The following is a 114,727-nucleotide window of genomic DNA, read 5'->3' on the forward strand; positions in this document are numbered from 1 at the left end:
TAAATAGGATTCTCTTAACTTCTGTGGGTGGAATGAGGAATTTGCTCCTCTGGAATGAGGAGCAAATTCACTTTTATTGTTCCCTTTAAATGCAATAAAAATAAATTCAATTCGCAAATTCAATTTGAAAAAGAGTAAATAAAAAAAAAAAGACTTGAAAAACATAAAACTGAACAGAGTTAGAAAAAGAATGTAAATAATAATAAAAAAAAATAAAAAAAAAAATAATAAAATAATGAATACCATATGTAAAACAAACTAAGAATTTGAAAATAAAAATCTAATAAAACAACAAAACTATTCTCAAAGATTTCATTTTTGGGTTGAATTTTGTTTTGCTTCTTTATTATTGACAAAACATTTTCTTTGCATGCAAAAAAAAAAAAGTGGAAGAAAATTCAGCCCAGAGGCCTGCAGCCCTAACATGACGAAATATGAAACACTCAAAGGATATGAACAGCTCAAAATAACAGGTTAGTTTAGGTCTAAAAGTAGGTGGTGAGATGCTTCAACTGCATGACAGATACTGCATTTAGAGGTGTGTGCTTCTGACTAAGACATACAAGAAGCTCAACATCCAGAGAACTTAAACGTTTTCTTTTCCTGGGACGCCTCATTCTGATGAACATAATAATCATGAATGCCGAGAACATGGGTTGTGCCCCTAAAAAGGCATGACACATTTTGAAACACCTGAACTGATGAAATCAATGAGATATATCTGAATTAAGCAGTAGGATGGCACTTGGAGTGTCTTTGTACTCGGGGCATTGTCGTCCTGATACGCCCTCTTGTGAAATATCATTGCATAAATTGCTGCGTTTCTTCATGAAACACACATTAATAGTGCATTTAATTAAATCTCTCCTGATGGGAAAACTTATTCTGAATGTGATTCCAGAGAATTCATGAATAGGTTGGTGGAAGAGGCCAGAAGATAACGTCACAGTAATTGTGTCATCTCTTGCAACACCACAGTTAGGAAAGGGTTGAGAGCTTTGGCAACAGAGAAAACTGATCCTGTGAATGTTAGAAACCAGCCAATGTTTTCTGAATGCATCAAGTTTAAACAGGTGAAGCTGCATTTTAAAAAAGACGATTTATTGTTGGCATTAATAAAATTATGTTGATTAATTTCAACCTTGTGACGACCTGACCTTGCCTACAGGTGTATCTGAAAAGTTAACAATCAGTAAAAAGAGTGTAAATAGCTTAAAGTAAGAGTTTAAAGAGTGGTACCTGGTTATCTAATTGATTCATTGATCCCAGGGTGATGTTACTGAACCTTTAAATTCTGGTCATTTTGATGATTACACCTTTCAGCTAATTAACCCTAAACTTTGTTTCTCTAATAATGACAATAAGGCACCAGAATAAGACAAAAATAAAAAAATGAACAAAAATGGTTGAAAAATAAGTCTGGCCAGCCAGACTGACCCACACACTGGACACAGCCTGGTCATTCATGTCAGTCAGTCTGGCTGCAGGTGGATGAGACAAACTTCTAAAAAAGTAAATAAAAAAAATGCCAGGTCGAACAAGGGTCTACAGGTGCTGGTCATAAAATTAGAATATCATGAAAAAGTAGATTGATTTCAGTAATTCCATTTAAAAAGTGAAACTTTGTATATTATATTCATACATTACATACAAACTCATATATTTCAGATGTTTATTTTGTTTAATTTTGATGATTACAAATGACAACAAATGAAAATCTCAAATTCATCATATCAGAAAATTAGAATATTACTGAAGACCAATAAAAACAAAGGATTTATAGAAATGTTGGCCAACTGAAAAGTATGAACATGAAAAGTATGAGCATGTACAGCACTCAGTATTTAGTTGGGCCTCCTTTGGCCTGTATTACTGCAGCAATGCGGCGTGGCATGGAGTCGATCAGTCTGTGGCACTGCTCAGGTGTTATGATAGCCCAGGTTGCTCTAATAGTGGCTTTTAGCTCTTCTGAATTGTTGGGTCTGGTGTATTGCATCTTCTTCTTCACAATACCCCATAGATTTTCTATGGGGTTAAGGTCAGGAGAGTTTGCTGGCCAATTAAGAACAGGGATACCATGGTCCTTCAACCAGGTACTGGTAGCTTTGGCACTGTGTGCAGGTGCCAAGTCCTGTTGGAAAATGAAATCTGCATCTCCAAAAAGTTGGTCAGCTGCAGGAAGCATGAAGTGCTCTAAAACTTCCTGGTATGTGGCTGCGTTGACCCTGGACCTCAGAAAACACAATGGACCAACACCAGCAGATGACATGGCACCCCAAACCATCACTGACTGTGGAAACTTTACACTGGACTTCAAGCAACGTGGATGAAGTGCCTCTCTTCTTTTCCTCCAGACTCTGGGACCTTGATTTCCAAAGGAAATGCAAAATTTACTTTCATCAGAGAACATGACTTTGGACCACTCACCAGCAGTCCAGTCCTGTTTCTCTTTAGCCCAGGCAAGACGCTTCTGACGCTGTCTGTGGTTCAAGAGTGGCTTGACACAAGGAATGCGACAGCAGAAACCCATGTCTTTCATACGTCTGTGTGTGGTGGTTCTTGAAGCACTCACTCCAGCTGCAGTCCACTCTTAGTGAATCTCCCCCACATTTTTGAATGGGTTTTGTTTCACAATCCTCTCCAGGGTGTGGTTATCTCTCTTGCTTGTACACTTTTTTAGACCACATCTTTTCCTTCCCTTCGCCTCTCTATTAATGTGCTTGGACACTGAGCTCTGTGAACAGCCAGCCTCTTTAGCGATGACCTTTTGTGTCTTGCCCTCCTTGTGCAAGGTGTCGATGGTCGTCTTTTGGACAACTGTCAAGTCAGCAGTCTTCCCCATGATTGTGTAGCCTATAGAACTAGACTGAAAGACCATTTAAAGGCTTTTGCAGGTGGTTTGAGTTAATTAGCTGATTAGAGTGTGGCACCAGGGGCCATCAATTTTGAACCTTTTCACAATATTCTAATTTTCTGATATGATGAATTTGAGATTTTCATTTGTTGTCATTTGTAATCATCAAAATTAAACCAAATAAACATCTGAAATATATGAGTTTGTATGTAATGTATGAATATAATATACAAGTTTCACTTTTTAAATGGAATTACTGAAATCAATCTACTTTTTCATGATATTCTAATTTTATGACCAGCACCTGTATAATCTCAAATTATGATCAGTAGTTGAATTCTTACGGATTGTATCGGGTGGACAGGTGTCTTTATGAAGCTAACGACCTCAAACAGGTGCATCTAATTTAGGAAAATAAATAAAGTGGAGGTGGACATTTTGGAAGCAGACTAACGGGTCTTGGAGGGTCAGAACTCTAGTTTATAGACAGAAGTAGTTTACGTACAAAAAAATAGTTTAAAAATCATATACACCATCTTAATGCAATCATTGGTTTTGTGAAAAGTTATTTCAAGTGTCTCCAGTTCATTTTGTCATTAACCTGCCTACTGTTAATTCATTTTTATCCTCAGACCAACTTTCCTAAGAAGCTTTATACACTGTATAAACTTTCATCATCTGAGCTTTAACTATTAGGTAAAGAACATGCCCATGAATATTTTTTTTTTTTAGAATTTTATGACATATCTTCTGCTTTAAGTCTTTTATAACTTATCGTCATGTATAATAAATGTTTTAAGTTGTGAAACTCTCTCATAGCAAGTCCAAAGACATTTTCTGGTTGTTAAGATAATTTTGGTCTAAAATCCCAGAACACTTTGATTTTCCTTAGGCTCAAACAGTCATTGATTTGTTACTGGATCCCTGTTATTATAAGCTATGCTGATTTTCTGCTGTAGCTTCATACGTTTACAGCCTTTTCTTCTATAGCTGCTGAATCATACTAAAGGTTGTTGGATTTGGTTTCTTTTCTAATGTGTTCCTAAAAGCTTCATCCAGCAGTTATTGCATAATAATTTGTTTTAGTGCAGTTTGATCCTCCTCCTCTTTGTGTTAATATTCCTAATGTTCTAATTGCTCAGCTGGCTGCATAGTGATCAGCTTTCCTCTCAGGACTCCTTTTATTCTAACACCACAGCCCCATCTACTGGGCCATAACCACTTCCTTCTATATCTCAGTGATAAATTAAGCCTTTTAAATCCCCAGATTATGTTTCCAGAGAATATTTTTGTGTTTAGATTAAAAAATATGAAATAGGAGCAAAGACAATTGTTTGTTCCTATTATTCAGTCTCCCATTCTGTGCATCAGGCCACTAAAGGCCTGGTTGGAGCTACAACTTTCTCCATCTATATCTGGAAAACCTTTTAAAAACTCCTTTCATGTTAGAAGTCTGCCGTTTACATTAATTCTAATAAAATCAAATAGTCTTGTCATTTTAATGTGATAAATGCATCTGTTCTGTTTACTGTGCAATTTTTTTAAATTTTGATTTGATACTTTTGGCTTGTTGACATGCAACTTTCAGAACAACATTTTTGTGGCTGCTGCTAATAAATCAATGCAAAGTGAGCAGAGCATTGAATGCATCGTTATCGTTCACACATATAAAGCAAACAGACGCCATGTTAGGTCAGATCAAAATAGTTTGCATTTATTTCTGTCCAAAAACATTGAAAGTGACAATTTGGTAGAAAAGGGGTTGAAACTAATTTGCAACTCTGGAAAAAACAAACAAAAAACCAGCAATGGGTAGACTGTTGCATGAGACTGGTTCCCTTATAAAAATGGCACACAGCAACATTTGCACAGAAACTGAATAGCGGGATGAGAACATCTGATTTTATCCTTTTCTGAATCCCAGAATGAATCCATCAATAGAAAAGATCAGATTTAAACATATAGTGTTATGAAAAATTGGATAAAATCTCATTTTCTAATGATAATCTATGAAGAACCATGACCCATTATATGTTTCAAAAGGCATTAAAATTCTCACACATTATCCAAACCACTGATTTCTACAACACAATTTTTTTCTTTTTTCATTTTTTGTCTTAACTGAAGGTGCAAACTTTGTCCAACACCAGCCGCACGCCATGCATTCTTTCACCACAACAACACATAAAACAATTACCTATTTAACCTCAACAAGGCACCGCCTTAATCCTGCAGAAAAGAAAAACGTGACAAATCGCACAAAGGGCCGATGCCGCCGACTGCAAAAAAAATCAGCTGCCTCAAAGTTTAAAGCGCAATAAATGAAATAAAAAAGGTGGATTTTAAGAGCTCAAGATAAAATATTAGAATAATTATAAAGATTTAACACTTTGAAAGGAGTTTGAGGCACCAACAACTAAAGAGCCCATGGGCAACTTTAGATTAGCAATTTAACATGTAACAATCAATCTGAAAAAAAAAAATTTAACATCAGAGGGATGAAGTAATAAAATTCACACTTAATACAAAAAATACAACTCTTTGTAATTCGTACCTTATTTCCACCTCTTTTTTTTTTAAACATTAGCCTATAAAATAGTTGCACATATATGGTGGGTAAAATGGGTGGAAATACAATGTTATTAAGGAAGGGAAAACATTGGAAATTATAAATATGCACAGAATAAGGTAGATATTTTCAAAATAAAGTCCCTAAAAGATTTAACAACATTTATCAGCATCTTTCCCCCCACTAAACCCTTTTCCAGAACAAACAAACAAAACAGAAATAAATACATTAACACAGACTGAAGTCCAACGCTGAAGAAAGCAAAAATAAAACAAATTAAACAGGTTAGCTTACATAACTTAAAGATTTTATGTACAAAATTGCATGAGAGAAATTTATATATCCAAGTATCAACATGGAAAATGTCTTATTGCTGGTCAGAACTGAAAGCCTTGTTTCTCAAACCTCTGCAGCTTAAAAAAAGCTGCAGTTTGATAAACCAAAGCAAAAAAACAAAAACAAGAATGAAGGGATCATTCAGAGAGAAGAGGACAACTTACTACCTGATAGGTAACGATTTAAGGCATGATCAATAAGTATCTGAGTGCATATACTGAAAAAAAACAGTATGTCCCCATGTCCTGCTGAAACCTGCGCCTCGCGTTTCCTAAAGGCAACACCTGCAGCAACGCTTTGTTTCACCCAGAACGACCAACAAATCCACCCTGAGCGCCGATTAAAGCTCGGTGTCTGCTGGGCGGCTTCATCCCACAGGCATGTGGTGAATTTCTAACATCCAAGCCCCTGCTTATAAAAACAACGAAAAAACACACCAGCAGAAAGATTACCTAGAACCTACATAAAACCCATCTGGAACACGATTAAGACTTCACTCTGCTCCGCTCACCTGAGACTACGGCTGAACACCTGGTGGGTGAGGGCGATCAGTGCAGCTGCAGCAGCCAGATCTGTGGTCTAACCTCTAAGTGCTGATGGAAAAGAAGAACTTTGATCTAACCTTTTAAAGCAAAAGCATAATCCAACTAAAATAAATATATTTAAAAAACAGGTCAGCGATTTTAGTGCATTTATTGTAAGAAAAAGGCCAATTAACGGTTTTGACGTAATCTCTATAAGCCCGTTATATTTCACTTATATTAGTCCCCTAAAGTTCATCAGATTTAGAAGAGCTGCCAGTTAGCAACAAGTGACTCTCCGTTTCCATGGCTACAAGGATGGATGACCCTGCTGCTGATGAGAGGAAGTCTCACCGATTCTCTCTGCCGGATCAAAAGGTTGCATCTTAGGCTCACAGGGTTTCAGTGTCAATGATTAAACTCTATTTAACCAACTGTTGGGTAAGGATGCCGGAGAGAAAACCCCCTCAGTCCAACCATCACAAACGTAAACTTTATCTGGGATGTGTTGCTTTGCTCAGATGAGACTAAAGCTGCTTTAAAAATCCCGGTTCTTCAGTGAACCACTTGTTCATCGACCTGTGCAGGGATGTGGGTGTTTTAGCAGCTGGGATTACTAAACCTCCACCTGGATGAACTCATTTCCAATTTAAGGTCGACATTCTCAGCATTTCATCTGCATCGGATTCTGCTCATGAGCACATTTCTCAGGACATATGGACACCGAAGCCTCATTTGGGCGGTTCGGCCCACTAAAGGTCACCATGAACAGGCGCAGGGATGGGTTCTATGGCCAGACCTGCATCCATTAGAGGAATAAGAAGACAGATAAAAAAGCGTACCGACAACCACCCTGTTGGTCTTTAAACCAGTTTTAAAACTAAAATAAGAAAGTTTGAGATTATGCTGCTGGAATAAAAGATGAAACTATTATTTCCCTACATCTCTTAGTTCAAAGGTGCTATTAACCGTAAAAACAAGCATAATTTCTCCTTCAAAACCAGCTAGTTGACCTTCACTGAGGTCCAATGGTTGCAGTCGAAGTAGCTGATTGGCCTAATGGTTTGACAAACCTTAGAAATAATCCAGTTTTTCAGGATTCCAGTGTCTGGGAGAAACTTCCATGCTGTAATTACCTTCTGCTAGATGAAGAAAATAAAAATAAAGCTTCCCGTTCTGACAGAAAATCCTGCAGAACGCTGGGATGCTTTCAAAAAGCAAGTTGCTCTAATGTCCCTGACAGTTCATACTTATTCCAGATTCAGCAAAAACTGCAAACTTATCATGAATCAGTAATGGGGAAACTTAAGGTGACACTGCTGCAACTCACCCACCCCCCCACAGGCTACTTGGACAACACAACATCTAAAAACAAAAAAAAACAAACTTGGTACGAAATATCAAAATAAACATAAATAATTTAAATAGCTATACTAAAGCTAAAATCTTGGTCTAAATAAAAAGAAAAACAGTCACAGAGAAGTGCTTATATTGTTATGTACAATTAAGGGCAATCATTTTGAGATTTGGTAACCAGGACACGGATTACTCGATTTCCCGCAGCAAAAATAAAACGAAGCCGATGGTGCCGTGAAGCGTTGGTTCACAGCTCTCCTTCAGAGGAAACATTAAGTCTTACGTTGGAAAAGATTGAAGTTTATCCACTTCCTCTCGTTCTTTCTCTACCCGTCCCCCAAAACGTGCGACAAGTCACCAAAGTCACAATCGAAGAGTTCACTGATTCCTTCGTGGTCCTCCAGCCCAAAGTGGTAGTCGTGGTTCTGGGGGGGAGACAGGTTGATGAAGCTGTCCAACGGGAGAGGAAGGCCTTCTCCGTTCAGGAGGTCCGAGGACGACAGGGGCGACAGGTCAAAGTCCCCGATGTCCCCCAAGCTGGAGAACGGATCTCCTCCCAGAAGCGACTCTGTTCACCAAAACAGAGAAGTGAAAAAAACGAAAAAGCTACAGAACCACAAAACATGCTGCTGCCGTTTCCTACAATCAGAGACATAATTTTAAACAGAGAAGCTTAACTCCCATCAACACAGCCTGTAATAAACTATTAAAATAGTTTATTGCAGGATGATGATCTTATTTAAATAAAAGCTGAATCCTGTGGAAGGCAGCAGTGATGAAGGTCCAGGAGGACGTCTGCTTCTCCTGCAGCTCCCTTTACCGTTTGCTGTGACTCATTAAACTGAACGCCAGGCAGCAGCGCCGCTTGATGACACCTTTTCCTTTTAATGCAAGAAACAGGCTTCATCTTTGCCAAATTGATGGTTTTTGTGCCGTTTTTAAGAATAAAGGACCTTTTTTTCAGCCCATCAGTCACATTTCTGTTCTGATTGATTTAGTTGCACTTTCCATATTTCAAAGAAGCGAATAACTGTGGATGTGGACGCATGATTCCCAAATATTTTCAAGATCAATGAAAAAAAAAAAAAAAAAAAAAATGTGGCCATTTTTTACTCTGCTGCTCAATCTCTGCTTTTCTGTAAACCGTTTGGGTTTTTTTACTTTCACAAAAAAAGAATACATTTTGATCTTTGATCAGCTTCCTGAGGAAAAGCTACTCCACAGCATGATGCTGCCACCACCATGGTTCCCTATGGGGATGGATGATTCATTTTACTTTATCTGAGAAAAGCATCACCCTTCACCGTTTTTTTTCTCCTTTAATAAAGATCAGATTTGTAGAGAAATGAAATATATTTTTCTAATCAACACAGCTGAGGGGCTGATGCTATTGGTTAATACCCTTTTACCTCACTTCAAATCATTACAAAAGTGCTGCTCTTTGCTTAGATCAAATTACAGGAAAGAAGACTTTAAGCTAATTCAGTGTTTTCGCTTCAGGTATTTGATCGTGGCTCAACGCAATTAACGAATGACAATCAATACCTTAAAACAATGTTTTTTTGTTTGTTTTTTGCGGCACTACTAGCTCGTTTTTTGGATAGTAGGCTGAAAGGAAAGGGGGTATGAAAGAGGGGGAGCGAAATGCGGAAAAAGGACCACAGGTCGGATTTCTTAACCTGGGTCGGCCGTATCGAGGACTAAGTCCTGTCCGGCTGTGTGCGCTAACCACTGCCCCACCGAAGCACGCCGCGTTAAAACAATGTTAATCACATGATACAGCAGACTGTATATTTGAGCACATACTCTAATCATAAACAGCTATTAGCTTTAAAGTCATATGGAAGCAGCCGTTCCAACCGCTGCATTTCTGAATTCTCCCGAGTGGTGCACAACTTTACACTAGGGAATAAAATGAATTGGTTGTTTATCATGGGATTGTTGTGGCGGAAGGTCAATTAGTTATCCGTCAGCTTGTACACATAAATTCTGCCAATCATATATCAATGGTCATTTGTCAATCAAATTTTTTCGGTCATAGCATATTGATTCATATGTCACAGCTAATATACGCAACGGATCTAAGAAATGAGAATCATTTCCTTTCCCATTGAGTTCCGTCTCAGTGTTTCACAGGGATGGACGTCTGTGTCTTCAGCAGGCGTAGAGCTAACAGAACTGGCAGCGTTGCGAGGCAAGGGCTCAAACATGTACGGCTGTAAGCCTTCTACACCAAACCAAGCTTCTGCCGCCCTGGCGTCCTCTTCCACAACATCTTCGTCCCCGCTTTCCTACTCTATATAAAAAATGTATGACAGATGAGACTCATCCATGACCTCCTACACTAAACTCTCCTCCTCTTGCATGTTTCCTTGACAGTGTCGTTTCTAAGTCACCAATTTAGTGCTACTTGGTCCCAATGGAATTTCCCATTGGGAACCTACTAGCACTAAGTTGCTAACCGGTTAGCAAGATGCTTCAAAGAAACCGGCACAATAAAACTTGCTTCTAAACCTTCCCCCGCAACAATCCTGCCCTCTTGATAATCAACCAATCACATTTGCTCTATTCACTCGTGTAAAGTCAGGCACTACTCGGGAGAATTCAGAAAAGCAACGGTTGGAACAGCCGCTTCTCTACAACTTTAAATATTTTCTTTCCTATACTAATATATAGTATTAGAGTTCATAATGTTTTTTACTTCTGCATTTGGTTCTCATCCCTGAGCTTCCCTCTGTCCCCCTCAGCAGCGTTTCTCTGAGCACTCACCTGTGTCCCCACCCAACGTGAGCGTCGACGTCTCCTGCTGCGATGCCGCCGTTACCGTAGACGAGGTGGACGCCGGAGATGATAAGCCCACCTCCAGAGCTGCTGCGGAGCTCTGAGGGAGTAGCTGCTCTGCAGCGTGTGAGGGGGGCGGGACGAGGGACGGGTCGGCGTTGCCTTGTGTAGGACTACCTCCTGTCACGGGGCTGCACACACCTGAGCTGTCTTCTGGACAGAGGAAGACGTCTATTGGACCCTGTGTGCTCTTGAGGGACACCTGGTAGCCCTGAAGAAGACAGACAGACGCAGGAGCGCCGTTAGATCGGGGGGAGCACGCCTCAAAGGGCAGAGAGAGAGCCAATTCCACCGCCCTCACCTCACTGGGCTCTGTTACTTGCATCTGCGTTTCAGGGGGAGCTCTGATCACCATAACCAGCTGGTCTGGGGAGTCAAAGGACTTCCTCAGGTCCTGACAGCGCACGTAACCCAGCGTGCTGAACGCAGCTGTTAAAGAACAAAAACTTCCCTCTACAGTTTGAGGTACTTCTGTTTAGATCGGAGAATAAAAACAACCGAATAAAGCTTCACATCTTCTGCTCAGCATAACCTTTTCCCTTTCTAGCATCACGTTTCAACCACACACCTCCATGTCGGGTATGGTGATGGAAGGGTCATGATGTGGGGATGTTTTTCATCAGTAATTAAGGGAATATAAACAGTCTAAATTAGTTGCTAATTTTCACTTTTGAGGAGTAAAATTGACAGAAAGTGACGAAGGCACGTCCATGAATTGGATTGGCCTAGTCAAAGCCCAGACCTAAAACCAAACAGGTCCAACTACAGCCATGGTAGGGTTAGGGTTAGCATAAAACTTCTGCGTTATTTTTGTATTTGTATTCGTCCATCACATAAAATCCAAACGTTTCACATAACAGAGTTTGTTTTTGTAGTTTCAGGATCAAATTTAGAAAAGTAGAAAGAATATTTATTTATCTAAGGCTACGTTCACACTGCAGGCCTTGATGCTTAATTTCGATTTTTTTTGCGTTGCCGTTCACATTTACAAATATATGCGACTTCTGTGATCTCCTGTGTGAACTGCAGTCATACAAAGCAAGTGTCCCGCATGCGCTGCAGAGGACGCCGTGACATCACAGGCCAGCATGCTCTGTGTTTACAGATGTAAACATGGATGGTAGTGCTGGAGCGCATCTAGCAATCTTACTCAACCATAAAAACACAATCTTTTCAAGATGGTTAAACATAAATACTGCTCCCCGCATCATCATCTGCCATGGTTGTTATTTTTCTTGCCGCTTCTGCGTATCAAGACGCATAATAGTGACGTTTGTCGGGTATTGATGACGTTCAGGTCGGATGAATGGGACCTGGTCGTTTATACACAGGTCGCATTTGAAAAGATCAGATTCATATCGGATTCAGGACCACATAGCCAAGTGATCTGGGTCGTATTGTTAAAAAAAAAATAAAAAAATCTGATCTGTGTTGTTCAGACAGCCATGAAAAGATCAGATACGGGTCCCAAAAAGATCAGATTTGGGCTAAGGCTACGTTCACACTGAAGTGACCCAAATCCGATTTTTTTGCCCATATGCGACCTGGATCTGATCTTTTAATGGCAGTCTGAACAACACTGATCCGATTTTTTTCCAATCCGACCCAGGCCACTTGGCTATGTGGTCGTGAATCCGATACGAATCTGATCTTTTCAAATGCGACCTGTGTCTGAACGGCCGCGTTGGAAATTATCCAACCTGAACGTCATCAATACCCAACAAACGTCACTATTCTGCGTCTTGCTACATAGAAGCGGCAAGAAAACCAACAACCATGGGAGATGATGATGCGGAGAGAAGTATTTATGTTTAACCATATTGAAAAGATTGAGTTTTAATGGTTGTGAAAAGACCACTAGATGCGCGCCGCCACTACCAGCCATGTTTACTTCCGAGAAAAGTAAACATGGCCTGTGATGTCATTGCATCCTCTACTGCGCATGCGGGACACTTGCGTGGTAGGACTGCAGTTCACACAGGAGATCACATACAAGTCGCATATATTTGGAAATATGAACGGCAACGCAAAAATATCAGATTTCGCAAAAAAAAAAATAAAAAATCGGAATTGGGCATTAAGGCCTGCAGTGTGAACCTAGCCTAAATGTCCCTCTAAGCTACGAAGCTGCTGTTCCTTTAGCTAACGAGGTCCGGTTCAAAGGATATTTCTTGTTCAGCGGGTCGTCCGTTAGAAGCCGGAGCTGCAGGGTGCATTTAGAAATAAGTTCATCCAATTGCTCCTCAGCCTTTGTGAGGTCGCACACTTCCTTCTGCAGCTCCTTGTGCCGGGAAACCAGGTTGGCATCAATTCGATTGCCACTGCAGAAGGTCACACAGATTAGAGGTTAACTGTGGGAGGCTGTTTTCAGGAGCTCTATCTAATCAAACTTTGATCTATCCCAATGTTTTCTGTGGTTAATACTCACAGCCATTGGATGTTGTTCTTGGACTTCTTGGAGATGAGCTGGATTCCCTCCAGGACGTTTGTGATATCGTAGATGCGCCTCTTCTGGACATCCAGGACCTGAGAGGCCCAGTTCAGGTCCACCACGCCGTCGGCCGACTGGGACAGCAGGTCCAGGAACCGCTTGGTGGTCAGGTTTAAGGACGTGTCGTAGCGGGACTTTTCCGTCGAGTTTCGAGGAACTGCCCAGAAAAAAAAAAAAGATAAAAACTGTTCTTTATTTTTAGATTTGGGACGTTTATTTAACTGATCGTCTGCAACCGGACAAACTTTCTTAGAGCTTCTGCTTCTTTAGTTTCAGAATCCTCATCAAAACCTTTACCATTTCATCTTTTTTTATATCAAAACTTTAAACATCTGCCTGACCAGGTTATTCCTAAACACCGAGTAAAGTCTAATTAGGATGAAGGCTTACAAGCATTAGGATGCTAATGCTTGTAAGCCTGAATTACATTTATATTCATTATGTTTCGATGCCTCTAAGGAAAAGCTCAGGAGGGAGGATCCACCAACAGGTCAACTAGCCATGAACTTCCCAAATCTGGGCTTCATGGAGGAGAAGAAAACCAAAACCTGTGTCCCAGCAAAGAGAAGTCTGGAAATCCCTTTCATGAACCGTGTGACTTCACCGTGGCGTTAAAACTAAGCAGGAGGGAATATAAATGGAAAATTATTAGTAGATATTTCAGGACCCCAGATGTTGTTGCCAAGATGGATCCTAGAGTACAGAGCTTGTGTTGGAGAAACTGTGGCCCAGCGGTCCCCAATCATACACATATTTTTTGGTCATGTCCCAAACTTAAAAACTTTTGGGATGAGGTGTACAGGAATATGAACCAGATCTTCATGGAGATTATACCGAGGGATCTTACTGTTGCGGTATTTGGTATTATACCGGAGAGTTTGCAAGGATGTGCCAAAACTTATCTGTTGAATGTTCTTTTTACAGCAGCCCTGAAATGCATTACAATCAGGTGGATGCAGTTGGAGCCTCCTTCCTATGACTTATGGGTACAAAAAGTAGGAGAAATGTACAAAATGGAAATGATAACCTACTCATTAAGACCTTAAAAAAACCACCTTTAGCCTGCGCTGGGGGCCAGCAGGAGCTATGTTGATGTAAATAAGCCCAACAAGTTTGTCTCTTGGCATATGGTGTTTAGCTATTCCGCCCAAAGTGTATCCTTATTTTAGGGTTTCAGGATGATGAGCCTACAAATTTGAGGCTGAGATCCTAAGATATCGAGCTAAGATGTTCATTTTATGGAAAACTGTATATTGTCTACTTTTGTGTTATGTACCATTTGTGTGTGGGTGTACAATTGCTCTGTAAAAAAAAAAAAAAATAATAACAAAAGTATAAGTTCTAAAAAAAACTAAGCAGGAGCTGGTAATGTGATCAGCTCAGTCATTTTCCTGCTGGTGGAAGAGTCAGTTATAGTAAATCAGCCTCACAGTCCAACAGTCTGTGAGGAAACAGAGGAAGAGCGCCTCATTACTTCTGACTGGGACTGTAGAAGCTTCCTGTTTGGCATGAAGGAAACAGCCAATTAGAAATTAACAATTAACCTAAGAAGAGTAAAGAAGGAGCATTGTTGAAGCTACCAATAGAATTCTGGCCTCATGGAGGAGGAAACAATTCCTCCATGGCTCCATGAAGCAGACAGAGCCACAGTCCCTCCAAAGGATCGAGTGCAAAGGAGGAGACTTAATTTAGACCTGCGAATGAATGACTCTAGATTTGACCTGGATTCGTCACATTTGATTCTGATTAACCAGAGGTTTAAGCTGTTTAATCTCCTGATTGCAGCTCTGACAGGTGAAGCACAGGATGTGGTTTTATGCTCAGGCGAGGTTTCCAGACCATTGGTTCATATCAACCTGCTATGGTTAGCTGTAGCTTGATGATAACGACCGCATAGATCTCTAACTAAACGCCACATTAAACCTATTTGGGTGATTTCTGAAAATTTATTTTAATATGCATCACGTCTTATTGTCGTCATGTCAGCTTTCTCAGAACACACAAGGTTGGTCAAAATAAAAGCACATCTGTTCATTTAGAAATGTAATAAAGATATCGAATCTTGCTAATGATTTCATACCAAAGGTAGCTGAGAAATAGGAGGTAGAGTGAACGGTGATCCAGTGGAAGAGATTTCACTGTTTCTCCTTGGATCTACCTTTCTGAAACCTCATCCAAACAGTCAGGTTATCCTGAGATATTTTCATTATCTATGCTGCTATAAGGTTGGGCTGCTGGAGGACAGGGGGACCATTTTTTCATCATTCTGCTTCCTTCTGTCTCTCCCATTCTGCAGTATTCGCCGTGTCTGTGAATACTGCAGAGACACAGTGATGGGTGTTCCCCAGCAGGGTGTTCCTGCTGGGGAACACCCATCACCTTATGTTCTCTCATTGTAGCTTCATCAGGTCTTTTCCCTTTGATTTTAACTCCATCCTGGATTGGAATATACTGTAAGCTGAGCTGCTGCCATCAATATCTCTGTCTATAGATGTTCGAGTAAGGGCTGTTTTTTCCATTGTAGTCCTGTTTCTTTAACTCCTTCATCCTATAATTAGAACTGGCTCGGAGCTCTTCTGTCTGGCTGTGTGTTTCCTTGAGCTCTGTGGAGCTAGATAGAAATTTCCTTTTGCATATCTGCTTCTTTCTGTAGGTCTGCTTCTGTCTCCTTGAACGCCAGTCAGTAACAGTGGAAGGCCACTGACACAGAGCCTGGTACCGCTGGAGGTTTCTTCCTGTTAACAGGGACTTTTTACACTCCACTGTAGCTGCATGGACGCTCAGTGTGAGGGATTACTGAAGAGTCAACAGCAAAATGCAAACAAAAATATCGCTTCAGGCTCATCCAGGAGGAGCGCGTCCTGCAGGCCAATGACTCGATGCAAACCACTATTTTTTTTCTTTTCAGAGACAATACAGTCAGATTGGTTCAAAGTTTCTGTAAAGTGTCTTAAGAGGAAATGTTATGAAATGGTGCTTTATAATTAAACTAAACTTAATTGAATTTACTTACATTTAATTGGAAAAATTATAAAATATGTCCAGAAAGAGATCATTCACCCTGTGGTGGAATTATCTACTCCGCCCGCCCAGCTCTATCTGGCACATTTCAGTAAAACTGTTGTTTACACAAAGAATTCTCTAAATTAAACTGAAATTCGATGAATATGCTAAATTTAGATGAGTTTAATGGACACAAAAATAGAATTTTTAAACAAACCTGCCTTCTGATTTGCATATATATATATATATATATATATATATATATATATATATATATATATATATATATATATATATATATATATATATATATATATATATATATATATATATATATATATATATATATATATAGGAGAAAACGCTGTGAAAATGTGAACCCTGCTGCCTTCGGATCTGACCTCCACTCAGACTCACTAGAGCACTTAGATGGAAGTGAGCACATGCACAAGGACCCCATAAGCAGACAGAAAGCTGCCTTGGAAAGCAGGGGTGGAGTCACCAGGTTCAGAAAGTTTCCTAAATGGTTGGTCTGTCAAGCCAACAAAGATTTATTTTTATTTTTTTGCTTTTTATGCTAAATAAAACTGCAAATTGCAGCTGCAGGTGGATTAGCACAACGTCTCATTGGCCCAATCTACTAGTTTGCAAATTACAAGGAGATATAAACATCACCTCCCACACATTTCTCCACACTTGGAGAAATGATAAAATGAAAATGTAGTGGTCTTAACAAGGAAAGAATCAAAACAGAAGATCTGGATGCAGCAGAAAGAAAAAAAAGCTTACCTACCCAAACTATCCTTAATTTAAATATATAAAAACATCAAATAGAATAAAACAAAACCCAATGCACTGGCTGTTGATGGTGTGTTTGTGACTATTGTACAAAACCTTTAAAGTTGTTTTGGAAATATTTCCATTTGGACAATGACTCGGATCCATTCTGGTACCATTTTAAAAGTCATTCATAGAAAACTTAGGGAACATCTGGACTAACACGTCTTTAAGGCGTCCATGAAACAGCTTAATTAAATTAATCAGAGTTAAAAAGCTACATCATAATTCCTTTTTTTCAGTTCATAATCCTTCTACGTGGAGCTAGACTAAGTTATAAAACTCTAACCCAATAGTTAGAGGTGATAAAGTGATGATGTGTGGGGTGAGAATAGACAGAATGGTTGTTATTATAACCCAAACCACTGAGCCCAGCAGAAACAATGGAGGACAGGCTGCTGATCAGGTTAAATAAAGGAGCAGCTGCTGTTAGAACAATGACAAAAGGCTGATGTATATGTGGGTTGGAACACAGATGAATGCCCCTCTGTGATTTTTTATTTTTTTTTGTGTATGTGTATACCTCTAGGAGGAGCAGGTGTGGAGGGTGTAACTTGGCCTGTGGTTGGTCGTGTAGTGCTGACATACTGATGATCGCTATCCAGGTCCAACTTCCTCTTTACCTGATGAGACGGTTGGATGAGAAAAAATGTTTTATAGTGTTATTACATGGTATTAGATTATGTAAAGCAGACACCGAAGGAAAACAGACTCTATGCAAAATAAGATGCCTTCAAGCAACAGATGGTGAGGTTAGGAGGAGCTCTGCTGCACAGAAGAGCATGAAACTCTTAATTCAACCACTTCCCTTCTAACTCTTTCACTTCCTTCTCCCCCGCCCCCCACTCGTCTTACCGGAGGTCTCCCCAGGATTGGCCGTCTCTTGTCCTGGACCCCAACGTCAGCGGGGCCCTGCGGCGTGGCAAACAGCAGGATCTCCCCTGTGCTGCTCGGGGCGGCGGCTGGGTGGAGTCCCTCATTGCTGGGGCTGGTGATGATCACTATCTGATGGTCCTCACCCAAATCAATACCTCCAGAGTTCAGCAATGTCTCAAAATCTGCCAGCAAATCCTCCGACGTGTGCCCTGTTATCAGAGTTTCTGACATGGTCCCCCTTCACTAGAATCTGGACGTGCTGAGCTGTGACACACTGCAAAGCTGTGGTTGAAGAATGGATCAGCTCCTACTGGCATCTGCAGAGTCCTGAGAATGTTCTGCTGCTAAAGGGACATTTCTACAGGATGTGTTCAGAGGAGTTCAGGGCCAGTTCCTCAAGAGCTGGTTACAGTTTAAATGTTTATGGCTTCAATTTAAAGCTAGAACTAAATAAAATGAAGATCAAAGATGAAACAAAAACACAGGATGTTCTACCAAACTGAAATTGCCAACTGAAGCAGGAAGAAATTGCTTAATTGCATAATACGTCACACGTCTACAGGCTGAGAGGGAGAAATGTTATTAAATATATTTTTTAAAAGCGACGCAGGCAGTAAGAAAGGCAGGTGATGATCGAGTTTGCTCAGGATCAAGCTAATCTTTTGTTTTCGTGTCTCCTGTCAGCAGAGTCCGGCCGCGGCCTGCCCTGCTAACAGGCTAACTTCTAGCCCAAAACCACAAACACTCCCACAAGTTCAGCTAAATGAGCCAGTTAGCAACTAAGCTAGCACTTTACAACCTTAAAGCGACATTATCTTATTTTACCTGGAAGACAGAGCGAAATTATCAAGCTAGGAAAACTTTGGAGCAGCCTACAGAAGTTAGCTTATCAACATGAAATATCTACAAAGCAGAAGCATCGCCGCGCGCCCAAATCATCTCCATCAGTAAATGTTTGAAACTAAGCATCAGTCAGAGAGAAAGTACAATAATTAGGTGGCAAATAGATATACAGGGTAAGTTAGCATGTTAGCTTTAGCCGCAGGTCCTCTTTACCCTCGTTTTGTTGGGGCACGCAGGAAGCGCTCCGTCAAAACATGCAAAATAAAGCGAATTAAAACAGCCGGAATCCACGCGTGTTCATCCACGCAGCAGCATGCGGGCCACGGCTCGCTCACCACGGGGTGCGGCCGGTCTGTGAAAGCGTCCCCGCAGCCCACTTATCGGCAGTTTTTTGTTGTTATTGTTCCAGCTGATCGACACCCAAACAAGCTGTTTTCGCGCGAAATCTTTTTTGCCGCGAAACCTGCACGTGGAGAGAAAGAGCGCTTCCTATTGGTCGAAAAGTGACGTTCTCCATGAGGCGATGATGCTGGGCTCTGATTGGTCGGTTCCGCTGCCTGTCACGTTCCCGAGCGTCGACTGTTCGATTGTTTATTACCAAGTATTTGATTTTTTTTTTTTTTGGCCAAGTAGACGAAGTAGTAAAGAGTTAATTTACTATATGTGTAGTTTGTCTGCAATCAGAAATTCCATAAAAAAATAAGCGGAAGTCCAATCATTTGTAAATTAACCCCGTTTTGTAGCAACGATTCATACTAAAATCAGTTTGTTTAGAAATATTCTTAAAGCATATTTAATTTTTAGCTCACGCGCTTTTAGGCAAATACTAAACGTTTCAATAATACTATAATTAAACTTGGACTTGTGGAAAAATTTGTTTAAAATGCTCTAATGGTTTTTCATAACGTGGGAAGTTCCCATCAAGCGGCAGGCATTGCTAGTCGAGCGCCTATTGCCTATCGGAGCTCTTCAAGATGGCGCAGGCAATATTTGAGGTGCTGGAAGGTAGTAATATTCCCTTTATTATTGCTTAATTACAAACATAGCTGGGCCGTTAGGGCTTATTTTGATAAATATGCTTTGGGATCTTTATGGAAGTCATAAAAGTATGTCCGGATCGTGGCTTAATATACATCATTGTAAACGTAGAGAAAAATATATCTGGAAGTGAGATGTAAACATCAGGCAGATGAAATGATTTCCCGTCTTTATCAAAGTCATTTTCTATCAGGTAATCAGTTTATAGTTTGCGGTTTTGAACGATTGATGTTTTTCCTGCAGTGATTTTAAACTGAAGCAGGATGAGGCTATAAATCTAAGAAGTTTGTCAAGCTGCGATTTTAGGCCCAGTTTGTTTTTGGTTTATTTTCTTCTTGGATCAATTTGATCCAAGGATGTAAGTTTGTGATGAAAGTTGGTGGTGACACTCTAAGGGTGGAGGCTGATGGACCTACAGTTACTCCTGCTGCAAAAATGAGCTCAACCATCTATTTATTGAATGCTTTCCTATTGTTGAGAACACAAGAGAAGCATAATACACTGTAAATGTTAGAGAGATGCCTTTTAGTGCATTACATATATAGGACCCAAAAACATTAATGTATAAAAAACAAACAACAGCTGATTCCGATGCTAAAATCGATAAATCATGCATCCCTAGTGTCAGGATTTGGTTAGGATTGTTGACCCAAAGCAGAGGCACGCGGAGGTCCATTTTTAGTAGATTTAATGAAGGGTAGTGAAACAAAGTCCATAACCACAGGCAACAGGAATCCAAAAATCCAAATTAAAAACAATGTCCAAAAACCAAACGAGAAATATTTTTTCTTGTAAACTTTCTGATGAACATGGAGATCTATTTTATTACCAAGTAAATTTGTTTCCCCTTTAAATCTGCAGCTCTTCCTACTTCTCTCTTTGCTCTGTTTAAAATATTTATGAACCGATTTACTAATATAATGATGCAAGAAACAAAATTTCAATATATCTAGAAGCTCTGCAGTCTGATTCTATCTGCACAATAAGAAAACATGTTAATTTTAACCTGTAACTGGGAGTCATGGTCCTCTGAGAAGCCCAGCTATTTGAACTAGTAAAGAAGAACAAACTATGTTTTCTCAAGCTTCTTGCATTATAATACTAACTTGTATAAACTTACAAGTTGTAACCATTTTTAGCTCAAAAAAGCTCTGTATGTCTAACAAAAAGATTTTTCAGTGACATGATCTCTTAATTTATTTTTAACCAACCCGTGTCCTAACTTTTACTTAAACATCAAAGTAGCTGCTGGTTAATATTCACTGAGTGCTGCTGTGTCTCTCCTCCTCCACGTAGTTACTCTGTACTCAGTGCAATGCGACCCCAAATCCAATATCTGAAAGCGATAGATCCGATGATGTCACACCGAGAGGTGGGACATGGGAGCAGTGGGAGAGAGGAAAAAAAACACGGACTGAAAACGCTCTGAACACAGATAGCTGCACCCAACCTATGTTACCTTTGGCTAAAGTAAATGAGCGCAAAAGGGGAAAAAAGTGGAAATTATTGGTGTTGACATGTCCACACCAGTCCTTCAGAAAGTTACGCCTGTGGTGTGATCGCTTTGCTTATTGCTTGTGACAAGATAACATAGTCTCAGTTAGCCTGCCGGAGGCCTGAAACGTACTGGAGAGTAAAGAAGAGGTTCACTTTACTGTAGGGCAACATTTCTAGGCTTATAAGCAGAGTGGGATGGCCTTCATCTAAGCTGCTTCATGGATCAGAACGGCCTAGTCAAAGTTCAAAGTTGCATCTAATTAAGAATCTGTTGCAAATGTTTTCTCTAGAGTATAGATATGATTTCTTATTGCAAAAAGGGGAAACATCTGAAGAGTAATTAACCCTTTATAGGGCACTCAGTGAGATACTTTTAAAGTCAAAATTTCAATCCAACAGTGTTATTGGAATCCAGGACAAGACCTTATTACCTTTGCAACATTAACCTCTTACACCCTAAGGGGGTATAAATAAATTTCTGCCTGACAAAAACACACAAAAGTAAATAACTTATAGCCTCAAAGCTATTAGATTTAAGAAGAAACTTTTGGTACCTCTGTAAAGGTAAGATGTCATGAATGGTTTTCTGGTGTCAGCACCATTGTAGCTTTGACCCTGCCTGAAATATTAGGGACAAAATACTAAATGTTTTGCATTTTTTGAACCTCGCCAAAATTTTCTTTGAAATAAACATTGCAAAACACTACCAAAATATTATTTATAGCACAAAAAAGTGGTACAGACTTTTAAATCTAAATGTTGTGTAAAAATATACCAAATTTGGACTCAATCAGATGAATCATAATTATTTTAGAATGGTATTAGTGAGAAATTTCTTAGGCGGGGGGGCCATTTTGGCACATTTATCCATAAATGTCACCAAACTGTGCCAAATGTGTTTTTTACATCAATACTGGGGGTTTGTTAAAATTACGAGGTCACGTAGCAGCTGGACCCACCGACGGGTCCATAGGGTTCTAGGGGTTAAAAAAATCTGGATCTTTTGATGGCAAAAATGATTGTCAATGTAATAACAAGAAACGCCAACCTTCTCGAATATATTAAGAATAATAACAAAAGGGCTTCTATAAGAAATTCATGAAAAACACTCACAGAGTGAAAGAAACACTTTTTTTTTTGTCAATTTGTAAGGGGTATGCAAGTGATACAAAATTTTAACTTGTCCTATAAAAGGTTAAATCTTTCCTTTCCACTTCTACCTAAAAGAAACCTAAAAACTACTTCTTCACTTTATCAGAAGGTGCATCATCCTATGGAGACAATGGCTTTTTTTGGGCTTTGACTTCCTCGTCCTTTTTGTCTTCAGGCATGGACAACCAGACAGTGCTGGCGGTCCAGTCTCTGCTGGACGGCCAAGGAGGAGTTCCTGATCCAAACAACCAAAACGTCTCAGCGACGCCTGCCATCCAGCCAATGGGTATGAGAGATCATAACTGAGATCAGAAAACTGTTTAAATTTCCAAGCTTTCCCTGATTCATTTGATTCTTAAGGAAGATCTGCATTTCTGAAACACACCTGAGTTTTACCAATTTTTTTCTGTTTTCATGATGACCTTCATTCTCAGTAAACAGCCGCAGAAAATGTAATTTCCTAAAATTTAAGTTCTTAAACCTAATTGAAAAAAAAGGCATTTCACAGTTTTTTTTCAGCTTCTAAATCTTTTTTACTTTTGATATTCCAGGTTCTTGAACTGGGTTCAGTTTAGACGCCTGAACAAAACATTTTCACACACAAAGCTTAAAATGATCATAAACTATGAAACAAATTCCTGTCTAGATTTTCTATGAATTTCATATTTAAATCGGTTAATTTTGCCAAGATTTAAGAAAAAAATGGAAATAGCCCTTTACTTCCCTGTGGGATCTGAAGCCAGGTTCAACCATGCATGGTTCCATGGTTAGGGGGACAGAAAAATGACAGCTAGGTGAAAAATCTAAGCTGAAAAGTCTACAAATCAAAGAAAAATGTTTGTAGAAATTGTGGAGTAAAAAATGTCTGTTCTGAGCCTCACAGGCTCCAAACGAAAGTCATGAGAGATAAGAATGAGTTACAGCCTCCTTCATGGCATGAAGTGGAGGACTGTTGTTATTAGGAGATCCGTCTGGTCAGTAGAGACTGACACGGGAGTGGATTTTCACTCCTGTCCCGTCCCGATCCCGGGCCAGAGTAGAAATCTAAATCCTGTCCCGTCCTACTCCTGGTGAAATTACTCCCACTCCCATCCCGCTCCCATTCAGAATGACTCCCGCTCCTGCACCACTCCCATTCTTGTTGTCTTCATTAAGATTTCTGCCAATACATTGAATCTGAATTTCTATGAAGGGTCAGTTAAGTTCATGTTTCTAACTGTAGTAACTGTTGGTCCCTCCATTTTTGTTTTTGAGAAAAACTCAGAGCGGAAGCACTGTTGGTTTTTGGGTGGTGTAGTTTTTTTGACTCGCATTATAGCGTAGGCTTCAAGGAAAAAAACTACAAAATGGCGGTGCCAGTACTGGATTTTTTTTCTTTCTATTTTATTTTATTTTTTGGCATCGATCCTAGTTTTTTTTAGTTACTATTGGTTTGCTCCCGCTCCCGTCTGCTCCCGTTAATGTTTAATCCTGTACCGTCCCAATCACGTGGTCGTTACTAATACTGACTCCCATCCCACAGGAATCCCACAGGAATCCCGTGACCCGTGGGATTCCCGAAAAAATGTCAGTCTCTACTGGTCAGTGAAAGATATATTAACCTAACAGGGAATGGCCCTGATGAACTCAAGTTGTTTTGCTTCAATGTTCAAGTGTAAGAAAGTCCTTTATGTAGGGGATGGGTTGGTTCCAATGGGGGGAGTGTGTCTGTTGGGAAATTGTAAGGTATTAATGTATGTGCTGAGGTCGCCTCAGTCAGAGCTCTTTCTCTCCATCTGAGGATGTTAAATAAATTTGAACCTTATTTCTTGCAAGAAATGCTTCTGTCTCAGCTTCCTAACTCCGAAAAATAAGTAATTTGAAAAGAAATCAGATCATTCAGTGTGACCTATTTTTCCTTCTTATCAACAAACCGCAGACGTATTAAAGGAATAGTACACCCAAAACATGATTAGCCTTCATTTTCTACTCACCCCCATGCTGAACAACACCCTGGAGTACTTTTTTGATATCTCAAATGCATCTGGAGATCTGGGAGGCTTCTTGCTGTCTGCTGACATTCAAATAATGGAGGTCTATGGTGCCCGAGGCAGAAAGGTCCATAAAAGTCCACAAAAAACGTGTCAATATTCCTCCATACTGCTCGTCCAATGTATTCCAAGTGTCCTGAGTGGGTAGCATCCAGAATTTACTCGAAACAAAGTCATTTAGAATGTTTTTAGAGCATAAACAGTGGTGTATAGGATTTCCTAAAAGCGCGTTCACGAGTCTACGGAAACCGCGGCAGACCAAACCAGATGAAAGTGCGCATTCAGCTCGGCAAAGAACTCATGCTCTTCCTCAACACTGAAGTCCTCAGACATTTTTCTTTCGTTGTTTCTTTCTTTGCACAGGTAAACAGCACATTTCTTCTTCTACGCTTGCATTATCGGCAGAGCAGACGCTGAATGCGCACTTTCATCTGGTTTGGTCTGCCGGGTTCCGTAGTGTCGTGAACTCGCAGGCGCGCGATTTCAGGAAATCCTATACACTACTGTTTATGCTCTAAAAACATTCTAAATGACTTCGTTTCGAGTAAATTCTGGATGCTACCCACTCAGGACACTTGGAATACATTGGACGAGCAGTATGGAGGAATATTGACACGTTTTTTGTGGACTTTTATGGACCTTTCTGCCTCGGGCGCCATAGACCTCCATTATTTGAAAGTCAGCAGACAGCAAGAAGCCTCCCAGATCTCCAGATGCATTTGAGATATCAAAAAAGTACTCCAGAGTGTTGTTCAGCATGGGGGTGAGTAGAAAATGAAGGCTAATCATGTTTTGGGTGTACTATTCCTTTAAGACCAGGACGCCTCAGTCACTACCTTGGACAGGGTTGTATAAAATACTCAGCTTGCCGTTGTTTTCCGTCTGGCCTTATCTGGGTTTTTTGGTTCTGTTCAGATGATGAAGATGTCTTCCTGTGTGGAAAGTGTAAAAAGCAGTTTAATTCTCTGCCGGCCTTCATGACGCACAAGAGGGAGCAGTGTCAGTCTGGGGCCCCCTCCCTGTCCACCGTGTCCCTGGCCTCCACCAATGCCTACGCACCGGTCCCCTCAGTCAGCTCCGTCCCCCAAACCTCTGCTAACAGACAGGTGAGTCCAAGGAGCTGGAGGCTGATTCATGTGTGGGTCTGTTGATGGTTCACGGGGTTTAATTAAAACGATAAATAGATTTGTTTAAATGCAGAATGTAAGGTACGGCGGAGGATCTGGGATGCTGTGGGACAGTTTCTCTCTTTTTAGGAATTTTCTTAGTAATAAAAGGGAAAACCAGTAGAAACTGTAGAGCATGTAGACACCTCTAATTCTTCACACATCTCACATATTTTAACATTACAGTAAGCAACCTTCCCATGCAGATTTTACCTACTTGTGTTTGAAAGACTGTCATTATCAAAAGCTCTTTGTTTGGCAGCCTGTCGATGCACGAAAATGCGCTTTTTGTTTTGAAATAGATCCATACCTATCTCTTTATTAGTCTTTCAATGTGTTACACTAGAACATTATGGAAGCAAATTGGTCCCAGTTTTCTAATTTAAATTAATTAAATTGAAAATAAAGCTGAATTTGATGACGTATGAATAAAGCTAAAATTTATATCATTCAAAATTACATTTTTATATTAGCATTTTCTTCATTAAAGCTGTTTCATTTATAGATGAGTTAAAATAATCAATAGGATCATGTTTTATACTTAACTTTCAAAAGATGTCTCAGATAAAATTAAATGTTATAACAGAAATGTTTTTTAATTTTAAACTGTTAGCTGCATTGTTTTTATTACAGACTAAATTAAAAGCAGAAAATTCAAACTTAATTTTTATTTCCTTCTCCAGGGCTGCTCATTTGGTTACTTCATTTAATGTTGAACAATTCTTTTTCAAAAAGATTTTCCAGCAAAAAGTGGCCAAAATAAAATTGATAAATGTCCAACTTGAAAACATAAATGCATTTACAGAAAAGCTTTTTCGTTTTACAGTCAAAGCTGCATTTTTTGACTCATAAAGGACATTTCTAAAATATCATCCAAACTGCTTTTCCATTTTTTTCTGCTTATCATGTGACGGAACTCCAGAGAAAACTAAGAAGAAGAAATATATCTATTTTTTTTTCATGCCCAAAAAATGGTGAATTTGCGGTTCTAAGCAGCGCAGCAAAGACGCTTTAATGGCAGCTTGGACCTGGATTTTACAGAGTGCGTTATGGTGTCGATGTCCAGGAGGATGATTGTCCCACATTGTGGGACCTGCTGTCCCACAGTGGGGTCGTGGACAGATGGAAGCATGAAGGTGACCTTCATCCAGACGCAGCGCCTGGAAGACATGGTCCTGGTGAACCTGTATTTCTGGGAATGCATTTTAATGAACAAATCTGTCATCTCAAAAGGAAATCTGGGAATTTTTGCTGGGAAACCTTTTTGTAAATAAAATGTTAAACCTTCCTTTCTTAATCCCTTAAACAGACCTGAAGAACACATATTTTATTATATATATATAAGTCAAAAAAAGCAGCCTTATTTTAAAAATGAATTCAATTCAGTTTATTTCTATAGCGCCAATTCACAACACATGTCATCTCAACACACTTTATAGTTCAACCAGATCATTCAGTCACATTGATTCAAAGTTTTATATCTAAGGAAAACCAGTTGAGTGCATCGACTCATTGACTTAAATGCATCTGCCCCATCTTTTTTTTAAACATCTGAGAACTGAAGGTGGTTAAGATCTAATCAGCAACAGATCATTTTATCCTCAGCAATAATAAAAAAAACAGTTTCTGCTGAACAGCACAATAACCTCATTGTTCCTTCGGTTGATCTGATCAGAATGATACCTGCAGACGGTGTCAAAATATTCAGAAAGTCTGCTTCTAAGTGTTTGCATCCGTTTTGGTCCTGCAGGTATCGACCTACATCACCGTCCCTCCGTCTCCTTTGACCCACACTCTGGTCCAAGGTAACGTGCTGGTCAGCGATGACGTTCTGATGTCGGCCATCTCAGCGTTCACCTCCATCGACCAGCCCATGGCGGCCATGCAGACGCCTGTTCAGGTATCAGTGAAAGCTGCTCCCTTCTGAATGAAGCTCATTCTTAACATTTCATTATGTTTTTTGCTTTTATTGCAGAGTAACCTGAGCATGCACACAGCAGGGGTGTCCTATCTTCAGCACCATCATCACCTCCATCACCATCATCATCATCAGCAGCAGCAGCAGTCCCACCCCCTGCCAGCTGGACAGCACCCCCAGCAGCCCCTGGCCTCCCAGGTCCCAGTGAGCCACAGCAACTCGGTGGTGCAGGTTTACAGCACCATGCCCCACATGGCAGGAGCTGCTGCTGGGGGTGGAGGTGGGGGAGCAGCAGAGATCCATGCATTAGGTCTCCCAGCTTTCCATCCTTCTCAGGTGAGTCCGTCCAGCCATCTGGTTCCTAAACATCTTCCCCACCTTCACATCCCAGCTCCTGTGGTTTGGTTTCCTTCTGCCAGGTTCCTGGACAGTGTGTGGAAGGCCAGGCGTTCAGCAGCGCTCCTGTCTACAGTCCTGGGAAGCAGGGCAGCAAAACAAAGAGCTGCAGCAACAGCAGCAGCATGGGGGAGCTGGGCGACTTTGAAAAGGTCATCATACCCAAACAACCCAGGAGCAGCAAAAAGAACACAGATGGAGCAATAGGTGAGGAAATGGAAGAATAAATCAAACACAGTAGCTTAGAAACATATGATCCCACTGATGCTGCCTCCACCGTGCTTCACTGTGGGGATGGCGTGGTCAGGGTGAACTGTGGTGTTGGTTTTCTTTTTTTATAATTTTTTTATAAATTCCATCTGTTCAAGCCATTTCCGACTTCATTCATAAATCCAAACCTTCCACATGTCAGCTCGATCCTCTCCCGTCCACTCTGGTTAAATCCTGCTGCTCTTCATTTGCTCCTCTCATCACCAAAATCATCCACTCTTCCTTAAGCTCTGGTTCAGTCCCCTCTGCACTCAAAACCGCTACAGTCACCCCAATTCTGAAAAAACCTGGCCTGGACCCCACCAACTTCAATAACTTACGTCCCATATCCAATCTACCCTTCATATCCAAAATTCTGGAAAAATCTGTTGCCTCCCAACTCCACAACCACCTGATGTCCAATAATATTTACGAACAGTTTCAATCTGGCTTCCGTCCTCTGCACAGTACTGAAACAGCACTCATCAAGATCTCTGACGACCTCCTTATGGCTTCTGACTCTGGACTACTTTCCATCCTCATTCTCCTGGACCTTACAGCAGCCTTCGACACCATCTCCCATGCCACTCTCCTCAGTCGACTATCATCCATCGGTATCAGCCGCACCCCTCTAACCTGGTTCACTTCATACCTCTCAGATAGGACACAGTTCATACAACTCAAATCTCATAAATCCATCTACTTCCCTGTTTCTGCTGGTGTGCCCCAAGGTTCTGTCCTGGGGCCCCTCCTGTTTATTATCTACATCCTCCCTCTTGGCTACATCCTCCGTAAGCATCATATCAAATTCCACTGCTACGCGGACGACACCCAGCTCTACCTTTCTACTCAACCATCTGCCTCACTCCCACCAATCTCCCTCACCCTCTGTCTCCAAGAAATCCATTCTTGGTTCTCATCCAACTTCCTCAAATTGAATAGCTCTAAAACCGAAGTCCTCCTAGTAGGCACACCTCACACTCTCTCCAAAGCTAATAACTTCTCGATTACCATCAATGATTAAACTGTCCTCCCCTCCCCTCAGGTTAAGAGTCTGGGTGTCGTCCTCGACAGCACCCTCTCCTTCCAGTCCCACATTAACAACATCACCCGGTCTGCCTACTTCCATCTGCGTAACATCTCTCGTCTCCGTCCCTCCCTCACTCCCCAAACTACCGCCATTCTTGTTCACAGTCTCATCACTTCACGCATCGATTACCGTAACTCACTTCTTTTTGGCCTTCCAAACAAGTCCCTCCAGAAACTACAGCTCCTCCAAAACTCTGCAGCACGCCTGATCACTCTGACTCCCATTTCTCATCATATCACTCCCATCCTGCAACAACTCCACTGGCTCCCCATCAAACAAAGAATCATCTTCAAACTCCTCCTAACTACATTCAAGGCCCTCCACAGCTTGGCTCCATCTTACATCTCAGATCTCCTTCACGTTAAAACCCCCATCCGCTCCCTAAGATCCTCCCACACCTTCCAGCTCTCCGTTCCCTCGGCCCGTCTGGTCACAATGGGGAACCGGGCATTTAGTCGCTCTGCTCCCCACCTCTGGAACTCCCTCCCTCCGGATCTCCGTACTCTGGACTCCTTCCCTCTTTTCAAATCCAGACTCAAAACTTTCCTGTTCAGACAGTCCTATCCCATCTAGTTCTTATGCATCACTCCAATATTGTTCTCTTCCTTTTCTTCCCTTGGTTTTATTTTACTTCCTGCTGTTTTGTTTTCTGTGGCATCTTATGCTTGTACTTTTTAGCTTCCTGTTTTTAATGTTTTTATCTGCCTGTACAGTGTCCTTGGGTGTTGTGATAAGGCGCTTTCAAATAAAATGTATTATTAGACCTAGTAAAACAGGGCATATAGATGTATACAGTTACTAAAAGCAGGTTTGTTGAAAAATACTAATATTTTGAAATCATAACCCTGAATACGCAAAAAAAGCCGTCCAGTATAAAGAAATTAACGTCTTAAAGCAAAACCAAAGAAAACAGCGAAATAAAAACAAAATATTTGAATAACAACTAAAAGTAGAAGTTAACTTGAACCTGCTCTAAGGACGTACACAGGTTCATCAACAGTTCCTCTACATAGAAAATCAGGACCACATGGATGAAAAAAGATCACAGACATAGATGAAGCTAATGTGTTGGTTTTGTGGTTAATTAGATGGGACAGTATCAGGCCCCAGTCACTGTATTATTATTATTATTGGTGGGCATACATTTTTTTTTCTAATCAAGATTAATCTCACTTTAATCTTGGAATTGATCTAGATTAATCTCACTATAATCTTGGAATTGATCTAGATTAATCTCACTATAATCTTGGAATTGATCTAGATTAATCTCACTGTGATCTTGGAATTGATCTAGATTAATCTCACTGTATTCTTGGAATTGATCTAGATTAATCTAGATTAAAATGGCTCATTTGAATTCTGTCAAAGGCATTTGTGATATGTGTGTGCTACCTAAATAATAAGCAAAAGTAAGTCCTGGAACAGGTTTGGAACAAGTATGAAAACCTATCTGTAGAAATGAAATGGGCTGAATAATTACCACAAAAACTACATTATAAAAAAGTGTCCCACTTTACCCTCAAACCAAATCAATCATCAAGAAGCAAACATAATGTGGCTATCCAGTCAGTGAGGAGATTGTGCTGACGGGCTTACCTTGGTTGTACTAAAACATTGTAGTCCACTCGATGGGATGGAAACGAATGTTTCCTCCGTGTTTTTTCATCTGGAAATAAGTGGGCATCAGTCTGAGAAGCATGAAATGACGGCAGATCAGCAGATGAGGTCTAAACATGTCAGCGGTGATGATCTTTATGGACCATCAAACATGTCCATAAGTCACTGTGGAACGATGCTGCAAACCTGAAGAGGAAAATGATGAGCAGATTTATTCTTACTCTGCCTGTTCACTATCGTCTCTCTAAACTTCTCTCCCCAGCAGAGCACCTGAAGGGAAAAGCTCAGAAGCTGAAGTGTAATTTCTGCGATAAGTTTTTCTCCAAGAACTTTGACCTCCAGCAGCACATCAGGAGGTGAGCTATCCAGCAGGATTCAGACACAAACTCAGCAGGTACTACTGTGAATGTTTTCACACAGAGCTGTGCTCTTTCTGCAGCCACACAGGAGAAAAACCCTTCCAGTGTATCGTCTGTGGACGAGCCTTCGCCCAAAAGTCCAATGTGAAGAAACACATGCAGACGCACAAGGTGGGCGTTTATTTCCAGCTTTTACCAAGAGCAAAATAAACCAGCAATATAATAACAAAGAGGTGAATTTTACGGTATTTGAAGTAAGTAGGTGACACCTGCTGTCCTCTGCAGGTGTGGCCGATGAGTGTGGCAAACAGAGTGACCCGACTGCCAATCTCAGTCAAGGTGGTGCCGGTTTCGTTCATTGAGGAGGAACGGATCGCTGACCAGCAGAAGCAAGGCGGCGGGGATCAGGATGGGCCGCAGCAGACGCAAACAGAACTGGAAACGGCTCAGAGAGGTAGAGTCAGTGTTTATCCAGCAGCACACTGGTTCTGTGTCTAAAACCCGACGCTCAGCTGAACGATAACAGCACCAGGGTCAGATTTCCAGCTCTTACAGCCAGTTCAATGCCTGGTTACAGAGGCGCCAGGCGAGGAGGCAGCAACTGAGGCCGAACCCGATCCAACCGCCGGCGGTGGGGACGACGTGCAGGCCGGTCAGCCTGGGAACCAGTCTGACCAGAACCAACTGTTCGAGACTCCAACCAAACAGATGGTGGTGATTGACAGCTCCTACCAGTGCCAGTTCTGCTCCAGCAAATTCAAGACCTACTTCCAGCTCAAGTCTCATCTGACCCAGCATAAAGGCGAGCAGGTGAGCGAAGGTCTAAAGCTTTCGCACAAGTTTAGGGGTGCATGTAGAGAATCTATAGCACTGACTGCTGTTTCACCACAGGTTTATAAGTGTGTGTTAAAGAGCTGCTCCCAGACCTTCCAGAAGCTGGATCACTTCCTGGAGCACATCCGGACGCACCAGGAGCAGCTGACGTACCGCTGCCACCTCTGCAGCAAGGTCTTCTCCTCCCTGTTTGAGTTGGGAGTCCACCAGTACTCCCACTGCTTCTGCCCGCAGCAGAACACGCGCAAGGAGACGAGCGTCTACAGGTAGGAAGGACGGGAAGGAACAAACTAGACAGAGACAGTTTAAATAACTACTGCTTAGGGATTGGCCCAACTAGAGGGATACTGCTCTTTGATTGGTTGTTGGTGTGAAAACGTATTGGATCATTATTCTGTCACGCCCCTCTCACAGACGAGCGGATTCAAATAAACAATAATTGATTTTCTCCTAATTATGCCATTGAAGAGCTGCTCAGCCAGTCTCAGCCAGAGCTGCCTGTTCCAGTCTGGTCTGGAGGCCCAATCAAGCAGAGAGAGTGACTGACTGGATGTCAGTATTTAACAGCCATCAGGTGCTTTCAATTAGCAGCCCATCTACCTGCTTCCTGAAAAGAACAAAAAGAAAACAGTGAAATGGCGACACCTACTGGACAGTAGGGGGAAGTCACAATTCTAAAATCCTTTAGTAATAATAAAGATCTCGTGTTGTTTAGACAAACATCTGAAACGGAATTTAAAATATGATCCCGTTGCCTTTACTGGAAATAAAAACAATGATCAATATTTTCACTGCTATAATACTGTATGTAATCAATAATAATTTTTATTCTAGAATAGAATAAAATAGAAAATCCCTATTTTCTATTTTAATTGGGAAATTCTGTTGTTTGTAGCAGCTAAAAGATAATAGAAAAAAATGGTAACAAACATAGAAAAACATTAGAAAAATGTACAAGAATAACATACTAGTGAAGATAAACAATAAAATACTGTACTGTAAAGTGTTTTTAACAATATAAAACTGTGCACATGGAGAATAAATAACCAATATACAGCTGTGGACATTTTTACAGTAAAGCATATGTTATGAATAGCAGCAACATCAGAGATGTGCAAAATGACAGCAGCGTGTTATTTAACTGACTAAGACAGAAACTGTGCAAAAATCAGCATGAAAGTAACAAAGTATTTAGGTTGTTGGGAACAGTGGTTGTTATAAAGTCTTCCAGCAGCTGGGAGGAAGGATCTGTGATAACGCTCCCTGGTGCATTTAGGGTGCAGCAGTCTGTCACTGAAGCAGCTCTCCAGTTCTGAAACAGCTTCATGCATGGGGTGGGAAACATTATCCAACAGACATGTTCATTTAGTTAGGATCCTTTTGTTTTCCACCTCCTGCGCTGAGTCCAGAGGGCATCCAATCACAGAGCTGGCCTTTCTGATCAGCTGTTCCAGCCGCTTTCTCTCAGCTACAGATGAGCCACAGCTCCAACAGACAGCTCCATAGAAGATGGCTGATGCCACAACAGAGTCATAGGAGGTATTTAGAGGTATTTGGAGTGTCTCCTGCACTCCAAAAGAACTCAGTCAATTCTGATACATCAGTTAAATAAAAGTATTAAAAGAAATCCCAATAAAGTTAAAGTTGTCATTAGCTTATTGTGCAGAGTTTATAGGTTTTGCTGTTCTGCTTTTACAGAGTAAGACTGAGAGCAGGGGTTCCCAAAGTAGGGAGCAGGACCCCCAGGAGGATCACGAGTTGTGGGATCGACTAATTTTTTTCAAAATCATTGCGATGTGATCCCTGAAGTATATGGAGGGCAAAAAAACAATATTACAAAAGGCATAAAAGTGAATTTCCCATGAAGTAAAAACATATACCGTGAAATAGGCTGATGCTCAATTTTTTATTTATTTATTTAAAGCATAATTAAAATATTAAATAGACAATTAAATGGCAAAATGCATGATAAATAAATATGTCATTGAACAACTTAATAAGAAACATTTAAAATTAATAAAATAATAAAATGTAATTTAAAAAATAAACATTAAAAATGAATATATTTACTTCATATTATATGGATACATTTAGAGTGAAGTCATTGAGTGAATATGTATTTTTGGGGCTTTTTGTATTGTTATTTTTTTGGGTCCCAGGCTGTAATGTTTAGGGAGCCCCGACCTAAAGGTTCATGCTAATAGATAAATTGGGCTGGCTGGCCTGGAGTCCGCTGCCGATCAAAGCTCACTAGTTTAAAAATATTGGTACCTAAAAAGAGGGGTGGGTGGGTCTTCAGTTTTCTAATTTTAAGAAGGAGGAGTGAGAGCCTTCTTTCCCCCAGCTGATGACAGTTATACAGCAACTAGTCGGGGAGGGGCAAGGCTGCGTTATTCTTCTTGGACCAAACCCAAATGTCTGCTCTTTTTGTGCTTAGAAATTCGTTTTTCGGTCTAAATAAAACAGAAAAAACATCAGAAGTATTGGGATTATATACTGAGCGGCCATGTTGGTTCTCTCCTCACCTCCTCTACTGTTCCTGTTCCAGATGTGTGAAATGTCAGAGCAGGTATTCAACCCAGGAAGCTCTGGAGCAACACCTGCTGACCGCCTCCCACAGCTTCCCGTGTCCACACTGTCAAAAGGTTTGTTTCCCCTCTGATGAGCTACGTATCTATATCTGCAGATCTATGAGGCTAAGGCAGAGCGGCGAGCAGCAAAACAAATTCATCAACAGATCTTTGGCACCTCGGCCTCTAATAAAGTCTGTATTTGTCTCTGATCTAATGTTTTAAAAATAGGTCACCTAAATATTTATTAGTAGAACCAGCAGTTTTATGATATTGCTGAAAATCAGAAAGGAATAAAATGTTTTTTTTTTGTTGGACAAACACAAAACTTCTGTAATGTTAATGTTGGAACATAACGTGTTTAACTTTTTATTTTAGACCAAAGAAGATTAGATCTAATTCTCTGAAGTCCCTTTATTGATCAGTATTAAATAATCTGCTGACTAAATATAATCCCATCTTGTAATTATTTTCAATAGTACGTTTTTACCTCATTTAAAACAGAATGTTATTTTCATAGCTATTGAAGCCAAACTGCTGCTGCATTTCTAGAGGATCAATTCTAGTTATTTAACTTAAAATATTTTTTTATTTCCTCTGCTGAAAATCAAACAGCTAAATAAAAACAGCTGATTTCTATAGCTGAAATGTGCTAAAAGTTTTCAAAAGATGTTACCGTTTAAAATGATCATCATTGGCTCTGATTCATCGATGATCTTAACTACACTAAAACAAATAATGGCCATCATTCCTTATTCTCCCTTAGTTTCACCACATGCTTTATTGCACTAAAATTGAGTTCTTGGATGCCAGATTTCTTTCTCTATTAGATAACCAGCACTATATTTGTGATTCAGTCACTAAGTCAGATTTCAAAGCAAACCAGAAAGTATTTATAGCTATAGAGTCACCTGATCGGTGCTTCTAATTGCGACTTCCCACAGAATTTGTTTAATTTTGAGACAGTTTTGGGTCAGTTAACAAACTCTCATTCTGCTTCAAACATTTCAAACTTTCAGTACATCTATCTCATACCTAAATGTCTCTTCTTTATAGAGTCTGTGAACAGGTGAAGATTTTTACCAATGTGTCTGACTTCCTGGTTGCTTCACTCTGAGTCACCATAGTGATCTGACTAGACCCGGCCTGCCCTTTTGATTGACACAGAAAAATCAGACTTTAGCTCCAAAAAGATAGGATAAGTAAAAAGTCGACATTGTATCGCAGCCTTTTAATCCGTCGCCGCTGTCGGTCCTCAGGTCTTCCCATGTGAGAGGTACTTCAGACGCCACCTGCCCACTCATGGCGTGGGAGGAAGATTCAAGTGTCAGATCTGCAAGAAGGCGTTCAAGACAGAGCACTACCTCAAACTGCACACTCGGATTCACTCAGGTCTGTTATTAAGTCACATCTAAAATATGTTTTCATTTATATGGAAAAGGCTGATTTAAAAGTCCTAAAATGTTTGTATTTATCCTTCATTTGAGGAAGTAAATAAGATGATCTGCCAATGAAATGCATATGTTTGCCCTTAATAAAAGATAATCAGATATTTATTCTTATTCTTTATTTTTTTTTCTTATTTTAAATGTAAATCATCTTATTCCATTGGTAAATTGTCCCACCTGCTCAAACCAAATGAAATACACTTATTTCAAGCATTGACTTCATTTTTGCAGAGTAAATCTGCTTAAATCGGCTTCATTTATAAGCTTGAATCTGATTCCAGGTGAAAAACCGTACAAGTGTTCCCTCTGTGAGGCGACGTTCAACAGAAAGGACAAAGTGAAGAGGCACATGCTCATCCACGAGCCGTTTAAGAAGTACAAGTGTCCCTTTGGGTGAGGCTCCTGAATGGGAAACCTATTTTTATTCTAGATCAGTTATTTACACTTTAGCTGATTTTTCCTGCTCGTCTCACTTCTTTCCTTTCCCAGGACACATGTGGGCTGCACCAAAGAATTTAACAGACCAGACAAACTGAAAGCTCACATCTTGTCTCACTCTGGTGAGTAAAGAACAGCCGTTCTGTTGTCAGATAAGCTAGATTTGGATCCTTCTAGCTGCAAGGGAACATGAATGCAAAACATCTGTGTTCCTCTCATGTAATCAGATGGAAAATGAAAATAAATAAATCACTAATCCTAGTAACTGAGTTTTCATATTGAGAGCAGTCAGCGGCGTTCTTGGATGCTAAAGTCAGGGTCCGCTTTGCCAGCTCAATTATTTAGACCAGGGGTAACCAATTTTAACAGAATTTAACACTTAAATAAAATGAGATGTTTATGCATCCATGTTATACATCTACCTTTTAAATAAAAAACTTAAAATAAAAAAAAAACAGAATATTTTTTCCATTTTAAAATGAATCTGAAGTGTTTTTTTGAAGTAGAGAACAACAATCGTTCAGTTTGGTATTTAGACAATTTCCTGATTCACGTATTTTATAAAACACCTGAACTGACCGTTAATTCAATTAATTCAGTTTATTTATATAGCGCCAATTCACAACACAAGTCATTTCAAGGCACTTTGCAATTCAACCAGATCATTCAGTCAAATTGATTCAAAGTTTTCTATCTAAGGAAAACCATTTGATTGCATCGATTCATTGACTCAAATACAATCCCTCTGACTAAGCATGCTTGTAGCGACAGTGGAGAGGAAAAACTCCCTTTTAACAGGAAGAAACCTCCAACAGAACCAGGCTCAGTGCAGAGCAGTGGGCGTTATGCTGCCCTGCAGGGCTTTAAACCTGGGTTTGCATATTTATCTTTGGATATGCTCATGGTGGAACATCCTGCTTCACAGCAGTACGTTGAGCCAAACATACTCTAAATGTGCAGGGTCATCTTTAAGCACGCCATTTCATTTTTCTGCCACAAGTTCACCGCTGTTCTTCCAGCAGTCCACACTTTCTCTGCTCTCTTTTTCTCATCATCTTCTTCTTCTTTCCCATCACCCGGCTTGCCACAGGTTTGCCTGCTGTGTCTAAAAGTAGCAGCAGCAGCAACCCAGACTGACAGCAGTCATTGGCTAATGTGTAGCACGTGTAGCCTGGTGCCTGCGCTCCACACGGCTTTACCGTATTAACAGGAGAAGCAGCGCAAGTGAAGTTAGACTCTGTTGTCGGACAGCATGCAGTAATTTATAAATGTTTTAAATCAGGTTGGGTCTGGATTAGCCAGCAGGTGGGTCCAGATCCGGCCCGCGGCCCGCTAATCATTGACCTCTGATTTAGACTTTAGGAAATGTTTTTGGGGTTTTTTGACTGGTATCATGGAAATTTATCGATTTTTAGAAAAAAATATTTTTAGATTTAGCCTTTTTCACTTAATCCCAGGTTTGAAAGGTCAATCTAAGCTTAAATATTCGCTGTAAGCTCCCCACTGTCACCACTTTGCTTGGTAATAGATTAAAATCCTTGAACATTTTATTTCCCTTTGACATTAATAACGTATTTTTGAATTGAATTGAGGGCGTCAATCATGAAGCAAGGTTTGTTTTGCTTTTCCTGCTTTGAACCCTCGTTGATTTTATGCTGGATTAACTTTGGACCTGATTAGATGGCGACTGATTGTATCGAACTCTCCTCACTCACAGGTATCAAACCCTACAAGTGTCTGTTCTGTCAGAAGGCGTTCAGCCGCAGGGCTCACATGATGGAGCATCAGCAGTCCCACACAGATAACTACAGGTTCAGGTGCTCCACCTGCAACAAAGGATTCACCAGGCAGAGCTACTACAGAGATCACAAATGCCCCACAGCAGGAGAGGCCATGGGAACAGAGGAGAGGACAGAGGAGGAAGAGGAGGGAGACGAAGCTGCAGGAGCGTCAGCGGTGGAGGAGCAGGAGGGAGAGCAAGATGGGAGGAGAAGCAGGTTCACTGAGAAAATATCTCAGACTGATGGAGAGGAAGAGGAGTGCTCTGAAGGAGAGCAGGATGCTGGAGCAGCGAGAGGGGAGGGGGCTGATGGAGGCTGCCAGGCCGCGGCTGATGGACAGACCCAGATAGAGGAGCAGGAGCAACATGGCGGACTGGATACAGGGAGGAACATCCAGAACAGTTTACAGAGGCAGCTGTGTCTGTAGTTCAAACCTGCTTTAGTTTTCCTGGTCCTGCTGCTGTTTTATGAAGGGAAACCGATCAGAGATGGCTGGGAAATAACTCCATATGTTTTAAATTAAAACAGTTTTAGATGTTTTATGGTTTTCCACAGGTTGGATCCAGTCTGCCTACTTCCCATTGCTGTTTACGGACTATAATAAAAACCACAAAAAAACGTAAGCTGCAATTCCACCCTTCAATGTTTATTTTCTTACACTAAAATTTGTTCACACACTTTCTATGCATTTTCAATTTTTTCTCTTTTCCTGGGGTCCGTTTCACAAAGCAGGTTTACCAAAAAATTTTTAGTTTTCTAAACCTGAAAACAGGGAAACTCTGACTTTTCCGGTTCATAAAGAGTTTCCTCAACTTTTGTTTTAGTCACCATAACATTCTCCACAGAGCTAACCTGGTCAGCAGCAGGTTTTCTTCAGTAAACTCAACTGTCCTCTGTCTCCGATCTCCCTACAGCCAATCACGCCCATTTATTTCCTGATTTATTACAATTTTTGTTTTAGTTTGTGCAAAAAAAAAAAAACATATCATTCACTAGGTCCGTTACACACATTAGGTCTTAAAAACATTGCTTGTCCGTTTGACGAGGATCTTATTAAAGAATGATCTACACTTTCTTACAGAGAATTACATATTTATAGGGAGAAGATTCTACAACTCATTTGACAGGGAATGAGATTACTTGTTTTTGATTTGTTTAATATGAGAGAGATATGGATTCTTTTGTTTTTATTTATATTTACAGGACATGAAGACCTAATGAAATTATTTTCAGATTACATATAAATAGATTAATTCTGTGGGGGAAAAGGAATCACTTGGGGGTTAGGATTATGATTCACTGAGAACTGAATAAGAAATCAAATGGGTTTTTTAGTAAACATACCATTATTCATAGACAAACTTGTGTGTACATTAAGGGTCGTTCACTTTTCGTTTTCACAAGTGTATTAGGCTATTAACCCCTGAAGGCACTCATGCCTTAATCTCAGTTTTTGAACGTTATAAAGGACTCAAACAGGATTAAAACTCTTTAACTAGATTTAAACCAAGTTTAGTTGAGAAATATAACTTGTTAACATGCTGGACTCATATCTACTTTGCTGTTAAAAAACATTTCCACTTACCTTTGATTTCTTTAATCATATCCAGTATGTGTCTCTCTGATAGGGTATGTCCTTATTTAATATCTAATCCCTGAATTTTTCTTTGCTGCCACAGGCTTATGATGGAGGCAGGAACTTAGAGTAATATTATCTAAACAGGCTGCCCCGTACATTGCTATTGTTTCCTCCTGATTTGTGCCTAAAGTGATGCAGAGGATTACTGATATCTTCATTAAAGGGATTTCTGCCTCAACTAATTAGACTCCTGAGGGAGATGAACTAAAACATTAGAATTCATATATTATACTATTGGTAGGAAATCTATAATTAATAGAGAGGTATACACATCTATATGACAAACAGAGCATTTTTAGGGTGTATTAAGTCTTTTTATCGATTTTAAAGAGTATTCATAAACACAAGTGTAAAAAACATACACTTCTTGAGGTCCCTTTTCAAATGATGACCTTTCAGCTCTATTATTGTATAATTTACTGCACATGGAAACTGAAATTGATTTTTTCGGTTTTATTTCTTGCAGGTTTTATTAAAGAAAGTATGTCAGTTAGTATTTAGCTGCATGGGTGTCCATGGGTTTCAGTCCTGCTACAATAAAGTAGGGAATGAAAAAAGCAAACAAACAGGAAGATTTAAGTCATTTATTAATGTGACAATTCTTATGTTACACCTCTTTCATTTACATAAGCAGGCAGAGAGAAAAGAAAATAGAGCGTTGCCTTAGACATCTTATTTAAAATCTTTTACAAAAGAAACTTTGTTATGAACAGCATTTACATCTTCTCATCCTTACTGGACTGACAGTGGTTCGGTTGGATAAACAGGCTTCTGGGAAATATTAAAAACCAAAAAAGGGCTTTTTTTTAATTGATTTTAAAAACAAAAAACAAGCATACTTTATGGCAATTCCACATCTGCTTGTTATCGATTCAAGAGTTATTAGAGGAGGCGACAAACTATGAGTAACAACCTTTCCTCCTGATACATTCACTATTTTCATACAGTAGTTGTTCTTTCAGCTGAAATTATGGATCAAGCTTCATACGTAGCTCTACTGCACTTTCTCCAGGATATTTCTGATCACTGGAGGATTAAAACTAAACAAACAAACTGAGAGCTCCTGCTGCGTTCCAATAATTTATCCTCTGCTGCTTCAGTGTTTGACTACAATATTCAAACAGGAAAAAACCTTCACATGTTTTATTCAATTTCAAAATTAACTACCTCAGCTTTAACATGAATCATCCAGGAAGGAGTTTGTTTTCAGATAAATTTAGTGATGATTAATGAAACACGATTTACTGCTTTCGTGATAAATAATAAATAAGAGATATAGTGTTCTTTACCTGCAGTCGCAGCACATTTATTAGCACCCCTGGTCAAAATAATAATTAAACTGAAAGAAAATATTTTAAACGTATAATTGAATAAAAAAAAAAATCTGAGCAATAAAGCCTTACTTTCTTGGACGTTCTGATAAAAATAGTTCAAAATTTGTCATATTAGTTGAGTTTTGAACAAGAGCCCCTAAATTGGCCTCTTTATAAATCTGTTCATAATAATGTGATATTTTCTGGCATTGAGGGATGCCAAAAAAGTCTATTTTAAACTTTCTGAACTTTAAATGGACCCTTTGCTTTGATAAAATAAGAATAAAGTCACATTTTTGTTAAAATAACGGTATTTAAAAAAAAAATGCTGTGGGTCGGTTTCTCATCTCGTAAAATCTGTGGTTATGTGACAAACTCAACCCAGGGGTCTCAATATTGTTCATATAAACACAGATTCTACCAATGTTCTGGTTTTCTCTAATATCTACATTTTTATTAACGCTATAACTTAATATAAAGCTGATGGCCAAATATTTCCCTGAGGTGCTCATTAATGTGCAGGTATGTCACATACAGCTGAAAACAAACTATAAATAGCAGAGGAGGTTTAATCACCATGAAAATAAACAATTTGAAGGAAATATGTTTTGGGGAAAAAAGGTGAGGCTGGATTTAAACATTACACACAATTATTGCTTACATTAAAACTGTATTTTGAAGTCTGCTGTAAGGTATGGATTAGTTAAAGTAAGGCTAGAAAACAGTTGTATATAAATCAAATGCTACATGTGTTTAAAGAGAAAATCAGGTTGGTTAAGAATGAGTTAAAAATGGCTCTAAGTATAAACAATATATTTGGCTTGGAGTAAAATTGGTCTGTTTCTAGTTTTTCCTGGGATTTTAAAGCAATTTGTTGATTTAATTAAGACTGTTTCTCTACATTTAATAGAGTGATTAAAGCTGCTGATAGGGTCATTAAGATTCTGCTAGAATACTCTAATCCATACTGTCCTGTTACACATCACAGTGTGCAGTCCGGCCCTATAAAACTAGGGTCAGATCATTGGTTTTTAACATTTGCCACCACCCCTAAATATAATGGAGATTCCAACACTGTTCACAATCATTTATCGGTTCACAGACTTCAGCGTGATACGATCCAGAGCACAGAACAAGCAGGAATCTCTGAAGCACCAAGACTGTTTGTTACCTCAGAATTAATTCAGATGAGCTTTTAGAAGGCATGTTAATGTTAAATGATAGAGGAAGATTCATCTTAATTATCAGCTTAGTCACAAATAAAAAAGCAAGTCTTTATCAAACCAAACAGAGTTATTTTTCTCTTTTGGAGGAACTTATCTGTGCTGAAAACAAAGAGACCTTTTAAATGTGGCCATAAGACTTTAACCTCAGGCTGACGACATGTTTAGGAGGTGAAAACGCTGCTGTTCTGTAGAACTCATATCATTTAAAGCCAGGTTTCCACGATTTAACTCACATTCTCAGAGATTAGTGAAGACTTAGATCTTGGTTTTCAAGGTATTTGAAACTCTGCTCCGAGTCATGAGGCGATGGGGAGCCTGTTGTGAGCTCTGGGAGCAATGAGTATCAATCACACTACTGTACATGCTGGCAGCGATCTCGACAATTCTCCTATTAAAGACACTCAAACGGAGCATGCACCGATGAGCATAAACACTCCCAAACACAAACACTCCCTGATTTAAACACTAACGCCTTTTTCCGCTGTGCACCTTAACGCATCGTCCTTTCACTCCTGTCCAAATCCTTCCGTCTCCTCGATGGCGAACATTAACTTCTCTTTCAGTTGTTCGTAGCTCTTGTAGGGCGGTAAGTCCAATCTGTTAAAGCTGGGAGCATAAAAATAAACACCTTAAGGTTTGAGAACAAATAGTTCCTAAACATCACAATCAACACAAACAGCTCAGGAGTGTCTGAGGTTTTTCTGTAGACTCACCATGTGTGACTCCTGGGAAGCCAGTTTTCCTTTCCCACCTTCTCAATGCAGAACTTCTGAGGACCGTTGCTTCCTATAAAGAGGAGAACTTCAGCTGTTTGTTCCCATGTGTTTCCATTGTGAACCTTAACCCTTAATTATAACACAAAGTAACTTTGACATCAGCTGTTTTTCAATATCTGGTTCTCCAGCTGCACTGAGGCAGATCAGTGGGAACTCCAGTGTTAAAACAGCATCGCCACCGGCTCCCCCTGCTGCCCTCAGGTAGAAGGTACAGGTCTATGAACCCAAACCGTCTGGAGCAAACTGGGCTTAACATCGTTTTATTTATTTAAAACATCACTCAAATAAGTCGACCATTGTTCATTATATTTGGCTTAATGTTGTGAATAATGGGCACATTTTATCATGGGTGTTTATGGGACTTTTGGAAAGAATCTGCACTTTATTTTATCTTTTAGCTGTTCCATCTATTATGATGTTCACAATAGAGGAAGGTTGACTATTTGAATAAAAATAAAAAAGAAGCAGGTAGCTAGGAGTATTAATCAGATGAAAAGCTCAGTGAAATGTTTAGACGAAAGGATCAGTTACCCATAAGGTCAGCGAAGCCTCCTCCAGGCAGACGACAAGTGCCGGTGACAAACTGCAGCAGCCTCATCCGCTTCTCATTGTCAAGCTCCTTCATGAACTGCAGGAAAAAAGCAGCAGGATTCAAAGTTTAACTACGATGAAGAATCAGTTACAATGGCTTCATCATGACAATAACTTGCATTATCCTAACAAGCGCAGGTACAATTTGAATACATTTCCCCAGATCAATAGTTTGTTATAAACATTATGGAGCTGTATTCAATTAAAAACATTTTAAATAACAACTTTGTTGATTGCTTCTGAAGGAAAATAAAGTAAATTATGCTTCATATAAAGGTCAGGTCAGGGAATGCCTCATAGTCAAGGGCCATTAGGTCGAACTGAAAAGGCTGCAGTTTTGAAGCTGATAGAAGAAAATTAGGCGTTAAAATTCAAAGTGAGGGGAAGTACAGGGATCTTTATATTTAATTAAGTTGCTGTACCAGTATTATAGTTATCTAAAGGAAAATGGGAATCTAAGAAAGCGTAAAGAAGGTAAAATATAAAATTAAACATCCTATGGAAGAACACTTCTTTCATCTTCCAACTTTCTCTTAGAATATTATTAACACCTTTACTCTTTGATAACAAATTTAAAAAATATTTTTATGTTTAGGATTTCTTCTAGTTTGAACTTCATTCTTAAAATCTAAATTTGATCATTTTTTGCTATTACAACCTTGAGAAAGGGAAATTTAAATTCACCACAAAGCATCAAACATCCACAGACATTTCTCTTCCCAGTCAAACTAACACTCCTTTAAAATGGCAAGAAACTATTTAAAAGGAAAGACTATTTTTTTAGTCCGTTATGATCTTGTGGTTCAGTAGGCTGAGGTAAAGAGCATGATGGCTTTTCTAGGGTTGCTAGCAGTTCTTACTGCATTAACTACCAACATAACGTTCAACAGCTGGTTGAAAATAAGAGTTCCCCAATAATCATTATTTAAAAGGAGAAAAATCCCTTTTGTTAAACGTGTGAACTACCAACAGAGATCATTGACCCCTTAGAGCAAAAGGAACTAGAAGAATGTGTTAAGGGGACTTCAAATGGTAAATGGTAAATGGCATGTACTTAGGAGACTTGACCAAAGCGCTTTACACTACATTCATTCACCCATTCACGCACACACTCACACTCTGATGGTGGCAAGCTACATTGTAGACACAGCTGCCCTGGGGCTCACTGACAGAAGCGGGGCTGCCGTACACTGGCGCCCCCGGGCCCTCTGACCACCATCAGTAGACAATGGAGGTGAAGTGTCTTGCCCAAGGACACAACGACACTGAAAGTCGGAGTCGGGGCTTGAACCGTCAATCCTTCGATTTTAGGGCAAACTCCTATATCCAACGGCACTGTCGCCCAATATCTGGTTTATTATTGTTACAAAAAGATAAATCCAAATGGAGACAAATCTGTTCGATTGAAACAAGATAAAAATAGATCCTCTTTTAAATGGTATCAGGTTTCAATGAATGAAATCCAGGCCTGCTTAAGGCAAAATACATGGATGTTTCAGACATCTACTTATCAACCTAAACTAGGACGGGTTCTGTGAACTTAAAGTCGTAGGGAAAAAGCTATTCCAACCGTTGCATTTGCAAATTCTCCTGAGTGGTGCACAAATTTACACGAGTGAATAAAGTGAATGTGATTGGTCGTTTATCAAGGAGGCAAGGTTGTTGTGGTGGAAGGTTGGCAAGCAAGTTTGGTTGTGGCCGGATTCTCTGAAGCATCTCGCTAACCAGTTAGCAACTTAGTGCTAGTAGCTTCCCAATGGGAAATTACATTGGAACCAAGTAGCACTAAATTGGTGACTTAGAAACGACACTGTCAAGGAACGCTATGGACAGAGGAAACATGCAAGAGGAGGAGAGTTTAGTGGTGGAGGTCGTGGATGAGTCTCCTCCATCATCCATCTTTATTTAGAGGAGGAAACTGGGGACAAAGCTGTTGTGGAATAGGACGCCAGGGCGGCAGAAGCTTGGTTTGGTGTAGAAGGCTTACAGCCATACATGTTTGAGCCCTTGCCTCGCAACGCTGCCAGTTCTGTTAGTTCTACGCCTGCTGAAGACACAGACGTCCGTGAACACTGGGACGGAACTCAATGGGAAAGGAAATTATTCTTATTTCTTAGTTCAGCCGTTGCGTATATTAGCTGTGACATATGAGTCAAGATGCTATGACTGAAAGAAATTTGATTGACAGATGACCTTTGATATATAATTGGCTGAATGTAGGTGTACAAGCTGACTTATAATTAACTGGCCTGCATAAGATAATGGGAAGAAAAAAAAAAAACTGATTTTAAGACTTATTTTAAAATAGAAATGTTTTAACTTTTGGGACAATATCATCTGATAAAGAGTACATTTATATACATGTTTAAGCCAGAATGATTTGACATTTAGATATGACTTGACTATAACTTTAAAAACTAATTCAAGAAAAATGTAAATCCCAATGTTTCCCACCAACCTGCCAGAACCAGACTATCTGTTTACTGGTCTTAGTGTAGTGTCTGTAGATGGTGTTTCTCTGCCAGTCTCCAAGATCAATCTCTTGCATTCCACACAGCATCACCTGTAAAAAGACAACTATTATTCAGAAAACCTTTTGGTGCTTCCTATAACATAAATGATATCTAGATAAGTGTGTTGCAGCTATACCTCTAACTCTTTAGCATCAAAATACTGCAGGTACTGCTGAGGAAGGATCTCATTAAAGCCTTCAAAGAACGCCTGCATCTGGTCTTCTACTCCTCGAAACAGTCGCCACTCTGCTACCAACCTGTAGGGGGCAGTAAGGAGGTAAACACACCTCAGCTCAAAAGTCTACCTGTGGAAGACGTCAGAACAAGAACATTTAACAACCCACTTGATGTACTCCTCCTTGTTTTCCTCTGTGACGGGGATGTCTCCTCCGCCTGGTTTCAGCTCATGGGTGGAGATTTCTCCAAGGATCTCCTTATCAACTGAGAAGAACATCTCTAAACCACAGTCCTCGATGTTATTATCCCTGACGTAAAAAACAACACATATTGGTTACAATGGTATCATTCACCATATAAGAGACTTTGTGTTGTGATAAACTTAATAAGTTCAAAGATAAATTATCCAACAGGGGAAATAATTATATTCATTGTGTTGATTTTATCAAGTTTTGCAAGGCAAAATGTTAATGAGATGATATTAAGAAATATGATCCCCTTATTGTGAGGGTAGAAACATGGCCTCACAAACATAATCTGATAAAAGGAGCTTCTTATAATTCTAATGGTATTGTTCACCCAAATTAAAAGAAGTCAAATTCTAATTAAGATAATAAAGGTCTGTTTCTCTTATTGGTGAATTCTAAAGATTCTCCACCTATATAACAGACATACAACAAACACAAGCCTTTTAAATTATACTCCCAATGAAGCAATTAAAGAAAATCAGAACATAAAGTTGGATTTAAAGTCAACAAAATTTCCTGAGCTTTTTATATTTTTGTTTTTAAACAAGATATTAACAAACTGAAACTACTGGATCATGGTCCATTAATATCTGAAATAAAAGATGACGTTGCTGGGTGGAGTTAATCCCCTTTATGACTCAAGAAAAGAGGCGGTCAAAGTTAATATTCTCCCACAGGTTTCATATTCAGCTCTACATCTCCCAGAGGAGACTAAGGATAGGAAAAAAAATTATATCACAATGTTTCTGGCAAATAAAATAATCTAGAATCAATTAATGAACCCTAAATTTACCCAAAAGGAAGGACTCTCCCTTGTTCAAGACATCAATATTAGACAGCACAAATAAAAAAACTTTAAACTTGTGTAACTGAATGAATAGAAGATTTTAATGATTATTGAATCAAAGGCCTCAGTTTTCTGAGTCTGTAATCTCTGATTATTCTTTGATCTGAGTAACGGGACTAATTTATATTATGAAACTTAAAAAAAACAATCCGACATCCAGTGGACCTTCTCCAAAGGATAGGATAGGATTCACGTTTTATACCAATTAACTAAGTGTCAGATTCAAAAGCTGGCATCAACGTTTTAAGATATCAAAGATCAATTCAGGATAAGAAATCAGGATTTATATAGATGTTGTAATTAAGGCATTACTTAGAAAATAATAGCAAGAAAATATTAATGTTGGATCAGACATAATAAAAATGTTTTTTCAATTTGCCGTACCAATAGAAATTAAATAGGAAAATGATTTTTAAAATCTTAGACTGGAAAAGAAAGTTTTTAAAAAGAAGATGCACTATTAAGAAAATATAAATGAGAAATAAAATCTAGTATAAATTTAATCTAAGCAAGACTGGGCTCCCAGACAAGTATAGGAAGTAACTATTTAACATGGAGGGAACATGGGGGGAAAACAGTGAGATATTTTAGACCAGCAGCACTGATGAAATGTTGGAGGCTGCAGGGAAAATATTGCAAAAATTGTTTCTCAGTTTTTAGACTGGATTTTTTTCAGATGACACATATTATGAAGCAAAGCGTTCCAACAGGAGTCTTCAATAAATTTAAGTCCAAAACCACAAACTGAATGAGAAACTTTGAGCTGAATTAATGGACATTTACATATATAAAACAGATAGATTTTCTTTGTCTCCTTTTTATGTTAAAAGCCTCTGATTCTTTCTAGCTAATAAAAATTGATCATTCTCACTTGATCCACATGAGGGAGTTGTAAAACTCAGGATCAATGGACTCCAGATCGTTGACAGTCAAAGGTTTGTTGAGCATGCGTTTGTAAAATGGCAGGGAGAAACCAGTGTCGATAAACTTGCCGTGGAAAAGAGCCTGAGGGATAAAAGAATGGATTATTTTCAAACAGAACCCTGAAACTCTTCTTGTAGTTTATTTTCCTGCCTTTAATAAAGCAGTGCTAGTAGTAAAAATAAAATTTACCATTGCAACAAGCCGTCCAATGAACCTGAAGTACTTGAGGTGGTCAGGGTTGATGGAGGAAGCAGGGTTGATCTGAAGACAGTAGTTATCATTGCCAGCATATTCAAACAGGCAGTACATGGGGTTCAAAACCTCATGGGACAACAGGAAGAACCACTCCCTGGAAGAGAGAATAAGGAAATAAAAGATTTTCACAGTTAGTTATGATAACTTTACCCCAAAGAAATAGTAAAAAGATGAAATATTTAAAGAAATATGTGGTACAGCATAAATCGTGTTGCGCAGATGGCATTTTTTGGCCACAATACCGATGCCCGATGCCTGGCTGTGCAGTATTGGCTGATACCGATACAGTCTCTTTGGAATTGATGTGTGCTTGTATGTATGAAGAACTGCATACTACTTGGATGTAAAATAATTGCCATCATTGCTTTGTCAAGCTGCTGCCTACCTTTGTGAAGCAGGAAAGACTAATACAAAGTGAATCCAGTAGAACTTTTATCTCCTACCTGGAATGAGTGACAATAGTTGAATAAACTTTTGTCTCTCAACATGGTATCGGTGCCCTATTTGTCGGTCCTCGCTGATACCTATAGCACCATTTTAGTGCTGGATTGGGGCCCCGCCTGATACTGGTATTTGTATCGGTGCAACGCTAGCCATAAATAAAGTTTACCTGGAAACTCCTCCATAATCAAGACCTTCTTCTCCTGGAAAGATGATCCACAGCCTTCTCCTCAGATCCTGAGGATTGATGCTCATGATCTAAAACAGAGAAAAACAGACTCAGGAATTAGTTATTTGAAAAACATTAATTATGTGATTTAAGGTTATTAATGCAGCTTTAATAGGGTATACCACTTTTAACCCTCAAGCTATAAACACATTCAAACTGAGGACATTTCCATACCTGCTGGAAAGAGTCATCAAACAGGTTCTTCCTTGTTACTGTGATCTTGACGTGCTGGGGTAACGCCAATTGCTTTAAAAAAACAAAACACAAGTTTTTTTTTATTATTTTAAATGATAAAATGAGAGATAAGAACTAGAAGCTGCTTCTCCATGTCTGGTTCTGGGTTGGCAGAGAGAACCTGAACCAGAGGATCTGAGAGGTCTGAGTGGTTGGTATATGGACCACTAGTCTGTGATGCATTTAGGATCTAAGCCATTCAATGATTTATAGACTTTCTCTCTGAGAGACGGGGATCAAGTGAAGGACTTCAGAACTAGGGTGATGTGCTCTACTTTCACAGCATTCTGGATCAGCTGAAGCTGATCTGCTTTCTAAGCAGACCTGAGAAGACACCGTGATGAATTCAACTAAAGATAAAGTTTTTCAAGAGTCTCCTGAGACATTAATCATTTCATCCTAGAAATGTTCTTCAGGGGAAAGAAGGCCAACTTTGTAATTATTATGTGGGTTCAAGTCTGAAAGAGTCACAGCTCCCAGATTCTGGGCCTGATCCCTTTCATAATTTCTTCTTTGGTCCAAAAATTAATAGTTCAGTTTAACTTTTATTTAACAGAAATTAAATAAAAATTTGCCAAAATTATGTTAATAATTTTGGCAAATCTGTGCATTTATTTCTCCTGATTGTATCTTTACAGTAAATGCATCAGAACGACTCTTACCTGGCACCAAAATTTAAAGTACTGAACTTTAGCCTTGAAGTCTCGGACATATTGGATCTGTGGTCCATTTTCACTGTGGAAGATATAAACAGAGAACAATGATATCACAAATAAGTGGCTTTGAAGTAAAACGGCAAAATAGTCCCATGAATGTGACTCAGAGTAGCTTTAAACTTCCTGTTGTTCACATTGCTTTATGGATCACCAAGGGAAAACTAATTACTCTTGTTACTCATTTGGTGGTTTCTTCAGCTGTGACTGATGAAGAGGATGCTCAGGGTTAACGATTTTAATAAAAAAAATCCTTCTTTGTGAAATCCTCTTCAGAGGTTCTGGAGGAGTCCCCAGAACAGAACCAGACTTTTATCAGCTTGTTGGGTTTCGTACATCAACTGTTCTGATGCTGCTACACCAACAGATGATGGCAGAACTAAAACTCTCTACAACAGACCGATAGTAGATCTGGATCCTCTAGCAGAGGTTTCTGGGTCAGGCTTATCAAAGTACTTGTCAGCTCATCATTCTGCTTCTTAACCAAACCTGTTTGGCTGCATTAAACAGGCAACAGGAAAGATGATGCCTGCTTCATAGTGTTATGTAAAGAGCAAAAGGTAAAATGAAAACAAACATGGGGAGAGAACACAGCAGTTCTGCAGTTCATGGTCCTTTAAAACATGTGAGGATTAAATGCCTACTATTATGTACTTTGTGTTTAGAAGCTGCTCTACTGACTGTAGCTGCCCTAAAAAGTAAACTATGCGTTTCTTCTTGTTTGTGTTTGGCTTCAGAGACGTTCAGCCTCAGCCACACAAACTTTTGTTGTGTAAAACAGCCAGTTGCTTCCAAATTATTTATCATCGCTTCTATCATCCCTCTCAGCACAATAAATGGCACAAATTATTGTGATGAACTTTTATAGTCTACATCCCTGCATGGGAGACCAATGCAATGAAACTTAAAGCAGCAGCTAATGTTCCCTGTTCAGTCTATCCATGGACCACTTGATCCAATCTGAAATGTTCCTAAATATAAATCGACGAGACTTATTGATTAATATAAATCAACATTTCTGAAGTTTAAAAAAAGAAATGAACTGATTTAGGTAACATATAAACCAACCATAATAATGGTTTATTTATGAGGCAATGATTATTTAGGGCCCAGTCACACTTTGAAAATTTAGCCAGCGTATGCCTGATGTCCTAGAATCTCAGAAAACTTTGGCATTCGCCGAACTTTCTACATATTTTTTTCCCAATTTTGGGCGTATACATAGAGTATTCATAACGAGTCCAGAACTTATGTCCAACAACAGCCTGAGTTATGCATAATGCACGGCAGCATAATGCCCATGAATTGTCACAAGTCAGTGTCCTGGGGGGAGCAGCGATGAACCTGGAGGCACCTTACCTGCATAAAAAGATGTGTTTGATCACGGTATTAACATAGCTGCTCTTTACCATCCGCCAAAAAAAAAAATAAAAAGGAAGGAAAGAAGGAAAGACGATGATAGGGATAAAGTCTGGAAGAGAAGTGACTGTTTCCTCCTGTGAACCCCCTTTTATACCAAAACGCTGCCAATACATCATTAAACAGTAGCTCTAAGTTAAAAAACACGTTCAGCAGTCATCTTGAACACGTCAGATACGTTGATATGCATTGGAAATAAGTTATGCATACGTTACTCATAGGTTAAGTTAAGCTAGATACCACGACTTGTGAGTAACTTATGCTTAATGTATGTCAACGATCAGATAACTTACCTGTAACTTATGGCCCACGTATGAGCATACGCTGCCATATGTACGTACTCTAAATACTTATCGTATGTTGACGTGCGCCAGCGTACTTCAGCATACTCCAGCATGCTCATAACTTATACAAAATGTACCCAACGTATGCCAGCGTTTTTGCCTGATTTCTACGTTGTCAGGCATACGTTGTCTAAATCGTCAAGGTGTAACAGAGACTTCATAAAGTCATCCAATATGCAGATTTCTTTTCTGGGAGTTATTTCACTCATAGTATCCAGATGAACTCAAATCAGTTTTAATCTCTAAGGCAGGTAAAAATAAAGAACTTTCCTATGTTTTTTTTGGGTCTTTTCCCTTAGTTTGCCTGTTTTTGTACTGTTTGTTAAAAGTTTATGTTTTTCAGAGGTGAAGAAACAAAAACCTACAGTGAGGATTTTCCTGAGCGAGGGTCGATGTAGGTGGTGGTTCTCTTGTTGTGGTCTACAAAATAAGGAATACCGTCCACAGTGAACCTCATCTCCCAGCCTTCTGGGAGCGGCTTCTCATTCAGTAATCTGGAAACGAGAAGAAGAATCGGAAAGAAAGCAAAAAAATAATAAATGACCAAAAAAAATGAAAATTTTTGTCATGAAAGAACAGGGTTTTGTTGTTAGGGCTGAATTCCCCCACTCACCCCTGTGTCCGTGGGTCCTCCCACTGTGTTGAGCGTGTTGGGTGATGTACAAAGTAAACTCTATTGTTTGAGTCCGTCCTCTTTTCTGAAGAGAGAAGCAGACCAGCTGGTTATCTAGGTTGTTCAGAAGGAGCCAACTAAAACTGTAATGATCTAAACTCAATTCAAACACAGATTTCTTTCATTTGTATGAATTAAAAAAACATTTAACTAATAAAATATAAATCAATAAAGTTCAGACAGATGTGTCCACTATCTGCTACAGCATAATGAAAACATCCAACACTGTCTGAGGAACTGTTTAGGATTGTTAAAAGCTAAACATTTATACCTCTTTCTTGCAGTACGGCTGAGTCTCTCTAAGCTCTGAAAATTCACTTCCCTGAAGCACAGAGAATTACCTTTGGCATAAATGATGATAAAAAAACAAACTCTTAATTTCCTGGTTCATTCCAGGGTTTTAGTTCTGCATTCCCTCTTAAGCTTTCTGGTTTAGAGTACAATGTTACAGGACTTTATTCTAACCATATGTTTTTTTTTGGGGGATGCATACTCTATAATTTTTAACCCTGTGTTTTATAAATGAGACTCCTGGGCTGAATACTGAATCACACGTTACAGCCTGTTATGAAAGGTTAACACATTGATCACATTTTATCGAATTAAAATGTGATCATTTAAAAAAAAAAAGTCCAGAGGTTCTGAATGTTCTGACTGAGCACATTGATTGGATCTGGTTCTAAAAGGATCGTAAGCAGGGGTAACCAAAAAAATCAGCGGGGTTCGAATAAAGAAAATCATCAACGGGTGAAGGTCCGGAGTAGGGCTGCAAAAAACGAATCGATAAAATCGATAAAAATCGACTTTTAAAAGCGTTGGCAACGAATTTGATCATCGATTAGTTGTGTCGCGCGATTATTGCGTCATCCGCCGCGCCGTCATCACTGCCTCTTGACTGAAAGAGGAAGAAAAAAAAATACGGCAGAGCGAGTCAGCGCCGCAGGTGCAGTGTTGCCAACTCAGCGACTTTTCAGACCCCTCCAGCGACTATTTTTCAAAAAAGCGACTAGCGACAAATCTGGCGACTTTTTTTCGGTGTCACTGGCGGCTTTTGGAGACTCTAACGTGATTGTTGTATATTGTTCTATTGTTTGAACCCCTTAGGGGCTTTTAAAATCAAAAATGTCTTTTTTTGCGCTTTATGAAACAAAGTACCCTATATTTTGTGGATGTACAGCTACATTTCTCATGTAAGTTTGCGTAGTTTTAACACAAACATTTATTTTTCATATTGCACCAGCACAGTTAATGAGCAACCTGTACTTGTGTGCTTGTTTGTTCTGTCTAAAATGTTTATTTTGGAATAAAGAGGTTAATATAAAAAAGATTTTTTGTCTGATTCATCGATTAATCGAAAAAATAATCGTCCGATTCATCGATTTTTAAAATAATCGTTAGTTGCAGCCCTAGTCCGGAGACATTTATAATTATAATCTGTTACTTTAAACAAAATTTAAAACTGCAATAAAATGAGGTGATTATGCAAACATGATATACATTAACTTTTTAAATACAAAAAAAAATAGAAAATTTTTCCATTTTAAAATATATATACCAAACAATCGTTTAGTTTTGTATATAGACAATTTCCTCATTCACATATTTTATAAAATACCTGAACTGACCGTTTGTTTGTTTTTTCTTTCTTTTCTATGGCTTAATGAGAGCAGTGGGCTTTAGGCTGCCCTGCAAGGCTTAAACCTGGGTTTGAATGGAGACAAAGCCATTCTAAAGCACATATCAAGGCTCATTTTAAGCCTGGATGGATATTTATTTTTTATTCTGTTTGTGGTGGAGAATCCTGCTTCACAGCAGCAGGTTGAGCCAAACATCCTCTAAATGTGCAGGGTCAACTTTGAGCACACCATTTCACTTTTCTTTCACCAGTTCACTGCAGTTCTTCCAGCAGTCCACACTTTCTCTGCTCTCTTTTTCTCATCCTCTTCTCCTTCTTTCCCATCGCCTGGCTTGCCACAGGTTTGGCTGCTGTGTCTAAAAGTAGCAGCAGCAGAAACCCAGACTGACAGAAGCTCATTGGATCATTTGGATCACGTGTAGCCTGGTGCCGGACGGCTTTAACATATTGACAGGAGAAGCAGCGCAAGTGAAGTTAGACACAGTCGTCGGACAACATGTGATCATTTATAAATGTTTTAAATCAGGTTGGGTCCAGATCTCCTGCTGTTCCTGGGTTACAAAATGAGCTTTTGCTTTTGCTGCCCAGCCGTGCTGATCCGTCCTGCACAGACACCCTCAGTCAGACCAGTTTGAAAGTGTTTGGATGCAAGGTCACTGGATTATGGCTCGGGATAATATCATCTAATTGGCATGTTCACATGACATTTTTATTCTAATGTGCCCATCGTTCCAACTATTAATTTATTTATAAACACAACTGTTGTTCATATGGTTAACACACAGGAGGCCTGTGTACAGAAAGAAAAATGAATGATCTTACCCCATCCATGAGGCAGCGGGCCAAGAGGATCGAACTCCTTATTCTGAGGAGCTGATGCCTGATCTTGGGCCTATAAAGAAAACAAAACCTTAATTTTTATTTGTAAGAAAATGCAACTGTTTTAGGCTTTAGTTTGAGTCGGCAATGTTAGGAACTGGTTAAGAACTTCCCCAAAATTCAACTTATAAAAACACGAAACAACATAAAAGACCTGCAATTGTCTTATTGATGTATTTGTTTATTTAAAGGAAGAGTACACCCAAAACATGATTAGCCTTCATTTTCTACTCACCCCCATGCTGAACAACACTCTGGAGTACTTTTTTGATATCTCAAATGCATCTGGAGATCTGGGAGGCTTCTTGCTGTCTGCTGACATTCAAATAATGGAGGTCTATTGTGCCCGAGACAGAAAGGTCCATAAAAGTCCACAAAAAACGTGTCAATATTCCTCCATACTGCTCGTCCAATGTATTCCAAGTGTCCTGAGTGGGTAGCGTCCATAATTTACTCGAAACAGAGTCATTTAGAATGTTTTTAGAGCATAAACAGTAGTGTATAGGATTTCCTAAAAGCGCGTTCACGACGCTACGGAAGCCGGCAGACCAAACCAGCGCATTCAGCTCGGCAAAGAACTCATGCTCTTCCTCAACATTGAAGTCCTCAGACATTTTTCTTTCGTTGTTTCTTTCTTTGCACAGGTAAACAGCACATTTCTTCTTCTACGCTTGCATTATCGGCAGAGCAGACGCTGAATGCGCACTTTCATCTGGTTTGGTCTGCCGGCTTCCGTAGCGTCGTGAGCGCGCAGGCTCGCGCTTTCAGGAAATCCTATACACTACTGTTTATGCTCTAAAAACATTCTAAATGACTTCGTTTCGAGTAAATTCTGGATGCTACCCACTCAGGACACTTGGAATACATTGGACGAGCAGTATGGAGGAATATTGACACGTTTTTGTGGACTTTTATGGACCTTTCTGCCTCGGGCACCATAGACCTCCATTATTTGAATGTCAGCAGACAGCAAGAAGCCTCCCAGATCTCCAGATGCATTTGAGATATCAAAAAAGTACTCCAGGGTGTTGTTCAGGCTAATCATGTTTTGGGTGTACTATTCCTTTAAATTAAGAAATGGAAGCAGTTTGAGGAAGGGATATTGAGGTTTTCCAGGAATTTTTTGATTGAATCTTAATTTAACAAAAAGCTGCCTTAAAACTGCCGGCCGACAGATGCTCACTATTTTTACAAAGCATTTTTCTATCAAAATCTCTCCAGATTCATATCTTTAAGTACCACAGACTCTATGACCTCCTAGAAGGGTTAATACTGTTTGAATAGGAAGGACGTTTTCTGATTCCAATTCCTCATTTCAATTTCTGTTGCTATTATCCTTAATTCAGACTCTTTAGATATAGATACTCTATAGATATTACATTAACTATGATATCTGATATGAATATTAGAAATTTATTTTTCACAGAATTGTGCTTATGGAGCTGCATTAATGAACCTTATTGAAACACATTCATACATATCCATTGTCTGATGCTGCAGAGACAAAAATACTTTTTCTGCATTGATCAAAGTGCCTAAATTCCAATGAACAGGATGTGAAAGTAATGAAATTTTACTTTTGTTTACGGGACAACTATAAAATGTTCAGTTAGTGGGATTCATCATATGAAACAGATGCAACATGTTACAGAATAAAAAATGGATAAAATTATGCCTCAAATCCTACATTATGCTGGCAGATCAGAGTAGGTCAAAGTGAATTCCTTTCAATCAGGAAGAAGGAAGGAAACGATGCAAGTATCAGAACATAATATAAAAGGAATAAAGATTTTTAAACATGATCTGTTCTTCCTGCAGGAGATTTGCTCCCAATGCAAGGGAAAACTAATTCTCCTGGAGATACCAACTTCAGCAGCACACTGGTGCAGCTCATCAAAGGCAGGGCACTCCCACCTCTAGACCCAAGGTGTTAAATAGTTTTGGTTGTGCGTCATCTTTTACATAACATAATCCTGTTGCCTGTGCTGCACTGAGCCGATGGGTCATTTCATTAAAGTTATGCCAAACTGTTCAACACTGCTGACAAACATGGTTGTACACAAACTTCCTGTGGACTAGGCATTAAACTAGAAAATGAAAAAATGCTGAGATTCTAGCAGAATCAGAATGTAAACTCCAGTTCCAGTTGATTTTTGCTGCCAAATCCTACCTCACAGGATGTTGGATTTAGACAAAAAGTGATATTAAACTACTTAAAATACTCTTCTTAACTACAAGATAAGGCAGCTGGCATCAAAACAAACAACAAAAAAAACTCCAGAAGTTCTCTGTATGTCTTTATAGCTGCACAAAGAACAACGTAAAACACCCACAACTGTTTGATCAAGAAATAAAACATTATTATAGTGACTTTTTTTATTTTTGGCATACGTACGAGGGGATCTAGCCATTCCTGGCTGCAGCAAACTCAACCTGACCGAGCAGCTGCATCAAATATCTCTCACACACCTTCACACACACGTCCCCCTCAGCATAATGCTGCTGAGGAAGTCTTACCCCGTATATAAACCTCTGGTTGAACTGCTGCATGGCGCCCTGCAGATGGTTTTGCTGGTGCTGCCACTGTTCATAGTTACGGACAGTCTCCATTGTGGGGCGCTGCCATGTGGTGGTTCGTGTCATGTGATCAACATAGTAGGGACGGCCCATCTGGTCCAAACGACGCTCCCATCTTTGAACACACAAACAAGGAAGACATTCATCAGAGGAGCACCTAGTCAGGAAAAATATCTAAGCAATGAGAACAAATGTAGAGGAAAATAATGAAGCTGTTGTATTTAGAAAAATTCAGACCAAAAATCAAACCCAGAGACAGACTCAGAAACCTTCAGTCTCTATGTCAACCTTTAGTACACCTTTCTATATCCAGATGCATTATGTTAAATTCATGACTTAAACCGTGTGATCTCTTCTGCCAACATCTTTTTGCGTGCAGCTTCAGAACAATTGACTTAAAGAAGTTCACCAAGCTAAAAAATGAAGACCTGCTCTGTCCTGGGAAATCTAGAACCTCTGTGGGTGATTTTAAAAATAATAATTCTTTATAAAATGAACAATACAGATGACCATGAGCATCATCTCCATTAGACTGTTGTACTAGAATAGTCTCCCCAATCAAAAGTAGCTAAACAATGTTGCCAAAAATCAAAATTTTGTGTGAAGAAGAGTTTACTCCTACTCCTTTTTCTTGGCTGGTCCTTTGCTGGTCCCTCTTTAATTCCTTTTTAAACATTAATTTTTGTACTAAAATATTCTTTCTGTCATGATTTGTGGACATTAAGATCTAAAGAGAAGTGTTATCTCCTGGTCAGACCCTGTAATTCAGTGAAAGGGTGGAGTCAGAGTACAATATATGCAAGAGGGCTGGAAGTTGGAGGGGATTTTGCTGGGAGTTGGAGGGAAGTGGGCTGCCATTCGGCTGGTGTTTGACTGGAAAGGGCCATTTTAAATGGCTGCTACTGAACCCTTCTTTGTGGGGACAAACACACTTAGTTTTTTTTACCGCCACCTTAAGGGCTGGAGTGAGAAATTTAGTTTACTCTTGTTAAATATAGCGCGATTAAATTTCAGTGCCTCTGCAATTTGATAATTGAGTTTTGTTAAGCTGCGATTATATTGAAAATGCAATTAATTGCCCAGTCATAATCATAAGTTTCTTCACACCAGACAGACAACTACAGAAGATCCTTCTCACCAACAGTCATCAACATCTACAAGTTATTAAATAAACTCCTTTACTATAAGTCAGAAGAACATTTCATTTCCCTTTGAACTGAAAAAAGATGAAAATTGATCTATTTCATTATGGCTAATTTTACCTTTGGAGTTCTGAAGCTGTGCTTTCAGATATTAGATTCCACCCCTGATTAAAAGTTTACGATTTTATTAAATCACAAGCAACCTCCTCCCCACACCCCGCTCTCTCTTGTTGTGCCTGTGCCAGCGAGATAGTTCTAATCTGCATCTGATGCACAAATTATTGTACTGCCTGCACGCTCTCACTCGCATTAAAAAAACACTGCAACGCATAGTCTAAAATCCGGGAACGCATCTGACTCGTGGGCATCTGTGAACAACTATCAATATCAGGGAGACTCCCAGAACTTCCGGCAGACCTGGAATGTCTGCCATACTCTACTTTTTCTCCGACTCAAGCTTGTTTTGCAAACATAGGGCTTTACGATCAACTGTAAGCAGTTCGGTGCAAACACGGAACCAGTTATATCTGATAGAATATATCTGAAGTGTCAGGACTCAGCCGACAGGGCCGTGCAGTTTCTGCCGGTTCTGCTTGTTTCTGCTTTCTCCCCAGGTGTTTGCTGTGACAGGTGGGCAGGGCGCACGCACCTGTGGCTGGTTGAGCTGCGTCTGATCGCACTATAAGAGCAGCATCCAGACAGCAGAAGGACGCCAGAGTGTTAACCGTAGTGGTACGACTAAGGCCACAGTCTCTCTACTGAGTTCTGACTTCCCTCGTTAACCCAAACCTCTGTGTTCCCCAGGCTACCTCTCGATCGCCTTTCAGAGGGTCTCACTCGTGCTGACTCCAGGTTCCCACAGGGTCCTCCTTTCTCCTGGCTCCAAGCAAGGTGCTTCGAGCCACTCTGGTTTCTCCTGCTGCCCCGGATCATTAAGTAAGCGCAGCTCTGTCACCCCACCTGTCACTGAGACACCCGCCACCAGCTCCATCGATCAGAGCCTGAGTCCGCTCCGTCCTCCCCCGGTTAGGTTGCTGCGTCCGGTGGTAAGCTCACGTTCTTCTGTTCATTTTTTGCCTGATCGCCCTTTCCGGCTAATCACCAACTTCTCCTTTCAGAAGTCGAACGGGTCCCGGTGCTGTGGCTTCCCCGTCGACTCCGTTGCTTCCATTTTCTCTCTCTCAATAAACAGTTAACTGATCCCTGTTGCCGTGTGTGTTCTGCATGTGGGCTAAATACGTTCAGCCGAACATGACAGAAGAACACTCTGGACAGACAGGCCCAGCGGACACATTCGGCAGGGCGTTAAATGCCCAGCAGGATCAGATTCGGGGATTAGAGTCCACTGTTCTAGCCGTTCAGAATCAGCTGCAGGGCGTAGCCGCCCAGCTCAATCAGCTGACAGGTTTACTGAATGCAAGCGCTCAGCCTACAGCCTCTGCACAGCCCGACCCCGCCCCCGGTCCAGCGCCAGCTGATTCGTTTTCACCTGTCCCTGAGACTTTTTCTCCCAGTCCGGAGAAATTCTCCGGAGACAGTGTACAGGTGCTGGTCATAAAATTAGAATATCATGAAAAAGTAGATTGATTTCAGTAATTCCATTTAAAAAGTGAAACTTGTATATTATATTCATACATTACATACAAACTCATATATTTCAGATGTTTATTTTGTTTAATTTTGATGATTACAAATGACAACAAATGAAAATCTCAAATTCATCATATCAGAAAATTAGAATATTGTGAAAAGGTTCAAAATTGATGGCCCCTGGTGCCACACTCTAATCAGCTAATTAACTCAAACCACCTGCAAAAGCCTTTAAATGGTCTTTCAGTCTAGTTCTATAGGCTACACAATCATGGGGAAGACTGCTGACTTGACAGTTGTCCAAAAGACGACCATCGACACCTTGCACAAGGAGGGCAAGACACAAAAGGTCATCGCTAAAGAGGCTGGCTGTTCACAGAGCTCAGTGTCCAAGCACATTAATAGAGAGGCGAAGGGAAGGAAAAGATGTGGTCGAAAAAAGTGTACAAGCAAGAGAGATAACCGCACCCTGGAGAGGATTGTGAAACAAAACCCCTTCAAAAATGTGGGGGAGATTCACAAAGAGTGGACTGCAGCTGGAGTGAGTGCTTCAAGAACCACCACACACAGACGTATGAAAGACATGGGTTTCTGCTGTCGCATTCCTTGTGTCAAGCCACTCTTGAACCACAGACAGCGTCAGAAGCGTCTAAAGAGAAACAGGACTGGACTGCTGGTGAGTGGTCCAAAGTCATGTTCTCTGATGAAAGTAAATTTTGCATTTCCTTTGGAAATCAAGGTCCCAGAGTCTGGAGGAAAAGAAGAGAGGCACTTCATCCACGTTGCTTGAAGTCCAGTGTAAAGTTTCCACAGTCAGTGATGGTTTGGGGTGCCATGTCATCTGCTGGTGTTGGTCCATTGTGTTTTCTGAGGTCCAGGGTCAACGCAGCCACATACCAGGAAGTTTTAGAGCACTTCATGCTTCCTGCAGCTGACCAACTTTTTGGAGATGCAGATTTCATTTTCCAACAGGACTTGGCACCTGCACACAGTGCCAAAGCTACCAGTACCTGGTTGAAGGACCATGGTATCCCTGTTCTTAATTGGCCAGCAAACTCTCCTGACCTTAACCCCATAGAAAATCTATGGGGTATTGTGAAGAAGAAGATGCAATACACCAGACCCAACAATTCAGAAGAGCTAAAAGCCACTATTAGAGCAACCTGGGCTATCATAACACCTGAGCAGTGCCACAGACTGATCGACTCCATGCCACGCCGCATTGCTGCAGTAATACAGGCCAAAGGAGGCCCAACTAAATACTGAGTGCTGTACATGCTCATACTTTTCATGTTCATACTTTTCAGTTGGCCAACATTTCTATAAATCCTTTGTTTTTATTGGTCTTCAGTAATATTCTAATTTTCTGATATGATGAATTTGAGATTTTCATTTGTTGTCATTTGTAATCATCAAAATTAAACAAAATAAACATCTGAAATATATGAGTTTGTATGTAATGTATGAATATAATATACAAGTTTCACTTTTTAAATGGAATTACTGAAATCAATCTACTTTTTCATGATATTCTAATTTTATGACCAGCACCTGTAGATTGTTCTGGTTTTCTCTTCCAATGCTCCCTGGCTTTAAATCGTAGTCCACGCTCTTTTCCCCATGACGACTCCAAAATAGCCTTTATTTTGCGCCTTCTCACCGGGAGAGCCCTCAGATGGGCGGAATCCCGTTTTCCAGACTGCAGAAGATTCTGCTGCTCATTTAGTGAATTCATAACAGAATTCAAGATGGTTTTCGCTGCCGAGTCGGATGAAACGACTGATTCCCGACGCCTCCTCGCCCTCAGGCAGCGGGGAAGGCGCGTTGCAGACTTCGCAATTGAGTTTAGAACTCTTGCGGCTGCAGCTGGCTGGGAAGAGCGCGCGCTTAAGACTGTGTTTTTTCAGGCTCTAGACGAGCCACTAAAGGATGAATTAGCCCGTCTAGAGGTGCCCGCCTCTTTAAATGAGTTCATCTCCCTTGCGGTTAGATTAGATAACCGTCTAAGGGGAAGGTTTAGAGGACGAGCTGAGAGATCCCTCCCGTCTTCTCCACCTGATCCTATTCCCGGTCGGCCCGCAGCGCGTCCTCCTTCTCCTCCTGAGCCCATGCAGTTGGGCCGGTTACGGCTCACCCCCGAGGAGAGGCAGCAGCGTATAGCTGCCAAATTATGTATTTATTATGCTTCCCCGAATCATTTTATTAGCGACTGCCCTGAGCGGTCAAAAGACCGGGTCCGCCGGCTGTAGCAGGGAGACTGTCGGACCAAGTTAAGCTGACAGCCCCTGCTCCTCCGCATCTGTGCTTACGCGGCGCTTTAATTTCTTCCCGTGAAACCTTTAAGTTTTCCGCTCTGGTTGATTCAGGGTGCGACTTTAATTTAATAGACTGTTCCTTCGTTCAACGCTCCCAGCTCGAAACCGTGCCCCTGTGCACACCTCTCCAGGTCTCTGCCTTAGATGGAGGGGCTCTCCCTCAGATAACCCACCGTACTAAGCCCCTTGAGCTCGTGGTTTCAGGAAATCACAGGGAGCAGATCTCCTTCTTGGTTTTTCCTGTTAAGCAGGCTCCTCTGGTGTTGGGTTATTCTTGGTTACAGCAACACAACCCAAACATTAACTGGGCTGACCGGCGCATCGAAGCCTGGTCGATTAAATGCCATTCCAGCTGCCTGCTGTCGGCGGAACCCGCCAGCCCGATCACTGTCCAGCCTTCTGCTGAGGTTGATCCGGATATGTTAAGACTCGTTCCAGAGTCGTATCACGACCTCAAGTTGGTTTTTAGTAAGTCCCAGGCCTGCTCTTTGCCACCGCATCGACCCTACGATTGCGCAATCAACCTCCTGCCGGGCGCCCAGCTCCCAGCCAGTCGCCTGTATAACATTTCTCAGGCCGAGCGACAGGCTTTGGAGAAATACATTAAGGAGTTGCTAGCTGCCGGGCTGATTAGACCCTCGTCTTCCCCCCTCGGGGCTGGGTTCTTTTTTGTTGCGAAGAAGGATGGCTCCCTTCGCCCATGCATAGACTACCGTGGGTTAAATGCTATAACGGTAAAGAACAGGTACCCCCTTCCTCTCCTTTCCTCCGCTCTTGAACCGGTCCAGTCCGCTACGGTCTTTTCTAAATTAGATCTGCGTAATGCTTACCACCTGGTCCGGATCCGCCGGGGGGGACGAGTGGAAAACGGCCTTCAAGACACCCTTGGGCCATTTTGAATACCTGGTAATGCCTTTTGGGCTCAGCAATGCTCCAGCGGTCTTCCAATCCCTTGTGAACGATGTCCTCCGTGATTTCCTAAACCTGACCCTGAAAAGATCAGGGCTGTTCTCGAGTTGCCTGAACCAGAAAATAGAAGAGAGCTGCAGCGGTTTTTAGGTTTCGCTAACTTTTATCGCCGCTTTATCCGTGGGTACAGTCAGATCGCCGCCCCCCTTCATGCCCTCATGTCTGAGAAGACTTCGTTCAGGTGGAACACAGAGGCTGACTCAGTTTTCCGTGACCTTAAGGACAGGTTTTCCAAGGCCCCTATTCTCATTCATCCAGACCCCTCCAAACAGTTCATTGTCGAAATAGATGCTTCCGACACTGGTGTTGGAGCTGTGTTGTCTCAGTGCTCGGGCCTGGATCAGAAGATGCACCCGTGCGCCTTCTTCTCCCGTCGTCTGTCCCCCGCTGAACGCAACTACGACGTCGGCGACAGGGAGCTCCTGGCCATAAAACTGGCCCTGGAGGAGTGGCGCCACTGGCTGGAGGGGTCTGAGCAGCCAGTACAAATATGGACAGATCATAAGAATCTAGCTTATCTCCAAACAGCTAAACGACTCAATCCCAGGCAAGCCCGTTGGTCCCTATTCTTTTCCCGTTTTAATTTAAGTATCTCCTACTGACCTGGTTCCAAGAATCTAAAACCCGATGCTCTGTCCCGCCTGTACGCCCCCCACGACTCAGTTAAGGAGCCCTCTCCCATCCTACCTCCGACCTGCACCTTTGGGGCCCTCCAGTGGGAGATTCTGGACCTCATTTCCCAAGCTCTGCCTGCTGACCCGGACCCAGGTAATGGCCCACCTAACCGCACCTATGTCCCCTCCTCCGTTCGGCCCCGCCTCATCCAGTGGGCCCACTCTGAAAAGTTATCGGCCCATCCTGGAATCCTCCGAACTATCAAGTTCATTTCCCGGCGGTTCTGGTGGCCCGACTTACCCAAGGATGTTAAACAGTTTGTCCTAGCCTGCCCAGTTTGTGCTCAGAACAAGCCATCAAACAGACCCCCTGCAGGCTTGCTCCAGCCCCTGCCAGTCCCTGAGCGGCCATGGTCCCACATAGCCCTAGACTTTGTCACCGGCCTACCCTCCTCCCAAGGTATGACCACTATTCTCACTGTGACTGAGCGTTTCTCTAAGGCCTGCCACCTCATTCCCCTCAGAAAACTCCCCTCTGCTTTTCAGACGGCCCAGCTCCTGGTGAAGCATGTTTTCCGCCAGCATGGGATCCCGCTGGACGTTCTGTCTGACCGTGGTCCACAGTTCACCTCGCGTGTGTGGAAGGAGTTTGCCGTGGCCCTTGGTGCCCGGTACTCTCTTACCTCTGGCTACCATCCACAGACCAACGGTCAGACTGAGCGGCTCAACCAGGAGCTGGAGACCGCTCTCCGCTGTCTAACCTCCACCAATCCCTCCGACTGGTGTAAGTTCCTTCCCTGGGTGGAGTACGCTCATAACAGTCATGTCTCCACTGCTACTGGCATCTCCCCCTTCGAAGCTTCTCTGGGCTACCAACCTCCTCTGTTTCCTGACGACCATAAGGAAATAGCTGTACCTTCCGTTGCCCACCATATCCACCGATGCAAAAGGGTCTAGATTCAGACCGTCCAAGCCCTGAACCGGACCTCTGAGCTGAACCGCCGGTTTGCTGACCGCAGGCGAGTCCCTGCCCCCTCCTATCACCCCGGTCAGCGGGTCTGGTTATCTACTCGAAACCTCCCGTCCAGATCTTCCCATCGGAAGTTATTACCACGTTTCACTGGCCCCTATGAGATTGTCTCCGTCCTCAGCCCGACGACCGTCCGCCTCCGTCTCCCGTCCCATTCCAGGACCCACCCTACCTTCCATGTCTCCCAAATCAAGCCCGTCCTCTCTAGCCCGTTTTGCCCTCCGGCCGAACCCCCTCCACCCGCCCTCGACCACCTGGGACGTCAGGTCCAAAGGGTCGTGGCCTCCCGTCGGCGTGGTAGAGGGTATCAATGCCTCGTTGACTGGGTGGGCTGCGGTCCGGAGGAACGTTCCTGGATTTCTGGTTCCTCCCTCCCTGACAGGTCGTTGGTGGACTCTTTCCTCTCCTCTTCCTCGAGGTCGCCGGGTGGCGACCATTGAGGGGGGGGTGGTTTCAGGACTCAGCCGACAGGGCCGTGCAGTTTCTGCCGGTTCTTCTTCTTTCTGCTTTCTCCCCAGGTGTTTGCTGTGACAGGTGGGCAGGGCGCACGCACTATCTGATCGCACTATAAGAGCAGCATCCAGACAGCAGGAGGACGCCAGAGTGTTAACCGTAGTGGTACGACTAAGGCCACAGTCTCTCTACTGAGTTCTGACTTCCCTCGTTAACCCAAACCTCTGTGTTCCCCAGGTTACCTCTCGATCGCCTTTCAGAGGGTCTCACTCGTGCTGACTCCAGGTTCCCACAGGGTCCTCCCTTTCTCCTGGCTCCAAGCAAGGTGCTTCGAGCCACTCTGGTTTCTCCTGCTGCCCCGGATCATTAAGTAAGCGCAGCTCTGTCACCCTCAAGCCCGAGCCCCACCTGTCACTGAGACACCCGCCACCAGCTCCATCGATCAGAGCCTGAGTCCGCTCCGTCCTCCCCCGGTTAGGTTGCTGCGTCCGGTGGTAAGCTCACGTTCTTCTGTTCATTTTTTGCCTGATCGCCCTTTCCGGCTAATCACCAACTTCTCCTTTCAGAAGTCGAACGGGTCCCGGTGCTGTGGCTTCCCCGTCGACTCCGTTGCTTCCATTTTCTCTCTCTCAATAAACAGTTAACTGATCCCTGTTGCCGTGTGTGTTCTGCATGTGGGCTAAATACGTTCAGCCGAACATGACATGAAGAAATTGTTTTCATAAACGTTTTTTTTTATATAAAGCATTTTAAAAGCCACAATAATCACATTTAATTAATTCTAATGCCAATAAAGGCCTGTATTTGAAAAAGAATCATTTAATGACTTTTAATGACCTACGGAACCCCTGTTATTATTTCTACATCCTTATCAAGGCTGTGGGATTTCCTAAAAATGAAAATAATTAAAATTGTGAATACCATTTTATTTTGATTTTCATCTGCAGTAGCCTGCCTAAAACTGTTTGGCTTCAGGCTTTCATTATTTTCATGATCTGGACTGTTCTATTCTAGAGTCTATTGTGACAGGATGTAAGTGTTGCATGACAAATGTTTACTTCTGCCTGTATTGATAGATCTGCCCTCTATTTGCAATCTCACCTCTGTAAGGTGACAATCCCACTTTTAGCATTACCATCATCTAAAGGGCTGGAGTGAGAAGGTCAGTGCCTCACTCTTGTTAAATGAAAAGTTACCAAAAGTTTAAAAAGCCTCTGTGATTTGGAAATTGTATTTTTTTTACCCATTAAATTATAATCTGTAATACAAGCTTAATCATTATCAAGTAAAAAAAAAAAGATGTACCCTGGAGGAAGCGGTTCCGGACGTTCCCATGATGTTCTCTTTAGCACATGATCCACATAATACACCCGACCATTCTGGTCCACCCTCTGCTCCCATCTAGAGGACACAGAGATGAATAAATAAATGGAAAAAAGAAAACATAAAACAGCATTAAAAACAAAAACAGGACTTTCAGGTAATTTACATTTAATCTGTATCAACTCATTATGCAAGTTGCTGCTTCAATAAAGAAGTAGCCAGTCCCTTTTCTATGTCAATTGAATTCAATTCAATTCAGTTTATTTATATAGCGCCAAATTCACAACACATGTCATCTCAAGGCACTTTACAGTTCAACCAGATCATACAGTCAAATTGATACAAAGTTTTCTATCTAAGGAAAACCAGTTGATTGCATTGACTCATTGACTCAAATACAATCCCCCACACTAAGCATGTCACTACATGGTATTCCTGTTCTACAACCTCCAGGTGGAAACACTGAATAATTCAGATGGCTTCAAGAATGAATCATGAGCACAAAGCAGATCCTCATTCTTGGTTTTGTTTGGCTGAAAAACAGCGACACCGTTTCCTGACACTGTTTCTATGAGTGACTCATTAATTCCTCTCTTCCTTTATTTTCTGCTGATAAAGCTTTCGGTTCCCTCTGTGTTTGTTTTAATAACTCTCAGCTCTGTAGTGAAGATTAGAAAAAGAGAGCTAACCCAGGAGGTAATGGTCCATGGTTGACGGAGGGTACTCTGGGAGGGAGGGAGGGTGTGGTGTTGCTGGTCGGCGGCCTGGTTGCTGCAGCTCCTGATGTGGAGCTCCTGTTAGAGGACGTTGATGGACTGTAGTCTGGAGCAGATGTGGGTCCTGAGGTCCGCACTGGTGTATCAGGGGCCGAATGGCCCTCACTAGCCTCTGTGGGAGCGGAGCCGTTGCTAGAAGATGCTGAGGGAAAATTCAGATAGATGGAGCTGCTATTATAACACAATAACAATGCCAAAGATACCGTATTTTCACGACCATAAGGCGCACCGTACTAAAAGGCGCACTCTCAGTTATGTGTCCCATTTCTGTATTTAACACACACATAAGGCGCACCGGACTATAGGGCACGTTTTTTATATACAGGTACATGTCCTCTACTACCTTTAAATAGCTCTACTGCATATTTAAAAATACAGCGGGGGCAAAACTGAGTATGACTGTGCTTTATTCATGTATTTATTACAAAGTATTAATCAAACCTGGCAGCTGGCCGTGAGACAGACCAACATCGCAGATGACACAGCGCTGTGATCACTCCTAAATTAACTTAAAATCCTGAAACCTGCTGACTGAATATGTTCGCTTTTATTGCCGGTATCCTGGTGCCTGCAGTTTAAATTGTTTAGATGAAAAACACCTGCCAGCCGCCGCGGTGAGGCTGCTGTTGAAGGGATTTACTGTCGGTGCACCGCTGGTATGTGGGGGTCTGAGCGCCTCCGACAGAAATAGTATAGGCACGATAATAATCTGGATGAACTGACTGCAATTATTAAGTTTTCAGGTGGACTTTCTCACTTAAAAACATATTAAAACTACTTTATTCCCACTGATCACAGCAAATATAGCTGCAAGATTTAGATTATTTAGATGAAAAAACACCTGCCAGCCGCCGCGGTGAAGAGGAGGAGACCCGCCCAGAGGCTGCTGTTGCATTAAGTTTTCAGGTAGAAAAATAGAGCGGGAGCAAAACTGAGTATGATTGTGCTTTATTCATGTATTTATTACAAAGTATTAATCAAACCCATCAAAGTCATCATCCTCTGTTTCTGAATTAAACAGCTGCGCTAAATCAGACATGCCAATTTCCCCTTCTTCGCTGTGAGAGTCATTTTCCGTGCAGCGCGGCTCCTCAGAAATAATGCCGGCTTTTGCAAAAGCTTGAACAACAGAGCCAGCAGACACGTTAGTCCAAGCATCTACAATCCATCCGCAAACGGTGGCGTAACTTGCCCGGCGCTGCCTTCCACTTATCCGCTCGCAGCTCGCAGCCTTACTTTGAACGGCCGGTTCACACCGATGTCGAGCGGTTGAAGTTCCTTTGTCAGACCCCCGGGATAACGGCGAGCACAGCGTTAATTTGATTCACCTTTTTTTCACATCGGCTGTGAGATGGGCACGCAGCGATGGTGATGCGTGGAAAAAACCACCTGGTCTCCTCACATACACCTGCCTCAGCCACGCTTTCATCATCTCCTCATCCATCCAGCCCGTTTCATTTGCGTTAATATATGTCATCAGAGCGCTGTGTCTGTCTCGCTGTCAGCTCCCAGATCAGCTTCTCTGATTGGTTGATGCGGCGCGTCCAGCAGCAAAACTTCAATTTTTCCATCTCGAGCAGCAGCAGCGTGATGCGCTGCGCCTGCTGCTCAAAAACGCGCTGCGGGACCTTTTGCTGCGCCTATACGCGCGTCAACCATTGACTTTGCATGTAAACTCGCTGCTTCTGCTGCACCTGCTGGGTCCGGTTCACACCGATGTCGAGCGGTTGAACAGCGAGCACAGCGTTAATTTGTTTCCCCATGTTTTTCACATCAGCTGTGAGATGGGCACGCATGGAGTTACATATTAACAGCGATGGTGATGAGTGGAAAAAAAACACCTGGTCTCCTTTAGGGGTGGGTATTGGCAAAGAAGTCACGATTCGATTCGAATCACGATTCACATGCCACGATGCGATTCTATCACGATGCATCACGATACTTGAAATATTGCGATGCATTGCAATATTTTCACTGAACACTGTAGTAAAAGGATACAGCCCTTACCAGTGGCTGACTGGCTGGGTATGATCTGGATAGTGTCTTCAATTGATACATAACTGAAAGCAACCGAATTCATACATAGCTGTATTTATTGAAATGACTTTTGGAGGTGTTGCCATGAAAACAAATACTGGACAGAAATATTACTATTACCGGCGTGGACACACTGACAAAAAGATCTTAGGATTCATCAAACTTAAAATAACAAAATAAGGATAATCAGTGCTGTTTACATGGCCTCAGTGGTCCTTCAAACCAATGAAACGAAAACATTAAAATGTTTCAACTTGAAAACTGAAATGATAAAAAAAAAAAAAAAAAAAAAAAAAAAAAATTTTTTTTTTTTTTTTTTAATAATCGATTCTTGCCTTCAAGAATCGATGCAGTAGATCACAACAATTAGAATCGCGATGCATCGATATGACGATTATTTTGCACACCCCTAGTCTCCTTACATTCAGCCACTCTTTAATCATCTCCTCAATGAGGTGGTCTCAAAAGTCGCAGTTACAACACACATAAGGCGCACCGCACCAAAGGGCGCACCGCACATTTTGAGGGGGAAAAAAAGACGTTTAAGTGCGCCTTATAGTCGTGAAAATACGGTATGTATAAAACAAAACAGGACTGTACGGTCTAATCCAACAGATTAGCTACTTTAGTTTCATTTACTAAAAAGGGTAAAGTTATGATGGTGCACTGCAGTGTCATGTGAGAATCGTGTGTCTGTAGATCTGTCAGGGTGCCCATGCAGATTTTATTTTATGTTTGATTTGAGTATTTCTTTACAGTGGGTAGATATGACTTTAACTGATAGAGTGGTTGTTAAAAACAAAGCTGAGTTTTGTCCAAACTCGGGTTATCCTCAGGGTAAATATTTGACACTGATAAGACTTACACTGTAATAAGAGGAGAGACTAACTTTGGTAAGATCTCTTTTTCTAATTACTTATTTTAGGTCCTGCTTTTCAATAAAATCATCTAAAGTTCTGCACACGATCAGTTGAAAAGGTCAGTCAGAAATAGGCGACAACAGAGTTCAGAGCAGAGCTGCTTTATGATCCTCCTGCTTGTATTCAATAAGGAGATGCTATCATAGATCAGCAGATTCTAATGCAGATAATAGCAGGTTGAGGAAAACACACAAGAACCGGGCTGATAAAATAATCAAATCATGTTATCTGTGATTTTATTTATTTATTTAATTTTTTTTTGTGTTCACTGCTAAAATTTTTGGCCAGTGTATTTTAACTTTACATCTGTTTTTTTGGAAGTTGTCAAAATTACAATGAAATCAGTCTGTTAGCTCCATTTTAATAAATATAATAGCTGCAGAAATTGCGTTTTTTAAACACTTATCAGTTTTTTTTGCTCAAATGTCAGAAAATAGTTTATTCAGGGACCTTGAGACAACGCTTTGAAATTTGTTATTTACAGTTACAGCTGAGCTCGCCAGGCAAACAAGAACATCCATCTGTCTCCCGTGCTCACAGGTGAACACGTATGCTACGCATCTGGCGGCAGACAGAGAGCGCAGCCTCTGAAGACAACAAAACAGCTGGTCACTCAGGCCGAATTGGACAATCGTCAGTGTTTAGTTTAGCCTTTTTTTGTGTCCTGCAAAATGCAGCTTCCTGTGGCTGCAGGTGGGTCACTGTGACGCCTCACTGAGTCAATCTGAAATTTTGCAATTAAGAGGAAATGTGGACAGATGACGACAGGAAAAACAATAAAAGAAATAGGAGTGGGCTTAATCAGCAAAGGCTTAAAAGAGATCGGTAAGAATGTGACAGGAAAAATTAAAATACATGAGTATTTTGAAACACAGTTGAACTACTTTTATTATTGTAAAAACAGATTGAATCGAAATTAATCGATTCGACTGAAATAAAATGCTGGTGTTTATGCATACATGTTATACATTGAATTTTTTTATTAAAATTTAAAATTTTTCCATTTTGAAATCTAAATGGTTATTGAAGTAGAGAACAACAATCTTTTAGTTCTGTATATAGACAATTTACTGACTTTTTTTAATAAACACATGGACTAACTGTTTTTTTTTTCTTTTTTATGGCTGTTACAGCTGGTGATAATTTGTGTGCAAATGCAAGTGTGCAGGTGCCAGTTGCTGATTGGTTCCAGGACGATGACATCATGACATCCCATTGGTGGCTTCCTGGAAGTGACAACTATAAAAAGGCTGCTGATGTGGACTTCCTGGTTCCGTCCTCCACTCTTCCCAACTGGCCACACTGTTAACACCTGATTATTCTGGAGCTTGTAAGAGTGAGCTGCCATTTCTGTTGCTTAAGTTTTCTCCTGTTTTTCTTAGTTAGGGAGGTAAGGTGACTGTCATTTGTTTACTTATACTGCAGTAGGTAAGTTGGTTCATTTCTTTGTTTTAGACAGTTGCCTTTTGTTTGTTATTTTTGGCATATAGCTCTCTCTGAAGTCATTTGCTCCACTTATGTTGTAACTTTAGAATTATTTTCCTTTTTGTAAATAAATCACTTTCTAAAGATGTGCAACTTTGTATGTGTGAGCTACTTGGGATGGGAAGAGGATGGATCCACTCTTTAATGTGTTATGGTCTGGCAACCCTAGACGGGTCGTAACATATTAAATTGGGGGCTTGTCCGTTTCTTCTCTCGTTCTGTGTTTGGTAAGTGTTTGCACACTCTTCTGATTAGCAGTTTTATTCTCTGCACAGGGGACTTATGGAGAAGGGATTTTCTCTTGAGGATTTTGTAAGTTCACCTTCTTGGATAAAATTGGAAAGATGTAAAAAAAGGGATTTGCTTATATTGGCTGACCATTATGATGTTAAGGTGTCTTCCAGTGATCGAAAGTCAGAACTGAAGGAAACACTGTGTGAACAACTGGTGGAAAAAGGTGTGTTGCTAACAGCTGCAGTGAAGGAAGTCGAAGACGCAGCACTGGCTGATATGCCTGCTACAAGCTCTGAACCCAGCACCATACCTCTTGAAGGTATGTCGTCAGAGGATCTGCGTCTCACACTCCATCTTAGGGAGGTGGAGAACCGTACCAAGGAGCTGGAAGTGGAAGCCATGCGTCTTCAAATCAGAGCTCTTGAACTCCAAAACGGAGCTTCTGCAGTTTCGCCACAACCACCAAGCACAGGTTCTTCTGTTTCTGTTTCTTTTGACATTAGCAAACACATCACATTGGTTCCGCCATTTCGTGAGTCTGAGGTTGACTCTTATTTTAGCGCATTTGAGCGCATAGCAGTTGCTTTAAAATGGCCGAAAGAATTTTGGTCACTGTTGTTGCAGTGTAAGCTTGTTGGAATGGCCCAGGAGGTGTGTTCAAGCTTGTCGATTGAACACAGTTTAGATTATGACATTCTTAAGAAAACTGTTTTACAAGCATATGAACTTGTCCCTGAAGCATACCCGCAGAAATTTAGAAGTCTTAGTAAAACTGCTAATCAGACGTTTGTTGAGTTTGCACGAGAGAAGAACGTTTTGTTTGATAAGTGGTGTTATTCGTGTAAAGTTGAAACTATTGATGACTTGAAATCACTGATTTTGATGGAAGAGTTTAAGAAATGTTTACCTGAAAGGATTGTAACTTATTTAAATGAACAGAAAGCATCATCGTTGGCAAATGCTGCACTTTTGGCTGATGAATTTATTTTGACTCACAAAAGTGTATTTCCTTCACAGAATTCGTTTTCTGAAAATGTATCTGTAAAATCAGTGAGTCGAAATGTGCCATCAGTTGTTTCAAAATCAAACAATCGTGATTGCTTTTATTGCCACGCACCTGGACATTTAAGTGCTGCATGCCCAGTCTTGAAGAAAAAAGGTGCTAAAACCATGAAAACTCCTGCAGGTGTGGGGTTAATACAGTCAACTTTCCAGCCGACCATACGCGGCGACATTCAGCAAGAACCCAAAGTTGATGTTGACCCACAGTTTTTGCCATTCATCTCGCAGGGCTTTATTTCTTTGACGGGTGAGGAAAAGGATAAAGTTCCAATCACAATCCTTCAAGACACAGCTGCTCATCAGTCATTCTTGTTAGAATCCGTCCTGCCTTTATCTGACGGCTCATCTTTTGGTTCAGATATTCTTGTGTGGGGAATAAAAATGAGTGTTATCAAAGCTCCTCTGCATATGGTGCACTTATGTTCACCATTAGTTTCAGGACGTGTTAAAGTAGCAGTGCGTCCAAGATTACCTATTGAAGGAGTTTCCTTCATCCTTGGTAATGATTTAGCTGGTGGAAAAGTGTTTCCGGCACCAGAAGTTGTTGATGTCCCAGTTTTGCTTACTTCTGTGACTGACTCAGCTGCCACTTTGAATGTGTTTCCTGCATGTGCAGTTACACGTGCGCAAGCTCGAAAAATGGGTGATGTCTTAGATTTATCTGGGTCTTTTATGGCTACACTTGATGAAGATGGCTTTGATTTAAGTGACTCTGTAAAAAGGTCAAAAGGTGACACTCCTGAACTTATTCCCAAAGATGAAACTTTGAGTTTGAACATTACTAGGGAAATGTTGATTAAAGCACAGCAGAATGATCCATCACTGAGTTCTTGTTTTTCTATTGCAGATAAGAGCGAATCTAAAGCACCGGTGACCTATTTTGTTGAAAATGGTGTGCTGATGAGGTCTTGGTCTCCAGATTCAGGTGATCTGCAAAGAATAAATCAGGTGGTTGTGCCAAAGGATTACAGGTATCAGATTCTGAGTCTCCCACATGATGCCAGCTTGGCTGGACATCTGGGTGTTAAGAAAACTTATCATCGTGTGTTGCGTAATTTTTTTTGGCCTAAGTTAAAGTCAGATGTGGTGAATTATTGTAGATCATGTCATACATGCCAGTTAGTGGGAAAGCCAAATAAGCCGATTTAACCAGCCCCTCTTCATCCCATTCCAGTGCTTGGTGAACCATTTGAGCGAGTTTTATTGGATTGTGTGGGGCCTTTGCCAAAAACTAAGTCAGGTTATCAGTACATCTTAACAATAATGTGTGCTGCCACTCGTTTCCCAGAAGCTATTCCATTACGCACATTAAAGGCGAAGAACATTGTGAAAGCTCTCATAACTTTCTTCTCAACTTTTGGCCTACCAAAAGTTGTTCAGACAGATCAAGGGACACATTTCATGTCAAAGGTGTTTGCCCAAGTTTTGAAGGAAATGAAAATTAAGTATCAAACCTCCAGCCCTTATCATACAGAGTCACAGGGTGCGCTGGAGAGGTTTCATCAAACCTTAAAAACAATGTTGCGCAAGTACTGCCTTGAATCTGGTAGAAGTTGGGATGAGGGTCTTCCACTTCTATTATTTGCCATTAGAGAAACGATTCAGGAATCCCTTGGATTCAGTCCAGCAGATTTAGTATTTGGACACACTGTTCGTGGTCTGCTCCAACTTGTTAAGGAAAAATGGTTGTCGGAGTCATGTCAAACTGAACATAATGTGTTGGACTACGTTAGTAGTTTTAGAAACCGTCTATTTCATGTATGTCAGTTGGCCCAAGAAAACTTAGCAGAAGCTCAGAAGAAAATGAAAGCTCGATATGATAAAAAAGCTGTCAGAAGAACTTTCACTCCAGGTGACAAAGTTCTGGTGCTACTTCCTTTGAGTGGTTCGAGTCTTCGTGCTCGATTTTCAGGACCATATGAGCTAGAAAGAAAAATTAATGAGACAAACTATGTGATTAAGACTCCTGATCGAAAACGAAAAACAAGAGTTTGTCATGTTAACATGCTCAAACATTACATTTCATGTTGCAGATAAAAACTCTTCCGTTGCTTCTGCTTTAGTTTGTTCTTCATCCCCACCATATCATTTAGCAGATGATAATTTGAGGGAGAACACTGGTTGCATGCCTATGGCTCGCTTGCGAAATTCGTAAGTGTTGGCAAATTTGGAATCTTTCCTATCTCATCTATCACAGCCTGGCCAAAAGGATATAATCGGCCTGATAGAAGCTAACTTGTTGCTTTTCTCAGACCATCCACACCAAACATCCGTGCTTTGCCATGATATTGAGGTAGAGGTTGAGAAGCCAATTAAACAACATGCATATAGAGTAAATCCAACAAAGCGTGTTTTAATACAACAAGAAGTAGCTTATCTGATTGAGCATGGTTTAGCCATATCCAGTAACAGCGCATGGAGTTCGCCCTGTATTCTAGTTCCGAAACCAGACAACACGGCTAGATTTTGTACTGATTATAGAAGGGTTAATGCTGTCACTAAACCCGATTCTTTTCCACTTCCAAGGATGGAAGATTGCATTGATCGCGTCGGCTCTGCTAAATTTGTAACAAAGTTGGATCTGTTAAAAGGTTACTGGCAAGTTCCGTTAACACCGAGAGCTTCTGAAATTTCTGCGTTTGTGACTCCTGATAATTTCCTGCAATATACCGTTATGCCTTTCGGGTTGCGTAACGCACCTGCTACGTTCCAACGGTTAATGAAAAAGGTATTGTTTGGAGTGAAAAACTGTGAAGCATATTTGGATGATGTAGTCATTTATTCGGCTACTTGGTCAGAACATCTGGACACTCTTTCAGAAGTGTTCAGTCGTTTTCGTGATGCTTCTCTTACCTTGAACCTGTCAAAATGCGAGTTTGGAAAAGCTACAATCACGTATTTAGGAAAGCAGGTTGGTCAAGGACAAGTGCGGCCTATTGCTGCTAAAGTGCAAGCAATAATTGATTTCCCTATTCCGCAGAGCAAAAGAGACTTGCGGCGATTTTTGGGATTGTGTGGTTTTTATCGTGGGTTTTGTAAAAAATTTTCAGATGTGGTTAGTCCACTGACTGAACTTGTTAGCCCACTGAAGTCATTTGTTTGGTCTTCTTGTTGTCAGGTTGCGTTCGACTCTGCCAAAGCACTGCTGTGCAGTGAACCAGTGCTGGCTGCGCCTAATTTTGAGCGTCCTTTTAAACTTGACGTTGATGCAAGTTTGTGTGGTGCTGGAGCTGTGCTTCTACAAGAGGATGAGAAGGGCATAGAACATCCTGTCTGCTACTTCTCGAAAAAGTTTAATAAGCATCAGGTTCATTACAGCACAATTGAGAAGGAAGCTCTTGCTTTGTTGTTGGCTTTACAGCACTTCGAAGTGTATATTGGTTCTAGCGCACAACCCGTACAGGTATTCACTGACCATAACCCACTCGTGTTCGTCTCCCAAATGCGAAACTCCAACCATCGGCTGATGCGATGGTCTCTGTTGCTGCAAGACTTTAACTTGCAGATTAGTTATAAAAAGGGGAAGGATAACATCCTAGCTGATGCTTTGTCTACAAGTTTTAACTAATGTGAATTAAACACTCAGGGGTGTGTTTAATTTTTTGTGAATGGGGGTGTTACAGCTGGTGATAATTTGTGTGCAAATGTAAGTGTGCAGGTGCCAGTTGCTGATTGGTTCCAGGACAATGACATCATGACATCCCATTGGTGGTTTCCTGGAAGTGACAACTATAAAAAGGCTGCTGATGTGGACTTCCTGGTTCCGTCCTCCACTCTTCCCAACTGGCCACACTGTTAACACCTGATTATTCTGGAGCTTGTAAGAGTGAGCTGCCATTTCTGTTGCTTAAGTTTTCTCCTGTTTTTCTTAGTTAGGGAGGTAAGGTGACTGTCATTTGTTTACTTATACTGCAGTAGGTAAGTTGGTTCATTTCTTTGTTTTAGACAGTTGCCTTTTGTTTGTTATTTTTGGCATATAGCTCTCTCTGAAGTCATTTGCTCCACTTATGTTGTAACTTTAGAATTATTTTCCTTTTTGTAAATAAATCACTTTCTAAAGATGTGCAACTTTGTATGTGTGAGCTACTTGGGATGGGAAGAGGATGGATCCACTCTTTAATGTGTTATGGTCTGGCAACCCTAGACGGGTCGTAACAATGGCTTAATGAGAGCAATGGGCTTTATGCTGCCCTGCAAGGCTTAAAACCTGGATTTGAATAGAGACAAAGCCATTCTTAAGCACATATAAAGGTGCTCATTCATGAGCCTGGATCGACATTTATCTCTGATTATGTTCATGGTGGAGAATCCTGCTTCACAGCAGCAGGTTGAGCCAAACATTCTCAAAATGTGCAGGGTCACCTTTAAGCACGCCATTTCACTGCAGTTCTTCCAGCAGTCCACACTTTCTCTGCTCTCTTTTTCTCATCGTCTTCTCCTTCTTTCCAATCGCCCGGCTTGCCACAGGTTTGCCTGCTGTGTTTAAAGGCTGCTTTATACTTTGAAACTGGGTCGTCTGCGTAGGTGTCGCAGTGAACAAAAAGACGTGCCCGCCCCCTCCGCAGACACTCCGCTGCACCTCTCCCAAATTGTAGGTGACCACAAACAGTGCCGCAGACAGGAGGCCAGCATGTTTTGTTTTTATGACCGGGAAACAACTCGTCAAGTTGGACCAGCTAGAAGGGCGAGCTGTGCGAGAACGCTGGGACCCTTTTTCCACCTGGATCCCCACTATTTTTCGCCGTCATGTCCCTCCTCCGTTGTTGGATAAACTTGCCCCCACTTCATCACCGCCTAGGCCATATCTAGACCCACAGCGTATAGTGCAGACCACGCTTCATTACTGGGCATAAATCAAAAATGTCTGCGTCAAGCTCACTGCGATACACTGCTGCAGGAGGATAACCAGCCCTTAAAAGTAGCTCGCAGCAGCAACCCAGACTGACAGCAGCTCATTGGCTAATTTGTATGACATGTGAATCACAAGTGATTACAAGTGAAGTTAGACACTGTCATTGGACAACATGTGACAACTTATGAATGTTTTAAATCAGGTTTGGTCCGGATTAGCAAGCAGGTTGGATCTGGATCCGGACCGCGGTCTGCTAATCCATGACCTCTGATTTAGACTTTGAAATGAAACCTTGTTTTCTTCCATTATTACATTTTTCTGTAAAAATTGTTAAATGCCAGCTCAGTAAAGCTATAGAAGAACTCAAGTTCTTGTGGAAGTATGCTTAAAATAAAAATGTCATCATGACTAGATTGTTAGATAATTATTTACTAGCCAACAACAAACCTAGGTGCACCGGTACAACCAGAGCAAAAAGTTAGTCTAGAGCCCTGAGAGCAAGTTTGTCGTCGTACCTGGTGAAACAGTTGGCCTGCGGGGAGTTGGGGGAGGAGGCCTAGACGGTCTAGGTGGTCGAACCGGCTTCCCGCTCAACGATGGGGAACCTTTGCTGTTAACTGTCCTTTGAGTGCTTGGAGAGGATCTGTGCTCCACACTGTCCAAAGCTGGAGAGCTGTCTCGACTTGGCCTGTCCAGAAAAAAAAAAATCAAAATTAAAACAGTAGACAAACGAAGTTGAAAATCTGACTAGAAATCTGACACTAATTGATGTTTGTTGAAAATGTGAATTCTACCTCAAAGTGTGATCCCCATTCTGCTGTGATGATTCTCCATTAGATGTACCTAAAAAAGAAACACAAGCAAAAGTTGAAAAAAATAGATCTGTTGACATATTCATGTGCTTTAACTTTAGGGATGCTCAACAGAAAACTAGAATATTTAACAACATAAATGCAACACTACTTAAAAATTGTATAGAACAGCTTTATTTTAGATATTAATCTTAAGTTAAGGAATGAACCCGGCTCTATGACACCCTCAGCACCTCCAGAAGCAGGAGTGATGTCTGCTACTGAGGAGGGACTTGCTCCCAGTATAAGAACCTGACATCACAGTGGTGATCCTCAGTCTAACACCTCCTCCTTTACCTAAAGTTAAAGTATTTTGAGCTCAGCCTGATGCATCAATATAAAAGGTGCACATGATGGGGCCTAGAGTACCACGTTGAATCCCATGGAGGGTTAAGCTAATCCACACTGGGCGTAGTCTTCGGGCAGCCTGGCACACCAAAAACCAACATAACAAGCTGAAAAAGTGACAAAGTACACTTTCAGAGTGGAAAAAAATAGCAGTTTTCCAGCAACTCCTGCAGAAATGTCAGAATAACTCAGATGCACTGTTTGTGGAGGCATTCCTTGCACTCTGAGCTAAGTTCATAATATTCTGGGGAACCCCATGGCAGTCAGATTCACCCTCTGACAGGCCAGGCAAAAAGAACCATATGCTCTGGATGAGGATGAAATATCTCTTCACATGCTTGCCTCAACAGATCTCTGCAAAGACGGAGCTGCCACGGCTCATCCTACAGTGACTGGAAGATCTCTGCATGCATCGTCTCTTGTACCCTGGAGAGTGTCGGAGTAATGAGTTCCAGTCGAGAAAAAGCCTACAGTTGAACCTGCCAGGCCATACCTCTCCATACTTAGATTAAAAACTTGCTGTGGAGTTTCCACTCCTTGTGGCAGGGATTATCTCTGGACAGCAAGTCGGCACCGCTGTTCATGACTCGTGACTCGTTCTCAGTGACAGCAGGCGTGAGCTGGTCTAGATTATCGGTTTGTGTGATGTGACTGCAGACCATCCTGTCTCTTGATGTAAGCAACCACTGTTATATTGTCTGTCCTAAATAAAATATGCCACCCTCCGATAAAGAGTAAAAATTTCCAGGGCTAACGTTAGGGCCAAGAACTTCAGACAGTGGCACCACCACTTCTGTGGAGATGGCCTTCCTTGTTTGGATGGTTGCTATGGTATCCCGGGAAATTAGAAATGTGGGGCTTTTCCACGCACTACAAAAACAATCAAGAAATAAGAAAAAAATCTTAAATCAAGTGTATTTACCCTTAATTTGAGTAAGTAAATAAGATGATTTGCCAATGAAATTAGTACTTTTACTCTTAAAATAAAATAACTTGATAATATGAACTTGAAATAAGACAATTGTTTTTTTCTTATTTTAAATGTAAATTGTCTTATTCCATTGGCAAAGGGTCTCACTTACCTCCTCAATTCAAGAACAAATGTACTTATTTATAAAAAATTACTTACTAATATTAATATTTTTTTTGCAGTGGACTCGCACGTGCGCAAGTCGGTGAAACTATCACCTTGTGATGATGTGAATGGTGAACTGGGTTCAAATTAATTAATGGGACCCAACATTGAAAAGGATGCATATACAAAAGGCTGAACGGGATGACAACCTGTGCATGACATTTTACTATGCCCACGAAATGGTGGAGCTGCGACCAACTGGAGTCTGAATCCTCTGGATACAGTTTTTAATACCCAGGCCGATGCCCCACACACTCGCCATTGCTGACTCTTTCCCGCTAGTGGACCGGAATGTGTTTCTGCCTAACGACTGTGCCGTTCAAACTAAGTGAGCTGTGGCACTGTTGGAAGTTTTCAGCCGTGGGTGCCCCAAGTCCCCTTCCTCTCTTGTGAACAAAGTGGCCGGTTGTGAGAGCTCTACCTTGTGCCCTCATGGCTACATTCTGTTCTTGTGTCATCTTCAATATGTTTTTCTTATTCGTTGTTGCGGGTGCACCCTCAGCTCTTGGCCTGATTTTGCACCAATGGTTTTATCAAATTCTTAGATAACAGTGGAAAAATGTAGATAAAACACTGGCGTGTACTTAAAAACCACTGTGGCACCATCAAGCACTGCGTGTCAGCTTCCTCCTCTTCAACCAGCTCTGAACTCTTCGCTCCATCTTTGTGTACTAACCATGGACATTGTTAAAAGAGAACTTCACTTTTACTCACTGCAATGGTCTGCCTCTGCTGAGGCAAACACTTCAGGGTCCACCGTCATGCCGTCCAGAAGGACAGACAGGTCTCCCACCACATCTGTTTGCTCTCTGTCACTGTACAGCTGGAGAGTCTGTATCAACTCAGAAACTATAAAAGAAAAAAAATGTTAAGGAGTGGCGTTAAAGGTCTGATATTATGAAAAACTATAAACAAACAACTTGAGAGTTTTGCATCTCTAGGCTGAGCATTTCAAAGAGGATCAACTTCACAACACTGGTGCTAACAAAGCCGGCGCCTGTAAACATGGTGGTAGCACGGCAGCTAACGTTTGTGTCCCCAGCTGTTTTTATAAGTGGGTGGTTTTTATAAAATGCATAAAATTCTTTGTCCTTCACAAACTGTCTTTTCTTAACAGGATAACTGCAATAATTCTGATTATGTGCTTGAGCCAAATCAATTTAGTCAGTAGCAGCCTGGTTAGTTCATTACATCAGATAAGTGTACTTGTTAGTTTGTTTATTGAAATTGTTACGTATTTAGAGGAAATGCTCTGTGCTCTATATTGAGATGATTATAGTGGAATTTGTATTTCTGTTACAATAAAAATTTTAATTATTGTCGTTAACAATTAATTAATTAATTAATCAATCAACTGGGAAATCTGTGCTTATTGTGTGTTTTGTCCCTTTTAAGTTGCCTAAATTTATAGCTCTCCTGCTTTTATATTATGTCGTAATCCATGCTTCTAGAGGAAATCTGTACATGCTCTGACTACTGCCATGGTTTTGGGTCATGGGGGTGTGGCATTCGAGATGGCAGGGGTGTGGGAGTCCAAAACAGCTCATCCAGATAGGGCTGAATGAGGAGGTTTCTGGTATATGTCTTTCTATTCTGAGAGGAATAGACAGACATGCTCTGGGGACCTCATCGTAAGAACGAGAACACAGGGATTACTGGGCTGCTTCAGCTCAGGTTGAATCAGAAGCTCATTACTAAAGTACAGCTTATGCATCATCTGGACTAAAAAGTTATTTTGACAGTCTGTAATTTTTGTTTTTTTTTGCTTTGCCATGAAACCAATCAGCATATAAGTAGTGTTCCAAATTTACCTTCATTAGCCCCACTGGAACGGATTAAATGATGCAAAAGGAAGAAATCTTAATGAGCCAAAGATGATTAAGTCATATGAGACTGAGGAAAACAACAACAAGCTTAACAATTGTGATCAATTCCATTTAATCAAAGGCTTTGTATTGATTCTTCTTCCTTCGCTGGATTAGTCCACTCTGAACCTGATAATCTAGTGCCAAAAAAATTATTCGACTCTAAGTGATAAAGCTGCACTACCCTGCAGCTCATAACAAGAATGGGCAGAAGCTTTAGGACCATGAACACAACCAAAACATGCTCCATTACACAAGAGCTAGAGCAAATCCTTCACAGTTTCATGCAATATGCAATAGCTAGCAGACTTCTACAGCTGAGAGTCAAGGAGATTGGTTACTCTATCAACTGCTGGAAACCATTTTTATTTCATACTCTCTGAACAAATGTTCCTCAAAGTTAAGCAGCTCTTAGAAAGCAGACACTTCTATGGTGCCATGGAAACGCATTCAGAGACTTTAAGTTTGTAAAGATTTAAACCAGAACAGCATAAACTACTCCATAGTAGTGAAAACTGTGCAGTTGGATCGAAAGCACACATAAAAGGGCTTGGCAATGGGCGTGATTTGGTGGCGCAGTGGTTAGCGAGCCTGATCCATGTAGGGAAGCCTAAAGGGCTGGTTATACTCCCGAAGCAGTGTGTGGCAGATAGTGTTAATTTCGTTGACAAAAACTAAACGAAAATATTTTCGTCAACGCACATTTTTCACCGAACGAAAACTAGACGAGACGAGACGAAAATCCCCACTAATAAACAATAACTGGGAGTAAATCAGAAACAATTTTTGTGGACTAATAAAGACGAGATGAAAATGCAGTTCGGTAAATAAAGACTGGACTAAACTCTATGGACATTTTAGTTCACAAACAAAGACGAGACGAAAATTACATAATATTATTTTTTTGTTTTTTCAAATCCTGTCTCCTCCTCCGCCGCCTCCTCGTCAGCTCTTCCGCCACACACCCACTTTTAAACCTGGAGCGGGCGGCACAGAGTGGCCTACACAACACATGGAGCAGACAGGAGCTGGATTCACGGCGAGACGGTGACAGGTTAAAAATAAAACATGCTTTGCACGGGGCTCGGGAGAAAGAGGAGACGTGATATGGACACATTTTCACTTCATTGAAGTGGAGAACAAAACCAAATGCTTGATTTTAGTGGAAGGGAAGGAATGTGGCCACATGGTAGCTGGAAAAAACACAACAAACCTGAAGAGACACGTCGCAGTTCAACACAAACACATTACGGTAAGTTAACAGAAAGATTGGTGGTGGTTGTTTATAATGTAACATTAATCAACGGCTATAATGTCCCAATGATAAACTAACTAATGTTGGCTAACTTTCATAGCATTTAGTATCCAGGCTGGCTACGTTACGTTAGCTTGTTAGCACGTAGCGACCGTAGCCACTTGTTGATAGAATTGTATGTGAAGTTAAATTTATGCTAACTTAGATATGTTATACTGGCAGGGCAACTACAGTTTCAGTTAAATTGCAAGTTTGATTAAAGCAGACAGACGTTTAAGGTAATCTAGGAGCTGCAAGTGAACTATAGTTAACACAAAACACCTGGGCAGCTACACATGTATGCTAAAACGAACTGAAACAACATAATTTAGAACAACTTTAACCTAGATTTTCATACTCAAAATAGCCATTGCTTGGGGACTCCCAATGTCTTTATTTGGTGACATTAAATGCTGCTCTGTTTATCTGCACATTACTATAACAAGGACATTTGATTTGAATTGGCATCAATATTAATACAACCAAAATGCATGCACACAAAAAATGTCTGCAATTTATTCCTGCATAAAATGATAGTTAGTTTGTTTGTATGAGTTTGAAAGGGATTGTCAAATGTAGTTTTTACAGAGACTTAGCTTTTGTTAAGGAAAAAAACAGACCTATATGCTACTTATACACTTGGAATTCCTGTTATGCTGTGCATCTATCCTGATATTGTATTAATTTCTGTTCCAGATTGAAGATACACCACCACCAACAACCACCCAGTAACAATGACAGGCCAGCTATACAAGCTTCCTTAATTGCCCACACCAAATACAAAGCTGACTCTCAGGACTAGCAAGCTATGCCTTTTTCACCTTAAATAATGTACCTTTATATACCATCTGAACTAGCTGGCAGGAAAGCACTTTTGTTGAATCCGTTTTTTTTTTCACAACACTGACCTCAAATCTATTTATTTTGTTATTCTATGTGAACTAGCTTTAAACAGCCAGCACTTGTGTAAAGTTTATAAGACACTTTATTTTATTTATTTGTTTCCCTTGTCAGGTGTATTTTTTGTTTTAATGCAAGCATTTGTGTTTGTGTCTTTGAACCTTAACAATGTTCAAAATAAATATGCAAATATTGTCAGAACATCTTCCATGTCTGCATGTGTTCTTTAAAATTGTGTTTTTTTAATCAAAAAGATGAGAGAAAATGTTGAAATGTGAAATAATTTTAGGAAATGTTAAATATTATCTGCTGACAAAAAAGCAAAAGGTTAAAATTATGTCCTGACTAAAACTAGACTAAAATATTGACAGTTTTTGTTGACTAAAGCTAAACGAATAAAATTATGTTTTCTTGGACTAAAATAACGACTAAAATGCTCGACTTATAGTCGACTAAAACTAGACTAAATAAAAATGGGATGATGTCGACTAAATGTGATAAAAACTAACAAGCGATGCTGAAACTGGACTAAAACTGAAACTAAATTTAAAAATGGCTGCTAAAATTAACACTAGTGGCAGATAGCTTGTATGACGCAGATATGTTTGATTTATTCCCAATTTTGAGGCGTGGTCTGACCTATATTAGTCCACGTCACAACGCAAGAGGGACAATCCCGAACTAGCTGTGGGTATAGATACGGCCGAGGCGGTGAGGAATTGGAAATACGCAAGGGACAAGTTTGTGCGACAACAGAGGGGCAGAAAACAGCAGAGATCCAGGTGGAAAAAGGGTCCCAGCGTTCTCGCACACCTCGCTCTTCTAGCTGGTCCATCTTCACGGGTCATTTTCCACAATGGCAGTCATACAAACAAAACAAGCCAGTAAGGTTTCAAACAGGAAATGTGTATAGTGTAGAGCGGATGTAGATTTGACCAATCAGAGGCCTCCTGTCTGCGGCACTGTTTGTGGTCACCTACAATTTCTGAGAAGTGCACCAAAGTGTCTGCGGAAGGGGTGGGGGCGTATCTGCATTAACCGCAACACACAGACAGACGACCTGGTTTCTGAGTATAAACCAGCCTTTATTCCTCGACACGGCCGACCCAGGTTAATAAATCCAACATGTGGTCCTTTGCCATATGTCTCTCCTCCTTTCATACCCCCTTTCCTGTCAGCCTACTTAAAAAAAAATGAGGCACTAGTGCTGTAAAAGCTCAAAAAAAAAAACAACATTTTCAATAAAACCTCAAATTAGAAAAAAATGCATATTTAACTCATTTTTACTAACATTAGATAAAAGATGATACATTTCTGCCTCCACCCCTTTAGGTGGCGGTGATCCACTTGAAGGAGATATGCCACCACAAAGAAGGGAGGAGAGAGTCGCAGTACAGTCCTCCAAAAATCGGCTCTGGACAAGCAATCTTTCAAGGTCATGAAAAAACATTTACATGCTTGTGCTTAGTGCAAAGGGAAATCGCTGAAAATGATCGCAATTTATATTTTTGGCAAAATCCTTCTGCCCTATGTAGAACAAAAATTTTCTAAGTCTTTCCATGTCTAAAATGTTTTCCTAGCATGACCCAATACCTTAGTTACCTCCTTAGGATGTCATTCAGTTCTGTGGAGGTCTGGTAATCAGCATTTAATTGGTTCTAGGGGTACTGAACCAGAGAAACATCTATATAATCTAGGACAGTGGCTCTTGAGGACTGAAGGTATCTGGTCCTTTCCTAACACACAACTGCAGAATGTGGCTAAATAAAGATTAGACTTCTGCAACCGAACACATCAAATGTCGCTTGGGTCTGGTCGCAAACCAATTTTGCTGGTATGCTTCTGCACCGTCGGTCTGGAATTTCTAGCAGTTTCCTGCCAAAGCGCAAGGAGGAGCCTATTAGAGAACTCGCGAGAACTTCGACAGCTTGTACTTCTGAACCTCCTCAATTAACCTTTCCTCGTAGTTGTCCATTGTAGTTGTTCCTTGGTTTTTAAAAATGGCACGCCACGGCACCGAATCGAGTACGACAGCCACACAGAGAGCCAGAAAGGCATACCAAGGACCAATCACAGCTGCTTTTTTTCTGTGCACTTCCGCTGCATGGGTTTGTAACTGTCCAACACGCAGTCAGGATTTTTTTGAGTTGCATGACGACGGTTGCAGAACATCTGCGCGGGGCGTGGTTGCGCACAGAAACAGATTTGACGGTTCCAGAGGCCATGCGTCAGATGCATAAATTGGCCTCAAGTCTTCCTACAGAGAAAATAACTCCATCTCAAATCTTTGTGTGAAACAGTTTGCATTTATTTTGTAAAATGCAAAAGTTTGTTTTATCTAGTTTGTTTCAACTGTCTGCATTTCAACTACTTACTTTTCATGTCGTTGGCCTTTAGTGTTTCACTGAGGTCCAGCTTGGCCTGGCCTAAAAACAAGTCTGACTTCAAGGTCTGGTGGCTCCAAACACGAAACACTAGCTTGCTGAAGGGAGTGGCAACCCTGTTGAGACAAAGCATTTTAATATATGTATTTATTATTAGTAGGGCTACTCCTTTAATTAATTAATCTAATCAGTTACAGAATTTATAACGATTTAATTTAATTAATCACATTTTGATCTTTTTTTAATGTATTATTTTTATTGACATTCAAAATCAGACAACCAAAACTTAATGTACATTTGAATCAATTTCTGTTGACTGTTCTAAATGTCAAATTAATATTTTGTATTACATAAAAACAGAGAAAGATGAAAAAATAAAATAAAATCAATAAAAAATATGTACAAAATAGAGCAATCATTTTGTGTAAAACAGTTAATTAACTCAGATATATATGGTGTAACGTATTTGACCCAATTTTCTCAATGCAAAGCAAATGCCTCCGCTGTGCGATTTAAAAAAATGCTGTAATCTCCACTTTTATACATGTCCATTGTAATGTCCGTCCACGTGCTTAAGGTTGGGCTCTCTTGTGATAACCATTTCCTGGTAATTCTCTTTTTGCAGGCAATCAGTTGTTTGGTTTCTCCAATATAAAAATCAGAGCATATTGGAGAAACCAAACAGATGGCCCAACACAGAAGAGCTACCACCTCCGGACAAGACTCGGCTGTACATCTACACCTTATGGACAAAGGACATTCTTTTGAGGACCAGAATGTTTACATTTTGGACAAAGAAGACAGGTGGTTTTCAGGCAATGTGAAGGAGGCCATTTATGTTAAGAAAGAAAAGCCAAACTTAAAGGAGAATTCCGGTTTTTAACACTTTTAGCCCATTTTCTGTAGTGTCCAGGATGAAATCGAATGATCGACACCAAAATTTTGACAATTCGTCCGGTCTCTGCTTTTTGGCTCATGCAGAATCCCCCCCTCGCTGCTTCAGAATGGCTTCCATTGTGCATGTCCGATAATGTCCTTAAAACAACCTTAAACGTTCTTTTTTTAAAATATGCTACTCACCGGGTCGTCAGCGCTGTTCAATGACGTTCCAAAAAAAGTTTCGTGGAGAAAAACCGTTCCTGTCTTGTTTTATTTAGCATTTTGTAAATCCCAGAACTATTTTTTCCGATACATCACAACCGCTTATAAACTTCCGCTTCCCGTTCGAATCTGAAGCGTTGCACACTCCAGACCACTAGTTGGCGACGGTATCCTCTACCGTCAAACTCAAAGTCCAATATGTCCTCCTCAAGAATCCACCTTTCGTATTCCATTTTCAGAGTTTTTTAAAGTGTTTAACAGAGACGTTAGCACCTCGACGTCGGAGTACACAGAGTGAAGCATAAACACTTGGGCCTTGCGAAAAGACTACAACTAAGTGTAAACAGGCCCCATTTCCGTTTCCGGTGGCGGAGGGATATTGACTATTGCAACAGAACTCAATGGGATTTACAAAATGCTAAATAAAACACTACAGGAACGTTTTTTCTTTACGAAACTTTTTTTGGAACGTCATTGAACAGCGCTGACGACCCGGTGAGTAGCATATTTTAAAAAAAGAACGTTTAAGGTTGTTTTAAGGACATTATCGGACATGCACAATGGAAGCCATTCTGAAGCAGCCAGGGGGGGATTCTGCATGAGCCAAAAAGCAGAGACAGGACCAATTGTCAAAATTTTGGTGTCGATCATTCGATTTCATCCTGGACACTACAGAAAATGGGCTAAAAGTGTTAAAAACCGGAATTCTCCTTTAAATAGAGGGGGTGGACTCAGATTTCAGCTTTCAAAAATAGCTATCATCGCAACCCCCCCTGCCCATACGGGGGGACCAAAACATCTTGCCTGTTCAGCCAGGCCAACAATCCCCCCAAACAAACCCCCTTACAGAGGCATAGACCAGTATTGGGTATTGCAGGCTAGGGCTGGGCGATAATTCAATAACGATATATATCGATCGATACACGTGTGGCGCAATAGAAAAAAAAGAGAGTCGATAAAAGTTCGATAAAAAAGAAACGCAGTTTTCCTTCCTTCTCATTGTAGCCTAGCATGTAGGTTTATGCTAGTCACTACTTCCTCCCAAACAATCACAATAGCGGACCCAGGCACGCCGTCACAAAGCGCCGCCCTCTCAAACCACAACACAGAGCACATGAAGATGTTGCAGCAAGGAGAGTCGGAGGAAACTGTTCCAAAGAAGGGTTTTTGTAGTTCGCCAGTCTGGTAGTATTTCGGTCATGGCAAGTCGGACCAAAAACAAACCACAGTCATCTGTTAAATGTGTAGGGAACCAGTGAAAACGAAGGCTGATAACACAACCAACTTCTTTTTTTTTTATCATCTCAGCCGCTCACACCCGCTGGAGTACGAGCTGTGTAATCCCCGGCGCGGCTCTCCTCCGAGGAATCTTCGGGAAAATATATATATATTTTCAGTTCTGGGCAGTTTCCCACGTAGTTCTAACAATTGAGATAAAAATGCTGAGGGGCCAGCAACTTCAAAGTAATAACTCAGGTTAAAGCAGGAAACGGGGGCGGCGGCGGTGGGGGGGCATTTATTTATTTGTTATATTTATTTCGGTCACTTTTCTGGTCACTTTAGTTTATTCTTTGTCAGTATTTAATAACATAACTCAGGTCTCTTAAGTTATTTTTCTTTAAAACAATTCTGTTATGGTTAAAAAAGTTGGTTAAATAAAGATTTAATTCGAAGTCTGTGTTTGTGTTTTTTATTAAAATTAAACCATTTAGCAATATTATAAAAAGTCCAGGCAGAGCTGCACATAAAATATGGTTTCAAATCTTTTCAATAATTATCAATATCGATCAATATACATTTTTTTTTATCGATAAGCTTTTTTTCTATATCGCCCAGCCCTATTGCAGGCTAACAAAGAACCCAACTCCCCATTCCTGAGGGGCGGACCCGTCTTTCAGGTTCAATTTGCATGTTTTTCTAAGCCACAACAAGGCTTTGTTTCAGACCACTCTACAGAGCCTCAAACTCAATGCTAATTCTGACATTTTGAATTGAAAAAGCTTCCAGGATGGGAAGTGAAACGTCCTCAAACTTGGAGACAAAGTCCAGTGGATTGTTTTTTTACTTTTTTGGAATGACTATGACCTGGAGGACTGAGAATCTTCACCAGAATAGGACTGAAGTTGGCGTTAAGGATCCACACTCAATTTTATTTTTGCCTTCTTTTGGTATGGCTGAAATTATTGCTTCTTTGCAGCTTGGTGGGGAACAATGGTCCTGAAGGGCCGCAGTCCTTTTAGTTTTCTATGCAACACGGGTCCCAGACAGGCTATGAAGTTCTGTACATTGAGTCATTAATTAGAATTAGGTGTGTTGGGGCAGAGAAATTAGGTAACCTTGCAGGATTAGGTGCAATGTGCTAAATGTACCCAAATAAAGAATATGAATTCTAGGATATAATTGAAGTGTATAGCTAACCAGTCTTTGGTGGCTTTGCTCGTTCATTTACCAAACTAGGCAGGCTTTGCTTGGTGAAGTGTTCTCGTGGCAGAACTAGCAGCTGTAGCCACGTACTTCTTGTTTTTAAAAGTTCAGCTGGAGCAGGTTGGGTTTGGAGATAATTTTGCAATAATTAAAAATCACTTTGCTGACAGATCAGTCTCCATTTCTTTGAAAACAAAATTTCACATTCATTTCTACTTCTGATTTTGGCATTACGGCCAAACCACTACCCGGGTCACACAATGGCCCAAATTTAAAATGCTCATGCAAGGAGTTGGCACTCTAAAATAATCACAATTGTTTTATTTATTTATGACGTATTCAAACTGCAATCCCTAATTATTATTCACCATTTTCTAATTGGGGGGTATGTAAACTGTAGCTATGTACACTCACAGTCAAGAATAGTTTTTTCCTATTTTGCTCCTCTGACTAATAGAGGCTATTCAAGGACAGAGAGTGTCTATAACCAACACTCTGGCAGCTGTTTCACTAGCACCATGAAAAGACACTGAATATATGGCTCCAATTACCTCCCTTAGTAAACACATGACATAGACCTCTTGAAATTATAGAGGAACTATCAAAAGGTTTAGTGGATAAAATAAATGTAGGATCATGTTGGTAGCAAGTAAAAAAGCCATTAAAAGGGAATATGTGTTTGAAGTAACGCACAATATTTGGTTGTTTTTTCCCCATCAGATTAAAATCTGGCAAATAATACAATCTTTGGAAAACCTGGGTGAGTTTTTATCTCCACTGAGCACAGAGTTTGTTGAGTAATAGTGTCTGGAAGAACCTCTCTATACTACAAAATGTAAAAAGTCCGTCTACAGATTCCTTCTGTTGATAAAAAAAAAAAAAAGCAAAGATATTGTGGGAAAATAATGCAAAAGAAATTCTCTTCTGTTAATCTGGTTTTGTGCATTATAAAAACCAAGAAGGCTGCTTTTAGGTTATTCTATGTATTTAGTACTTTTGATCATGTGGTGAATTCATTAAACAATGGTGATAGGGCACAATACGAAAGGAAAGGCAGGAAGAAGAGAAGGACAAGGAGCAAAAGTGGAATGGGAAGATAAAAGGGAGAAATGTAAAGGACAAGAAAGATCAAAGTTAAAATAAGTCTAGCTGGAGGAAGAACTGTCACATGGAAGGAAGAGAGCCCAAAGCCCAGAAAGAAAGGACAGAAATAAACAATATCCCTCAGGTGCTGGCAAATTTCAGGCAAGATTTTAAATTTAGGATATTAAGGACTTTATCAGGAACATGACTATGTGAATAAAAGTTAATTTTCTTACTAAGTAAGCAAAGCTAGATGTAGTGACTCATTTGTAAAACTGGATGTTGCTGCAGAAAAAGTCTTGAGAAACTCTGTAAAACCCCTGGTGCAACAAAATTCATTTCTAAATTTCCAACTATACACAAACTGTCTGATCAGTCTTCTTGGGAAATGGCCTTTAGATGCTGCAACGGCAGCATTTCAACTATCCTTAAGAAAAAACCTCAAGCCTCTTTTTAAAACATGATCTCATTCAAATTATGGGTAATTTAAAAACTTGCACTTATTGTGAGCACTTTATTATTATTTTGTGCATGGATAATTGATCAACAACAGATTAGCCTTGTGCTGCAATGTTTTCTATAACAAAGCTAACATTCCTGATCCAACTGTGGAGCAAATAAACAAAAGGTAGAATATGATTGGTGTTTACAAACCTCACCTTAAGATTTTCATTAAACTCTGAGTTTAGAGTTCTCTTCTAAAATTAACCAAGAGAAAGTTTGTGCTGAAATCAAATCTAGATTTTGATCCAAGTTTTCAGTATAGATAGACTTGTTTTAAGTGCCCTAAACCAGATTGATAATATTTCAGTTTAGATGTGAGTAAAAGTTGAGGCTTTCTGCACAGCTGAGTGAGTCCTGTGTATATGGCTCTTTTAGGTAAAGTTCTGGTAACAGCGGTCATCGACGGCCACATAAGGCTTCAGTTATTCTGACTTACACAGTGAATGGCTGCTTCCATTTGGGGGTGTGAGTGTTGTTGCATTTTTCTGTTTTCTTGGACTGGCCGTCGACTGTCACTTCCACATAAGGACTGGGGCCAAACCAGTTCTTCTTGTTTTCTCTCAGTTTCGCTGATAGCACTGAAACAGACAGAAGTGGCTTTTTAATAGCGAGTCACAGGCAGGATACAGGAATTAAAACAGGATAAAGATTCAGCGTAAAGGAGAACGCTGTAGAAAATGGCACAATGTGAGAGTGAGGGACAAAGTTTTGATGTAGAAACAAAATGAAATCTGAACTCAGGAAGATGTTTTTGTCAAAAGGAGGTTCAGGGTCTATGTAACTTAAATGGATCCGTTCTCATATCTATTGATGTTCACTATTATTCTCTGGGTAAAATTCCCTAATTAAGCTTTCTTTTTTAACATTTCACATCAAATAAGTATGAAAAGTACAGATAATTTATTGTGATCAGAACATCCCTAACAATAGACATTCACATTAGAGCGAGATCTAAGCAGTCACACTTTCTAACATGCACACATTTGTTTCCCAAAACAAAGACTGGTAGGTCATCTGAGGTTTCTGAGGGGAATTAGCTGGAATCAATCTGTCATCATGAACTTTGTGGACTTGTGTGAGAAGAACCACGTGTGTCGTAACACCAGGAAGACCAAAGAGATGGTGATCACTTCAGGAGAAGACTCCCCACCTCACTCCTCTGTTTACATCCAAGGGCAGGATAAAAACTGTGGAGAGTTCCAAATATCTGGGTGTTCATATCAATAACAAACTGGAATGGACTAATAACACTGACGCCCTGTATAAGAAGGGCCAGAGCTGCCTCCACCTCCTGAGGAGGCTGAGGTCCTTTGGAGTGAGCAGGCCCTTGATTAAATCCTTCTATGTCTCTGTGGTGGCATCAGCTCTACTCTGCACTGTTGTCTGCTGGGCCCCTGGCAGCGCAGAGCGGGACAGAAAAAGACTGAACAAACTAGAGAGAAAGGCTGCTTCTGTCCTAAGCTGTGCTCTGGACTCTGTGGAGGAAGTGGCTGAGAGGAGGATGCTGTCCAAGCTTACATCCATCATGCACAACACCTTCCACCCTCTGCACCAGACTGTAGAGGAGCTGAGCAGCTCCTTTAAGACTCTCTCTTTTTTTTAAGACCATCTCTCCAGGGTAAAGCGATAAAGCTGGCAACAGAACCCACATGTTTCAGGCTGTGCCTATGTTCTCTGAGGGTGAACGATCCCTAGACACATGAGACAGGCCTTGTCCTTCTTGGGAATCAGGAAGCCACAACCCTGAGGACAGGGGTAAATAGTAGACGTCTGGTTCCCTTCTGTTTGCTTTGTGCTCACGCCGAACCACAAAGCGAGATAGGTATACTTGAACTTAGCACGCTGATGGCCTGCAGGCAGCAGGGGCTAACAAAATCTTAAAACTACTTTCAAGTAGCCTCACAAAAACAGAGCAAGCCAACAGAAGCTAGCTAGCCTGAATCCAAGAGGTGTTCTTAGTGAGTTGAAGAGCGTAAGAACTGAGTAATGCCAGTAATGACGGACACATATATGGTGCAGGCGGGGCCCGTCTCTTGTCGTCATCATGTCATTTGCCTCAAAGGCGTGATTAGAAGTGGGTTCAGCCAGGATACACAGGGGCGTGATATACCAGATTCATGTGCTGTACTAAGTGAATCAACTGAAAGGGAACTTACCAGTGACCTGAAGCTGTGCCTTTATGGGGTACCCATTGGAGGTGCTGGACTTGCTGACTCCACTGGCCATGACATAGGGCTGGGGAGAGAGCCTGACAAACACACAGAATACCAATTAACCAAAGCCTCACTCAAAATTATTGTTCCGATTTATTTCAATTTTCGTCTTAAATGGCTAAATGACCTTTGTTCAATGAACGTGTTTAAAATGCTCCTTTTTAGATCTACACAGGTGAGGGACAACAAGAACCAGTCTAAATAGGTCAAACCCAGATCTGCACAGCCCTGGTAAACTTTCTGTGGCACAAAGTCAGATACAGGTAGTATAAACAAACATAAATCCATCTGCATTTCCTCCCTACCCATGCAGGTACTGTATTTATGTGGAGTAGAAACATTAAAACCTAAAACATAAAGGGGGAGTGTTGGCCTGGTGGTTAGAGCAGTGTGTTTGTGCACGCCCGATACCAGTATTGGGCGGGCCCCGATACTGCCCTAAAATGGTGGTATCGGTATCGGCGAGTACCAACAAATAGGGCACCGATACCATTTTGAGCCAAAAGTTTGTTTAACTATTGTCACCCATTCCTGGTAGGCAATAAAAAGTTCTACTGGATTCACTTTGTATTAGATTTTTTCCTGCTTCACAAAGGTAGGCAGCAGCTTGACAAAGCCATGATGGCAATTATTTTACTTTATTATGGTATCGGTATCGGCCGATACTGCACAGCCAGGTATCGGGTATCGGTATCGGGGCCAAAAAATGGCATCGGCGCAACACTAGTTGCAAGTACCCGGCTCAATCCCTACAACCTCCAGTCTGGGTTCCTGAGCAAAACCCTTAACCCCACACTGCTCTCTGGGGGCTACACAATGGCAGCCCACTGCTCCCTCAAGGGGATGGGCCAAATGCAGAGAGTGATCCCCAGAGAGTGAATTTCCCCATTGTGGGAAATTAGAGGGATTTACATTTACATAAAGGCATATACTTCACCTAAATGACTATAAGTGCACCCCATCAGGCAATGCATATGCTTCACCACCATGGGAGATAACAGGTCAACAGCAAAGGACAAACTTCATGTTTCTGATGCTTTTAGAGATTACAAATTCTGTGTTTTGAGGAAACTTAATCCATACTCTGAAGTACGGGTGACACAAAAAGACAATATTATCATTACTAAATATATTGTCTATATTAGGTAGAGGTACATTTTTCCAGTGTGAGATCAATAAAGCTCAATTAATTATACGCCTTACAGGCAGCGATAAGGTACATCCTGCTGATTGTAGTTTTCAGTTATCGTCCTTTCAGTCCGACATGTTGAGTCACATTGTAAATCATTGTATGTCAGAAACCTTTAACTTTTTTTTTATGAACTGAGAAAAGTTGAGGCAGATGTGACCTTAGTTTAATGTACTTCAAAACTGTAAAAATGTTAACATGTTTTAGTCTGCAACCCGTTAAGCAACACTGGCCACATCTGGTCCCCGACCAATTATTAAGTCCATCTCTATCAAATATAAATAATGTATTGGTATTAGCATGGCCAGATGTCTGGCTTTAGGGCGGACAGTCCAGATTTTTTATTGCACTGTCCGGCATCCGGCGCTGCATCCAGCCGGATGTGTATTTGTCCTCCTTTATGAGGCACTAGGCGTGTAGAGCAGTTTTTATTTATTTATTTTTTACTGGGCTGCAGCACAATATCCAATCATCAAAAATGCATCACTGTCTGATCTATCACATGATTGGCTATGAGTGGCGCCATGCCAGATAAAGATCTGCTTGTTATTGGTTACAAAAGTAAACAAGGATCAGAATTACTGACCCTAAGCATTAAAGTTAGCGTCCTGTCAAAACCAGGACGTCGTTTAACCCAGAATGGACAAAAGAGCGTGAATTTATGACCAAAGGTAGTGGAGATTCATTCCATGGTTTCTGCCATTTTGTCGATGCGATGTGAGCGTAAGCAGTTGAGGAAAAGCTGCAATTGAACGGCGTGCGAGTACGGATTAACATAAAAGTAATAAACGTGCAGCAGCGAACTCTTCAATGTTGGCTTTTACATTAAGTTTTTTCGCCCCTGGATGCTAAAATAACTTGTGCAGAGCTGCAAGGTGGACTATACTATAAAACATCACTAGTCCTACGGAAGTGTAGACTGTGACGTGAAAGATTTCAGTGATTGGCCTATAGCTAAAGGGATGACCATAAAGACAGGTCTGCTGCACACACACACACACTTCCCAAAAGACTCTCTTAGAGGCTCTTAAAAATAAAGCTATACTTTTAGAGCAGTTGAATGTGTTTTCTACAATCTCTTTTGTTGTTTAAAAAAAATATTAGGCTATTTTATTATGAATGTTTCTTGTTAAAAATATTTTTTTAACATTTAAGTCCACACATCTTATGCTTTGCTTTTTAAAGATTCATCTCGGTGGTCACTTTTTAAACATCACAATGTATTAAATAAATACAAATGCTGGGAACCAATTCTTTTTTACATCTCTTTAATATTTATTTCTATTCAGCTACACAAGCATCCTCTTTCAACTACTAAGAATTGTACTATAAATGTGACTTTACCTGATTCTTATGTACACCTTAGTAATTTATTGATATGCCATACAACGTCCTCCTTTTTGGTATCCGTGTGCTCTGCAGCTCTTAAAATGTTGAGGAGCACATGGGAGGTTTTGTAAAGCGGACCAAGGCAGGTATAGAGCTTAAATATAGATTTTCTGATTGATATAATGTCAGCTTATAACTGGCAGTGAGTAAACAGCAACTCTTTCTTAAATTGTCTTAACTGTGACCCATAACATAAAAGCTGCAGCTTTAGCCAGGTATGGTAATAGGGAATCAGGGCAGGCATGCACAGGAACCAGATCCTAAACCTGTCCTTGAATCTGGTTGATTACCTCCGAGTCTCTGAATAATTCATGCTCTCACTCCATCTCGTCAGAGTTGGAGAAAGTGGGGAACTTTCACTCCGACTACGGCTTTGATCTCAGTCAATAATTCATTGCAACAGCTGACTTTGAGGCTCTATAACAAGGTAAACTTTGCTCTGATCGTGGCGTTTGCTGAATATTAAACTCCAAAATGCCCTCTTCTAACTGCACCCCCCTCCCCTTCTTAAGATTGATAATCTACTATAGAGGCACTTTTAACCCCTTAAGCCCAGAGTTTTAGAAGCACTTTCCGCCTGAAATTACATACTTGATTAAATCAAGAGAAGCGCCTAAGTTATAAGGTGGACGTGTAGAAAAAAAAAAATCATATGATAAAAAGTCATTAAAGATTATTTTCAAGTGGAACCACTATTGTAGGGTGTCATCATTTCTGATTTATAGATCAGATCAAACAGATTTAAAAAAAATCATAATTTGTAAGCCTTGACAATTGTTTTCAAACATTAACACTGAAAAACAGCATGAAAACCTCTTAGAATTTATTGAACCACATCTTGACATGACAGCAGCAAATTTGGACTGAACCGGTTGAAGTATGTTTATTCTCCAAAGGTTTTAGTGGACAGCATGGCAGCCGAGCATGTTATTCTGAAACAGATGTGCCAAAGTGTCCAAAACGTTCCAAATAAATTTTTTTCCCTAATAAAAAAGGAACCTGGTCTAACAAAAGTGCTGATTTCCATGTTATTGCTACTTCTGCATACATATACTGTGTTTTATTAAAATAATGTCCAACTATACAACGAAATTAGCAAAAAAAAAAGGTAGATTTTGTTATTCTTCAAAAGTAATGTGTATAACTAAAGCATGGATAATGTTAAAGTTTTATAAAGTTGCTTAAATCATTTCAACAAGTGAAGAGAGGTCGGGTGGAAACAGAATTCGTCAGGTTTTTTATTATCAGCTAACAAGATAAGAATTATTTTCTACTCTATTTATTTGTCCACTTTTAGAAATAGCAGACACATAATGTAAACAAGCTGAAAATATGAAATTACAGCGTAAATTATTCATAAAAGCAATCTCCACGGATCATTTCATCATCTATGAGTGAGAATCAATACTGTTGTAATGAGGCTGTGGGAAACGGGACTCATTGCAACATTCTTATCACCAGATCAGTATTATTTTCTAAATTATTCAAGTGCGCACTTTTTGAAACAAGTAGTGTAAATAAGCTGAAAATAAAACGTAAACAATGGTGTAATCATATTTTGCTGGACTGCTCTCAGCATGTCCGATGATGCCTTCAAACAAGCAATTTAACAGAGAATTTAAAAAGCATCCAATTGTCTCAATAAAGTCATTAAATATCCTTTAAAGATGTAGTTTAGCAGTCTTTGAAAATTTAAGCAATAGAAAATAAGTACTTTTAGTACCATATTATATTATTTATGACAACCTGGGTGAATAGCTGCTCAAAATGTGCAAATGAGTTGATGGTACGGATCAGGTATTGACAAGAGCCTCTAGTTATCAATGATACCAGTGATTAGGGCTTGCGTGTAGGGCTCGGCCATAAACCGGATTTTTACCGTTACCGTCATTTAATACAATAACCGGTGAAAAATGTTGCATGTTGTTAAAAGAAATACACTTAAAGGTATAGAGGAGGATCTTTTATTTCCAGGTGGATAATGTAAATAAGTGGTTTTCCTAATTATCAATCATTCTGGTGATATGTTTACCTAAAGCGGTCCTACATGCTCGTCCCGTTAGCTATCTTTTTCTGCGCATGCGCACTTTCAGGCATAAATGTGTGGTGAGCTACAGACAGTCATTGAAGCTCACCTATCTCTCCGCGGTTCTTTGAAAATGGCAGAGGGATGTAAGAGAAAAATGTGTTACGAAGGGTATGAGAAAAAAAAAAAAAGAAAGCCCTCAGAAGAGGCAGATATATCCTGGAATGCTTGGCGTGGAGAGCTCTCCTCGCCAAGCATTATGGGATTTGCTGTCACAGTGGCCCGCTGCCGCTATCCGACAGCAGCGATTAATAACAAAAATGCCGCAGGCACCTTGCAGTGGAGGAGGAGTTACGTGACCAACGGGGAGCAAAAAGCAGTGATCATCTGTCTGAACGGGAAGTTAACTGAGTTCGCTATAAAGTCCCCGCTCTATACAGTGATTGAGGGATTTAAGGGTTAGGGCTGACGTCAAGGCAAAGTAAGCTTGTATGAGCTATGAGAACAGCCACTTTTAAACAGAGCGTGCATGAGGAGAAATGGGCTTGTGCATGCTCTCGAACATGTTTAATAGGCTTTCTCTCTTCACAGGGTTGTGAATGTCATTTTTTTTTTAAGAGAGGGCGGGTCTTATAAAAAATTAACAAAGATCCTCCACAATACCTTAAATTCTGTTGCTTTTCCTTTGTGCCCTGGTGGCAGGTATTCCTTGCCCCTTTAAGACACTGCAGCAGTGTGTGTAATCACTTGACTCCCATACAGTCAGAAGCATCAACAAATAGAATGGCGGATGAGCCCAGTGAAGAAGCATTTAACACCGTTAACAAAATGACCTCAATTAATCCTGTGGGGCTGACCAAGAGCAGAGATGAAGCTGTGCGCGCAGAGAGGAAGTCCAGAGCGCATGTGGTCAGGGTTAAGCATGCAGCAGAGGTTTTTGTGCAAGTTTAAACGATGCACATTGATCTCACTGCAGGCTGAGTTCGCCATAGAAGTTGAGCAAAAGAAAAGTAATTCAAAGTTTGCCTGAAAGCTGTCGGGACTACCCAAAGTAACACATCAAATCTCCACCACCAAGATGTGCAAAAGGCTCCATGACCTTTGTGCTAAAATCTTTGCAAGAGAGGTCAAAATTTTCTCCATTTCAATGAGGCATTGTTGAATGTTTAAACTTTAATGGGTACAACACATTAATATTTATTTTAAAGTAAGTGTAAGTATGTAAGTAAGTGATATATTTAAATGATAAAGTTATAAAAATAAAACTATAACTGGATGAGTTGCATTTCCTGCACATGCCTTTATTTCTGATAGAGGAGCCAGAGCATTTTTTTCTTATTGAGGTAATGCCCAATTTATCATTATATTGAATTAAGGTTACATCGCCCAGCCCTAATTTCGTACTGCTGCGCAGAGGACGACATGTTACTAGAACTTTAACTCTAATTTTATTTGTAGTAAAACAAAAAGTATGTGTGTGAAAAAAACTCTTTTGATTGTTGTTTTAGAAACTTTAAAGCCTCTTCTTGAAAGGTTTGTGGGTGAAAAGAAATCGCCACCATGTTTCAACCCTATCCAAACAGATCAGCTTGGCCTGATAACGGGCCTGTCAAGCTTAAGGGGTTGAAAGACCAGCTTTACCTGCTTCCATGTCCCCCACTCAACTGTTGTTTTTTCCCTGTTTTTTCTATATATTTAAATATCAAAAATGTTGCTCAACCACACAAGACTACAATAGATCATGAAACAATCAGTATAACAGCAGAAGGAGGTGTTTCCTGACAATTTTAAGACTTCTGCAGCATTACTGAATTGTCAACTTGTTTATAAACACATGAGACACCAAAGCAGGTCTGAATCTACAGCATGAGCACTGTCTTGTGGTTTTAAAAAGCTCCTCCTGGGTTTTTCATAACCGATTATAATCATAGACAGTGAACAGGTTTTAAAAGTCTAACATGTTCGTACTGTTCCACATTCCGCTGACTCACACTAAGAATAAAAACAATGCTGCCGTGACGTTTCAAAGAGCCTCCAGCTCAACTTTACACATAGTCCTGCATCTGGAAATGAGATGTTTGTTGTTTATGGTGCATTGCTGATTACAGCAGCAACCGTGTCATTAGCCCAGCTGACAGGGAGTGTTTAACAGTTTAGTGAAGAATTACATATGACCAAGCTCTGAACATTTACAGAGCATTGCCAAATATATCATCCAGAAAAAGGATGGAAGAACTGCAAACCTACAAACATACAGCTGTCAGGAAAGGAAAGCATTAATCCAAGATTCTAATAAGAGGCTCATAGTAGTGATTAGAGATAGGCCTGAGCGATAAACAGAACATATACCATTACTGACATTAACTATGATAATCTGCGACAACTTTCCCATGTTTGTAAAAGAAATAAACGTAATTTTGCTAAGACACTGCAGCGTGTGTGTAATCATGTGACCCGTCCAGTAAGAAGAAGCATAAATAAAGGACAGTCGGATGAGCCCAGTGAGGAAGCGTCTAACACAGCCGCAAACTATATGACATCAGTTAATCCTGTGTAGCCAAGTGAGCGCACAGATAAAGCGGAGCACGCATCGTCAGAGTTGAGCGAGTGGCGGACAGGTTTGGTGCAAGGTTGGAGGAGTTTAAACGATTCACGTCGTTCTTACTGCACGCTTAGTTCGGTGGCACAAAAATTACTCCATGAATGTTGAGCAAAAGAACATGAAATTCAAAGTTTGTCTGAAGACTGTCAGAACTACCCAAAGTAACATAACCAACATCTCCCACCACCTGCAGCAAAACGATGCAGTTTAGTTCAAAGGTGTGCAAAAGGCTCCTTTACCTTTGTGCAAAAATGTTTACAAGAGAGGTTAACATTTTTCTCTTGTTCTATGAGATGCTGAATGTTAACAATACTTTTATATTTAATTGAAAGTAATATGTAATGTAATTTGGTCAATAAATAGATGAAAAAAGGATCAGTTGTATTTCTTGCGCATGACATCATTTATAGAGGGCAGGAGCATTTATCGTGGAGATTAAAAACAAGATTAAGACGTTTTTACAACCTGCAAATTTGACCATTTTATGTCTGAACTGGAGCCGCAGTGTGAGAAATTTCTGTCCTTACATGGCTGCTCATCTACTCTTTTATTAAACCCCAAATTAGACAAAAGCTGGCTGAAAACATGCACTTCATATTCTTCCATTTATTACCAGATTGTTTCTCTCTATCTCTCCCGTACATGTTCTTCTTCTCTTTTACTCCGAGTCTGAAAACAGCCATAAACGGAGCAGGTTGTTGTCATGGTGCATCTGCAAATGGACTATAGGGCCACCTTTCCATAAAAGATGCAGGCCCAACTGAGATACTACGCTACTGTAGGGCCGCAACTAACGATTATTTAGTAAAACGATTCATCTGTCAATTATGTTTTCGATTAATCGTTTAATAATCGGGAAGCCAAAGGTTCCTTAAGGGAGAGTTTTTACCAAATTAAACCAGATGAAACCAAAACTTTTTCGCTTGAGGAGTTCTGAATGGATCATACTAGGGGTGGGTATTGCCAAAGAAGTCACGATTCGATTCGAATCACGATTCACAGGCCACGATGCGATTCTATCACGATGCATCACGATACTTGAATTATTGCGATGCATTGCAATATTTTCTCCTCCATGTTTTGTTTTTGAATGACTTGGCACAGTATCCCACGGCCGGAAATGCTTCTGACACAAGGCAGCGTGCGTCAACACATTTGCAGCGACATCATACTGGACTGGAAGTTGTATTACACTTGTTTTTGGCTGATGTTCGCCAACCATTCATGCAATTTTATTTATTCATTTTTTTAAATTAATAATCGATTCTTGGCATCAAGAATCGATGCAGTAGATCACGAAACTTAGAATCACGATGCATCATCATCACGATTATTTTGCACACCCCTAGATCATACTGACAGAAAAAAAAGTTTGATCTTAAATGGAAAATGTTTATATATTTTGATATAATCGCTGCTCTAAATGACTTGCTCTATCAGCTAAAGGCACGTTTTAAAGTCCCTATACTCAGTTTAGTTAATGATTAATCGTTAACTAAATTAATTGATGATTATTTTATTAATCAGCTCATGAATTAACAATCCAAAAAAAGATAATGGTTAAAACTCTGTCAGCTCTAAACCTGGACCTGACCAGGCAAACTTCACAGAGTCATAGTTACCGAGTCTGACTCAGATCAAACCAGAAAGGAAACAAAAACCTGACTAGTTTAACTAAACCTGGCTTAAAAATTAAGCGGGTATTATGAAGCACTCCTAAGGAGTCACCTTTCTATAACTGGTTTAAGTTTAAAAATAGACCAAGTGAATATTGAAAGGTGTAAAGGAGACAAAATTAAAACAATAGACAAAACCCAAAATATGAGAAAGAAGGGGATAACCATAAATACCTACAGCCTTTAAAGAGGAGTATAAATGAATAAAATACAGAACATAAAAGATGAAAGCATTGAATTGTCTTAATGAGTCAGAAACACAACATTCACGTCAGACTGATCAAGTCAAAGTTTAGACTGAGACCTATAAGTTTGCATTGTGTTCCTGTTTAAGGAGTATATAACACAGTCAGAAATGACGCAGAGGACGAGACCTCTTATATTTCTGGATTGTTTTTAACTGACAGCTGAACCACATGGAAACAAACAGTTTATTTATCTTCTTATTAGAAAACAACCCAGAGAAACAGCTAACCCAGCCTTTCCTGGCACCGTATCCCGATAAACATGACAAATATTACATAATTTTCTCGAACTCTGAAAGTGCTAACTGATGTAGCTACAATGGCGATTCCTGTTCTGACTGCAAAAACACGAACTGTCACGATGAACGGCTTTATCTACTGAACCACTGTATCTGATGTTAACACCTTGAGCTTCAGTTGGTCTCCAGGTTTGACAGCCTCTCTGTCCGGCTAACTGAAACCTGCTGGCCTGCATCGATACGGCAGCTTAAAATACCAAAGTATGGAATCTTTACGACAACCGCTATGCTAGGAGAAACAATTCAGCCTTACCGAGACCAAAATGGGGGGTTGTGGAATGTGTTTTGGCGGCACTGAAACGTCTTCCCAACCTATTCCGAAGAGATATTTAGTTTGTATTTGGGGTGTCTCACTCCGAAGAACAAGAAACTTCCACCATCTTCCTAAGCTCCCGTCACGTGACAGAAACAAGGTGGGGCGCGTCATGCCTTTCACCCGCCTTCGTTCTGTGATTGGTCCAGATAACAGGCTGGTCAAACCAATAAGCGTTAGGTAAACATTATGATGAGTTCAGGTTCAACTCGTTCGTTTTGACGGATTACGATCTTTATTATTTGGAGTTAATAACTCATACTATAACTACAGAAGAGGATTAGGGACACTGAGAAAATAAAAAAAAAAGCTGACTGATTATAAAATTTTATTTCAGTTTAATATGGTTTCCTCACAATTCTTACTTTAATCTCAGAATTCTGACTTTAATCTCAGAATTCTGACTTTAATCTCAGAACTCTGACTTTTTTTCTCACAATCCTGACTACTGCTTCATGCTAACATGTTTGTTAGCTGTCAAAATTCATTCAGACTTCTGAGATTAAAGTCAGAATTCTGAGAATTAAGTCAGAATCTGAGAAAAAAGTCAGAATTCTGAGATTAAAGTCAGAATTCTGAGATTAAAGTTAGAATTCTGACTTTTTTCTTATAATGTACTGAAATAAAATAAAAAAATCAGTTAACTTTTTTATTTTTTCAGTGGCCGCAATCCTCATATTTGGGAAACAGAACCACCAATAATATGATTTGGGACATTAAACAGCACGTACAATTGCATTGTTGGCTGTTGTCGCCATTTCCCTGGGCTACTGTTTTGCTTACAATGTTGATTTGAATGAAATATGAAAGAATGAATATAAAGTCAAGTATACAAACAGGTTAAGGAGCTAAATGAACAACATTAATTGTCATCAAAGCAGGTACAAAACAGGTCTAAGAGGAGCTAACCCATTAGAGACACCTCTAGGCTTCATTTTTGTAGGCCTACCCCCAAAAAACAGACTTAAAATAAAATAATTGTTATTCAAAGGTATGACAATTATTGCTAACACTGTATATGTACAATGAGATGATTTCATGACTACGTATTACAGCAGATGATACCTTTTGGTATATTGTACAATTTTACACTCTTCTCTCACTCAATGGAGTTTAGACCTAGTCCTGTGACTGGATGAGCACATAGAAACTGGAAAGAAATTGAACTTTATTGATCTCATAATCATGCCTTTAAACAATCCTTGGGGAGCAATGGGCTGCCACTGTGCAGCGCCCGGGGAGCAGTGGGGTGATAAGGGTCTTGCCCAGAGCCTCAGAGTGCTGGCTGTGGGGGATCAAACCGGGTCCTGGTGTTTCAAAGAATAAGATAAACAATAAACATATAACATTCAGTATTTAGGCAACAAAGAATTAGGTGGAATGAACACTCTTCAAAATACATCTTTTGAGTTTTAAAACTTACAAAATCTATAGTTTCTGTAGAGTTTTTTTTAAATTACACGATAGTGTATTTTAGTCAACCTCCAAATATCACAGCAGACTCAGAAGTAGCCAGAAAGTTTACTCAAATAAGAGTAGTGATACTCTTTCATATTTTTTTGCCACGTAGAAAGCACAATGCTGTAAAAGTGCTCCTAAAAGCACATTCTTTTTAAAAAGTTACTCAAGTAAATGTAATTGAGTAAATATAACTAGTTACTATCCACCTCTGGTTATATTTCGATTTTACAATGGAGCAGATGGACCACATCCATTAGGATGGAATCCATTCTGCTACAGTAATAAACCTGTTTCAGGAAGCCACTTGTGAGTTCTAATGCCTCTAGGGAGTTAAATGTTCAGCATGTTAAATGTGCCCATTTTATTTATGTGGTTTGATCCCTGTGGGTTACTTTTAAGAGTTAACAACGTGCTTTAGAGGGTATTAATAAAATTTATAAAATAAATTAATCTCTTAAATTGAAAGACAGAGGATTAATTTTTATGCTACAAAGAGAAATCTAGTTTTCCCTCATCAAGTAGGATCGGTAAATGTTGGCTATGGAGGATTATCTCTCTATATTCATAGTGGTTAATCACCAGTGGTGGGTGGTCAGGGCCCTCAAGGCCTTCCCTTTTGGCCTAAAATCAATCAGAAACACAAACCTTGATTGTGGTTCTCTCTCACATTATTAAACATGTACATAATTTAAATGATAACAAATACAATGAAATATGTTAAACATAAAGAATCCCCTCTGAACAGAGATATAAAACTATCATTTAAAGGCAGATTAACATACTGTCAGACTTGCCACTTTGTGTCAGACAGTAACTATAATACAATTTAAATGATATATAATCTCTGTCCTGCTTTTCTCCTTGAATCCCAGTCGGCCTCAGCAGATGGCCGCTCACACTGAGCCTGGTTCTGCTTTCAGGTTTCTCCCTGTTGAAAGGGAGTTTTTCCTCTCCACTGTCGCTAAATTATGCTTGTTGTGAGGGATTGCCTTGGAGTCAATGAGTCGATACAATCAACAGGTTTTCCTTAGATAGAAAACTTTGATTGAGTTTGACTGTATGATCTGGTTGAATTGTCTCTGTAAAGTGCCTTGAGATGACATGTGTTGTGAATTGGCGCTATATAAATAAACTGAATTGAACAGACGCCACAGACCCTTCAAAAGGCCTTTATTATGCAAATTAATTTCTTGTAAGCTTTTGACTTTCCGTAAAAATTCAAAAAATATCCACTGGACTTGGTTTTCAAGATTTGAAGACGTTTCGCCACCTCTCCAGGAAGCTTTCTCAATTCAAAATTTTAGAATTTTTTAATTGAGAAAGCTTCCTGGAGAGGTGGCGAAACGTCTTCAAATCTTGAAAACCAAGTCCAGTGGATATTTTTTGAATTTTTACGGAATGACTATGACCTGGATGACTGAGAACCTTCATCAGCATAAGCTTTTGACAGTAATAATGCTACCATTTCATCATTATCTTGCCCAAAAGGATGTTTCTCTTAATTTGTGCATGTCTAAATAGTTCTTGCCAATTCTTCTCTCTAAGCAGTAGTCCCTGAAACATAAGTGCTTATCACCATCAGTTCTTACCTGTCCTCTCCAGTAAGTAACTACCTAGTTTTAAAGACCCAGATTCCACATTAAGTTCCTCTGTGAACCAGCCCTGCTTGGTATCAGGATTTAATGATTTTATACAACATCTCTGGCACATTTGAGCTGAGAGGTGTCATGGTGTGTCCTGTTTTCATGGATGCTCACACATCTGCTATATGAAACTAGGACTAATTATGTGTGCTGTAATGTGTTTTTATGGCAGAGGCAGAATATCAGCGATATTTCGTTCCATTAGATTAAAAATTAGGTCAGTTTTTCCTTAGCAGAGAAATTCCTGTTATGCTGGTGACGGGGGTTCGAATTATGACAGAAATAGTGGTGTACTGTTATTCTGTTTGTTCTTCACGTTATAATCAGGCAAGGGTAGCGTATGCTCTGTTACATAAAAATTCCCAACTGAGTGTGACCAGGACCTTTCTAGATAGCTTTCTTGTTGCTTTATCTGACATAACTCTATTGTTTTAATGATGTGTGAATCTTTGGGCTTTCATTGCCTCTGCTTTGCCGTTTCCTTGCTCAAATTTCCCCGCTGTTGGACATTAAAGGATCTTCTATTTTATTCTATGTTTGTTACACTTAATTAATACAAATGTTAAAGAGATCATATGTGATGCAGGCCACGTTAGAATGAAATCAGAACATGGAAGCCATTATTATGCATTAAATCTAATGATATTGCAGCAGGAACTGAATTGCTTTTCTGTTGAATATGTTAAGATCAATAACATATTCCTTCATTATTATTTTAAGTTCCACAGGGGAGGAATGCATACCTTGAGGCTCCTTATTTCCTTCTGCCATCATGATGGATCGTGTTTTCTGTGTTCTTCTTATGGTGCGTATCCTTGGACGTTCAGCCAACTCCTTTGGTTCCTGCCTTTCATTACTGGACTAACGGATTGATCCGGATGCGTCTGTCCAGCTGAATGTGTTCCGGTTTCTCTTCTTTACATCTTGATATTCTCCATGGCAGCATCTGTGACAACAAAAACTACAGGAAAAAAATATCTGCGTGTTTATACACTGCATTGAAACTTATTATCTTATAAATATTTACAATTAACATCCATCTTAAATGTGAGAAGTCCAGTAAGAAGCTGTTTTTTTTTAGTATAACCACTGGGAGAAACACGATTAAAGTTTCTGACTTGGAAGTCAGAGATACTGACTTCTGAGAACAAAATAGTATGTAACCTGGCTTATGTTTAAATCAGCGCTGATTTGATTCAGAGTTGATTCAGAGTTCTGGAACTATAAATCCTGAATATCACAAAGCAGAATTACTTTCAGAACATTTAACCCTCTTTCTGAAACAGCTTCCTGATGCCTGTTTATACCTAAGAGTTTTCTGGGAATCACATAAAAGAGCCTAACCTTGAAAAGAATATATAGTAAAGCAATGGATAAGACTGTTGAGAAAAAAATCTCACGAGAATATGGATTTGATTCTTCTGCTATTTGTTTAATGAAAGAATAAATAAATGAATTAATAACTTTATTTCAGACAATCCACTAAAATTATTGCAAAGTGTCGACCAGCATGTCATATCTTGTAAATCATACACCAGCAGCATTGTCCTTGATCAAAGTGCAGCCAGTGTATTAAAGCAAGATAAGACAAATAGCAATTCACACTTCCAAGATAAAGCTTGACTATATAATGATGCAGAAACGTCATAGTATAGACAATACATCTTTTCCACACAACCTTCTACATCTCCAAACACTGCTATTGAAACCAGGGTCTTCCAAAACCTTCAACGCCTCCATACTTACTAATCAATCTCCTATTTCACTGTGACTTCAATTAGTGAAAAAAAGCTAAGTAAGATCTAAGTGTATTTGCACTGGATTTGAATAGGAAAGAAAAGTTATCGGCCAATGGAATAAGATGGGGTTAAATAATAATACATAAATAATCCATAATCTTAATATAAGTATGATTATCTTAGAGGCTAATATATTAATTCTATTGGCAGATATGTTTACTCAGAAGATCAGATGTAGGACAAATTTACTTGTTTCAATAAGACTTCATCTATTTCTAGATCAGTTTGTGCTGCGATATACACTGGACCCCTGCGGTGACTCAATCAATAAAGATTATTTCTATGCAAAGCTTAGGCCCTGGTGTGGCCATAGTTGTAAAATAGCATGTGACGGAAAGAAGAAAGCTAAAAAGATAAGGGACAGTAATAAACAATATTTATATTCATTCATAGTCAGGTTCAATCAGCGACTCAGATATGTGCCACAATATCAGTCCTTTTTCATAAAGCTTATAGTCAGAGTGTCTCAGGTTATCCTGAGCTATCTCTATAGTTATGCTGCTATAGGCTTAGACTTCTGGAGGACATAGGGACCCTTATTTCATCATTTTGCTTCATTCTATCTCTATTCTCCCACTTTGCAGGATCTGTTAGTTCAATCCCTAACATTCTGCTCTCTCTGGTTTTTCTCATAGTAGCTTTGCCTCGTCTGTTCCTGTTTGGCTGTGACTCCATCCTGGAGAGAAATATCAGCTGTGCTGCTTTCATCAACACCTTTGTTTATAGATGTTCGAGCTCTGCCTGTTTTTCAGTGTAGTCCTGTTTCTCTGGCTGTGACTGGCTGGATGTGCTCTCTTTATCCTCTGACATGGGAGCTGGCTCGGAGCTCTTCTGCCTGGCTTTGTGTTTCCTGGACAGGGCCGCCTTTTACAGTTGCTTATTTCTGTATCTCTGCTTCTGTCTCCTTGAACCCCAGTCGGCCTCAGCAGATGGCCGCTCACACTGAGCCTGGTTCTGTTGGAGGTTTCTTCCTGTTAAAAGGGAGTTTTTCCTCTCCACTGCTGCTACAAGCATGCTTAGTGTGAGGGATTGCATTTGAGTCAATGAGTCGATGCAATCAACTGGTTTTCCTTAGAAAGAAAACTTTTAATCAATTTGACTGTATAAACTGTAACGTGCCTTGAGATGACGTGTTGTGAATTGGCGCTATATAAATAAACTGAATTGTATTGAAGTCATATACTCTGGTTTTCTAAAACATTAGATCTTTGACAAGAATATCATGTTTAATGAATGGTTTTGATAAAAATTATTGATCAAAATTTGGATATTGACTATCGTCTTAAATGGTGTGTTTTTAACAGAAACTTTGTTGTATAGAATTAAAGATGCACCTATTCTGATAGACAACGCAAGATGGGACAGGAAAGAGAAGGTGGAGGAGTTTGTTTAAAGTTTGTAAAAAGTTATTGTTGGGTGAACTTAGCTCTTCTGAATACTTGGCCCTCCAAATTAAGAACCCGTAGTGAACCATGTTCTTGAATATTTACAGACCTTCTAAGTCCAAAACTTTTAAACAACATTTTTTGGAAAAACTGTAATTTCCTTCCATCTATGAAATGCTTGAACACGACTGTGTAATTTTTAAACACTTAAGAATCCTAAATCTTGAACACAGAAGTGCAATAAAAACTTGGTATTTGGTTTGAATTATTCTAAAGCAGAAATTTATGCTTAAAGCATTAAACATCTAGTCATCTCTTTCTTTTAACCCGGAGAAACATTTTTTTGATTTGACTTTTTTATTCTGTAGGTTTAGATAAAATCTCTGTAATCACACTTTTAAACCTTTCAACCATATTGGGTTATCAGCAGTTCGTTTAACTCCAAATTCATGTCCTTTAAACAGAAAAGCGCTCCTTGTAGAATTCCTTGTAGATCTTTCAGAAAAATATTCATATTTTTTTTCAATCAAAAAATGAAATGGAGCCTAAGCGGAAGTTCAGCTGAAGATATGATTACTATTCGCCTCTGTCACAGGCCAATCAGCATCCATCGTTCATCTTAAAAGCGAATCCATTCCACATTTAATAGAAGGCGCCTAGTAAACAAGCAGTGGTTGCGCTGAATCTGACCTCTATTCGGATGACACCGTTTCAACCCACCTCAGTCCCCTTCTCCACCATCATAGCTAAAGCTTCATTAGAGCGTCATTCCTGCTGGACTCTTATTGCAATCCCCCTCTCATCTCAACTGGTCCGCTAGAAGACCGCCATGTTGAGCCTGGTTCTGCCAGAGTTTTCTTCTCAAAGGGGAGTTTTTCCTCTCAACTGTCGCTTCATGCTTGCTCATCATGGACAGGTTTACTCAACCTGTGTTATCCAACTGGACCTCTCTTCTCCAGGTCCCAGAGTGATGCATTAGTATCAGGTCGCGCAGCCCCGGATTTCTTCATGCAGCTCAAGCACACCGTCACGCCAACCAGTAGTCATGGACTGAACCAACCTTATCCATCTCCTCTCCTCCAGCAGTTTCAGGCCTGGGGGGGAAAACAACCCTATTATTTCCTCCTGTTTATGCATATCAAAGCAAATTTTGTGCAAATGTTTCCTGCCGAGGTCTGAGCGCCAAAGACTTAAGTAATTATTTCAATAAAACTCTAATTGTCTTTCCTTTCCATGTGAGTTTTTAAGATTGAAATATTTTCTCCCACTTTGTGACCAACTGCAGCTGATTTTAGGATTCCATTGACAAACACTTGAACCTAATAAAGCTCTCTCTCTCTCTCTCTCTCTCTCTCTATATATATATATATATATATATATATATATATATATATATATATATATACAGACACACACAGTTCAAGCCTGTTATTTAGTAGCTCGCTTCATACATAAAGATTCAATGGAACCCCATACAGTTCCATCAATTTAATCTGTTTATTAATATTACCTGAAACCTAAACATTCACATCTGTTAAAGTGAAAAAAGGAGGAAGTTATATGCAGCCATTCACTCAGACAGGAGAAGGTCAAATGTCAAACTCACCGACTAAAGTAAGAGGAGCGTCCGGACATAGTCCCTCTCTGTGTTCAGGATTTCGTTGAGAAAGCAGAGCCTGAGTCGCTGCTGTCGGTCCGAGTCCTTAGAGACGTGGATCCTGTTCTCCTGATGCCCTTCGTCCTCTTCCATGATGGGGAAAAGCAGGTTGCGCGCTCTTTGAACAGGAAAACACAACACGCGCCTTCTCTTTGAAGTATCCGCACCCTTAACAGGGGAGGTGTTTCAGTCCATCCTGCAGGAGCAAGTTCTCCAAAAGCTGAGACAACATGAGCTCTGAGAGGAAAGTTCAGGAGGAACGTAAGAAAACCTGAGCAGAGGGAGCGGGAGGAAGAGGAGGAGGAGGGTCACTTATTGCAATGAGGTTACATATACATAAAAAATTACTAAAGGAAAATAAATATCTTAATGTCAATTTCAGATGGTTTTATTTTTCCCCCTACAAATATAACATCAGTTAAGGTAGGCTCCATTTATTACCAACATTTCCTGATTAAACGTTATATATTTAGCTGAGACTTTATGAGTAGGCTATAACGCTTCATAACTATAAGAGAGGAAACTTCAAGATCCTAATTATTTTCAAAAGACATTGTAAACCTCCAGTTTTTTTGTTTAATATTTTTCAATACATTTGTGCAGCTGCCAAGGCCTGAAAATGTTAGAGAAAAGCACCCTCTGGGGGTTATTTCATGGCAATACATTTTATAATCTCAATTCTATTTTAATCTGAATGTAAAAAGGTTAAATATTCTCCTGCATGTTTTAGACATGTCTCTTCTTCAGCACACTTGAGTCAAATTATTGCTTTTCCTCCTTAGCAACCTCCAGTGATCAGTAAACTCGGCCTTTCAGGTTTCTCAATTCAATTTAGTTAATTTAACAAAGACAACTCAATCAAATCAAATACAGTCAGATTGGTAAAAAGTTTTCAACCTAATGAGACCCTGCTGATTACATTCAGTCATCAACTTTGCAGGGTTTGCTTCTCTAGCAACAGTGGACTTTTGCTTGGATTGTGTCACGGACTCTACAGCAATCCCTCAAACCGAGCATGAATTCAGCGACAACAGAGGATTAAACCTCCAGTAGAACCAGGCTCAGTGTGAGCGGCCTTCTGCCAAGGCCGACTGGGGGTTCAAGGAGAGGGAAGCAGACATAGATAAAGAGCATAGAAGCACTGATTCATGAATACTTTCTGTTAAAAAATGTAAAGTTTAACTAGCTCCATTAGTGGCTCTTTCTTGGAAAGAAACAGTCAACCTGATGAGGTCTGAGTCAGTTATATTATCAGAAAGTATGAAAGAGAGCACATACAGTTAGTCAGAGTAAAAGCTGAATCCCTATGTCTTGGAGAGAAACAGGACCAAGCAGTGAAAAACAGGCCCCACTTTTTCATTGATAATAGACGCAGCGGTCCAGTTTTGCTTCCCCCAGAATAGTGCCGCAGCATATGTATATGTGTATTTTTATGTATTTTTTGTAATGTTTTATGGTGTTTGTTTAAATTCATAATATCACTTCTGTTCAATCCATCCAAACTGACTGATGATAATCGAACTGAGAATAGGGGTTGTTTTAATCTGCTGTTGGAGCAACTTTAAGCATTTATTATGCTGAGGTGAGTGAATATTCTTTAATGCAGGCAGACATTAGAGTAGCACTTGTGTCCGTTCTCTAGCAGTGGCATATATGGGCATAATATAAAAGGTGTGATGCTCAAACTGAGGAATAATGTTTTCTATAAAAATGAAATAAATAAAAGCAGCCTTTTTCTTGAAAAAGAAAATTTCAATAAAAGACAGTGATTAAAAAAAACAAACATTACAAAATATTCTATTTTTATTAAATATTTGATCAAATCAATTGCAAAATGTAAACTTTTTAATAACTTTTGTAAAAAATATAATGAAAGTCAGCTGCAGATAACTTTACAAAACGAAATAATTATGACAGACTTTCTTGTAGCAGGAATAACTTATTTGTAAAGCAGAGAGATAATAAAAGATGTTGGTGCATACTTATGTAATAAATCAATTAAACTTATACTTAGACAAACTTCGTCATTTTGTACACTGTTATGTATGGAGCTGTACTAAGGCTGTCTTCCATTTCCAAGTTTTCCAGCCGGCCCTGAACCCTCATTGAGCTGGAGTCTTGAGCTCCACCCTCTCTCTCTCTCCAGCCTGGCAGCCAGAACAGCAGCAGCTGCTGCTCACTACCACTCCCTTGTCCCTTTTTTTGTATGTTTTAACCCCTAGTTTGTAATAAATCCTATGTTTGATATGCTTAATGTTTTGTTGTCTTCCACTATGTTGCACCCACCAAGTTGGGGCGTAACATACACACAGGGACAGACGTGTCAAGTAACGAAGTACAAATACTTCATTACTGTACTTAAATACACTTTTTAG

At 40.3% G+C, this 114,727-nt stretch overlaps 3 protein-coding genes and 1 long non-coding RNA gene across 5 annotated transcripts; 2 read left to right on the forward strand and 2 right to left on the reverse strand.

The window, feature by feature from the left end:
* Positions 1-7,253: 7,253 nt before the first annotated feature.
* e2f1 (E2F transcription factor 1) lies at positions 7,254-18,984 on the reverse strand. Its single transcript, XM_038304912.1, has 7 exons — positions 17,664-18,984; positions 17,332-17,431; positions 12,906-13,125; positions 12,646-12,798; positions 10,779-10,893; positions 10,406-10,688; positions 7,254-8,204 (listed from the first exon to the last, which is right to left on the reverse strand). The coding sequence occupies exons 1-7, from the start codon at positions 17,913-17,915 to the stop codon at positions 7,963-7,965; spliced, it is 1,365 nt and encodes a 454-aa protein (XP_038160840.1). The 5' UTR covers positions 17,916-18,984; the 3' UTR covers positions 7,254-7,962.
* A 466-nt stretch (positions 18,985-19,450) lies between these two features.
* znf341 (zinc finger protein 341) lies at positions 19,451-38,717 on the forward strand. Of its 2 annotated transcripts, none has more exons than XM_038304910.1 (16): positions 19,451-19,532; positions 22,390-22,500; positions 25,160-25,350; positions 27,161-27,310; positions 27,386-27,664; positions 27,748-27,931; positions 30,943-31,036; positions 31,120-31,210; positions 31,325-31,493; positions 31,617-31,849; positions 31,931-32,139; positions 34,422-34,518; positions 35,703-35,835; positions 36,173-36,284; positions 36,381-36,451; positions 38,047-38,717. In XM_038304910.1, the coding sequence occupies exons 1-16, from the start codon at positions 19,502-19,504 to the stop codon at positions 38,535-38,537; spliced, it is 2,646 nt and encodes an 881-aa protein (XP_038160838.1). In that variant the 5' UTR covers positions 19,451-19,501; the 3' UTR covers positions 38,538-38,717. The 2 variants fall into 2 exon arrangements, with proteins under 2 accessions (XP_038160838.1, XP_038160839.1); XM_038304911.1 differs by having other exon boundaries at positions 30,946-31,036.
* Positions 38,718-41,709: 2,992 nt separating this feature from the next.
* Positions 41,710-104,510, reverse strand: LOC119796398 (E3 ubiquitin-protein ligase Itchy-like). The gene is made up of 24 exons (XM_038304909.1): positions 104,348-104,510; positions 94,612-94,703; positions 92,892-93,033; positions 87,335-87,459; positions 81,615-81,749; positions 79,361-79,409; positions 79,082-79,254; positions 67,890-68,118; positions 67,183-67,278; positions 57,705-57,879; positions 55,131-55,200; positions 52,613-52,697; positions 52,365-52,493; positions 50,186-50,258; positions 49,464-49,535; positions 49,230-49,318; positions 48,554-48,713; positions 48,312-48,445; positions 46,513-46,653; positions 46,305-46,425; positions 46,114-46,218; positions 43,596-43,692; positions 43,002-43,074; positions 41,710-42,894 (listed from the first exon to the last, which is right to left on the reverse strand). The coding sequence occupies exons 2-24, from the start codon at positions 94,679-94,681 to the stop codon at positions 42,795-42,797; spliced, it is 2,643 nt and encodes an 880-aa protein (XP_038160837.1). The 5' UTR covers positions 94,682-94,703; positions 104,348-104,510; the 3' UTR covers positions 41,710-42,794.
* LOC119796399 lies at positions 65,981-66,572 on the forward strand. Its single transcript, XR_005282459.1, has 3 exons — positions 65,981-66,042; positions 66,115-66,371; positions 66,444-66,572. It is a non-coding gene; the product is annotated as an uncharacterized LOC119796399 (long non-coding RNA).
* Positions 104,511-114,727: the final 10,217 nt, after the last annotated feature.

The sequence above is a fragment of the Cyprinodon tularosa genome, unplaced genomic scaffold (assembly GCF_016077235.1).
Source record: "Cyprinodon tularosa strain WSP-4 unplaced genomic scaffold, ASM1607723v1 ctg547, whole genome shotgun sequence".
Taxonomy (NCBI): Eukaryota; Metazoa; Chordata; class Actinopteri; order Cyprinodontiformes; family Cyprinodontidae; genus Cyprinodon; species Cyprinodon tularosa.

What these genes read in the sequence shown, in the direction of transcription:
- LOC119796398 (XM_038304909.1), bottom strand. Translation starts at nt 94,681, where the DNA reads ATGGCCAGTGGAGTCAGCAAGTCCAGCACCTCCAATGGGTACCCCATA. An exon ending in TGGAAGCAGCCATTCACTGT is followed by an intron (nt 87,460 to 92,891) that starts GTAAGTCAGAAT and finishes TTGTCTCAACAG; the next exon opens with GGTTGCCACTCCCTTCAGCA. An exon ending in GAGGACCCACGGACACAGGG is followed by an intron (nt 52,494 to 52,612) that starts GTGAGTGGGGGA and finishes TCTCGTTTCCAG; the next exon opens with ATTACTGAATGAGAAGCCGC.
- znf341 (XM_038304910.1), top strand. Translation starts at nt 19,502, where the DNA reads ATGGCGCAGGCAATATTTGAGGTGCTGGAAG. An exon ending in AATATTTGAGGTGCTGGAAG is followed by an intron (nt 19,533 to 22,389) that starts GTAGTAATATTC and finishes TTTTGTCTTCAG; the next exon opens with GCATGGACAACCAGACAGTG. An exon ending in CAGCTTTCCATCCTTCTCAG is followed by an intron (nt 27,665 to 27,747) that starts GTGAGTCCGTCC and finishes TCCTTCTGCCAG; the next exon opens with GTTCCTGGACAGTGTGTGGA.
- e2f1 (XM_038304912.1), bottom strand. Translation starts at nt 17,915, where the DNA reads ATGTCAGAAACTCTGATAACAGGGCACACGTCGGAGGATTTGCTGGCA. An exon ending in CAATCCTGGGGAGACCTCCG is followed by an intron (nt 17,432 to 17,663) that starts GTAAGACGAGTG and finishes CCGTCTCATCAG; the next exon opens with GTAAAGAGGAAGTTGGACCT. An exon ending in GACGACCCGCTGAACAAGAA is followed by an intron (nt 10,894 to 12,645) that starts ATATCCTTTGAA and finishes TGCGTTCAGCAC; the next exon opens with GCTGGGTTACGTGCGCTGTC.